Here is a 141,258-nt window from a genome sequence, read left to right on the forward strand (position 1 = left end):
TAGTAGGCAGGAGAGTGAAAAGAGAGAAGGAAACTGCGTATGGAAGTTGAACACCTCCAGCTGAAGAAGGTGAGATGTAGAGATCTCTTACCACTAGGGAACGTATCTGAGCCACATGGCACCAAAGTATGTTAGCAGCAGTGAATCCATACAGGTCTGCAGCAACCTCAATTCTTGCCTCCTCAGGAGAAAAAATTCAACTGAGGGACATAAGGCAGAGTGAGAGACCAAGGCAAGTGTTAGAGCAGGTGTGAAAGATTATTAAAAAGCTTTAGAGCAGGAATGAAAGGAAGTAAAGTATGCTAGAAAGAGGGCCAAGCAAGCAACTTAAGAGATCGAGTGCCAGGTTTGACCTTGGACTTGGGTTCTTATATATTGGCATTCTGCATGTGCAATGGCCTGCCAGCACCTGGGAGGGGCTTCATGTGCAGTGTGTATACTGGAGTTGTACGCACGCCCACTTGAAGCATTCTTCCCTTACCAGTTGAGTGTTCCTAGAAGAAGGTCATATACCAGTTAAACTCAGCCATTTTACCTCTTGATGTGCATGCTTGAGCCCACTCACCCACCTCCTGAGATCTTAGCTGGAAGCGGCTGATCACCAGCTTCAGGTGTTTCTATATATTGGGAGATGGCCTTTCCCTGGCACCATCTGTGGCCAATTATTATTTTAGAGAAACAGCGTAACCACCTGTATTCCTGGTGTGGGGTGGGGAGCCCTCTCCTGCCCTGCTCATGTCTGCCTGACTACCTACTGCAGCAAAGCTTCTAAGGAAATATATTGCAGATAAGAGAGCATGGTTTGTGCTTAACAAGCATTTAGGTAAATAAATGTGCATAAGGCATGGGGGCATAGCATGAGAAAGGGAGTGGAGGTTCACAGCACATTCTGAGATTGTATTTCGAGATGAAAGGTAACACATATGCAGTTTGTCTCAAAGTTATATCTTGAGACTGGGAGGAGGAAGAGGGAAAGGAAAAGAAGAAAAAAAGTACAAAGCACAGTTTGAGGGCCCATTCTTGGCAGTCTGGCTGTCCCCAAAGATGCTGTCGCATGATGGAAACAGATGAACCCACGAGTCCACAGCTCCAAACTCAAGCAGGCTCCAGACCCCACTTCATGCTAGGCACCAAGTACTGCAAACACAAAAAATAATGAAAACATAGTCCCTGCCCTCAATAAGCTTACAGAAATAAATAAATAAATAAATATCAGCTTATAGTCTAATGGAGGATCAAATAAATGCAACGCAGGGATACATGTCAAAATAGAAGAAGGTCTAAGGTTCAGAGGGTACCCAAGGAAAGCATAATAAAAGGCATGGAGATCACTATGGGATATTTCAGAGGCGGTATCCCTACAATTGGATAAATAGTTCCGGAGTTCAAGACTGAGTTAGCGATAAGGAGAATTATTTGGGGATTATTGGTCATAGGTAGAAGCAGCCTCATTAAGTGGAAGAGAGCTCCCAGGAGCATGAATAAAGTGAAAAGAGAAGAGAGCCAGGACTGGAACTGTGGGAGCCAGCCTCCAGATGGCCACTATGATCCCTGCCCACTGGTACTCACATGCATGTAAGCTCCTCACACCACACCAGAGTTGCCAGAGGTAATGGTCCATCACTTCCGAGGTTAGGATGTAAAAAACCAAGTGTTCTGTCTTAGGCTTGCTCGCTCTCTCTCTCTCTCTCTCTCTCTCTCTCTCTCAGCACTCTGGCTGCCATATTGGGAGCATCCCTATTGCAAACCCATGTGGCAAAGACCTGAGTCCTCCAGCCAACAGCCAGCGAGGAACTGAGACCAGTGAGGAACTAAGGCTTGTTCGCTCAATCATGTGAGTGAGCCTGGAAGCGAATCTCTCAGCCCCAATCAAGTCTTGAGACAACTGCAGCCGTGCTGACAGCATAGCCACAACCTCATGAGAGATCCTAAGCCAGAACTACCCAGCTACAGTGCTCTCAGATTCCTGACTCTCTGAAAGTGTGAGATAACACATTTTCGAGCTGCTAAGTTTTAGGATAATTTGTTACGCAGCAATAGATAACTAATATGGGAACCTTGGTGAGAGGTAACCCATTGAAGAGATAGAGCAGAAAATTCTAAACCATGAGACATTTTAAAAATAAACCAACCATAACTAAAAGAGTATTGTATTGAGACATGAATAAACACATCAAAGGAAAAGAAAGGAGGGTCCAGAAATATACCCGAGCACACTTGGGAATTTAATATATGATAAAGGTGGCATTTAAACTAGTGAGATAAAAGATACATTTATCAATAAATGACGTTGAAACAACCAGGTAGCTCTCTGGGAGAAAACAAATGAGATTAGATCTGTGCCTTTCACACACTACACCAAAATAAATGTCAGATGAATCCGATTTGAATATTTTTTAAAAACCATAAAACTGCAATAATTATTTTTCTTCCACATGAGAAAAAAACTACATAAACAAAGTCAAAAGAAAAGGATAATTTATGTAAAGTTCTAGGATAGACAAAACTCAGCTATAGTGATAGAAATCACATCAGTGATGGGATTTGGGGCACAAGGAAGTTTTCTAGGGTGATGAAAATGTTCTATATCTTGATTGGGCAGTACACTTCAATAGAGTTGATTTTTGTAAGAAAGAAAACTGAGTGCAAACACCAGTAGGTCTGACGTTTTAAAAAAGCAAAATCTCTCCATGAGAAATGAGAGCCCTGCATCCTGATCTGCCCCCAACCACTTACTTCTCCTGTGGTGACCTTCCTCAGCCTCCCCTAAGCCTAGATATTCAAGGCTGACTTCCTACAGCATGAGGGACTGTCTTCACAGAGTTGAGATCTGTACATGATACAGTATTACTTTGCTTTGGTCTCTGTACCAGATTGAAGCATTCTCCAATCTTTGTCTGTGGGAGGAGTCAGTTGACTGGTGGAGTAGTTGGTTGGTTGGCTGGTTGGTAGACTGGTTGGTTGGTTCACATATTGGAAAGATTAAAAAGCAAGAGATTTCTCTATGGCAAAATCTGGAAGAGAGAAAAGAGGTAAAAAACTGAGAAAAGAAGAAAAAACCCTAAGGAAAAATACTAAGGGTTTATACATTTGAGGAAGTATTTACTATGGTGAAATTTCAGAAGACAAAAAAATGTGGAAAAACACTTTTGGGGGAAATGGTATATGTACATCTCCCTGAGGGGAAGAAAATAAAGTGGAAAAGAAAGTTCTTGCAATAACCTTTTACCATCTCAAGGAAATCCCCCATAGTAGCCACAGCCTTTGATAGCCACTGGGTAATGTAGAAAGATAGGGGCCTTACTAGAGTCCAGAAACACAGGAAATATTACCAACCTTATGGTGGCTACAGGAGAGTTATGCAAGCGCAACTCCAAGGGCTACATTTTGTGCAAGAGTTGTATGTGTTTAAACACAAAGCCCAAGTGCCAGTTGTAACATTTTACAACTTCCCTCCAACTTAATCCTCACTCCCATTATCATAATAGCTCACTAACTTGACCAGCCACAGAGGCATTTATCAGGAGAAAAGTTGGCTTGCCTGCATGACTTTGCCCCCAGTATCCTCGTGTCAGAGCTTTCTTATCTGCCTATCAGAGCTTCCTTATCCTCTTTATCCTCCTTCCTTATTCTTCCTTATCCTCCTGTCAGAGCTTCCTTATCCTCTAGTGAGCTCTGACTGTCAAAGGTGGCATGCCATACACTTCGGTTAACATCAGTAAGTTGCCAATGGATCTGGGTTCTACTCCACATCTTGGCACTAAAGGCCACCCCCCATGCCTCCTTTATGAGGTTGCCAGACTTGCAAATCAAAATACAGGATGCCAGGTTAAATTTGAATTTCGTGTATACAACAAATAATCTTTTAGTATAAGTATGTCTCAAATATTGCATAGGACATACATACATTTAAAAAAAAAACCCTGATTTGTGTTTTATTTGCAATTCCAACTTAACTAGGTATTCTGTATTTTATCTAGCAATTATACTCCTTTGCCCTAGTAAAGATTCTCCAGAGAACAGTAACAATTAATTGATCTGAAAAAAATCTAAATTGTATAAATTTTGTACATCATCCAGAAGAAAAGTGAAGACAAAATATCCTTTATAAATAGATTTAAATGACACCAGTAATAATGAGTACATTCTCCTTGTAACCATTTAAAAAATACAGATAAAGCAAAAGTTCTCCAACAGTAAGCCACCAGATCCCTGTACTCTTCTGAAAAGGAAACACAGTTAATAGTGTGTTCTTCTAGAGCTTTTCTATGCATTTGAATATATATATATAAGTATAGAATATGTAGGCTTGTTCTGTGTGTGCGTGTGTATCATATTGTAAACACTTGCATTGTTGTACAACTTTTTGCATGGCAACATATATCTATCTCATTGCTTTGTAAAACTGCATAACATTCCACAGAAAAAATATTACCCTTGTTTAACAGTTATCAAAACATAGTTAGGGAACCCCTTGGGGAACCCTTTGTAGGGTTCCAAGAGGTCAAATTATTTTCATAATAGAAGTAGGACATTATTTGCCTTTTATACCCTCACTCTCTCACAAACGTACAGTGGAGTTTTCCAGAGGCTACTTGGCAAGTGGTAACACCACTGCTCTGACAGCTAATGAAATGTGTATGTATACATTGTTTTCCAAATTTTTCTAAAGAAGTAGATTTAGGGTATAAATATACGCTTGTTTGGAGATAACTCAGTTTCTTCTCGTGTTCTCACTGTGTTCTTCCTAGCTATCTTCAGTTATACCTGTTAGAATTGCAATACTATTGTCTACTACATTTTTATTTTAAAATTCTGAAATTTTTCTTACATCTATCTGAAAACACAAGAAGTAATACACTTTGTCTTGTTTTGTAATAACATTTTAAAATGTTTTTAAACCCTAATGAATTGTGTAATTTTAACCAAAATTGTTATTAGACCATTCCTTTACAATATATTTATTCTTATAGTAAAGGATTTATCATTGGCATAAGATGGATTGATTAGATTTGCTTTCTCAACCCCCAGGTGCACCATCCCAGTGTAAAAATACTGAAAAAAAAATGAAATTAGGTCAGGTGGAGTTGCTTATACCTGTAATCCCAGCACTTTGGGAGGCCAAGGTGGGAGGATTGCTTGAGGCCATGTGTTCAAGACCAGCCTGGGCAACACAGCAAGACCCCACCTCTATTTATTTTTTGTATCAATTTAATTTAAAAATAAAATAAATAAATAATAAATTTTTTTTAAGATGAAATCGGCATATCAGAGGGTTCTCTGACTACCTGAAGGGAGGGATATATGCCAAAGAAATTGTGAAAAACTAAATAAAAACCAAAAATATAATGAAATCTATATTTTCCTCACCTATGTGTATAGTAATAGTTCAACTTATTATGTCTTATTCAACAGAATATTTTGAAGAGTATTTTAGCAATACTATTACTAAACTTAATTGTTTACTATAAATAGTTAGTTGCAGCATCATTTTGAGACCAATCATTCAGAGTTTAGAGAAAAACGAATTAAGCATTTTAAATGTAGATATGGTGAGCTCTTTAAAATCCAAAACTTGTTAGCTTTTCAAACTGGCCGTGAAAAAACACAAAGGGTGGTAAAATTTTCAGTGCTTTTTTTAATTTCATGTTTTTTTCTAGAAGAACAGTTTTGATATTTTTTTTGATGACACAAAAGCAATGGTGGGTAAAACTGCTGGCATTTAGCACAAATCAAAGCAGTGGCACCAAACTGTCCCAGTAGTCATTCTGTTCCTTAATGCCACACACTTGCAATGAGGGGGAAAAGCTAGCTTCACTTCAGGTTATTTTCTTAAATCTTGATTCATGAGAACATGTCTTTTCAACAATCTTTGTGAAGAAATGGGGAGTATACATTAAAGGTTTCTGTTGCATACTAAAGAACAATGATATCTCAAGAAACAGTACTTGTGCAATCATGTGAGATAGCTGAACTGTCTACATCTTTTATGAAACACAATTTTTACTGGAAAGAATGACAAACTATGATTATTCAGGTCTGAGTATTTTGCAGGCACTTTCGTAGAAATGCAAAGAGACTCTCACTTCAAGAAAATTAGCTGACAATATTTGCTGCCATTGATAAAATTTGAACTTTCCAGCAAAAATTAGAATTGTAAAAAATTTGTGTAGGCCGGGCGCGGTGGCTCAAGCCTGTAATCCCAGCACTTTGGGAGGCCGAGATGGGCGGATCACAAGGTCAGGAGATCGAGACCATCCTGGCTAACATGGTGAAACCCTGTCTCTACTAAAAATACAAAAAACTAGCCGGGCGAGGTGGCGGGCGCCTGTAGTCCCAGCTACTCGGGAGGCTGAGGCAGGAGAATGGCGTAAACCCGAGAGGCAGAGCTTGCAGTGAGCTGAGATCCGGCCACTGCACTCCAGCCTGGGCGACAGAGCGAGACTCCGTCTCAAAAAAAAAAAAAAAAAAAAAAAAAAAAATGAAAACAAGGGCCGGGCGCGGTGGCTCAAGCCTGTAATCCCAGCACTTTGGGAGGCCGAGACGGGCGGATCACGAGGTCAGGAGATCAAGACCATCCTGGCTAACACGGTGAAACCCCGTCTCTACTAAAAAATACAAAAAACTAGCCGGGCGAGGTGGCGGGCGCCTGTAGTCCCAGCTACTCGGGAGGCTGAGGCAGGAGAATGGCGTGAACCCAGGAGGCGGAGCTTGCAGTGAGCCGAGATCCGGCCACTGCACTCCAGCCTGGGCGACAGAGCAAGACTCCGTCTCAAAAAAAAAAAAAAAAAAAAAAAAAAAAAAAAAATTTGTATCTGCCATCATGAACTTGACAACTGCCTGATTCTTCCAGTGAGTTGCAGTGGTTTATACCTGTGAAGCACCTAGCAGCATACCTGGAACATAGCAAGCAGTGATAGGATGGTAACTCTCTCTCTCTCTTTTTTTTTTTTTTTTTTTTTTTTTTTTTTTTCCTGAGACGGAGTTTTGCTCTGTTGCCCAGGCTGGAGTGCAGTGGCACAATCTCGGCTCACTGCGACCTCCGCTTCCCAGGTTTAAGCGATTCTCCTGTCTCAGCCTCCTGAGTAGCTGGGATTACAGGCATCTGCCACCACACCCAGCTAATTTTTTATTTTTAGTGGAGATGGGGTTTCACCATGTTGGCCAGGCTGGTCTCGAACTCCTGACCTCATGTGATCCACCCACCTCAGCCTCTCAAAGTTCTGGGATTACGGTCATGAGCCACCGTAGCTGGCCCTTTCCCTTTCCCTTTCCCATGTATTACATGCCTAGCCCCAAATACTTCTGGCCACCCCATGCCAGAGCTGGGAGAAGTCCAGGATAAGTTATTGTATTACATTAGCTGGAGACACCCACACAAAGGCTGAGATAATATAGGTATAATAAAACCTTATACATTGACATCACTGAAGGCCTACTGGATAAAAAGTCAGTGAAAGAAATCCTGGGGACTGCCACTTTTCAATGACACAATCACTCATCAAATTATTTGTATCACCTGTATGTCCGACCATGGATCTCACACCCCCGGGTGGTAAGGGATGGCCAGATGAGGCAGTCTGTTGCCCTACAAAAGATGAGAGAAGGGAATCTGGCACCATCACTCCCAAATTCCCAGGGACTCATTTTGAGGGCCTCCCATTTTAACTAAGGCTTTAACCTATTTCCCAACCTGTACCTGCCTGCCTTCCTGAACCCACATGACCTTCTCCCCTACAATGCCTTCCCACCCTTAGCCTCCCAGGTCTGAGTTGCCCACTTGGCAACCACTGGGGCAGAGCAGTAGGTTCGAGATTGTCCTAGGGGCATCCAGGACTGGCTGGGCATTCCCATGCAGAGCAGGACAAATAGCCAGGCCCCCGGACAGAGCTTCCCCCAGATCCCCATCACCCTGCCCTGAGGAAAATGACCCAGAGAGCACTCCCACACAGCCACCCACTTCCCACCATCCCCTGTCAGCAGGCAAAGAGCTCCAGGTTCTTCCTCTGGGACACTACACCTAACCAAGGGTCTATCAATTCCTATCCACCCCCAAGCCCTCACCAGGTGAGTACAGACTCCTGGAAACTAGGGGTTAATTCACGGAAAAACTGATGGTATGCCCTCCAAGGCTGCATGCCAAGGACCTTCAGGAGGATTTTCCCCCATCCCCTTCTTTCTTTTTTTTTTTTTTTTTTTTTTTTTTTTTTTTGAGACGGAGTCTTGCTCTGTAGCCCGGGCTGGAGTGCAGTGGCCGGATCTCAGCTCACTGCAAGCTCCGCCTCTCAGGTTTAAGCCATTCTCCTGCCTCAGCCTCCGGAGTAGCTGGGACTACAGGCGCCCGCCACCTCGCCCGGCTAGTTTTTTTTGTATTTTTAGTGGAGACGGGGTTTCACGGTGTTAGCCAGGATGGTCTCGATCTCCTGACCTCGTGATCCGCCCGTCTCGGCCTCCTAAAGTGCTGGGATTACAGGCTTGAGCCACCGCGCCCGGCCTCCCCTTCTTTCTTGAGGATATATTCCGTCTGTTAATCCTAGCTATTGATTCAACAAACTGTTGCCAAGTCATAAGTTATTTTTCTAGGAATTGGTAATGTGTTCATTTCACAATATAAAACACCGAACGTCCCAGGACTCTCTTCCACCCCCTGTACTCCTTCCTGCCCTCCCTCTCCCTACACTCCCTCCTGGGTTCCAGTACCAGGGGTGTTGATTGTCAGCCTCCTCATAAACCTCACACACTACACAGAAACTGACTCAAAACGGAACACAGACTTAAAGGTGAAACATAAAACTATAAAACATTCAGAAGAAAAAATGCCTGTTAGTATGGTAAATTGCATGGACTGGTTTTTGAATATTGAATGAGATTTGCATGGTTGGTCATGGTATATACTGCTTTTTAAAAATTGCTGAATTCTATTTGCTAATATTTTGTTAAGGGTTTTTGCATTTACATTTATGAGGGACATTGGACTGTAGTTTTCCTTTTTCTTCTTTTTTTGTACTATCTTCATTTGATTTTAATATCAGCATAAAACTAGCTTTATAAAACAAATTGGGAAATATTCCCTCCTCTTCCATTTCTGGAAGAGATCATGTGGAATTGGGCAGATCTCTCTAGTATATTCCAGAGGGGACAAGTCTTTCTTTCTTTCTTTGTTTAACAATGGTTAATGATTATCTTGTGGAGGTGAGTCACTTATCTAATATAAGGTTCAATTCTACCCTATTTGTTTTTGTTTGCATTTTGAGATGAGGTCTCTCTCTGTCACCCAGGCTAGAGTGCAATGGCATGATCATAGCTCAGTACAACCTCGAACTCCTGGGTTCAAGCAATTCTCCTGCCTCAGCCTCCCAAGTAGCTAGGACTATGGGCGTGCACCACCACAACTGGCTAATTTATTAAGTTTTTGTAGAGACAGGGTCTTGCTATGTTACCCAAGCTAATCTCGAATTCCTGGCCTCATGCAGTTTCCCACCTCAGTCCCTGAAGGTGCTGGGATTACAGGCATGAGCCACCACACCTGGCCTACCCTATTTGGTTTTATATATCTATGATTCTAGTATAGCTTTACCATGTGCCAGAAATTATTTTAGCCACTTTGTAAATATTAAATATTTTATTCTTCATACAACCATTTGAGATAGGTACTAGGATTGTTCTGATTTTACAGATGAGGAAACTGAGACACAGAGAGAGAAAGTAACTGGCACATGGTCACATAGCTAGCAAACACAGAGTTGAGATTTAAGCCCAGGCATCTCTTCCCTTAACCACAGTGCTCTTCTGTGTATGGGGACATTATTATTATTTTCTTTTTTTTTTTTTTTTTTTTTTTTTTTTGAGACGGAGTCTGGCTCTGTCGCCCGGGCTAGAGTGCAGTGGCCGGATCTCAGCTCACTGCAAGCTCCCCCCCCCGGGTTTACGCCATTCTCCTGCCTCAGCCTCCCGAGTAGCTGGGACTACAGGCCCCCGCCGCCTCGCCCGGCTAGTTTTTTGTATTTTTTAGTAGAGACGGGGTTTCACCGTGTTCGCCAGGATGGTCTCGATCTCCTGACCTCGTGATCCGCCCGTCTCGGCCTCCCAAAGTGCTGGGATTACAGGCTTGAGCCACCGCGCCCGGCTATTATTTTCATACTCTAGATAAGGAAACTGAAGCCCAGAGAGCTGAAGTGATTTGCCCAACGGAATGTAACCAAAGTAGAGTTCTTGATTCCCACCCACCTGTCTCTCCACATCTCCCCATCTCTGAAAGGTGTTCTAGCCAAAAATTTGAGAGTTGCCCTTGAGTTTTCTCTTCACCTTACCTTCTGCTTCTAATCCATCAGCCAATCTTGTTGATTTTGCCTCCAAAATATGCATCAAGTTCTCTGCCTCTCTCCATCTCCGCAGTGCTCTCTCATCTGACCCCTTCATTCCCCTCGTACACTCTCACAAGCTATTCTCCTTCCACCTGCAGACAGCATTAGCATTTTAAACATCAGTCTCTGCTGCTTAAAACTTTGCAATGGTTTGCCATTGTACTAAGAATCAAATCCAAATTATTTCCCGGACTCACAAAGCCCCAATGGTGTCTGGCCCCAAGCTCCTCCCAGACTATCTCCTGCACCTTCCCCTCCACTGCGTGCTCCAGCCTCCAGCCGGCCAGCTCCGGCCTGCCTTCACAGCCCCTGTATCTGCTGGCCCTTGAAAGCTCTTCCCACAAACACTTCATTGCTGCTAAATGTCAACCCTCATAGAGACATTCCCAGGTCACCTGGTACGAGACAGACCCTCAGTAGTGCTCTCTCCCACCTTTCTCTTTTATTTTCTTCATGGCATTTATCACCTGCCTAATATTTTTTGTTTGTTTGTCTGTTTGGGTTACTTCCTCACCTACTAGAATGTAAGCTGTGCAAGCTTATACTAATAACTAACACTAATGTAGTCCTTATTTTGTGCCAGGCACTGTTCCAACTACTTTATATGTGTAAACTCACTTAGTGTCCACCACTATCCTGAAAAGTTACACTCTGAACATCTCTGTGTTTCTGAGGATAAAATTGAGCAACAGAGAGGCAAGGTAACTTATCTATGGCCACACAGCTTGTAAGTCGTGAAGCTGGGATGCAAGCCCAGGCAGTCTGGCTGTGGAGTCTGTTTTTTTGTTGTTGTTGATGTTGTTGTTTTTGTTTTTGAGAAGGAGTCTCACTCCTATCACCCAGGCTGGAGTGCAGTGGCGTGGTCTTGGCTCACTGCAACCTCTGCCTGCCGGGTTCAAGCGATTCTCCTGCCTTGGCCTACTGAGTAGCTGGGATTATAGGCGTGTGCCACCATGCCCAGCTAATGTTTGTACTTTTAGTAGAGACAGGTTTTCACCATGTTGGCCAGGCTGGTCTCGAATTCCTGACCTCAGGTGATCTGCCCACCTTGGCCTCCCAAAGTGCTGGGATTACAGGCATGAGTCCCCGTGCCTGGCCGAGTCTGTACTCTTAGCCCTCATCCTTTATGGTTCCTTCATGGGAGTGGGGTGCTTATTTGTACTATTCTCCACCAAGTTTCTAGCACCTGGAATAGTGCCTGACAGAGAGGAAGCACCAATAAATATTTGTAGAATAAGCAAATGAATGTTGCATAACTGGTTTAAAGATAAAGCCTGACTTTGAACCAGATTGGTCGGGCTCCAAAACCACATTCTCCAGAGTATGGGATTGTACTATTTCAATTTTCAACTCAGAAATTCACTGAGGCTTGCTGTCTACTCTAAAGATGTCTACAGTCCTGTGGGGAAGGCATATTTAAATAACTACAAGCCAGATAGAAAAACTGTGGTGCCACAAGTAAAGGGCACACAAAGTGCCATGAGGGAGTGATAATTTTAACTAGTAGCTCAAGGAAGGATTTGAGGTGAAAGTGGCATTTGCACTGGGTTTGAAAGACTCTGGACAGGCAGAGATGAGAAGGAGCATGTAACTGAAACTACAAGTTGTCTCCTAATGTCTGTTTCCTCTTCTTCCACAGTAATCATATTCCAAAATTTTAGCTACGCAGTTGACCACTAAGAATAAAGGCTACATTTCCCAGCCTCCTTTGCAGCCAGGCATGGCTACCTGACCACATTCTGCATAAAAGGTTATAGAGAAGTCAGGGATGAAACTTCCATGAGGTGTTCTAAAGTGGAAGGAGCATGCCCATGTCCTTTGTCTCCCTCCTGCTGTCTAGAATGTGACTCTGATGACTGGAACCAAAGCAGCTATCTTTGGCCTCAGAAGGCACATGTTGAGGGTGTGGACTACAATGTTGAGGCAGTCTGATCATGAAGGCACGATATGAGGCCTGCTACAATCTTGTTTAAGCCACTGTTACAAGTGTCCTAGGTTGGGTTACCAGAGCAGATCCTGAGACAAGGCTTCATGTGCAAGTAGTTTATTAAACAGATGCTCCAAGCAGGGAGCAATGGCTCCCACCTATAATCCCAGAACTTTGGGAGACCAAGACAGGAGGAGTGTTTGAGGCCAGAAGTTTCAGACCAGCCTGAGCAACATAGTGAGACCTGTGTCTCCACAAAAAAAATTAAAAATTAGCTGGTCAAGTCACATGTGCCTGTAGTCCCAGCTACTCAGGAGGCTGAGGCAGGAAGATCCTTTGAGTGTAGAAGTTTGAGGTTACAGTGAGCTATGATTATGCCACTGCACTCCAGCCTTAGTGACAAAGTGAGACCTTATCTCAAAAATAAAAATTAAAAAAATGCTCCCAGGAGAAACCAGTAAGGGAGTGTGGAAAGTAAGACAGGGAAGGGAAGAGGACAAGCAAGGGAATGTTTCAGCAAAGCCCCAGACTTAGCCTGGTCCCAAAGGTCAGCTCTGGAGTGTAAATTACACCTCAGAGTTTGCCCAGATTTCAGACAATGGAACTAGGCTTTTATCTAGTTCAGCTAAAGGCTGCCCCTGCTTCTCTCGATGTTCAGAAGCTGTGGGAGATGATTAAACGGGTCAAAGGGCTCTGGTGCAACCTCAATGAGCCCCTTACACTCGGTTTTCTGTCACTCATAACTGAACCTAATCCTAACAAGTACCAAAAACATTTCTGGCAGAGGAGAGAGTAAAAATAAAGTGCACAGAACCTGAAGGAACAAGAGGATATATGAAAGTATTGGAAAGGAAGAGAATAGGAAAGAAAGAAATAGGAAACAAATTTGGAAAACCAAACTGTAGTCACTGGGACTTGATATGGTTTGGCTGTGTCCCCACCCAAAGCTCATCTTGAATTGTACCTCCCCACATTTCCCTTCTGCACTACCTTAGCAGAGGCTCTCCATGAGGGCCCTGCCCCTGCAGCAAACTTCTGCCTGGACATCAAGACATTTCCATACACAGCAGTGGGGGCCTGGAAATGTGGGGTTGAAGCCCCCACACAGAGTCCCCACTGGGGCACTGCCTAGTGGAGCTATGAGAAAATGACCACCATCCTCCAGATCCTAGAATGGTAGATCCACCAACAGCTTTGCACCATGCACCTGGAAAAGTCACAGACACTCAACACCAGCCCATAAAAGAAGTCGGGAGAGAGGTTGTACCTTGCAGAAGCACAGGAGTAGAATGATATGGTTTGGCTGTGTTCCCATACTGTTCTCACGGTAGTGAATAAGTCTCACAAGTTCTGATGTTTTTATAAGGGGCTTCTCCTTTCGCGTGGCTCTCTCTCTTGCCTGCCACCATGTAAGAAGTCCCTTTGCTCTTCCTTGGTCTTCTGCCATGATTGTGAGGTCTCCCCAGCCATATGGAACTGTGAGTCCATTAAACCTCTTTTTCTTTATAAATTACCTAGTCTTGGGTATGTTTTATCAGCAGCGTGAAAATGAACTAATACAGAACTATATAAAAGTTTTAAATTTCCAGCTAATGCATAGATGAAGGGAAGTCAAAAGGATTTTGAATCTGATGACTCAGAAGATTAATCTGGCAACTATGTGTGAGATGAATTGGAATGAAACTTGTGTGGGGTAATACCCATTACAAGATCATATATATAATCTAGGCAAGAGGTAATGGTGGCACAACCCCAGGTGATGGTGCTGGGAAGGGAAAGTAGAGAATAGTTGTGAAGTCTTACAGAGAAAGATCTGGTCTTTCTAAGTGCTTTGACATGAGAGAAAAGAGACAGAGGATCCAAACATGAAGCCAGGGACAATGGTGGCATTGCCAACAGAAATGGGTAACAGAGGAGAAGAAACAAGCTTGATAGAAAATATGAATTCTACCAATTGATATAGTGACTTTGAGATGAAGGGAAGCCTTCTAAATGGAGTTGTCAAGAAGGCAGTTAGAAATGCAAGACTGATAAAAGAAGTCAAGCACGGAGCCATGGATCTGTGCATTGTCTACAGAGATGTGATAGAAGCCATGGCTGTGCATAGGAGTACTAAGGGAGGGAGGGCAGAGACAGAAGAGGAAAAGGCCAGTATAAGATACTTGCAAGTTGTGCTGTTTGTCTGTTGTCTCTTGGGCCCACGCCACCCTCCTCTGTGGTGTGAGGGCCCTCAGCCAACAGCCTTTGCCAGACTCTCTCTTGCCAGCTGGCTTCCGATTCAATTCTGCTACTAAGAAGCACTGAGACGTGGCTGGAAGGACATAGGGTGAGAGAAGGGTCTTCCTCCTGTTTCCAGCTCCTGTCAACGTCTCTCCGGGAGGGCTCTAGCCTAGGGCTTGGCAAATTTTTTCTGTAAAGAGCTGGATATTAAGTAGTTTAAGCTTTGCAGGCCATATGGTCTCTGTTATAACTCCTCAACTCTGCCATTGTAAGGCAAGAGCAGCCATAAACAATATATAAATGAATAAGGATGACTGCATTGCAATAAAACTTTATTCATGGACACTGTAATTTGAGTGTTTTACAATTTTCATGTGCCATGAGATATGTCTTCTTTTTCGGTTTTATTTTCAGCCATTTTTAAGATGTGAAGAATATTCTTTTTGTTTGTTTGTTCGCTTGTTTTTTGAGATGAACTCTTGCTCTGTCACCCAGTCTGGAGTGTACTGGCGCAATCTCGTCTCACTGCAACCTCCGCCTCCCGGATTCAAGCGACTCTCCTGCCTCAGCTTCCCAAGTAGCTGGGACTACAAGTGTGCACCACCACGCCTGGCTAATTTTGTATTTTTAGTAGAAACAGGGTTTTGCCACGTTGGCCAGACTGGTCTCGAATTCCTGACCTCAGACCATCCATCTGCCTTGGCCTCCCAAAGTGCTGGGATTATAGGCGTGAACCACCGTGCCTGGCCAAAATGTGAAGAACATTCTTAGCTCATGGGCCATGGAGAAACAGGTGGCAACTGGATTTGGCCTATGGGTAATAGGTTGCCCGTGCTAGCTCCTAATTGTTCACACTCCTGGCAGCAGGTGAACTACACTTCCTGGAAATACTGGCACCCCAGAGGCTCAACCCCATCACTGTGCATTCTCATTCTGTGGTCTGAGCATGGGCCAGGCAAAGCTGAGCCTAGAGGCTCTGGTGGCACCACTTCTTCTCTTCTATCCCTCCAGCCCTGAGGAGGAACTGCTATAGTTACCATATCTGGTCACTGCAGCATCTCCATTTGCCCTTCCAACCCTCCAACACTGGAGTAGTCAATCCACATCCCTTCTGTGAGAAATGCCTTGCATGGAATTGTTTTCCTGCTTGGACTCTGACTGACACAGAAATCCTTCCATTTTAGGGATGGGAAGAAAAGGAAGCCAAAAGGGAGAAGCCAGCGACAGAAGAGGCAAATTAGGAGTGTCCCCACACTGAAGGGAAAAGAAGTTCAGGAAGAAGGGCATGGGGAGCAGCAGTTGCCGCTGCTGAGAGGTGAAGAGGATGCCTGCGAAGAGGGTGATGAGCTGAGGAACTTCCAGAAATCATCCTCAGGGGATGGCAGGGGCCTGGGAGCAAGCTGGAGGCAGACACAGCCTCCTCTTGTGAGACTATGTGAGAGGCAGGGTCTGAGGCAGTCTCTTATGATGCAGGAGAAAGGCATGGAGACGGCTCAGCCCATGTCAGGACTGTCAATCCTCCCTGTTGGCAAACACATGGAACCTGGGGGTAGCGGCCTTCCCTCCTGATAGCCCTCCCTACACTGCACTCTCCTGGCCCTGCCTCTGATTACAGAACACACCTGGGCACTGGCTGAGGGTCCCTGTTCCTGCAGATATTCTTGTGATGGCCTCTGCCCTCATGGGTAAGCAAGCACAGGTGAATTACCTCTGGCCACCTCAGCCCTTGCAAAGGGCTGACCAGAGCATGACAGCCAGGGATACCCCTCCAAGAGCTGTCTTGTGAGCACAGAGGATTGTGGGTGTTTTAAATGTCTTCATGACATTAATTAATCCAGCAAATATTTATTCACCACCTTTTGTGTGCCAGGCACTACTCTAGGTGCTATTGATACAGCAGTGAGTTTTAAAAAAAAAAAGTCTATGCCTTCAAGGATCCTACATTCTTGTGGGAAAGACAGGTAATAAACAAGTAGACATAAAAATGGCAGGTGCTGAGAAGTGCTCTGAAGAAAAATACAACAAGGTGAGGGGGACAGGGAGTGCAGGATGCGAGTGATTTTTTTCTGTTTCCCATATCAGGATGGCCTCTCTGAAGAGTTGACAAGTGAGCAGAGGCTTAAATAAGTGAAAGAGTGAAGAATGGTCCAGGCAGTGGGAAAAACCAAGCAGAAGCAGGAGGTAGGAGGGTGTTTGGCATAGTTCAAGGAACAGCAAGGAGGCTCAGTGTACCTGGAGTGAATAGGCTGAAAGAGAGGGATAGGAACTAACCCAGAGAGGGTTAGGCTTTGAGTCACAATGAGGACTCTGATGTTACTCTGAGCAGGGGGTTTGAACACAGAAGTGACACATCTGATTTTCACGTAAAAGACTGACCATGACAACTGTGGGGAGAAGAAACTGCCAGATGACCCCTCTGTTCTTAGAATTATGTTGCTCTTCTAAAAATAGAGCTAGAAAGTCAAATCCCACAAGTGTAGGTTGGTGCTCAAGTGGCTGAGTACAAGAATAATAGAAGAAAAGCTGTGAGTCGGAGTCGGCCACAACCTAAACATGAATTAGGAGTGTCATGCCACGGGGAAAATCAAAAGCCAGACAATCCTGGGATGTGTTGGTATAGCCATCGGACACGCAAAGACTGGGACACTGACTTCGTGCATGTTTGGCATAAACGGGCTTCCTGCCATGCCTTCTGTTTGCAATGTTTCCCACCTGTCCTGCAGCCCAGGGTACACAGGCCTGTCTCCCTCCACAAGCGCTTCTTCCCAGTGTTTTTCCTTCCCTTCTGTCTGTGTCTTTTGTGCTGTCATTCAGTCAGCAACCACCATGTATAAAACTTAATGAGCAGTGCCATGGGAGAGTCTCTGGTAAGTGCTTGGAGCTCAAATCCTTTGTTAATTGTATCTAGAGAGCTGTGTCTGCTATTGGCACAAATCTCTCTTTTTAGTCCCTTCAAGTTTATTCTCTAACTGTGGACTTTTCTCCACCTCTTACAATTGTACTCTTGGTGGATTTTCCTATTTATGAAGCTCTATGGAAGATATGCCCTGCCAGAGAAAAGATCTTCTCTACTGTCAAGAATCACTGGTTTCAGTTGGGTCAGGACTGACAACCTAGCTTCTGTGTATAGACAAGTGAAGACAAAAAGGGCTAGGGTTGGCAGAATTGTGCAGGGAGTCAATGTGTCATCTTTAACGCCTCTACATTCACCTCTAAGCAGGGCCCTTTTGTTCTGACAAGCTAGGGCCCTATGTGAATCAATGCAAGGCTTAAGCTTGAAGTACCTATAGCCAATCCCTGTCCCCTTTCCTGATAGGTAATGGCATCCAGAAAGAATGAAACCTTGAAGCAGGAGACATTGGGTGGCTGAGTCAGGGTGTGGGACTTGAGCCAGTTTCCACTCTGCAAAGATCAGGGAACAAGCACCCTCTCCCTCTTCCCCAGCCTGGAGATGCTAGCCATGAGAACTCAGAGGGGTCTCTGGCCTGGCACTCAACCTCCTGCTCCAGAGCCCCAGGGAGAGTATTGGGGACTGGAAGAACCAAGCCAAAGGCTCTGAGAAGCCACAGTGGCTGGGGATTGAGGTTCTGAGCCCAAAAACTTTGCCAGAGAGCCATATAGTAACTCCATAACCCCCAACTCCCTGGAGCTAGAGGAAAGGAATGAAGGGAGGCCAGGTCCAAGAACTGCTAGACCAGTCCTGGTGGTACACATCCTCAGGTACTTTCCCACATAATTATCTTAACAACCTGTGAGGTATTATCAGAGGTATTCAAAACAGAGCAACTCCATCTTGAATAGGGGCTGAGTAAAATAAGGCTGAGACCTACTGGGGTGCATTCCCAGGAGGTTAAGGCATTCTTAGTCACAGAAGGACATAGAAGTTCAGCACAAGATACAGGTCACAAAGACCTTGCTGATAAAATGGGATGCACTAAAGAAGCCAGCCAGTCCGGATGCAGTGGCTCACACCTCTAATCCCAGTACTTTGGGAGGCCAAGGCGGGTGGATCACCTGAGGTCAGGAGTTTGAGATCAGCCTGGCCAACATGGTGAAACCCCATCTCTACTAAAAATACAAAAATTAGCTGGGCATGGTGGTGCACACCTGTAATCCCAGGTACTCGGGAGGCTGAGGCAGGAGAATCGCTTGAACTCAGAAGGCAGAGGTTGCAGTGGGAAGATCGCGCCATTACACTCCAGCCTGGGTGACAAGAGTGAAACTTCGTCTCAAAAAAAAAACAGAAGCCAGCCAAAACCAACCAAAACCAAGATAGCAATGAGAGTGACCTCTGGTCATCCTCACTGCTCATACACTAATTGTAATGCATTAGCTGCTAAAAGACACCCCCACCAGCCCCATGGCAGTTACAAATGCCATGGCCATGTAGGAAGTTACCCTGTATGGTCTAAAATGGGGAGGAATCCTCAGTTTTGGGAATTCCCCACCCCTTTCCCAGAAAACTCATGAATAAATGAATAATCCACCCCTAGTTTAGCATATAATCAAGAAATAACCATAAAAATGGTCAACCAGGCCGGGCGCGGTGGCTCACGCCTGTAATCCCAGCACTTTGGGAGGCCGAGGCGGGTGGATCACGAGGTCAGGAGATCGAGACCATCCTGGCTAACACGGTGAAACCCCATCTCTACTAAAAATACAAAAAAATTAGCCGGGCGTGGTGGCAGGTGCCTGTAGTCCCAGCTACTTGGGAGGCTGAGGCGGGAGAATGGTGTGAACCCGGGAGGCAGAGTTTGCAGTGAGCCAAGATTGCACCACTGCACTCCAGCCTGGGCAACAGAGCGAGACTCCATCTCAAAAAAAAAAAAAAAAAAAAAGGGTCAACCAGCAGCCCAAGCCTAGGGAGTAGCCATTCTTTATTCCTTTGCTTTCTTAATAAACTGGTTTTTTGTTTGTTTGTTTGTTTTGTTTTGTTTTGAGACAGAGTTTCACTCTTGTCACCCAGGCTGGAGTGCAATGGCATGATCTCAGCTCAATGCAACCTCCATCCCCCCATGTTCAAGCAATTCTCCTGCCTTAGCCTCCTGAGTAGCTGGGGTTACAGGTCCACGCCACCACACCTGGCTAATTTTTTTTGTATTTTTAGTACAGACAGAGTTTCACCATGTTGATCAGGTTGGTTTTAAACTCCTGACCTTGTGATCCACCCCTCTTGGCCTCCCAAAGTGCTGGAATTACAGGCGTGAGCCACCACACCCGGCCCATGATACCCTTTTTAATGGTAAGAAAAACTGAGTTTCAGCGTGTTGCACAACTTCCCCAAAGACACACAAGCTACAACCTGGCAGGGTCCTCCTGACTCCAGAGCCTGCTCGGATGTGCTGGAAAGAGCCCCCAGGAGCCTCATGAGGGGCCCCAGTGGCCTGTGAGGAAATGGTGGATAAACTTAGACCTAACACCAAAGCTGTGTCTAGCGAGGCAACTGCGGTCTAGAGAAGATAGGTTACTGGCCTAAGAAACCACAAATTTCACATTTGCTTCCTCTCCATTGGGTACCCCAGGCCTTCTGACCTTCCCAACCTTCCCATCAGATCCCAAACCCATTTGACCTGGTATCTTTTTTATTCTTTTCTTTTAATAAAAACATGAACCTCAGGCCGGGCATGGTGGCTCAAGCCTGTAATCCCAGCACTTTGGGAGGCCGAGACGGGCGGATCACGAGGTCAGGAGATCGAGACCATCCTGGCTAACACGGTGAAACCCCATCTCTACTAAAAAATACAAAGAACTAGCCGGGCGAGGTGGTGGGCGCCTGTAGTCCCAGCTACTAGGGAGGCTGAGGCAGGAGAATGGCGTGAACCCGGGAGGCAAAGCTTGCGGTGACCCGAGATGGCGCCACTGCACTCCAGCCCGGGCAACAGAGCGAGATTCTGTCTCAAAAAAAAAAAAAAAAAACCATGAACCTCTAAATCTACTTTATGACATGGTATCTAATTAGCATAAATGCATTCCAAAAGGTGGGTGGGTCCAGCCCAGATGGGCTTCCAGAAGCCTCTTTCCTCTAACTGCTGGGGTCCTTTGGGCACCCCTCCCACCAACATCTCCCTTCCTTTCTGACCAAATTCCCCTTTCCAGAGCCTGGCTAAGGCAGGAACAATCCTCTCCTCCCAGCACAGTTCTGCAGAGCTCCTGCATCTCGTCTACCCTCTCCCTGCCAGCCTCCTCCCTGCCTACTGTGGCCATTCGGCTACAGTAGCTTGAGCTTTGAATTTCAGGACAAATCTAGAAAACCAGGGATCTAATACCTGGGCTCTGACAACCCAGTGGGGCCTGAGACAGCGCTAGCAGCCCCCAGTGTCATGTGACAGCCTGTAGCTTTTTAGTCATCACTGTCAGGCATGGCTTAGCACTGGGAATGGGTCCCTGCCCTCTAGGGCCTAAGGGTCAGGTGCTGGTAGCACAACCACAGATAAGACAATGTAAGAAACTCCTGAGATGCAGAGGAACCAAGTCCTATGGGATTCCAAAGGGGAGAGCCACGAGTTCTGCTGGGAGAGTCATCCAGAAACTGGTGAGAATGTGGTGGGAAAGAGGGGTGCTCACAGGTAAGCTCATGGAGACGAGAGCACAGAAGTGAGATTTGAACAAAGGCAAGGACCGAAGGGCCCTGGTGCATCATCAGTCAAGGCAAAAATGGTCAGAAGTCTTTCCAAAGTTGTTCAGGGTCTCCTGCAGAGGGTTTGGGGCCCATCCTACCACTGCCAACCCTTCACCATCCTTCCTGTCCACAGCCTGAGGTCACCACTGTCACTGATGTCTGAAGGCCAGAAATAGAAATGAGTCACTTGGCCTTCTAATGTGCTTTATCTAATGCTTGCTTTATTAAAGATGAAACAGTGGCCTTTTGCAGTGGGAGCCTCACTAGGCACCTGAGCTATCCATGTGGTATCGGGTCATTCTTGTTATGCCTGCATGTTCTTTCTGTTACAAAACAGGATCACACTACCTCTTCAGTTTAGCCCCAAGACTTTGCTCTGCCAGGGAAGAGGTGCCGGGATCACCACTAAATATTAGTGCAGTTAAAGTTACCCTTCTCTTCTTTTCCTGTAGCTTAGCAGCAAGGAGACACAGTAGTGGTTTAAGATGAAGGGAAGCCCACCTCCAAGAATGGGATTATGACCTTAGACATGCACCCCAGAGGAAAGAATGCCCACAGTCACTCTGAACATATTCAGAACAGCTCCTGTGCCAGCACAAGCAGAGTGCTGGTCAAGCAGGAAGAGACCTGTCAATACCAGTGAGCAGGAGGTCAGTACAAAAGAGGTCTGGTGGCCAGGCGCAGTGGTTCACGCCTATAATCCCAGCACTTTGGGAGGCCAAGGCAGGTGGATCACAAGGTCAGAAGATCAAGACCATCCTGGCTAACATGGTGAAACCCCATCTCTACTAAAAATGCAAAAAAATTAGCTGGGCATGGTGGCACATGCTTGTAGTCCCAGCTACTCGGGAGGCTGAGGTAGGAGAATGGTGTGAACCTGGGAGGCGGAGCTTGCAGTGAGCGGAGATCGTGCCACTGCACTCCAGTCTAGGCAACAGAGCGAGACTCTGTCTCAAAAACAAAACAAACAAACAAACAAAAGAGGTCTGGCTGTTAATGTCAGGGACCCACAAGCAGGATCTTCAGTCATTATGTGATCTGGAGCCTGAAGCCACAAGGTCAGACTCAATGGCACAAAAGAGCCCCAGGATCATCTCAAGACCAGCAGCCACATGGCCTTGAAGCCAAACTATCAAATTACTCCTGTAGGCTCCTTCCATCCACTGGGTAGGAGCAGGATGCCCTTCAGAATCAAGGACAGAGGAGACGGTAGAATGGGTGTCATTAGGAAGATATTCCTGACAGGGTAACAGAGTGTCTTTGTCTGTTCAGACTGCTGTAACCAAGTATCACAGATTGGGTGGCTTATAAACAACAGAAATTTGTTTCTTACAGTTCTGGAGGCTGGAAGTCCAAGATCAAGGTGCCAGCAGACTGTGTCTGGTGAGAGCACACTTCCTGGTTCACAGATGGCACCTTCTATTTACGTCCTTCCATGGTAGAAGAGGCAAGGCAGCTCTCTGGGATGACTACACTCTTATCCCTAATCACCTCCCAAACCCCACCTCCTAATACCACCAGGAGATTGGAGATGAGGTTTTAACATATGAATCTGAGGTGGAGGACACATTCAGACCATAGCACAGAGCCATATGGAAAAAGAGCTGGGAGGCTGGGGCAAGTCTTCCCAGGAGGAGAGAAAGCTACAGGTATGATTAGAGTGAAGAGAGGGAGGCTGGCTGTCTGCTTCACCCAGTTCATCTCCCACCAAGGACAGGGTTTGGGGGAATCTACATAGAAAAGTTTGTAATGAGGCAGCATGTGCAATGGTTTAAAAAACAGAGATTTTAGGGGAAAAAGGAGCATGACTCTACACTTCGCAGCTGTATGGCCAAGGGCAGTATTCCTTAAAATGTGGCCTTTGGTCCAGTAGCATCAGCCTAACCTGGGAAATTGCTGGAAAGGAAAATTCTTGATCCCCACCCCAGACTATGGAATCACACTCTGGGGGTGAGGTCCCATACACTGTTTTAACAAGCTCTGCCACTAATTTCATTGTACACTAAAGTTTGAGAACCATTGACCTAAGATACAGTTACCAACCTCTCTAACCCACAGTGTTCTCATCTGTAAAATGGGTTTACATGTAAAATGGGCTCAAATGTAAATAATGCTTACCTCAGGTTATTTTGAGAATTAAATGGATACTACAAGTGCAGAACTTAGCACAAGGCTTGGTTCACAGTAAACCTTCAGTGAATGCCAGTTATTATCACCATTATCTCCCACCTAATCTGCAAACCAAAAAGAATCCACAGCCAAATGGTGCCCTCTTCCTGAGTTATCTGGTCAGTGTCATCTGTCAAGCACCCACAGCATCGACAAAAAGACATGAGGCATATCTCCCTCCCATGTAGTGAGAGAAGGAGAGCTGAGAACTTCTGGGAGGTGCCCTGGTTCAGGCCCCCACTCCAGAGCTACCAGGTGTATGAAGCATGACCTGCCAGGTGTGACGCCTCCTTTATATCTCCCACACAAGGGAACAGGGCACATACCGGCTGCTCAGTCCTCACTGAAGAGTGAAATCAACCTCAACTTCTCCATGTTCCATGTAATGATGAGCCTTTACCACCACCTATTCCAGGGTTGTGGGAAAACTATGTAGTCAAAGAACCAATTGGAAAGGTTGATGTGCTTATGCAAAGATTTCGTTAGGGAAGTGTAAGGCTAAGGGTTAACCTCATGGTGTGAACACCCTTACATTTATACAAGGGCAAATCCTGGTCAAGGACTGCTCTAGTATAAACAGCAGGAACTGAGTTCATGGTAGCCTTGTCTAGAAGAAGGCGTCACACAAAAGCAAAGGGAGGAAAGGGGTGGGGCCTCTGTTGGCCCCATGGGGCAAAAGATGAAGCTTCTTTACCTGAAAATGGATTTCCCAGATCCTGAAATCTCCTGCATTTATTTTTGGCACACATCATTCTGAACAGTTGTTCCCATTTTTCTTCAAATATGTTGCTTTAAAAATATGTTTTTCAATTTTTCTTTTTTCATCAGAGAGAGTCAACTAGATGTTAATATATCTTTAACATCTGCTAATTTCCTGTTTAATAAGGAAGTTCTGTGCAAAGTAACAGCTCAGCTGTAAGAAGTAAAATTCCTGCTGGGCGCCATGGTTCATGCCTGTAATCCCAGCATTTTGGGAGGCCGAGGCAGGCGGATCACCTGAGGTCAGGGATTCAAGACCAGCCTGGCCAACATGGTGAAACCTCATCTCTACTAAAAAAATACAAAAATTAGCCAGGCGTGGTGACGGGTGCCTGTAATCCCAGCTACTTGGGAGGCTGAGGCAGGAGAATCGCTTGAACCGGAAGGCAGAGGTTGCAGTGAGCTGAGATTGTGCCACTGCAATCCAGCCTGGGCAACATCAAAAAAAAAAAAAAAAAAAAAAAAAAAAGACTGGGCACGGTGGATCACACCTGTAATCCCAGCACTTTGGGAGGCCAAGGCGAGCAGATCACCTGAGGTTGGCAGTTCAAGACCAGCCTGACCAACACGGAGAAACCCTATCTCTACTAAAAATACAAAAATTAGCTGGGCATGGTGGCACATGCCAGTAGTCCCAGCTACTCGGGAGGCTGAGGCAGGAGAATAGCTTGAACCCAGGAGGCGGAGGTTGTGGTGAGCCAAGATCGCGCCATTGCATTCCAGCCTGGGCAACAAGAGCAAAACTCTGCCTCAAAAAAAAAAAAAAAAAGCCAGGCATGGTGGTTCACGCCTGTAATCCCAGCACTTTGGGAGGCTGAGGTGGGCGGATCTCCTGAGGTCAGGAGTTTGAGACCAGCCTGACCAACATGGAGAAACTCCATCTCTACTAAAAATACAAAATTGGCCAGGCGTGGTAGCACATGCCTGTAATCCCAGCTACTCAGGAGGCTGAGGCAGGAGAATGGCTTGAACCTGGGAGGCAGAGGTTGCAGTAAGCAGAGATTGCACCGTTGCACTCCAGCTTGGGCAACAAGAGTGAAACTCCAGCTCAAAAAAAAAAAAAAAAAAAAGAGAGAAGTAAAATTCCACCCTGGAAAATAAGATGGTTGAACCACTGAGTTCAGAGTAAACATCAGAAACTAAGAATTCTAGTCTTCTGATTCCAAAATGGCAATAAAGAAGCAAGTTGGGCTGGGCGCACTAGCTCATGCCTGTAATCCCAGCACTTTGGGAGGCCGAGGCAGGTGGATTACCTGAGGTTGGGAGTTCGAGGCCAGCCTGGCCAACATGGTGAAACCCCGTCTTTACTAAAAATACAAAGTTAGCCAGGTGTGGTGGCATGAGCCTGTAATGCCAGCTATTTGGGAGGCTGAGGCATGAGAATTGCTTGAACCTGGGAAGAGGAGATTGCAGGGAGCCGAGATTACGCTACTGCACTCCAGCCTGGGAAATAGAGTGATAGTCTCAAAAAACAAACAAACAAACAAAGCAAGCTGGCTTCACTCCCTCTCCACAGAAAACTAGTAACCAACATACAGTACCAAGATTATCACCAGCAATATCCCAGAAGTCCAGAACTCAAATATAAAGATGAGACAGTTTCTGGGGCCACAAAAAAAGGGAAAAAGCTCCAAGCAGATGGTAAGAGAATCAGACTTCCCTATCCACAATGCCCCTGCCCCCAATCTGTCCAGCACCAAGTATATAGAAAATTTCCCCTGACTCACAGTTTCTACACTAAAATAAAATAAAATAAAATAAAAAGATTGAGGTGGACAACCAGCTTCCCCACTGTCTTGGGTTCCCCGGGCAGGAGATCTGTTCCTGCCTCAACCCAGGGGAAGCACTGGAAGTCCCTAAAGGGAGAAATATCTCAGAGACACTCTGCTCTGTACTCAGCCAAAGGAGATGTCAAACAAGAGCAGCTCTTCAGCAGCACCACACTATAGGAAGTTCATTCCACAAGTCCCTGGGCATGAACCTTGAGGCAGCCTTCCTACACTACACTACCTTTGGGACCTCTCCCATTCTTAACAGGCACACTGTTTACTAAAACTGAGGCAAACCTGGGCTTAAGGCACCATCTAGTGCCAAAAAAGAGGCAGTGACTTAGCAGGGAAAAAAGAAGTAAAAAAATCAACAGGTAAATTACAAAGAATTCCTAAGCAAACATATTGAATAAAAAACAAAACAACGAGGGATAAAAATACCTTCAAAAGGAAAAAAAAGGCAGACAGAGAAAACTGGAATAAGTAACGAATCCTTAAGTGCCAAAACATAGACATACATCCATAAGAAACAACAGCAATCTGAGACTCATGACCTCAAATGGACAAAGCAAGGAACCAGCAACTGGCCCTAATGAGACAGCAATATGTTTGAACTCTCTGGCCAAGAATTAAAAATATCAGTTTTGAAGAAACTCAGTGATCAAAAAGATAACACGAAACAACAATTCAGAACTTTTTTTCTTTTCTTCTCTAATCCATTATGACTAGTAGCAATTCAGAAATTTATCACAGAAATTTTACAAGTTTGAAGTAATAAAAATCAAATAAATCTTGAAACTGAAAAATACATTTGCTAAACTGAAAAATTCAATAGAGGCTCTCAAAAGCTGAACGAATCAAGGAGAGGAAAGAATCTGTGAGCTCGAAGACAGATTATTTGCAATTTCAGTCAGAGGATAAAAAGAAAAAAGAATGAAAAGAAACAAAGATCACATATAAGATACAGAAAATTGTCCAGGCACAGTGGCTCATGCCTTAATCCCAGCACTTTGGAAGGCCCAGGTGGGTGCATTGCTTGAGCTCAGGAGTTCAAGACCGGCCTAGGCAACATGGTGAAATCCCCATCTCTATAAAAAGAAAATTTAAAAATTAGCTGGGCATGGTGGCCTGTACTGTAGTCCCAGCTACTTGGGAGGCTGAGGTGAGAGTATCACTTGAGCCCAGGAGGTCAAGGCTGCAGTAAGCCAAGTGCCACTGCACTCCAGCCTGTGTGACAAAGTGAGACCCTGTTCCAAAAAGAAAAAACAGATACAGAAAATTACCTCAAGGTCAACCAATTCTAAAAAGTATTGGTGTTCAAGAGGGAATTGAGTAAGAACAGGGGTGGAAAGCTTATTCAAAAAAATAATGACAGAAAACTTTACAAAACTTGAGAAAGAGATAAATACTGAGGTACAAAAAAGTCAGAGAACACTAAAGAGATTCAACTCAAACAAGACTACTCCAAGGCATATAAGAATCAAACTCTGAGGCCGGGCGCAGTGGCTCAAGCCTGTAATCCCAGCACTTTGGGAGGCCAAGACGGGCGGATCACAAGGTCAGGAGATCGAGACCATCCTGGCTAACACGGTGAAACCCCGTCTCTACTAAAAAATACAAAAACTAGCTGGGCGAGATGGCGGGCGCCTGTAGTCCCAGCTACTCAGGAGGCTGAGGCAGGAGAATGGCATAAACCCGGGAGGCGGAGCTTGCAGTGAGCTGAGATCCGGCCACTGCACTCCAGCCTGGGTGACAGAGCAAGACTCCGTCTCAAAAAAAAAAAAAAAAAAAAAGAATCAAACTCTGAAAGAACAAGGACAAAGAGAGGATCCTAAAAGCAGCAAGAGAAAAGAAGTAAATAACATATAAAGGAACTCCAATCCATCTGGCAACAGACTTCCAAAACAGAAACTATACAGGCCAGAAGAGAGTGGAACAACATTTTTAAAATGCCAAAAGAAAAAAACCTCCCATCAAAGAGTACTGTATCCAGCAAAGCTATCCTTCAAATATGAAAGAGATATAGCCTTTCCCAAACAAAAAAAAGGTGAGAGAATTCACCTCTTAACTTTTTCTTCTCATTTCTTATAAGGGACCAGACCTGCCTTACAAGAAATGCTAAAGGGAGTTGTTCGTCTGAAAGAAAAAGCACTAACGTGAAAAAGATAATTTTTTTAAGGCATAAAACCCATTGAGGGCCGGGTGCAGTGGCTCAGGCCTGTAATCCCAGCACTTTGGGAGGCCAAGACGGGTGGATCACGAGGTCAGGAAATCAAGACCATCCAGGCTAACATGGTGAAACACTGTCTCTACTAAAAAATACAAAAACAAAAAAACAACAACAACAACAACAAAAAAAACTAGCCAGGCGAGGTGGCAGACGCCTGTAGTCCCAGCTACTGGGGAGACTGAGGCAGGACAATGGCATATACCCGGGAAGCAGAGCTTGCAGTGAACTGAGATCCAGCCACTGCACTGCAGCCTGGGCCACAGAGTGAGACTCCGTGTCAAAAAAAAAAAAGCCCATTGGGGAAATTAAGTACATAGACAAACCCAAAACACTAATATTATAAACGTGGTGTGCTATCCACTCATAACTCTTAATATGAAGCCTGAAAGACAAATCTATCAAAAACAATGATACCTACAGCAACCTGTTGAGACAGGCATTATAGGCCGGGCGCGGTGGCTCATGCCTGTAATCCCAGCACTGTGGGAGGCAGAGGCGGGTGGATCTCCTGAGAAAATCACTTAACCACAAAGGAAGAAAGTAAGAAAGCAAGAAAGGAAGAGAGGAGTTATAAAACAAACAGAAAGCAAGCAACAAAATGGTAGTAGTAAGTCCTCACTTAATAATAAAGCTGAATGTAAATGGACTCAATTCTCTTATTAAAAGGCACAGAGTGGCTGGATGGATAATCTTGCTTTCACAAGAAACTCACTTCACCAATAAAGCCATAGACTGAAAGTGTGGAAAAGATATTCCATGCAACTGGAAACCAAAAAAGGGCAGGAGTAGCTACAATCATATCAGATAAAAGAGACTACAAATCAAAGACTGTTTGAAAAGATAAAGAGGGTCACTATATAGTGATAAAGTGGTGAATTCAGCAAGAGAATATAACAATTATAAATATCAGGTCGAGTGCAGTAGCTCATACCTGTAATCTCAGCACTTTGGGAGGCCAAGGTGGGCAGATCACTTGAGGTCAGGAGTTTGAGACCACCCTGGCCAACATGGTGAAACCCCATCTCTACTAAAAATACAAAATTAGTTGGACGTGGTGGTGCATGCCTGTAATCCCAGCTACTCATGAGGCTGAGGCTGGAGAATTGCTTGAACCCAGGAAGCAGAGGTTGCAGTGAGCCAAGGTCATGCCATTGCACTCCAGCCTGGGCAACAAGAGTGAAACTCCGCCTCGAAAAAAAAAAAATGATAAATATCTATGCACCCACCAATGGAACTCCCCCAGGTATATAAAGCAAACATTAATAGATCTGAAGGGACAGATAGACTTCAATACAAAAATAGCAGGGGACTTCAACATCCCATTCTCAGTAAGGGACAGATCATCCAGACAGGAAATGAACAAAGAAATATCACAGTTAAACTATACACTAGATCAAATAGGCCTAACTGACATGTAAAGAACATTTTGGCCAGGTGCAGTGGCTCACACCTGTAATACCAACACTTTGGGAAGGAAGCAGGAGGTTCACTTGAGCCCAGGAGTTCAAGACTAGCATGAGCAGCATAGCAAGACCCTATCTCTACAAAACATTTTTTAAAGAACATTTTACCCAACTGCTGCAGGATACACATTCTTTTGGCCAGTACATGAAACATTCTCCAGGATAGACCATACCTTATGCCACAAAGCAAGTCTTAACAAACTCAAAAAAGTAGAAATTGTATCAAATGTCCTTTCTGACCACAATGGAATAAAACTAGAAATCAATAACAAGAGGAACCTCAGAAAATACACAATCACAAGGAAATTAAACATGCTCCTAAACAGTCAATGGTCAGTGAAGAAATTAAGAAAGACATTTAAAAATTCTTGAAACAAATGCAAATGGAAATACAACATACCAAAATCTATGGGACACAGCAAAAGCAGTGCTAAAAGGGAATTTTATTGCAAAAAACATCAAAATCCAAAAGTAGAAAGACTTGGCCAGGAATGACGATTCATCCCTGTAATCTCAGCACTTCAAGAGGCTGAGGCAGAAGGATCACTTGAGGCCAGGAGTTTGAGACCAGACTAGGCAACATAGCAAGACCACATCTCTACAAAAACTGAAAAATTAGTCGGGTGTGGTGGTGTGCACCTATAGTTCTTAGGAGGCTGAGACAGGAGGATTTCTTGAATCCAGAAATCTGAGGCTGCAGTGAGCTATGGCCATGCCACTGCACTCCAGCCTGGTTGACAGAGCAAGACCCTGTCTCAGAAAAAAAAAAAAAAAGGAGAAAGACTTCAAATAAATAACATAATGATATACAAGGAACTAGAAAAGCAGGAACAAATCAAACCCAAAACAGAATTAACATTAACATTCTGTTAATGGGTTAACATTAATTAAACCCATTAACAGAAGGAAAGAAACAACAAAGATCAGAGTGAGACGGGCACGGTGGCTCACGCCTGTAGGCTCAGCACTTTGGGAGGCCGAGGCGGGTGGATCACAAGGTCAGGAGTTCAAGACCAGCCTGGCCAATATGGTGAAACCCCGTCTCTACTAATAATACAAAAATTAGCTGGGCGTGGTGGCACATGCCTGTAGTTCCAGCTGCTCGGGAGGCTGAGGCAGAAGAATTGCTTAAACCCAGGAGGCGGAGGTTGCAGTGGGCTGAGATTATGCCACTGTACTCCAGCCTGGGTGACAGAGCAAGACTCTGTCTCGAAAAAAAAAAAAATCAGAGTGGAAATAAATGAAATTGAGACTAAAAAACAATACAGAAAATTGACGAAGTTAAAAGTTGATTTTTTGAAAAGATAAATAAAATCAACAAACCTTTAACCTTTTTCTTAGTCTACTAAGAAAAAAAGAAGTAAGACCAAACAAATAAAATCAGAAATAAAAAAGGATACATAACAACTGAGACCCTATAACTACAAAGAATCAGCCAGGTACAGTGGCTCATGCCTGTAATCCCAGTACTTTGGGAGGCCGAGGTGGGAGGATTGCTAGAGCTCAGGAGTTTGACACCAGCCTGGGCAACATGGCAAGACTCCATCACTACAAAAAATGTAAAAATTAGCCATGTGTGGTGGCATGCACCTATAGTCCCAGCTACTCAGGAGGCTCAGGCAAGAGGATGGCTTGAGTCAGGGAGGTTGAGGCTGCCGTGAGCCATAATTGCACCGCTCCACTCTAGCGTGGGCTACAGAGAGAGACCCCGTGAGCCATAATTGCACTGCTGCACTCGTGGGCTCCAGAGAGAGACCCTATCTCAAAACAAAACAACAAACAAAAGACCTCAAAGAATCATTAGAGACTATTATGAACAACTATTAATATACACCAACAAATTGACAAATCTAGAGGAAATGGATAAATTCTCGGACACATACAGTCTACCAAGATTGAACCATGAAGAAATAGAAAATATTGACAAACCAATAACAAGTTAGAGATCAAAGCCATGATAAAAAGTTTCCTGTCAAAGAAAAGTCCAAGATCCAATGGTTTCACTGCTGAATTCTACTAAATGTTTAAAGAATTATTACCAATTCTACTAAAACTTTTCAAAACAATTGACAAGGAGAGAATACTTCCAAACTCATTCTATGAGATTAGTATTACCCTGATATCAAAATCAAACAAGGACATAACAAAAAAGGAAAACTACAGGCCAATACCACTGGTGAACATAGATGCAAAAGTCCTCAATGAAATACTAGCAAACTGAATTCAACAACACATTAAAAAAATCATTTCCCATGATCAAGCAGGGTTCATCTCAAGGATACAAGGATGGCTTAACATACCCAAATTGATAAATGTGATACATCAATTAACAGAACCAAGAACAAAAACCATATGATCATTTCAGTAGTTGCTGAAAAAGTGTTCGATAAAATTCAACACCCCTTTATGATTTAAAAAAAAAAACCTTCAACAAGCCAGGCGAGATGGCTCACCCCTGTAATCCCAACACTTTGAGAGGCCCGTGGGCAGATCACTTGAGCTCACGAGTTCGAGACCAGCTTGGGCAACACGGCGAAACCCCATCTACAAAAAAATACAAAAAAATAAAGTTACCCAGGCATGGTAGTAAACACGTACCTGTAATCCCAGCTACTCAGGAGACTGAGCTGGGAGGATGACTTGAACCTGGGGGGTGGAGGTGGCAGTGAGCCCACTACACTCCAACCTGGGCAATAGAAACAGATCTTGTCTCAAAAAATAAACAAACTCAACATACTGGATGTAGACAAAACATACTTCAAAATAATGAAGATCATATATGACAAACTCACAGTTAACATCCTACTGAGTAGGGGGAAATTGAAAGCCTTTCCTCTTTTTTTTTTTTTTTTGAGACAGAGTCCCCAGGCTGGAGTGTGCAGTGGCGCAATCTCGGCTCATTGCAACCTCTGCCTCCTGGTTCAAGCAAACCTCCCACCTCAGCCTCCCAAGTAGCTAGGATTACAGGCATGCACCACCACACCTGGCTTTTTTTTTTTTTTTTTTTTAAGTAGAGACAGGGTTTCACCATGTTGGCCAGGCTGGCGTTGAACTCCTGACCTCAAGTGATCCACCTGCCTCGGCCTCCAAAGTGCTGGGATTACAGGAGTGAGCTACCGCACCCAGACTCCTCTGAGATCTGTAATAAGACAAGGATGTCCACTTTCACCACTTTTATTCAACATAACACTGGAAGTCCTGGCCAGAACAATCAGGCAAGAGAAACAATTAAAGGGCATCCAAATTTGAAAGGAAGATGTCAAATTAGCTTAGTTCACAGACAACATGATCTTAGACTTAGAAAAATCTAAAGATTCCACCAAAAAACTGTTAGAATTGACAAATTCAGTAAAGTTGCAGGATACAATTAACATTAAAAAAAAATCAGTAGCATTTATATACACCAACAGCCAACAATCTGAAGAAGAAATCCAGAAAGCAATCCCATTTACAATAGCTACAAAGAATATAAAATACCTAAGAATCGGCTGGGCGTGGTAACTCCCAGCACTTTGGGAGGCCAAGGAGGGTGGATCACGAGGTCAGGAGTTCAAGACCAGCCTGACCAACATGGTGAAACCCCATCTCTAGTAAAAATACAAAAATTAGCCAGGCGTGGTGGCACGCACCTGTAATCCCAGTTACTCAGGAGGTTGAGACAGAAGAATCTCTTGAACCTGGGAGGAGGAGGTGGCAGTGAGCCAAGATCACACCACTGCACTCCAGCCTGGGCAACAGAGTAGACTCCATCTCAAGAAAAACAAAATACCTAGGAATCAATCTAACCAAAGAAGTGAAAGATCTACACAAGCAAAACCATAAAACACTGATGAAAAGAACTGAAGAGGATGCAAAAATATGGAAAGATGTTAAAGCGAAGGGAAAAGGGACAACCCACAGAATGGGAGAAAATATTTGCAAACTATCCATCTGACAAGAGATTAATAATGAGAATACATAAGGAGCTCAAACAACTCAATAGGAAAACAAACAAACAAAACTAATAATCCAATTTAAAAATGAGCAAAAGATCTGAATAGATATTTCTCAAAAAGATAACATGCAAGTGGCCAACGGCTACATTAAAAAAAAATGATTAGCATCACTAATCACCAGAGAAATGCAAATCAAAATCACAATGAGATGTCATCTAACCCCAATTAAAATGGCTTTTACCAAAACCATAGAGAATAACAAATGCAGCCAGGCGTGATGGCTCATGCCGGTAATCCTAGCATTTGGGAGTCCTAGGCAAGTGGATCACTAGAAGGCCAGGAGTTTGAGACCAGCCATGACCAAATGACAAAACCCCGCCTCTACCAAAAATACAAAAAGTAGCTGGGCATGGTGGTGCATGTCTGTAGTCCCAGCTACTCGAGAGGCTGAGGCACAGGAATTGCTTGAACCCAGGAGGCGGAGGTTGCAGTGAGCCAAGATCATGCCACTGCACTCTGGCCTGGGTGACAGAACAAGACTTTCTCTCAACAACAACAAAAAAGAATAACAAATGCTAGTGAAGACGTAGAGAAAGGAGAATCTTTGTGCACTGTTGGTAGGAATGTAAATTTTTAGCACAGCCACTGTGGAAAACAAGATGAAGTTGCCACAAAAAACTAAAAATTTGGCCGGGCATGGTGGCTCGCGGCTGTAATCCCAGCACTTTGGGAGTCTGAGGCTGACAGATCACCTGAGGTTGGGAGTTCGAGACCAGCCTGACCAACATGGAGAAACCTTGTCTCTACTAAAAATACAAAATTAGCTGGGCGTGGTGGTGCATGCCTGTAATCCCAGCTACTCGGGAAGCTAAAGCAGGAGAATCGCTTGAATCTGGGCAGTGGAGGCTGCGGTGAGCCACGATCACACCATTGCACTCCAGCCTGGGCAACAAGAGCGAAACTCTGTCCCAAAAAAAAACAAAAACAAAAACAAAACTAAAAATTAGACTTACCATATGACCCAGCAATTTCACTACTGGGTATGTATCTAAAAGAAAAGAAATAAATAAGTTGAAAAGATATTGCACTCCCATGATTTTGCAGCACTATTCACAGTAGGCATAATACAAAATCAACCTAAGTGCCCATCAGTGAATGAATGGATAAGGAACATGTGGTATATATACACAATGGAATATTATTCAACCATGAAAAAGAATAAAATCCTCTCATTTTCAGCAACATAGATGGAACTGGAGATCATTGTGTTAAGTGAAATGAGCCAGCCACAAAAAGATAAATGTCACATGTTCTAACTTTTTTGGACCTGAGGTGGGAAATTGTTTAAAATGTTCTAACTTATATGTGGAAGCTAAAATCGTGGATCTCATGAACATAGGGAGTAGATTTGTGGTAACCAGAGGCCAGGAAGGGAGTGCGGGGATGAAGAGAAATTAATTAATGGGTACAAATATATGGTTTGATAGAAGAAATAAAACCTAGTGTTTGATAGATCAGTAGAGTGACTATAGTTTATAATAATCTATTATGTATTTCAAAAGAACTCCAAGTAGGCCAGGCACTCACGCCTGTAATCCCAGCACTTTGGGGAGCCAAGGCGGGCAGATCACCTGAGGTCAGCATTTCGAGACAAGCCTGGCCAACATGGTCTCTACTAAAACACGGCCTCAGCCTCCCAAGTAGCTGGGATTACAGGCCTGTGCCACCACACCCAGCTAATTTTCTATTTTTAGCAGAGACGGAGTTTCACCATGTTGGCCAGACTGCTCTCGAACTCCTGACCTCAGGTGATCTGCCCACCTCGGCTTTCCAAAGTGCTGGGATTACAGACATGAGCCATTGCACTTGGCCTTTTTTTTTTTTTTTTTTTTTTTTTTTTTGGAGAAAGGGTAACCTCAAACTATGGGGCTTAAGCAATCCTCCCACCTCAGCCTCCGGAGTAGCTGGGACAACTCCAGACACCACTACACCTGGCTAGTAAAAATTTTTTGTGTTTTTGTTTTTGCTTTTGTTTTTTTGAGACAACGTCTCACTAGAGTGCAATGGCACATCTCAGCTCACTGCAAGCTCTGCCTCCCAGAATCAAGCGATCCTCCCACCTCAGCCTACCAAGTAGCTGGGACCTCAGCTATGCACCACTACATCCGGCTAGTTTTGGGGGTTTTTTGTAGAGATGGGGTTTTGTCAGGTTCCCCAGGCTGGTCTCAAACACCTGGCTCAAGTGTTTTCTTAAATTTTTTGTGGAGATGGGATCTCACTATGTTGCCCAGGCTGGTCTCAAATTCCTGGCCTCGAGCAATCCTCCCACCTTCATCTCCCAAAGTGCTGTGATGACAGGAATGAGCCACTGTGCCCAGCCTTAGTTTATGTACAAATATAAATCATTACTATGAGATAAAATGAAGCACTAGTACGGAATTTAGTAATGCTCAGGTTTTTCCTGCATATCTGATGTCCTGGACAACTCTGGCCTTGACCCCCAGCCTCACCAAGCCCCCAGCTCCTCTTTTTGCTGTAGAGCAAGCCTGCATTGCTCTGAGAGTCTCATGAGTCCTAACCGCACATCCCACCCACGCTTGCACAGGAGTTAATACTTAGATCAAGTTATAGCAAAAGAAGACTTTATTTTGCTTTATTAAGACTAAAATAAGCAAAATAAGCAGTACCCCAGCAGAAAGTAACATGGCTGGTTGCTACATTTTGGACATCTTGCTCATGCCGCATGCAGGGCTCAGAGATATAGGCTCCAAGACAATTAGCTTGCGATCAGCCTTCTTCCCTCATCCTCTGCTCCCTGGACCCAGTCATTAACAGCACACAAGCATGTGCACATCAGTATGAGGCAGGGTACCTCACTGTACCTAGATCCAGTACAGACCCGATGGTTGCCCCGCAGGTTGACAGTATTGCCCACTTCCCGTTTACCAATCCATCCCGCCCCAGGGAAAATGCAGGTTCCTCTCTCAATTCCATTGGGTGAGGAGGAAGGTCCAACCCCTTAGCCTGACTCCCAAGGCCACCTGTTTCCAACAGCAAGCTTCTCTTTGCAGCCATCATAGGAAGCAAATGGGCTTAGGAGGGAGGAGGGGTACCAGAAGATGCTGGACTTTGGGGGCCATGAATCTCACAAAGCTATTGTTCTCTCCCCAGACAGGGAAAAAGGAGATGTATAACCCATTTGCCCAATTTCAGAGGGTTTACAGTTCCTAAGGCCTGTCCTTGGGTCTCTCAGTTCATGGATCTCAGGTTAAAAATCCCTGTGCCATAGTAAACCCAGTCCCACAGAGATGTGTAGAGAAACAAAGCAAAACCAAGTTATATATCCAGGGTGGTATCTGTCAAGCAGGTTCCCTTTTCAGCAAGCCAAACGTGGGAGCAGTGAGAGGCGGGGACAGTCAGACTGGGAAGGTCAGCCATGAAGAACCTTCTGGAATCATGATCTGATGAGCAGAGGGGACCTGTGCAACCAGCCAGCAGTGGCCAGACAGAGGAAATGCAGTGTCTGGCAGCTGGCCATCTTCTCCCTCTCCCACCAGCAGCATCTCTGGCCCCATCCTGACCCCTGGTGGCTGCCGGGAGATGAGGAGGAAAATCTTCTCAAGCTCCTCCCTGCTCTAAGGGCGGGTGGGGTGGGGGGAAACTCCCGGGTCCCAGCACAGATGAAAAGCTGTACCCTCCCACCTCCACCCCCACAGGCCTCAGCTGGGGTCTCCAGGAGGTGCCAGCATGTTTAGGGCACCTTCAGGAGGATTTGCTCCACTGGAGTCACCAAGATGCCTTCTTGATATAAGCCCAGCAGTCAAACAAATGTATACTGCATAAAGCACTTTTCACCCATCAAGTTGGCAAAAATGTGTGTGTGTGTGTCTGTGTATCTGTATATCTCTGTGTGTATGTGTATGTGTGTGTGTGTTACAACTAAAGATCAATGCAGATCAGGGTGCAATAAGAGCAGCACTTGCATGAACAATTGGTGAGGGTGCAAATTTGTACAACCTTTCTAGCAGAGATGCTGGTGAAATAAAGCCAAAATCTTTAAAAATGTTTCTATCCTGTGACTCAGTTATCCTATGTTAAGAATCCAGCCTCGGCCGGGCGCGGTGGCTCAAGCCTGTAATCCTAGCACTTTGGGAGGCTGAGACGGGTGGATCACGAGGTCAGGAGATCGAGACCATCCTGGCTAACACGGTGAAACCCCGTTTCTACTAAAAAATACAAAAAAATACTAGCCGGGCGAGGTGGCGGGCGCCTGTAGTCCCAACTACTCGGGAGGCTGAGGCAGGAGAATGGCGTAAACCCGGGAGGCGGAGCTTGCAGTGAGCTGAGATCCGGCCACTGCACTCCAGCCTGGGCGACAGAGCGAGACTCCGTCTCAAAAAAAAAAAAAAAGAATCTAGCCTGAAGAAATCAATAGACTGATAGAACATGATACCTGGAATGTGAAATAAAAGAGGGAGGAGAAAAGAAGATTGGCCAAGAGTGAGAATTACTGCAACTGGGTGATAGATACAAGGGGGTTCTTTATTCTGTTCCGTTTACTTTGGTATATGTTTGAAATGTTCCATGATAAAACCTTTTTTTATAAAACTTTTTAAAGAAAGTATCAGAGGCCAGGCGTGGCGGCTCATGCCTGTAATCCCAACACTTTGGGAGGTCGAGGCAGGACGATTGCTTGAGCTCAGGAGTTCAAGACCATCCTGGGCAACGTGGCAAAACCCTGTCTCTACAAAAAAAAAAAAAAAAAATTAGCCAGGCATCGTGGTGTGCACCTGTGGTCCCAGCTACTTGATCTTGGGAGGCTGAGGCTGTAGTGAAATATAATCATGCCCCTGTACTCCAGCCTGGGTGACAGAGTGAGATCCCTCAAACAAAAAAAAAAAAAAGAAAGAAAGAAAAGAAAGAAAGAAAAAGAAAGAAAAAAGAAAGAAAGAAAGAAAGAAAGAAAGAAAGAAAGAAAGAAAGAAAGAAAGAAAAAAAGCATCAGAGACACAAAGATTTGTATATGAACATGTTAATTTTTTTTCTTTTTTTTTTTAAACAGAGTTTTGCTCTCGTTGCCCAGGCTGGAGTCAATGGCGCAATCTTTGCTCACTGCAACCTCCACCTCCCAGATTCAAGTGATTCTCCTGCCTCAGCCTCCTAAGTAGCTGAGACTACAGGTATGTGCCACCACTCCCAGCTAATTTTATATTTTTTTTAGTAGAGACAGGGTTTCTCCATGCTGGTCAAGCTGGTCTTGAACTCCCGACCTCTGATGATCCACCTGCCTTGGCCTCCCAAAGTGCTGGGATTACAGGCGTGAGCCACCACGCCTGGTCACTTGTTAATTTTTAACAGAAAAAAATACAAACAGTGTAAAAGTGCTATGCTAAAATAAATAAATTATTGTGCATCCAAACATTGGAATATTATATAGCCATTTAAAAATCAAGGATGTTTTAATGACATGGAAAATGCTTACAATGTGCCTGGCTCACACCTGTAATCCCAGCACTTTGGGAGGCTGAGGTGGGCAGATCACTTGAGGTCAGGAGTTTGAGACCAGCCTGGTCAACATGGCGAAACTCCGTCTCTACTAAAAATACAAAAATTAGGCTGGGCACAGTGGTTCACACCTGTAATCCCACCACTTTTGGAGGCCGAGGCAGGTGGATCACCTGAGGTCGGGAGTCCGAGAGCAGCCTGAACAACATGGTGAAGCCCCATCTCTACTAAAAATACAAAATTAGTCAGGCTTGGTGGTGCGCACCTGTAATCGCAGCTATTCGGAAGGCTGAGACAGGAGAATCGCTTGAACCTGGGGAGGTGGAGGTTACAGTGAGCTGAGATCCCACCATTGCACTCCTGCCTGGGTGACAAGAGTGAGACTCTGTCTCAAAAAAAGAAAAAAAAAAAAAAGATTAGCCAGGCATGGCAGCGGGAGCCTGTAATCCCTCCTACTGAAGAGGCTGGGCAGGAGAATTGCTTGAACCTGGGAGGGGAAGGGTGCAGTGAGCCGAGATCACGCCACTGCACCACTCCAACCTGGGAGACAGAGTGAGATTTCATCTCAGGAAAAAAAAAAAAAAAAAAATCCTTTCAGCCCAAAATCTCCTTAGGCTGATAAGCAACTTCAGCAAAGTCTCAGGATACAAAATCAATGTGCAAAAATCACAAGCATTCCTATACACCAATAACGGACAAACAGAGAGCCAAATCATGAGTGAACTCCCATTCACAATTGCTACAAAGAGAATAAAATACCTAGGAATCCAACTTATAAGGGATGTGAAGGACCTCTTCAAGGAGAACTACAAACCACTGCTCAAGGAAATAAGAGAGGATACAAACAAATGCAAAAACATTCCATGCTCATGGATAGGAAGAATCAATATCATGAAAATGGCCATACTGCCCAAAGTAATTTATACATTCAATGCTATCCCCATCAAGCTACCATTGACTTTCTTCACAAAATTGGAAAAAACTACTTAAAACTTCACATGGAACCAAAAGAAAGCCCACATAGCCAAGACAATCCTAAGCAAAAAGAACAAAGTTGGAGGCATCACGCTACCTGACTTCAAACTATACTACAAGCCTATAGTAACCAAAACAGCATGGTACTGGTACCAAAACAGATATATAGGCCAATGGAACAGAATAGAGGCCTCAGAAACAACACACACATCTACAACCATCTGATCTTTGACAAACCTGACACAAACAAGCAATGGGGAAAAGTTTCCCTATTTAATCAATGGTGTTGGAAAAACTGGCGAGCCATATGCAGAAAACTGAAACTGGACCCCTTCTTTACACCTTACACAAACATCAGCTCAAGATGGATTAAAAACTTAAATGTAAGATCTAAAGCCATAAAAATCCTAGAAGAAAACATGGGCACTACAATTCAGGACATAGGCATGGGCAAAGACTTCATGTCTAAAACACCAAAAGCGATGGCAACAAAAGCCAAAATTGACAAATGGAATCTAATTAAAAAACTAAAGAGCTTCTGCACAGCAAAAGGAACTATCATCAGAGTGAACAGGCAACCTACAGAACAGGCAACCTACAGAACAGGCAGTCTACAAAATTTTTGCAATCTATCCATCCAACAAAGGGCTAATATCCAGAATCAACAAAGAACTTAAACAAATTTACAAGGAAAAAAACCCCATCAAAAAGTGGGAAAATTATATGTGTAGGCACTTCTCAAAAAAAGACATTTATGCAGCCAACAAACATATTTAAAAATGCTCATTATCACTGGTCATTAGAGAAATGCAAATCAAAACTACAGTGAGATACCATCTCACGCCAATTAGAAGGGCAATCATTAAAAGTCAGGAAACAAGCCGGGCGCGGTGGCTCAAGCCTGTAATCCCAGCACTTTGGGAGGCTGAGACGGGCGGATCACAAGGTCAGGAAATCGAGACCATCCTGGCTAACACGGTGAAACCCCGTCTCTACTAAAAAAATACAAAAAACTAGCCGGGCGAGGTGGCGGGCGCCTGTGGTCCCAGCTACTCCGGAGGCGGAGCTTGCAGTGAGCTGAGATCTGGCCACTGCACTCCAGCCTGGGCGACAGAGCCAGACTCAGTCTCAAAAAAAAAAAAAAAAAAAAAAGTCAGGAAACAAGCTGGGCACGGTGGCTCACGCCTGTAATCCCAGCACTTTGGGAGGCCAAGGCAGGCGGATCACAAGCTCAGGAGTTCAAGACCAGCCTGGCCAATATGGTGAAACTCCGTGTCTACTAAAAATACAAAAATTAGGCCGGGCGCGGTGGCTCAAGCCTGTAATCCCAGCACTTTGGGAGGCCGAGACGGGCGGATCACGAGGTCAGGAGATCGAGACCATCCTGGCTAACACAGTGAAACCCCGTCTCTACTAAAAAATACAAAAAAATAGCCGGGCGAGGTGGCGGGCGCCTGTAGTCCCAGCTACTCAGGAGGCTGAGGCAGGAGAATGGCGCAAACCCAGGAGGCAGAGCTTGCAGTGAGCTGAGATCCGGCCACTGCACTCCAGCCTGGGCAACAGAGCGAGACTGTGTCTCAAAAAAAAAAAAAAAAAAAAAAGTCAGGAAACAACAGCTGGGCGCGGTGGCTTACGCCTGTAATCCCAGCATTTTGGGAGGCCAAGGCAGGCTGATCATGAGGTCAGGCGATCGAGGCCATCCTAGCTAAAACAGTGAAATCCTGTCTCTACTAAAAATACAAAAAAAAATTAGTCGGGCATAGTGGCAGCTGCCTGTAGTCCCAGCTACTCGGGAGGCTGAGGCAGGAGAATGGCGTGAACCTGGGAGACGGAGCTTGCAGTGAGCCGACATCACGCCACAGCACTCCGGCCTGGGTGACAGCGAGACTCCGTCTCAAAAAGAAAAAAAAAAAAAAGAAAAAAGTCACGAAACAACAGATGCTGGAGAGGATGTGGAGAAATAGGAACGCTTTTACACTATTGGTGGGAGTGTAAATTAGTTCAAACATTGTGGAAAACAGTGTGGCCATTCCTCAAAGATCTAGAACCAGAAATACCATTTGACCCAGTCATCCTATTACTGGGTATATACCCAAAAGGTTATAAATTATTCTACTATAAAGACACATGCACACGTATGTTTATTGTGGCACTATTCACAATAGCAAAGACTTGGAACCAACCCAAATGTCCATCAATGATAGAATGGATAAAGAAAATGTGGCACATATACACCGTGGAATACTATGTAGCCATAAAAAAGATGAGTTCATGTCCTTTGCAGGGACACAGATGAAGCTGGAAACCATCATTCTCAGCAAACTATCACAAGAACAGAAAACCAAACACTGCATGTTCTCATTCATAAGTGGGAGTTGAACAAGGAGAACACATGGACACAGGGAGGGGAACATCACACACTGTGGCCTGTCGGGGGGTGGGGGTACTAGGGGAGGGATAGCATTAGGAGAAATATTTAATGTAGGTGACAGGTTGATGGGTGCAGCAAACCACCATGGCACATGTATACCTATGTAACAAACCTGCACATTCTGCACATGTATACCAGAACTTAAAGTGTAATAATAAAAAAATGCTTACAATGAAAACTAAGTGAATAAGTAGGATACAAAATTGTATATGCACCATTTAATTAATTAGGTTAAAAGTACATAGAAGACTATATAAAAATATACTAAACTGTTATACAGTGAGACTATAGGTGGTTTTAATTTTTATTCTTGATATTGTGCTGTATTTTCCTGTTCTACAATGAGCATGTTTTACTTTTATAAACAAGACCCCCAAAATTGCATTTGTTAAAGCATACTAACTTGGGAGTCTGATATATATCAAGCTCCAAGGGCTGCCATATATTAGCTGGGCAACATGAAGCAAATTAAGGAACTGCTGGGTCCCCGAGTTCTCACCTATAAAACTGGCATAATGCCAATCTAATTTTCAAGCCATTATTTACTGGGCATTTACTATGTGCTGGACACTATGCCAGGTGGTTTTCCCTCCTTTTATTTATTTATTTTATTTATTTTTATTTTTTTTTGAGACGGAGTCTCGCTCTGTCACCCAGGCTGGAGTGCAGTGGTGCGATCTCAGTTCACTGCAAGCTCCGCCTCCCGGGTTCACTGGAGTAGCTCGGACTACAGGCACTGGCTACCGCGCCCAGCTAATTTTTTGTATTTTCAGTAGAGACAGGGTTTCACTGTGGTCTCGATCTCCTGACCTCGTGATCCACCCGCCTCAGCTTCCCAAAGTGCTGGGATTACAGGCGTGAGCCACGCCGCCCGGCCTTTCCCTCCTTATATTTTTATACATATTATGCATACTTACACTTCATACATGATCATTTCGATCCTCAAAATAAGGCATGGAGTAGATTGTGATATTCCTATTTTAGAGATAAACTAACTGCAGCTCAGAAAAGTTAGGTAATATGCTCAGATTCACCCAACTAGTAGGTGGCAGATAGAGTTAGGATTCAGACATAGGTCTGACCATCTTTGGAAACCTAGCTCCAGGCCTCCAGCCTGGACCGCTCACAGGGACAGTTTTGCTGTGAGGATGGAATGAGGTCATACAGATGGCATGCCAAGCACAGTACCTGGCTCCAAGCACAGAGCCGCTCCGTCGAACGTTACTTCCCTTTTCTCTGACACCTGAATGTTGGTAAATTGTGGCAAAACAAACCAGTGCACTCTCTGGAGAAAAAAAAAAGTGCCCCTGCTCTGAAAGAGGGAGTTGTAGAGCCTGTAGGGAAAGAACAGAAAGGGGCTGGAAGGCTAACTCACTCAGGTAGACATGGGGGCTGCGCTGGGACTGTGCATCCCACATGTTCTGGGGCACTTCTGTCAGAGATTTCTTCAGGACTTTATTGGACCCTACACTTAATTTGCAGCTCAGAAGACAGTATAGCGTCCAACAAGGCATCACATTCCAACTTCCACTTACCCCTGTCACCTCTTCTCCCTAAGAAACAAGGCGTGGGTGTTCCAGGACCATACATTGGTTTTTCTTTTCTTGTTTTCCCTTTCTCTTGGAGAAAAGGGGAATTTTAGGGGTGGAGTGGGACAAGGCACTGTGTGGAGAAGGAAAGGCTGACACTGTAGGCTGAATATCTAGGGGTGAGCAACATAGCTTGGCCTGCCCCAGAACTCCCTTCTGGATTCATCTTAAATGCCTCTTTCTCTAGGGCACCAGCCTCAGGTGAATTCCATCTCTATTCCCTATTCCTACCCCACAAACTTGTGGCACTAACCACACTAGAATTTCTTGTTGGTTGTCTGTCTTCACTACTAGATAGTAAACTTCATGAGGGCAGGCCCCACAGTGTTCACCACTGTGTCTCTAGCACTTGGCTATGTGGGTGGTACTCAGTAAACTATGTAGATACTTGATAAATAGAGGAATGAGTGAATGAATAAATGAATAAACTCTCCATCAACAGTCATGCCCCAAGTGGACCCACAGCTGACCTGTTGTATGCTAAGCACTTAGAAGACGTGGTCCCTTTCCTGGAGGCTTAAAATTTACATTTCTCCAACCTCATAAATTGTGGAAAGACATGATGCAAGGGAAATCCCTATTTATTCCAAACCTCATGCTGTTTATTTTACCAAAGTACTCAAAATGGAGGCCCTGAGTCTAAGGGAGGGTCCCCAAGTTCATGGAATCCTGGCAGGAATTACCAGGCTTAAATGGTCTGAAGTCTAGTGTTCTACTCCTAGCTCTGCCAGTTCTGTTGTATGACCTCTGGTGAATGACTTCCCCTCTGGGCCTTAGTTCTCTTCTCTGTAAAATGGGGATGCAGTGGAGGAGGAGTGGTGGACCAAGCTGTGTATGAAAATAGGGGCAATTGAGTGCATTTGACTATGTACTGTTGCATGTAATTGGACACAGTATCCTCCTTCCTAAAGGCTTAGAGGCAGGGAAAGAACTAGATGCAGAGTCTAAGTAAACTAAGGGGAGAGGGAAGACAGTGTGTGCCTACTTCTGTCTGTAAATGGCAAGGTCAGGATGTGCTGGCCCTCTGGTGAGAGGACAGGACAGAGGGGTGGTGGGCTGGAGGCGGCCTTGCCACAATAAGGGACCTCCCAAACATGTCTATGTGTCTTTGCCTCAAGGTTTGCAAAAGAAAAGATTCTAAAGCCCTGGGATCTTCATGCCATCACCAAGCGTGATGCCCTCCTCCCCATTCAAAAGCAATAAACCCTCTTCCCCTTCAGAGAGACAACCCAGGGAGAAATTGGTGGTGGGGATGGAGGATGGGGAGGCCTGGAGAAGCATCGATGGGGCCCGCGTTCCTAGCAAGGTCCCATTTCAGCCTTCTTCAGAAAGTGCAAGAGCGTGAGCCTCCTGGTCCCCCTCCAGTGGTTTCTTCCGGAAGATAGTGGACTCAGTGGACACCTGCATCCATGCCCCAAAGCTTTCTGGCTTCAGTCCAAGCAGCTGGCAGGTTCATCTTTCTCCCTAGGACCCCACAAACACCACTTCCGGCCCTCCTGCCTCTATTTGGGCTCTTCCTGCCTGGATCTCTATACCCACGCCTGCCCTTCCCTCTGCAGAGCTTTCTCCCTCCCTTCACGAGCCTTATTTCTCTCTCTCCGTCTCCATATCTATTTCTTTCCCCCTTCTTCCCTCCTCCCCTGCTTCTCTCCTCCTTGTCATCCCTCCCCAGCCCCCGAATGGGTCTCCCCGCCTTCCTCCCTCTCAGGCTGCATCTCCCCCCTCCTTAGTGCTCACCCCTGCACCTCTTTCTTTGTATTCTTCTCACCCTCTCTCAGCCTCGCCAGCATCTCTCCTCCCCCGCCCGGCTTCGGCCTCCCCCTGCCTCCCCATCTTCAACTCAGTCTCCTCCCCCTCGCTCCTCTTCCCTCCCCTCCGCCTCGCCCCACTCCTAGCCCGCATGCCAGGATTTCTCTCCTCCCTGGGGGTCTCAGTGCATCTCCTTCTCCTCTCTGCCTGCCTCCTCCCTCACCGAAGGGTTAGCGGACACCCATCCTTTTCTGCTTGGGGACCCCACCACCACCCGCATCACTGCCTCTATCTCTTCTTCACCATATCCTCCTCTACCCACCCTCCTCTTTTTCTTTTCTCCCTGCCCCTTTAAATCTGCCTGGCCCAGCCTCCCCCGTGATGCTGGGATGGAGCAAACATTGATTTGTGCTGGGATGGAATCGGAATTTTGATTTATTTTTCCTCTCCCAACCATAAGAAGAAAAAAATAATAAAAACACCCCCTCTTGATAGCCCCCTCCCCCTCTGCATCCAGCTCCCAGCTCTTCTTCCCTATCTCCATCCAAGGCAGATTTTTTCCCCTACACTATTCTCATCTTCCCCCACCCCTGCCACTACCTCGCCCCCCCCACCCAGCCTGCTCCTCCAGCGGGGAGAGAGGGGACTCTCCGGACTCCCCCACCTTTCCTCTCTGGGTTGGAGCAGTCTCTCCGGAAGGGGAGGGGGCTTGGCTTGTCCGGGCGAGGTGGGAGTGGAGGTATCCTGCTATGGATGCTGTGCCGGGGAGGCAGCCTGAGCCCCAGCCCACATGGTGAGTAGCCTGCCCCCTCCCTTCTGCCTCTCTGCCCGTCCCCACCCTGGCCTTTCCCCTGCAGAGCCTCCCCTGGGCCCCATCCATTGCCCCCGAAAAACCGTCTGCCCACCTTGGTCCGATCTCCCCGCTACATATTCTACCCCCACCCCCATCCCTTTGCCAGAGACGCCGAAGAACCGGGACAGAGGGGTCCTGACAGCAGCCAGGGAAACGGGTGCCCTACGATTCTGCCCAGCCCCCTCTCAGGACCCCCAAACTGCCATCCACACTCGACACTTCGGGGTTCTAGGTTGGAGAATTGGGACTCCCGCTTGGGGTTGGGGCCCCAAGTCCTGGGAGGGGCCCGCTCCACAAAAACAGAAATGGGGGAAGCCCACATGCCCCCCAAGCTTGGGAGCTGCTGGAAAATGCTGCCGAAGGAGGGGGGTGGATTGGGGGGCGGTGCTGATGCCCCGAGCCACCGGGCCAGGGAGCGGCGGGCAAAGAGGAGGGGCCTCTCTCGCCACTTGCCCCCCTCCCTCTTTCTCCGCAGCCACTCAGGATGAGGGTCCGGCCCTGCCTGCCCTCGCTGGGGCCCCCCCGCCCGGCCCCGGTCTAACTGCCCCCGCCCCCAGACCTCGCCCGGCTCCAAGGCCCCCAGCCGGCTCTCCAGCCCCAGGATGCGCTGAGCCGCCGGGGGGCTGAGGCCGCGCCAACTACATGCATGTCCCCCGGGGGCAAGTTCGACTTTGACGACGGGGGCTGCTACGTGGGGGGCTGGGAGGCGGGGCGGGCACATGGCTACGGCGTGTGCACCGGCCCCGGCGCCCAGGGCGAGTACAGCGGCTGCTGGGCACACGGCTTCGAGTCACTGGGCGTCTTCACGGGGCCCGGTGGACACAGCTACCAGGGCCACTGGCAGCAAGGCAAGCGCGAAGGGCTGGGCGTGGAGCGCAAGAGCCGCTGGACGTACCGCGGCGAGTGGCTGGGCGGGCTGAAGGGGCGCAGCGGCGTGTGGGAAAGCGTGTCCGGCCTGCGCTACGCCGGGCTCTGGAAGGACGGTTTCCAGGACGGCTACGGCACCGAGACCTACTCCGACGGAGGTGCGGGACCCGGCCCACTAGTGTCTGTCTGCTCGTCCGCGTGCGCCTTCCCTAGCCTTGCGCCTTCGCCCTCCATTTGCGCCCCTGCGCCCATCCATCTGTCCCCCGCCCCACATCGATGTGACCTCCAGCCCCAATTTCTGCTTTCTCCCACGATGATTATGCTTTCCTTAATTGTCTGTCTCCTGCTCGCTTCTCCCTCACCCCTTCCCTGTCTGCCTGTCCTCACACCTCCCTCTCTACCTGCCTGTCCCCAACACCTCTGCTCTCTGCGTGCCACTCAGAGTCCTGTTTGCCTATCTAAACGCCCCCACCGGCCTGTCCTTCGCACGCCTGCCGGGCCCTCCCAGTTTCCCCTGTCTACCCGCACTGCCAAAATCTGCGTAGGGCTCCTGCTACCTACCCGTCTTCATTCTGCTCTTCCACACTTTCCCGCCCAGCCTGGCCTGTCCCCGGCTCCCAGTGCCCTTCCCCGACCTCCACACTAACCGCCTCCACCTCTCCCGCCTGACGCTTGGGCTTCCAGGGGGGCTTGGGACTTGGGGCGCAAGGAGCCCAGCGGCACGGCCTGACTCTTTCTCCCACCCCTCCACCGCCCGCAGGCACCTACCAGGGCCAGTGGCAGGCCGGGAAGCGCCACGGCTACGGGGTGCGCCAGAGTGTGCCCTACCATCAGGCGGCGCTGCTGCGCTCACCCCGCCGCACCTCCCTGGATTCCGGCCACAGCGACCCCCCGACGCCACCCCCACCCCTGCCCCTGCCGGGCGACGAGGGAGGCAGCCCCGCCTCGGGCTCCCGGGGCGGCTTCGTGCTGGCCGGGCCCGGGGACGCCGACGGCGCGTCCTCCCGAAAGCGCACTCCGGCGACCGGCGGATTCTTTCGTCGCTCGCTGCTGCTCAGCGGCCTCCGAGCGGGCGGACGTCGCAGCTCCCTGGGCAGCAAGCGAGGCTCCCTGCGCAGCGAGGTGAGCAGCGAGGTGGGCAGCACCGGACCGCCCGGCTCGGAGGCCAGCGGGCCCCCGGCCGCAGCACCGCCCGCCCTCATCGAGGGCTCGGCCACAGAAGTGTACGCGGGCGAGTGGCGCGCAGACCGGCGCAGCGGCTTCGGCGTGAGCCAGCGCTCCAACGGGCTGCGCTACGAGGGCGAGTGGCTGGGCAACCGGCGGCACGGCTACGGACGCACCACCCGCCCCGACGGCTCCCGCGAGGAGGGCAAGTACAAGCGCAACCGGCTGGTGCACGGAGGGCGCGTCCGCAGCCTCCTGCCTCTGGCCCTTCGGCGGGGCAAAGTTAAGGAGAAGGTGGACAGGGCTGTCGAGGGCGCCCGTCGAGCCGTGAGCGCTGCCCGTCAGCGCCAGGAGGTCGCCGCTGCCAGGTGGGCGTCCAGTTCAGAGGGCAAAGCTGGACTAAGAGGAGGGGGTGCGCTGGGGACCGGGAAGGGGGGTGTGCCTAAGGGAGGACCAAGGCCTAAGGCCTAGGGCTTGGTGGGGAATAGCAAGCCTAAGGCCAGGCAGTTGTAGCCCTGGGCATTCTCGGTGTTTATATCCGAGGCTACAGGTGGATGTGGGTGTAACTGTGGGTAGCTGGGTATTTGAGGGAGGTGGTGTAAGACTGTAAATGTGTCTCGGTGTCTTTTGTGTGGAGACGTGTCTATGGAATCCATTGTTGTGTGTGGGAGTAGCAAGGAACCTGTTTTGTGCAGGCCCAGAAATCTCTTGGAACTCAAAACATGTCCCTAGTCTTCCTCCTCTTGCAGCTGATCCAGTCTTCAGGCCTCAGGCTGGGAGCATCAGCCCTGGGTGGAAGAGGGACTGTCCCTTCCTAACCACATCCCAGCCTGACACCATTTCAGCCTTGGGCCTTTGGGAAGTCTAATTTGTACTGCTGACTTATCCATCTGAAAACATAGTCTCTCCCAGTTTTGCCCCCTCTGCCTTCTTTTACCCAACTGATAGGAGGTTTGAAGGGAAGAGGCTTCCCTGTAAATCAAACTTTTATGTAAATCAAATTACATTTCCTTGCATCAGGAACCTTGCTATCTAAAGCAGTGCTGTCTAGCAGGAATATAATATAAGCCAAATAGGTAGTTTTAAATCTCCTAGTAACCACATTAAAAAATAAAAAGAAGTCAGACATTGTGGCACACACCTGTAGACCCAGCTACTTGAGAGGCAAGAGGATCACTTGAGCCCATCAAGACCAGCCTGGGCAACATAGCAAGATCCTGTCTCTAAAAAATAAAAAACCATACAAACAAAGGAATAGAAAATAAAAAGAAGCAGGTGAGATGAATTTTAATAATATTTTTATTTAAACCAATATATCCAAATATTATCATTTCAACTGGTAACCAGTGTAAAATTATTAAGATATTTTACAAATTCTTTTTGAACTAAGTCTTTGAAATCTGCAACTCCCTGGGCAGCAAGCAAGGCTCCCTGCGCAGCGAGGTGAGCAGCAAGGTGGGCAGCATGGGACTGCCCCTTAAATTTTACACTTAAATCACATCATTTCCATTCAGACTAGACACATGTCAAATGCTTAATAGCCACAAATGGTTTGTAATTACTGAATTAGATAGCAGAGATCTGAAAGAAGGCCAGGCACGGTGGCTCACGCCTGTAATCCCAGTGCTTTGGGAGGCCAAGGCAGGTGGATCATCTGAGGTCAGGAGTTCGAGACCAGCCTGGCCAACATGGTGAAACCCTGTCTCTACTAAAAATACAAAAATTAGCTCAGTGTGGTAGCAGGTGCCTGTAATCCCAGCTACTCGGGAGGCTGAGGCAGGAGAATCACTTGAACCTGGGAGGCGGAGGTTGCAGTGAGCCGAGATCATGCCACTGCACTCCTGCCTGGGTGACAAGAGCGAAAGCCAGTCTAAAAAAAAAAAAAATCTAAAAGAAGCCAAAAATCCACTTGTAATGAGATTCATAGACCCCTTATTTATACAACTCACATATTTGAATATTCATATATTGGATTTTCTTTTAAAGGGGTGGGGGATTTCATTTAAATTTGAGACTTCTTCAGAGATCAGAGATCAGGATATGTCCAGATATGCTTAAATGAGTTTGTATAATGGGTGACACAGTGAGTGAGTGTGTGTGTATGTGTGTGTGTGAGAGAGAGAGAGAGAAAGAAAGAATATAAACATGCCAAATGCAGAGTAGACGTTTGAGTCAGAGAATGTGCATCTATAGATCTGTCTGGGAGTCTGGATGTTAGAGCCCAGGGCCTTAAGCCAGGGAAGGGGGAGGGCAGAGCACCAGGGAACATTTTAGGCTAGATAGGGTGGAGACATGTGCAGGAAAAACTGATCTCAGTAACTAGAGGATCAGGCAGTGGGAGGAGGTTGGTTGGTCTCCCCAGCAACAGGCCTGGCAATCCTGATTGGCTGCCAGCTGCCATGGAAACAGCAGAGCCTCAGCAGCAGGTGCCTCTGCCAGGTAGCCTGACCCTGGCATGAGTCTGAGGCCTGAGCACAGACTAAGTCTACTGAATAGGACTTGATCATCCATACTCTTCATATACAAAAACAGGCCTCATCAGTGCACCAGTTTCAGGCCACCAAAATAACTCAATACAACCCAAGACCATGATCCTCATGCTCATGGCTCAACAGGTGCCCTTGACAGCCCTGTCCACCTTCTCCTTGACTTTGCCCCACTGAAAGGCCAGAGGCAGAAGACTGCACATGTGCCTGCTGTGCACCCTGAGACCAGCTCAGTTTCAGGACAGGGCTAGTCATATAGAGTCAGAAAGTCTCTAAGACAGAAGAACCACGTTATCTGAGATCCCTCCCAACAGGCTCTAAAGATCTTTGACCCACCAGGTTTAAGGAGAAGGGACTAATCATAGCTCCCAAAGAACATAAATAAGAGGCTATGGACTAAGAATGTGCACAGTAGATATCACCATCCTCTTCCCCACCCCCATACCAGACTGCCTTCCTAAGCCAGAGAGAACAGGCCTGTGACCAGAGGAAGTCATGGGGTGTGATCCATTCAAGCCCACGGCAAGCTCATCTGACTGACTCTTTCTCAGCTCCTTTGTGTCCTACCCTCGGAATTACAGAACTCATTTAAGGACAAGGCATCTATGATTAACAGCAGAGGGTGAAAGGGAAGAGAAAACTGATGAAGCATCTGACATCAGAGGGAGAACTAAGAAACAACAGTGGGGAAAGACTGATCAGACTCCCAGACTGCCTGCACCTAAGGAGCAGGGAAAGTGGGAGGGGGTGTGGAAGGGAGACTAAGGGTTTAGCCAGAAGTGTAGTCACAATGGTGAGAAAGCATGCATATTAGTAGGGAGAGGGGACGGGATCATTACTGAAAGGGGAGACCCACTCTTACTCCAGTTCCAGAGCTCAGAAAAGCATGAGCGGGGGCAGTGGGGTGGTAGCAGTGACGGGGTGAAGAACAATGTGATAACAGAAGAGGCCGAAGGAACGCAAGATAGGAAATTCTCATGCTAGGAAATCTGCACTGGTAGAGATAGGATTAATAATAAGGAAAAGAGATGGTAGAAAGGGAAAGGGAGGTAGAGACTGTTAACATGAGGGAGACAGTGGCTCTGAACAAGGGAACAGGGCAGGGACAAAGCTGCTTGGAAGGGAGGATCAAAGTACAGGACCCTGCGCTGGACCCCACAGAGAGGCCTGTGACTCCAGGGGGTGAGAGGGGTTAGTAACAAGAGGAGGTGCTAACTGCAAAGAAGGTGGTAGGTATAGCTCGTAAGCACCAAGCAGGACTGCAGGGGATGTGCTAAAAGAGTGAGGTCTCAACTGTCACTGGGAGGGAGGCAGGACAGGAATGGAATGACAGAGTTCCAGGAGGTCCTGGCCCTTGCAACTGGAAGAAGTGTTACTACAGGACGTAGCAGTAGAAGGTTGTGAGAGGAGCAGGAGGGTGTGATGATGGCAAATGCAGCCCAGGTCAGGGGGAGGAAACCGAATGGGAGCTGCCCTGGCCTGCCAGGAAGGGAAGCAGCTGGCAGAGTGTGGGGAAGGGTGAAGACTCCAGAAGAGAGGAGGATATGATATAGAGGGGATGGGGCTAGGGGGCTGGAGCATCTGAGCAGGGGCTAATTTGAAGTGGGGAAAGGTCTGCTAAGTCCCTGTCTCTGGATCCAACAGGGCAGCAGACGCCCTCCTAAAGGCAGTGGCAGCCAGCAGTGTCGCTGAGAAGGCTGTGGAGGCAGCTCGAATGGCCAAACTGATAGCCCAGGACCTGCAGCCCATGCTGGAGGCCCCAGGTGAGGCATGGGAGCTGGGGGGAGGGGAGTGAGGCCCCTAGGAAGCTAGAGAGACTCAGGTGTGGGGAAACAGATGAGAAGCCCTGCAAGGGAACCGGGGATGGGAAAAAACAAGGAATGAGGGTGCAAGGAACACAGGGTGGGGGCCAGACCTGGTAGTCTGGGGAGTGGGACTTGGGAATGTATGCAATAGGTTAATGGGGGGTTTGGAGTCTGGCAGTGACAGGCTATGAGCCTGGGAATTCCAAAGTCCTGGGAAGTGCCCAGTCAGGAATAAAGCTGCAGCCACTCCAGCCCAAGGCCAGTTAGGCCCCTCTGATTCTCAGCTATCCCTACCCAGGCCGCAGACCCAGGCAGGACTCAGAAGGTTCCGACACGGAGCCCCTGGATGAGGACAGCCCTGGGGTGTATGAGAACGGACTGACTCCCTCAGAGGGATCCCCTGAACTGCCCAGCAGTCCTGCCTCCTCCCGCCAACCCTGGCGACCCCCTGCCTGCCGGAGCCCACTGCCTCCTGGAGGGGACCAGGGTCCCTTCTCCAGCCCCAAAGCTTGGCCTGAGGAGTGGGGGGGGCCAGGCGCACAGGCAGAGGAACTAGCTGGCTATGAGGCTGAGGATGAGGCTGGGATGCAAGGGCCAGGGCCCAGAGATGGTTCCCCACTCCTTGGAGGCTGCAGCGACAGTTCAGGAAGTCTTCGAGAGGAGGAGGGGGAGGATGAAGAGCCCCTGCCCCTGCTGAGGGCCCCAGCAGGCACGGAGCCTGAGCCCATCGCTATGCTGGTCCTGAGGGGCTCGTCCTCGAGGGGTCCTGATGCTGGGTGCCTGACAGAAGAACTCGGGGAGCCTGCTGCAACCGAGAGGCCTGCCCAGCCGGTGAGATCCTCTGTCCCTGCTATGTGTCCTCTTCTCCCAAAGCCTTGCCTCCCACCCTTTCCAGACCTGTCTGATCGCCAGGGGGCTTTTTATCTCCACTCGGCTTCCTCTGCCTGGCCAGTCTTGGACCACATCCCACCTCAAAAAAATAGAGGGTGCTCGAGCTGGAAGGAACCTTACAGGCCTACAAGCCTACTCACTCATTTGACAGATGGGGGAACTGAGGCCCAGAGCACTTAGAGTAACTTGCCCAGGGTTATAAACTAATAATCAATGGGAGAGCCAGAATATTTTTCCCCCGTTCTCCTTCCATATCATTTCCAGCTCTGAGTTTCCTACTCCACCCCCACCCCCACCTCCGCACTTTCTCTCTTTGGTGCCCAGAAATAAAAAAGGAAAAGATTGTTCCCTCCCTACCCTGACTCTCCCTCCCTCTCCTGGGAAGAAGTTGAAATAGGGAAGAAGGCAGAAAACCGGGAGAGGTGGAGTGTCCCTAGAACCCTCTACTCTGATTGGGCTCTAGGCCTTCTGTTTCCTAGCAACCACATCCTCACCCCTTCATCCCTCTGCGTTGCTGCAGTACTGGCTGCTGCTGCCAATGTCTGCTACTAAGGCCAGGCACCTCCTGCCTGGGACACATGATATGCTGATGGGAGGGGACTAGAGGGAGGAGGTGGAAGGGCTGTCCCTGTATTGAAGGTGCCAGAGGAAAGGTGGGGCCCTGCCTGGGAGAAGACAGGGTTTTGCAATCCAAAACAAATGTTGGCGATCCCCCTGCTCCAGGCTCTGCGGGGAGGTACCTGAGACCCTTCAGCTCTGCCACCTCAGCCAGGGCAGGAAGGTGGGCACTGTCCTTGGGGACTGAGTCTGCTTCCCCCTCTGTCTCTCTAGGGAGCTGCCAACCCCCTGGTGGTGGGAGCCGTGGCCCTCCTGGACCTCAGCCTGGCGTTCCTGTTCTCCCAGCTCCTCACCTGAGGCTACTTCCTGGCCTGGTTCTGGCTTTGGTTGCGTGCCTCTTCACCCCTTTGACCTGCCTTTTTTCTCTTCTCCTCTTCCTGGCTGTTTTTCCTATCTTTCTTTCTCTTCTTCCTTCCTTTTCTGTGCTCCTTTGTTTTTTTTCTCTCGCATTCTCTTTCCCTCTCTTCTTTCAGATTATCTCATTTCTTCTGGATCTGTCTCTGTATTCCTCACTCCCTTCCCCATTCCAACCCCTTCTTTCTCTAGATTGTTTACATATGAAGGGCTTTTCTCTCTCAGAGTTGCTGTCTTCTCTGAGACACACAAATCTAAGTCAGACCATTGCCCCACGCCCTCCCACCTTTTCTTTAGACCTCAACTTCGATGCGGGTGGGGGTTTGGTGTCCTAAGGAGACTCCTGGAAGCTGAATGGAGAGGAGGAGGAAGAAAATGAAGAAGGAGTGATTGAATGCCGGGCAAGGGACTGGCTGCGCTGCTGTGGCTCCCTAGCCTGAGGGGCCTGCTGTCCCTCTGAGGCCTAGTGAAAAAGCTGCAGGAGGTGCATCCTCCACCTCTAATCTTGGAGGCTATTAGCTCACCTCCAAGCACTGAGCTGGGTTCCTGCCCAATTCCATCCTTCCCCGAGGGAGAGAAGGGAAGTGAAAAGTAGAATAACTCCCTACCATTTCCCTCTTTTTCTCCTCATCGGCCAGCCCCTCCTCCAGCCCCCTCTGGTGGCATGCCATGCCAAGAGCAACGTGTAAAGGAACAGAGAATATCCAATGCAGTCAAGTCCACCCCGCCCAGACTTTGCCACTGCCTTCTCCCACCCTTCTGTCTCCCCCACAATAGTTTATTTGGTTGGTCTGGACTCACTTGTGGCCTTTGATTAAATTCCTAAGGGGCCTGAAGAAGACATTTCTACTGCAGAGGGTTAGAGGCACTTGAGCAAGGCCCCCACACCCCAACTCTGGGAGTTGTGGTCGGGGGAGGCACTTCTTGGGGATAGGACCAGACAAGATAACAGGAGCTCACAAGGAAGCAGAAGCTGTGACAAGTTTAGTAGTCTCAAAATGGGTTATGTCCCTTCCCCCTTCACATCAGAATCTTGTGAAATGGGAAAACAACAGAAGGAGGGGATCAAAGAAAGCTGATCTCACATGCTTCCCAGGCAGGGCAGAGGTGGGAGTCAAACCTGGGTGACAGGTGGGTGGAGAGCCCTGTTTGAGGTTGTGGCTGATCCCTCTCTGGTATTAGCTTTTCCCCTGGGAGCAGGAAGCCCTAGGAAGAGGGGACTGTAGGGTCCCCAGGGGATCTTTCCTCCCTCCCCTGCATGAGGCAGAGGCAAGCTGCCTGCCAACCCCCTCCCTCAAGGAATGGCCTTGCCCGGGAATGCCCACCACACATACCCTCTTTTTTTCTAGTCAAACTCTGTTTATTCCTTGGCTTGCCTCCCTCCTTCCTCCCCTCTCAACCTTTACTTCTGATTTCTATTTCATGGAATTTGGGATTGAAGTTAAACTACAACAGTGCCGCCAACACCAAGTCTTGCAGGAAAAAAATACAAAGAAATTTAACAAAAAAAAAATATATTAATAAAAAAGTTCAAAAAAGGGGGGGGATTGTCATCTCCTTTGGGGTGCGATGGCTTCAAATCCAAACTGAGGCTCTCCGGGTGGTGAGGATGTGCGAGGAGGCCTCTTGAAGAACTCCAGGCCTATCATGCTGTCTGTCCGCTAAAGCCTGAGGCTCGAGGTCAGAGGATCCAGGAAGGCTCTGCAGTCGGCCCAGGAGGGCGGGGTCCCGTGGTGGAGGCGGGGAGAGGGAAGGACCGCACGGATCACCAACCCCTGCTCGGCCCCGTACCAGGAAGCGCTGGGGGGCAGAGGAGCGGAGTTGAGGCAGAAGCCAGGTGAGGCTGGAGTCCTGGGGGTAGGCAGGCTGTCGCTGCCGCTGCCTGAGATGGAAATCGGGGGAGGAAGCTCGCGGAAGAAACAGCGGAGGGTCGTGGAAAGAAAGCAATGGCTAAGCTAGGGATGGGGTACCAGGTAGGGGGAGGAAATGGGAGAAATAGGTGGGGCTCCAGCGCATGCTCAATAGGAAGGGGCGCCGGTAGGGTGTCGACGCATGCGTAGTGGGCTTCTCGGGCGGTGGGGTGGTCGCGGAATTTGGAGACCTACTTCGGGAAAGGTAAAATGCGGGAGCAATTTTAGGGTACCTGTGGGACCTGGGCTCTTAGGGTCCTGACACAGGACGCGCCTGGGCCGAAAACCCAGGCACGCCCGGCCAGAGAGTGTTTCTTCACTCCCGGACTCTGCCAGTCAGAATGGTGGCGCCTTCGCTGAAGCTTCAGGACCTCATCGAAGAGATTCGCGGGGCCAAGACTCAGGCCCAGGAGCGGGAGGTGATCCAAAAGGAGTGCGCCCACATCCGGGCCTCCTTCCGCGATGGGGACCCAGTGCACAGGCACCGGCAGCTGGCCAAACTGCTCTACGTCCACATGTTGGGCTACCCCGCCCACTTTGGACAGGTACTGGCCAGGAATACCTCCCTCCTGAGCTTGATGAAGGCTAGTGGGGCAGAGTCACGGACTCTCTCACCTGTTTATGCCCTGGTTTTTAAAATTCTACAATTTCAGAGTCATCACAGGCTGCACTGCAAACCTCTTTCCCCATTGCTACCCCTACTGGTCATCAGCTGGCCTGAACCCTTCATTCTCTGGCCAGCCTCGTTTAGGGCAGGCACCTCCTCCTTTCCTCTCCCAACCTCCTCAACTCCTAGTTCCTCCTACCCACTAACGCCTGAATTTCCTAAGCTTCTCCTCTTGTTGAAGGGAGAGTGATGAGATAGGATGCCCCACAGGTTAATCTGGTTTTAAAGAGGAAGATGGAACAGGGATGTGAGTGTCTATGGTTTCACCCCTGCCTCTTCCTGGTTTGCCCCCTTGACTATAGATGGAGTGCCTGAAACTGATCGCCTCCTCCAGATTCACAGACAAGAGGGTGGGCTACCTGGGGGCCATGCTTCTATTGGATGAGAGGCACGATGCCCACCTGCTCATTACCAACAGCATCAAGAAGTGAGAGGGTTCTGGCAATCACTTGGAATCAGGGAGATGGGAGAGTAGGGACCTTGGAAATCCCAGGGGACTGCCTGTTGTGGGTACTGAAAAGGACTGATTTTCTCAGAGGTTTGACTGACCGTCCTCCCAAACCCTGCAGTGACCTGAGCCAGGGGATTCAGCCAGTACAAGGCCTGGCCTTGTGCACTTTGAGCACCATGGGCTCTGCTGAGATGTGCCGAGACCTGGCCCCAGAGGTGGAGAAACTGCTCCTGCAGCCCAGTCCCTACGTGCGCAAGAAGGTGAGATGGTGGGACTCCTGGCACTTGCTCCTGCAGATACTGCCTGCTGTGTGCCATATAGTAGTAGATGCAGGGGTCAATCCCCTCTGACCCCTGTCTGAGGCCCCGGACCTCTGCAGGCTATTCTGACTGCAGTGCACATGATCCGGAAGGTCCCTGAACTCTCCAGCGTCTTCCTCCCACCCTGTGTCCACCTGCTTCACGAGCGTCACCATGGTAAGGCTGTGGGGCTCCCCATCCTTTGCTTCAGCTCTGTGGACAGAAGAATTGAAAATCGGATGGGAACACCAGCTCATAGGAGAAGGGTAGCGCACACACACAGGCACACACGCAATAGACTCTCTTGCCCCTGGCCCCCACCATTCACTTCCCCGACCCTGACCCCAGGCATCCTGCTGGGCACCATCACGCTGATCACGGAGCTCTGCGAACGAAGCCCTGCAGCCCTCAGGCACTTCCGAAAGGTGGGCTGGTGAAGGGGCAGGCCCTGGGCCTGAAGAGAGGGTCAGTGGGGAAGGAATGGGGCTTTAGCTGGAGAGGATTAGAACAAATGCCCAAAGTTGTGCCCTCCCTCCAGGTGGTACCCCAGCTGGTACAGATCCTCCGGACTCTGGTGACAACAGGATACTCCACAGAACACAGCATATCTGGAGTCAGCGACCCCTTCCTGCAGGTGGGGTGACCTTTCACTGCTGTATGCCTGGAACAGAGAGGGCATAGCAGTAAGACCATGACCAGTGGTCTCCTCCAAGAGAACACTGGCCCTCTCAGTGTCCTGGGCAGCAGAATAGCAGGCACAGGATTGCTCAGGTCATCCCAGGACCTGTGAGGGGAGAGAGAATGCCTAAAAGTCAGGAAAATACAGTTTGGTAACAATTTTTTTTTAAGCCTGTCCTAAACTCCCCTGGCCTCAGACACCTCTGTTCCCCTCCCAGGACCAAGGGACCTGTGGAGGTGAGGAGGTGTGGGGAGGATCTAAGGAGCGAGCCAGACCCTCACAGTGCTCTCCTCCATGTTAGAGTTTTCTCCTCGGCTCCATGACTCCTTATCCTATGAACCCCTTCACCTTTCAATTTTCAACCCAACCTCAGGTCCAGATACTTCGTCTGCTTCGGATCCTGGGCCGGAACCACGAGGAGAGCAGTGAGACCATGAATGACTTGCTGGCCCAGGTCGGGGCTGGGAGGAGGGCACTGGTTAGCTGTGTTGCTTGGAGACCCCACCAGCCCTGGGTGCCCCTCACTTGACTCCTCACTGTGCAGTGGCCATATCATTGCCTCTCCGTCTCCTCTAGACAGTGAACTCCATGAAGAAGGGACACAGTCTGTCTTAGTGCTATTGCCCCAGTGCCCAGGCTGGCCCTGGCACATAGTAGAGGCTAAGGGAACTTTGTTGGATGGTTGAAGGCTGGACAGATGACATGTTAGAGTCCTTCAAGAGACCTGAGGATTACCCGGGCTTGTTGGCAGGTGCCTGTAGTCCTAGCCACTCAGGAGGCTGAGGCAGGAGGATCACCTAAGCCTGGGAGGTCAAGGCTGCAGTGAGCTGTGGGTGACAGAGTGAGACCCTGTATCAAAAGAAACGGAGACCTGAGGAGGGCCCTGAGCAGATACATCTCCTCTCTCCTCCACTCAGGTGGCCACTAACACAGACACCAGCCGAAATGCCGGGAATGCGGTCCTGTTTGAGACAGTACTCACCATCATGGATATCCGCTCTGCAGCTGGCCTACGGGTATCATCCCTTATGCCTCTCCCACTGTGGCCCCGCCCACCACCTCACCCACACAGGTCCTGCTTGCTGGTTTCTTCCTCCTAGCCCCATCGTGTTGCGCCAATGTGTTCTCACTCCTCAATGGCTGAGCAGGTTGCTTCTTTCCTGGCTGACCCCAGCTTCTGCCTCTCATAGGTTCTAGCTGTCAACATTCTTGGCCGCTTCCTACTCAACAGTGACAGGAACATTAGGTAATAGTCCCAACTGTCTACCTAGGCTGTGCCACTGATCCCCTGGCCCTCTGCCCTCCTTCCTCCAGAGCTTCCTGATCCATTTCTCTCTTACCCCTATACTCAAGACAGGATGGGGACTGGGGGCTGATGGCCATGATGTGATAGAACCTCCCCCATCCTGACCAGGTATGTAGCCCTGACATCATTGCTTCGACTGGTGCAGTCTGATCACAGTGCTGTGCAGCGGCATCGGCCCACTGTGGTGGATTGTCTACAGGAAACTGATGCCTCCCTCAGCCGGTGAGCAGTGATACAGGGGACGGGAGGGCAGGGCAGAGGTTCCCAGTGCCTTGTGGCCAAGACTCGAGCCAGCTTAGAGCAGCTGGAGTAAGAGGACTAAGGGGGACAGGTCCCTGGGGAAGCAGAGGGGCTGAGGCATGGACCAGGATAACCTGGGCTACCTGCATGGAAACCTCTTTCTCCTGCCAGGAGGGCCCTGGAACTAAGCCTGGCTCTGGTAAATAGCTCCAATGTGCGAGCCATGATGCAAGAGCTGCAGGCCTTTCTGGAGTCCTGCCCGCCTGACCTACGGGCTGACTGTGCCTCAGGCATCCTGCTAGCTGCAGAAAGGTGAGGTGCCCAGGAGTCGAAGAGGGTAGAATCTGGGCAGGGTCAGTACCAGGACTGATGAGCCATATATCCCCTAGGTTTGCTCCCACCAAACGCTGGCACATAGACACCATCCTGCATGTGCTGACCACGGTGAGGCAGGGGCCAGTCAGAGAGCTGGGCAGAAGTGGTCAAGATTCACCACACTGACTTGGCCATGCCCACACCTTCCAGGCAGGTACCCATGTGCGGGATGATGCAGTGGCCAACCTGACCCAGCTGATTGGGGGGGCCCAGGAGCTACATGCCTACTCTGTGCGCCGCCTCTACAATGCCCTGGCAGAAGACATTTCCCAGGTATCATTCCCACCTACCCAGGCCTAGGGCTGCCCAACCACTCCCTTGCCCATCCTGGGCGGCCTCCTCCTTATACTAGATTCCAATTTTTCTCTCAAGATCACAGCTACCTACATAGTGCAGAAGACATCCAAGCACAGAGCCCTGTTTTTAAGAACATCTGGGCTTTTATCCTGACTCTGGTACCTCCTGGCTATGTAACTACAGATGACTAACTTCCTTTATGCTCCACGTACCCTGACTGCCTCTTAGAGCTGCCTTGAGATTAAAGCTCTTGTGTTTATGAGGTTTTATTATTACCTTGAATGCTGAATGAATTAACAGATGCCAGGCAGTATCTACAGCCCCCTCTTCCATGTTAATTAAATAGGGTGGGCAGAAAGCATCCACACCTTCCACAAGGGAGGGACCCTCTCACATTTCCATCCTGTGTGGTTAGGCCATGTAGTTCTGATGCTTGGCCACCAGAGGGCAGTGGGAGCCAGGTAACAAACTTCCCTTTCCCCACCCCTCCAACCCCCCTCCACCATCTCTGTACTGCCTAAAGGGATATTACCATGTCTGGAAGTGGGGAGAGGACCTCAGACACTGGCCCAGCAGTGTTTCTCTCTCTCTCTCTCTCTTTTTTTTTTTTTTTAATAGAGACGGGGGTCTCGCTATGTTGCCCAGGCTGGTCTTGAACTCCTGGTCTCAAGCGATCCTCCCGCCTCAGCCTCCCAATGTGCTGGGATTACAGGCGTGAGCCACCATGCCCGGCCAGCCCAGCAGTTTCTTATTCCATGTAGCAACCACTGGTGCAGGTGGCAGCCTGGTGCATTGGGGAATATGGGGACCTCCTGCTGGAGGGGAACTGTGAGGAGATTGAGCCCCTTCAGGTGAGACCTCACTGGGGGTACACTGAGGAGGGACTCGTCAGGGGGGCAGGACTTGCACCAGGGTCACTAACTGTATCCATGTCTGAAGGTGGACGAAGAGGAAGTACTGGCATTGCTGGAAAAGGTGCTGCAGTCCCATATGTCCCTGCCAGCCACTCGAGGATATGCCCTCACAGCCCTCATGAAACTCAGCACTCGCCTCCAAGGGGACAATAAGTAAGAAGGGGTCCCAGCCCCTTGAGAGATGGCCTTTCACTGGACCCACCCATTTCTGAGTTTCTTTCCAGGCATATATACCCAGCCCGCCCTAACCCCAAGCCCTTAGGTTCTTGTTTTTGAGCCAAATCTGGGTATTTCCCTGCTCCATGGGCCTTTCCTTCCTGCCACATCCTGCAGTGGCACACTGCCATTGCCACTTACATACTACACTGGCCCAGCCGCATCCGCCAGGTGGTGTCCATCTACAGGAGCTGCTTGGACGTAGAGCTGCAACAGCGGGCTGTGGAGTATGACACACTCTTCCGGAAGTACGATCACATGAGGTGTGTCCAGCACTGTGCTGCAGCATGGGACCCAAACCCCTGCCCTCTCCCAAATGCCCTTTTGTAGGTACAAGGGCCTCATCCTCACCTGTGTTCCACATCCACGGTGAGAGCTTCCCACCCACTGTTAATTGAAGCTAAGCTGGCTTCCAACCCTCCTTGCTCATCTGAAAATCAGCAACAACATGTCATTTTAGGAAATCAGAAGGGAACTTCTGAGCCACCATGTGCCCAGGGCTCCATGTTCCTAGTCATCATCCTAGATGCCTCTTGTGAAAGGCCCAAAGACCACAGAGGCACACTTGCATTCCATCCTCTCAGGGCTGCCATCCTGGAAAAAATGCCTCTTGTGGAGCGAGATGGCCCTCAGGCTGATGAGGAAGCAAAGGAAAGCAAAGCAGCAGCCCAACTTTCAGAAGCAGCCCCAGCACCCACAGAGCCCCAGGTGAGGAGGCTGGAAACCCTGGGGTAGGAAGACAGGCTGAGCTTCATACCCAGCCCTGCCCCTTCTGTCCCTTCCGCCAGGCCTCACAGCTCCTGGATCTGCTAGATCTCCTGGATGGGGCTTCTGGGGATGCCCAGCATCCTCCCCCTCTGGACCCCTCCCCTGGAGGTGCCCTGGTATACCTGCTTGACCTTCCCTGTGCACCTCCACCCCCAGGTAAGCCTAAGCAAAAGGAAGATGTCTTAGAGAAGGTAGGTGGAAATGTGCTGCTTCTCCTAAGCCAAGGGCTGAGGCTCATGGACCCTGCTTCTTCCTGTGTGTCCCCCATCCCATCCCCATCTCAGGAGGTAAAAGGATGAAGTCAGTCATGGTCACCTGTCTTCCCTTTGTTCCAGACTTCTTTCTCTGGCCTACAGGGCCCTGCTTCCTTCCCAGCCCTTCTTATACCACTTTCCCACTACCCACTCACTGCCCCCTTCTCAGCTCCTCACACCCTCCCACCCTTGGCATTTCATGTTCTTTTTTACATGGAATGTTCTTTCCCGAGCACATCGGATGACCAGCTCATTCTCACTCCAGGCTTCAGCTAAAATGTCAGATGCCTTCCCCTACCGCTCCTATTTAAGTCAGTTCTCCCCAGTTATTCTAGAATGACTTAGTTCCTTCATAGCATCTATTATGGTCTGTAATTATCTTGCTTATTTTATTTTTATTTTTATTTTTTGAGACAGAGTCTCGCTCTGTCACCCAGGCTGGAGTGCAGTGGCGCGATCTCAGCTCACTGCAACCTCCGCCTCCCAGGTTGAAGCTATTCTTGTGTCTTAGCCTCCCAAGCAGCTGAAACTACAGGCACAACCCACCACACTCAGCTAATTTTTTGCATTTTTAGTAGAGACAGGGTTCCACCATGTTGGCCAGGCTGGTCTCAAACTCCTGACCTCAGGGATCCACCCACCTCAGCCTCCCAAAGTGCTGGGATTACAGGCATGAGCCACCATGCCCGGCCCTTTTTTATTGTTTCTCTCCCCCATTAGACAGTAAGCTCCAGCCTCATCTTCATATCTACTTTGTTACTAGCCTCTCGAGTAGTGCAGGGCCAGTAGGTGTTCACTCAATTTTTGTTGAATGAACAAACATGTTCTCTCAAACCTGCACACTGAGCTGCCTCTGTCTCCCTACTCCAGCTCCCATCCCAGATCTCAAAGTGTTTGAGCGTGAGGGAGTACAGCTGAATCTGTCTTTCATTCGACCCCCTGAAAACCCTGCTTTGCTGTTAATCACCGCCACTGCCACCAACTCCTCAGAGGGTGATGTCACCGATTTCATCTGCCAGGCTGCTGTGCCCAAGGTTTGTAAAGATCAGGGTTCAGAGGTGGCCTGGGGACTCCAGGAGAAAAGGCCACTAAGTGGAGGTGGTGGGTGGGAGACAGTGTGAGATGCGATTGAGTCATCTGGAGATCAGCACTTGGGGAGTTACAGGAAAAGGGTGTGGAGCCACTGGGTGTAGAGGAGCTGCCTGAGCCCCACCTACTGCCATACTGTGCTCTGTTAAACTCCTGTGCTCAGAGTCTCCAGCTCCAAATGCAGGCCCCCAGTGGGAACACAGTTCCAGCTCGGGGTGGCCTTCCTATCACCCAGCTCTTCAGAATCCTCAATCCTAACAAGGTGAGCTTCAGGAGTCCCCCCAAGACAAGACCCAGGGATAGGAGAAGTCATGGGTGCTAACCCTGGTCCCCGCTCTCCTATTCCTAGGCCCCTGTGCGGCTAAAGCTGCGCCTCACCTACAACCACTTTCACCAGTCAGTGCAGGAGATCTTTGAGGTGAACAACTTGCCTGTGGAATCGTGGCAGTAACTGTCTCCATCACAGCCTGAAATTCTCCTGTGTCCCAAACCCCAGCGGGCCCCAGCCGCTTGAAACCTACACCTGAGGGCTACCAGCAGGTGGCACTCTGGCTTTGCACTGCAAAAACTGGGGACCAGCCCCCTTCTCCCACAAATAAAGCCCAATAAAGCCTGAGAGGGGAGGAAAGCCATATTTGGGTATATTTGAAGTGGAAAATGTGTATGAATAACAGCAAGGGAAAAGCATTCTTACATAAGAGGTATGCATCTTCCCCTGAACCTTGAGAACCTGTCTCAACACAGGGGCGGGGATGGGGCGGCTGCTGGTTCTTTCTAACCCGCTTCAGGTCAGGGAACAAATTTGCCCCAAACTTCTACAGGCGGCACTCTACCCTCTGGGCCAGAGCTGGGCACAGTGGCAAAATCAGATTAGAATTTCTAGAGTTCTAACTGGGATTCCCAACCATTTCCTCAACTTGCTTCTATTTCCCACACCCCAAGGCAGGGAAATCCCTGCTGCCTCCCCTCATCGTCTAACTCAGCTGTAAGGCGGTTGAGGAGCTACTGGCAGAATCAATGGCATCGACCAAGGGAGGGGGGTGGCAAGGGATTTTCCTGTGCTTAACTACTGATCACGGCTAAGTGGAAATCCTATAAACACGAGCGGAAATCAATGGAGGCTGCTTAGCGGCCAGGGGAGAGGGGCGGCCCACAGATTGCATCTGACGGATGAGGGAAGAAGCAGCAGCCAGGGAGGGCTCAAGGAAGAGTAGCTTAGAGTAGGGGGAAGAAACAGGCAGAGCTAGAGAGAGAGGAGTCACTGTCAGAAGGGACGCTGAGGGGAGAGGCACAGTGGGCCAGGAGTGGACTCCATTAGACCCAGAGTTCCCTTCCCATTCTAGGAAGTGACACCCCTAGCCCAGGCAGTTATCAGGATCTTCAGTCCCCTGTGGCCTCTGCTTGGAGCTGTTCACTTCTAGCAGGCGCTGATAGTCTTGAGGCCGGAAACGCTGTAGGTACACGATCAGCTTGGCTGGTGCTGTCTCCTGTGCAGGCACACCTACAGGTAAAAGGACAACGAGGAGAGAAATGGACAGAGCCACAAGCACTTTGACTCTGCTCCCTGGCCACCTAGCCAGGACCCATGGATGTTTCCAGAGCCACACTGGGGTTCTGAATGTCATCCACCCAGCTTCTATAACACACTAGTCCACTCCTTGCCTGCTTGTGGAACTGGGACCTAAAAGAGCAACTTCAGGCAAGAGTGGGACTAGAAGCCACACTTGAGCCTCTCCTCCAGCAAGGAGAAATGGCGAAGAGGCACCCAGGCACCAAGAAGATGAAGGATACCTCAACATCAGCTCATTTCAGTTATTACCCTGTCCCACAATCAAGATTAAAGCCCATCACAGGGCACAGGGGCTGACGTCTGTAATCCCAGCACTTTGGGAGGCCGAGACGGGCAGATCACAAGGTCAGGAGATAGAGACCATCCTGGCTAATGTGATGAAACCCCGTCTCTACTAAAAATACAACAACTTAGCCGGGCGTGTTGGTGAGCACGTGTAGTCCCAGCTACTCGGGAGGCTGAGGCAGGAGAATGGCGTGAACCAGGGAGGAGGAGCTTGCAGTGAACTGAGATCGCACCACTGCACTCCAGCCTGGGGGACAGAGCTAGGCTCTGTCTCAAAGAAAAAAAAAAAAAAAGATTAAAGCCCATCTAGACCAGGCCAAAGCTCATAAGCTTAGTAATGAAGCACATGCAGAGATCTACAAATAGAAACCAAGAGCTATAGAAAGAAGAGGAGGGAAGCTATAGCCATGGGGTGGGATTCACATAGAGTTCTCACCTCTACATCGTAAGGTGAGAATGGAATTGCCTGCCGGGCGCGGTGGCTCAAGCCTGTAATCCCAGCACTTTGGGAGGCCGAGACGGGCGGATCACAAGGTCAGGAGATCGAGACCATCCTGGCTAACACGGTGAAACCCCATCTCTACTAAAAAATACAAAAACCTAGCCGGGCGAGGTGGCGGGCGCGTCTGTAGTCCCAGCTACTCGGGAGGCTGAGGCAGGAGAATGGCGTGAACCCGGGAGGCGGAGCTTGCAGTGAGCTGAGATCCGGCCACTGCACTCCAGTCTGGGCGACAAAGCGAGACTGTCTCAACAAAAAAAAAAAAAAAAAAAAAAAAAAAGGAATTGCCTATTGCTGGTGTCTGTTGTCAGTGCCTGACAGTGTGCTAGGCACGTAGCAAGGAACTCAGTGTATGTTTGCTGAGGGGGCTCAAACAGCACTGCAGGGCTGTAAGGCCCCATGGGGTGCAAAATTCCACACTAGTGTGAATGAACTGTCTACAAGGGAATTATGCTTGGGAACAAATCTACCAAATCATGCCCCACTGTCTCACATAACTATAATGTTATTGCCCTTTACGAAAAGCTGAAAGGACAAATTAAAAGGATCTAGGTAACTGTAAAACAAAAGGACAGAAGATTGGTTGGACTCTTGGTGTAGTGGGCAGTGCATCAGTCTCATGATCGGAAGATCCTGAGTCTGAGCCTGCCAGAGGGCAGCTTTTGTAAAAAGGCTTTTTACTCCTCCTTGTGGAGGAGTGGTGACTGAAGAAGAAAAAAAAAAAGATTGGGGGAAGGAAGAGTCAAAGCAGGGAACTGAGAAATGAAACTGAAGGAGATCTGGCTATAGGTATGAGAACTAAATGAGACAGGTTGGCTGGGATTAGACACATGGAAGGACTAAATCCAAATTAGCTACTGTTAAAGAGAAAATGAGATTTCACAGAACTGTAAGCAAACTTAGAAAATTGCTAAAACAATTCCCATTACAAAAATAATCCAGGCCAGGCGCAGAGGCTCACACCTGTAATCTCAGCACTTTGGAAGGCTGAGGCAGGCAAATTGCTTAAGGAGTTCCAGGCCAGCCTGGGCAATATGACAAAACCTCATCTCTATTTTAAAAAAAAATTTTTTTAATCCAGAGGCCCTCCCCCACTACATGGTCCAGTGGGTGCCTCCAAAAGAGAGAAGTGGGGAGCAGGAAAAGCACAAAAGGGCCTGTCTCTCTCACCAAGCATGCTGCTGAGCCTGTGGATCTTCTCTAGGGCAGCTGGTACTTCAGCCTCCTCATGCACCAGGGCCTCTACCTCACCCACAGCATAGCCAAAGTCGGCTGTATCCAAGTCCACCCTGAGCTGTGGCTCCTCTTCATCAGTTCCCAAGAGTACCAGTTTCCAGGCACTCCGCTTAGTCACAAAACTAGCTACTTCCTGCAGCCCCAATGGGCCCAGGACAGCAGCCACATCTCCAGCCCCCAGGCCGTCAGCCCCCAGCACCTTACAGAGCTGGGCCACAATTGTAGGTTCCGCTGTGAGTTCCTTATACTCCGTGTGGTGTCCTAAGACACCTGCTGCTCCAGGACATTTGAGCTCCCATCCACTACCCTCTCGTCGTCGCAGCCAGTGGTCAGCCTGCATAAGGCTCAGCTCAGGGGTGTCATAGTAGGTGTCTCGGAAGGTGACCCGGTGCTCCAGGGTGCCCCCCAACTCCTGCAGCCGCTCCTCTGTGCCAGGCCCTGGAAGGAACTTTCGCTCCACCTCTATCAAGCCCTGGGCCATGCTACCTGCAATTGGTTGAACAAACGTTTGCTGAGTTCCCAAGGATGCAAAGCCTCATGCTCAGCTCCTGGGGCGTCAACTCAGTACAGACCCCCTCCCTGGAAGAACTTATGAGGGGCACAGTGTGTCGCAATAGTCTCTAGGGCTACTGCCCTTTTCTCTCTACCTCGGTGACATTAAGGCCCCGTCGGTCGTATTTTAACGTTCTGACAGTGACAGGTCTCCAGTAAAATCCCTTCCACTGCTGCTGATGTCCTCAATCCAAAGAGCCCCCTAGAAAGCAGGCTGGGTAGCGGGTATCCTTTCAACGCCCCCCTCTCTACACCCTCCCACCCCAGGAGGCTAGTGGCTCACGACCCGGGATGACCTGCCCTTTCCTGCTACACTACTGGCCAGCGGAACCTCAGGTCTCACCTCAAAGCCCGAGAGTCTCCTCGCGGGACCCAGAGAAGGGGAAGGGAGCCCACGCCATACACCCGCGAGGAATGCCGGGAGCAGTTCCTGATCCCGGACCTCGTCCCGACCCTCCGCGGGCCCGGCAGGTCCCGGCACCAGCGGCCATATTAGGTCCGTTGTGGCGGTGCCGAGAGCAGGCCAGGGCTCGAGAGACACGCTATGTAATGGGAGGCCGCGACCTCCGCGGTGGCCAGGGGAGCGAGGCCGCCCCCTGGCGCTCTGCTCCTCATTGTCTGCCCCGCACGGCTCCCGGGGGTTGGTACAGGTCTCAGACCAGAGGCTGAGCCAGGCACCGTGATGCGCGGATGCATGATGGGAGATGTAGTTCCAAAGGGAGACTTTGCCCTCTCGCCCCGTCCGTCGCTATGGTGACAGGAAAGCTGCAATTGGTGCTTGCGGTACTCTGCCTAAAGCTGAACTGGGGCTACAGGGCGGCGGGGAGAGTTGAGTGCAAGGGGCTCAAGCCCCAGTCCCATCTCCAACACCCACCCGCCCCACCCCCAACGCAGGCAGATGGGCCTGGAATACAAGCCATTCACACTGTCCAGCAGATATCTGCTATAGCAGCCAGTTAAGTGCAGGCCAGTGGCAATGGTGGCGGGTGGCGGGTGGCGGGGGATTGGGGGAGGGAAGGGAGCAGGGGGCAGCGCGTAATAAAGTCCAGTTTAGCTACTCTGGAGTTTTAGAGGAGATCTAATACCTCCTGGCATGAACGTTCAGGGTAGGAGTGGGTGAGAAACTTTCTGTCAGAGAATAAAGTGATATTTGGCCAGGAACTAAAGATATGATGGAATTTCAACAGTTGGAGACCTGGATGGAGGCAGGATTAGCCTAAGCAAAGGCCCAGAAACTGGAGAGCACCTGGGTGGTATGTAAGTAGAAGACGAGCCTAGAAATGCAGTTGAAGAAAAAGCCTTGAGTGCTAGACTGAGGAGTTTGTGTCAGTTTCCAGAGGTCCCTAAGCAGTTTTTGTCAGGTGTGGAACTACTTATGTTCATTTAGAATACAGAAAGGCCGGTGCAGTTGCTCACACCTGCAATCCCAGCACTTTGGGAAGCCGAGGCCGGTGAATCACCTGAGGTAAGGACTTCGAGACCAGCCTGGCCAACATGGAGAAACCCCCGTCTCTACTAGAAATGCAAAAATGAGCCAGGCATGGTGGCGCATGCCTGTGTTCCCAGCTACTCCAGAGGCTGAGGCATGAGAATTGCTTGAACCAGGGAGGCAGAGGTTGCAGTGAGCTGAGATGGCGCCACTGCACTCCAGCCTGGGCGACAGAATGAGACTCCATCTCTCCCCCAAAAAATAAAATTCAGGAAAACATGGGGTTGACCCTTTGAATGCTTTGGGAGACAAAATATTAATAGAAATGATTCCTTCTTACTCCCTCTGAGGATTATGGTTATCTGGAGACTCTAATTATATGTCTGACCTTCCGTGTGAGGAAGCTCCCTGAGGAACTGTGGCTCTTAACTCCTGGACTCCTTCCTATGATGGGTGAGAAGTGCCATGTTCTCAACACCTGCCCTCTCCCCAGTATGTTTTTGGAAACACATGACCAGTGAGAGGTATTATAAGGAGAAGGACACTGGTTTAAAGACATGGCATTTTGGCCAAGTGCGTTGGCTCACACCTGTAATCCTACCGCTTTGGGAGGTCGAGGCAGGAGGATCACTTGAGGCCAGGAGTTTGAGACCAGCCTGGGCAACATAGCAAGACCCTGTTTCTAAAAAAAAAAAAAAAAAATTTTTTTTTTAGTTAGCTGTGTGTGGTAGCGCATGCCTGTGGTCCCAGCTGCTCAGGAGGTTGAAGCAGGGGGATAGCTTGAGCCCAGGAGGTCAAGGGCAGTGAGCTATGATCCTGCTACTGCCTGTACTCGGCAACAGAGCAAGACCCTGTGTAAAAATAAATAAACAAATGGCATCTTGAACTTGGGATAGCTTGGGTGAACCCCTGGCCCCACTCCATGTTAAGCACCATTGGTTAGGGAGGGAAGCAACCCCAGCTCCTAGGGCCTGCTTTTCATCCATCTTTTGCTTTCCAGTTTTGCTAACCTGGGATGAAGACCTAATTTTTCCTTGTGTTATAAGGTCCAATCCAGTGGGGTAAAAGCTGCAGCTTATTTGAACAGAAAGATCAGTTTCCGGAGCCAGACCTGGGGTTGACTCCCAGCTTCACTTTCTAGATGTTTGGCCATCGGCAAGCTACTCTACTTCCCTAAGCATCTGCTTTTTCTTTTTTTTTTTTTGAGACTGAGTCTCACTCTGGCATCTCAGCTCACTGCAACCTCTGCCTCCCAGGTTCAAGTGATTCTCCTGCCTCAGCCTCCTGAGTAGTTGGGACTACAGGCACATGCCACCACACCTGCCTGATTTTTGTTTTTTATTTGTTTGTTTTTGTTTTTGAGATGGAGTTTCACTCTTGTTGCCCAGGCTGGAGTGCAATGGTGTGATCTTGGTTCACCGCAACCTCTGCCTCTCGGGTTCAAGGAATTATTCTATGTCAGCCTTCCAAATAGCTGGGATTACAGGTGCATGCCACCACACCCAGATAATTTTGTATTTTTAGTAGAGACAGGGTTTATCCATGTTGGTCAGGCTGGTCTTGAACTCCTGACCTCAGGTGATCCACCCGCCTTGGCCTCCCAAAGTGCTGGGATTACAGGCGTGAGCCACCACACCCAGCCAGCCTCTGCTTTTTCGTTGAGAAAATGTGGTCTGCCCCACAGTTACCTATGAGGATTCAGTCATAAACTGTTACATAGTATAAACTCAAAATGTTCATTTCTTTCTCTTTTTTGTCATGTGAACTTCAGGGTTTTGTTGTGTTGTTTAAGAGAAGAACTATAGCAGTTAGTGTGGGCTCTGGACCCAGACCATGGAGGTTTTTGAATCCTGGTGCTGTCACTTACTTATTGGCCATTGGACCTTGGGCCTGTTAATTCACTTATTTGTGCCTTAGTTTCCTCAACTGTAAAATGGGACTATAATAGTATCTATTATATTGATACTATTGAGATTGAGAGGACTAGACAATATATGTAAAAGTGCTTGAAACTGTCCCTGTGCATTCAAGAAATCTTAGAAATTATTGTTATTAGAATACGGGAGCGGCCGGGCGAGGTGGCTCACGCCTATAATCCCAGCACTTTGGGAGGCTGAGGCTGGTGGATCACCTGAGGTCAGGAGTTCCAGACCAGCCTGGCTAAGATGGTGAAACCCCCATCTCTACTAAAAATACAAAATTAGCAGGGCATGGTGACGGGCACCTATATAATCCCAGCTACTTGGGAGGCTGAGGCAGGAGAATCACTTGAACCTGGGAGGCGAAGGTTGCAGTGAGCTGGGATCATGCCACTGCACTGCAGCCTGGGCGACAGAGTGACTCTGTCTCAAAAAACAACAACAAAAAATGGGCTGGACGCAGCGGTGGCTCACACCTGTAATCCCAGCACTTTGGGAGGCCGAGGCAGGCGGATCACAAGGTCAGGAGTTGGAGACCAGCCTGACCAACATGGTGAAACCCCGTCTCTACTAAAAATACAAAAATTAGCTGGGTGTGGTGGTGCTTGCCTGTAATCCCAGCTACTTAGGAGGCTGAGGCAGGAGAATCGCTTGAACCCAGTGGTGGAGGTTGCAGTGAGCCGAGATAACGCCACTGCACTCCAACCTGGGCGACTGAGCGAGACTCCATCTCAACAACAACAAAAAAATAAAAAATAAAAAAAAATTGCAGGAACACTTAATGAGCTGATAAACTGAAGATGAGGAGGAGGAGCCCGAACCTCCCACTACCCAGCTCAGGGGACTATGTAACCGCGTGGAGGAGGCAGAAGCTCTCAGAGACTAAAGAGTAATTGCTGCGGTAGAAAAGGTTCTAGTACCCAATAGGAGAGGGGGGGAATAATAAGGCAGGAAGAAGGGAATGAAAAAAAGGAGGCCTTGGGCGGCTCAGGGTTTGTTCTGTAGCTGATTTAAAACAAAACAACAAAACACATGTATGGTTTCTGCAGACCACAGGATGAAGAAGAGAGGAGACGGAAAAGAGTTTAAAGGGGCCTGCCCTCTTTGCAAGCACCGGCTTGAACTTGGAGCCAGAGTCGAGGAGGCGACCTGGTGGGCTGGCCGGCCTGCCCCCAGGCCCTGGGTCCCGCGAGGCGGGCGGGCGCGAACAGACTACAACTCCCGGCATGCGCCGCGGCGGGCGGGTCGCTGCACCTGCTCAGTGGGGCCGCCCCGGGCGCCTGGGTATTGATTATTCCATTGTGTGGGACGCCTCGACTCCAGCCAGTGAATGAGGCGGAGGAGTGAGGGCGAGGAGGAGGAGGAGGGCGAGGAGGAGGAGGAGGAGGAGGAGGAGGAGGGAGGAGGAGGCAGGGAGCGAGCGAGTGCCCAGGGTGAATCAATGGAAACCCCCTCACGAAGCCGGGGAAACACTTCAGCCGCAGCCAAATAGCATTGATTATTTTCCTTCACTTCCCTCACCGCCGTGAATTTATTTATTTATTTTTTCCATCTCCGTCCCCGACGCCCCGGAGCGAGCGCTGGAGGGAGGGAGGAGGAGGGGAAAAAAGAGGAATCAACACATCGGAGAAGTCCCTTCCAAGAGCCGCCCCCTCCCCTCCCCGCCTCGCGCTGCTCGGCGGCCGCGGTTCGACTCCCGTCCCTGCTTCCAGCTGAGGTGTAAGTGCATCGATTTCCGATGCTGCTGGGTTGGTTTTTTTCTCCTCTCCCTCTCTCTCTTCTTCCCTTCCTTGCTCTTTGGAAGCTCGAGACGGGAGAGGAGGCGCTCGGAGACTGCCGCTGGAGGGGACGGAGAGGGACGAGAAGGGGCTGGGGGAGGGGACAAGGACGGACAGACAGACCGAGAGCCCAGGGAGAAAGCAGACAGGGGTGTGGGAGGAAGAGGGCGTGCGCGGGGACGGGGGTAGAGAGACATGCGGGGGTGGAGGGAGAAACGGGAACGGGAAAGGCAGAGGCCCGCCGGACAGACGGAGGGTATGGAAAGCCTAGACGGACCGCGCTGAGCTGTGCAGGGAGCGGGGGTCCCGGAGGGAAGGGGAGGCCCGGTGAGTGTGAGGGCTCAGAGCTGTCAGCCTGGAGGGGCCTGGGTCTCGGCGGCCCCCCGCCGGCTGTGGGACGGGAGAACAGCGGCCGGCGGGCTGATGGATGGGCTAGCGCGCTGGGGCGTGGAGTGGGAGGGGACGTGGATACCCTCAATCTTCGTTCGTTTTTGGCTGAAGTTGGGCTTTCCATTCCTTTTTTTGAAAGGGTTGAGTAGGTGAGGGGAGGCCACATGCCCATTCAAGGTGAAGCGTGTCTGTCCTGCACGCCCATCCCACCACCCCCATCCGCTCTTGTCTGCCCCTCTGAGCAGCCCTATCATTTTCAAGCACAAGACCACGCTTCTCGCTGCGCCTGTAGCCCCGCTGATCTCTGTCCATGTGTCCCTGACTTTTGGTTTTGCCATTCATCTCGTCTCTTCCATCCCATCCATCTCTGGGTCTGTATGTCACTGCCTTCACTTGTGACCCTTCCCATCCCAGTGATCCTCTCCTTGTGTGTCTCTGTCACTATGTGTCACGCGTTGGCTGCCTGTTCTGTCGGTCTAGAACTCCATGCCCTCTCCTTCAGAGTCTGTCTGGATATCTCTGGCCTTTTCAAGCTACTTTGGAATTTGCTTATCAGTCATGATTGTGGTGGTCACAGTCAGGGCCTGGAGGAGTGGGATGATGGAGCAAATGTGTCTCCACCAAAGCCTCTAGTGCCTTCAGCATGGCCAGGACAGCCTCCTCTTCCACCTTCACCAGGGAAGCTTTGGAACTTCCTAGCATTGTTGACTGTCCCCTTTGCCATGTGCCTGTCTCCCTCATCAGAACCTCACCTTCTGGTCTCATGCGTGTCATCTGCCTTCCCAGGAGCTTCCCACCACAAAACCTCTTCCCTGCTGACTTAATTTTCCTCCCTTCCCCCACTTTATCATTGTATATTTTTTTATTTCCCCATTTTGCTTCACCTCTTTTTTCCATCTGTTTCCCACCAGCTCTCTTATGAGTTTCCACCTTTGTTCCCATAATCTGCCCTCTTCCTACCTTTTCTTCTTGATCATCCTAAGTTTCTTTTATCCCTTTTCCTCTTATCCAGCATTTTAACCCCAGCAGCAGAATGTACCAGCAAGCAAGGGGCTGGGAGAGGTGTGGGGTATGGTTTGTGAAGGCACATAAACAGGCCAAGAAATAATTTAATGGGCTTCCAGGGGCATATAACCCCTTCATCAATCAGTGCCATTATGTCAGTTAACTGTCAACTTTGATTTTGTAAGAGGACATTCCCTAGGACTCTAAGCTCCACCCTGCCTGGTTGCCCCCCATCCTTCAGTTCATTCTAAATATCAGTTGCTTTTTCTTCACTTTTTAGTTCATCTTCTTCCTAGGCCCCTGCTAGTATCATATTTAGATCCAGCACCATTTTTTTTTATGAGGCAATGTTTATTAGTGTGATAAAAGCTATCGTATGTAAGGAGCCAGATTCATTCAGCCTGAAGAACAGTAAGGGTGGATAAAGGATCTGGAGAGTTTACCTTGGTTTTTAGCCCATCATTGTTTTTCCAAACCTCAGGAGCTTGGAAAGGTAAAAGGAGCAGGTAGACATGGGCAGAAGATGGACGATTTCAGAGGTTAACAGAATTAAAGAAAGGAAGGGGTGGTCAGTGCAATAAACACACGGGGTAGAGAAATGTATGACGTGAGGGATATGCAAAGGAAGAGAGGAAAATCTATGCGGACTGGGGGGCAGGGGAGGAATGAAGAGGTGATTAATTAAGAAATTGGAAGAATGAAACAAAACGTGTTGATAGCAATACAGAAGGTAAAAGGAAGAGAAATGATAGAATATTCCTAAAGTGGAGGTCAACAGAAAAAGCACTATTAAATTAATACAATAGTAAAGAGGGGGAAGGAAGGAATTGCCAAACAAGATGAGATGGGAAAAGAGTATGGTACAAAGAAGGTAAATGGATGGCAAACGAAGGAGTGCTGAGGCAGATCAGAGCTGCACAGAGCTTGGTAGGGGAAAAGAGAGGATGAGGTATCAAAGGAAACAAATGCCTCTGGTGTGAGGAGGACACAGCGTGACTGATGCAAAGAAAGCGAGAGCACTGCGGGGGGGCAGGGGAGGTTGGAAAAAAAGCATAGCAGAAATAGCAGGAATACCATTGGGCGAAGCCTCAGAAGAGATAAATGCCCAAGAGAGGGAGAGAAAGCAGAAATATATGGGGAAGAGAGAGAACCTTACGAGCATTCATTTCATTGGCCTAATCACTCACTACCCCCACCAAAGGCCTTTGTACTTCATTCCCAAGCCAGAACACAAGCAAAGAAATGAAAAAGTAGAATTCCCATAAACTTCAGCTGAGAGGAACTTGAATCTTCCCAGCCCCTGAGAACTAAAGACCTCAAGCCTCTGATGTCATAAATTGGTATTGCCTTGGCAACCTGACACGGTTCCTCCCTCCATGATGTCAGAGGCAGCTGGTGTTACCTTGAGACCCATACAGGAATAACTTGCTGCTTTGCCAGGGTGCTGTATCACCTATGGGGCCAGGGCCTGGGTCGAATTGGTAGGATTTCTGACTCTGGTAGCTTGACCTTGTCTCCCTGGAGCTCTTCTTAGCTCAGAACAACAGTTGTCACAAATAACTCTTGTTTGTGAGTGCCTAAGGTTTACTAGAGCCTGACAGTAGCAAGAGGAAGGAACCTAAGATAGGGCATTGAGGTCGGGATGGTTGGATCAAAAGTCAGGCAGAGACAGAAGAGGAGGACTAGAAATGGTAGTTACAGAATGTGAAAGGAGAAGGGCTTTGTGAGCTGGGAGAGTTGTTGAAAGTGTAATGGCTTTGGGTTTAGGAATGGAGACTAAAGCTGGAATGCAGAGGAAGGGATCAGGGCTGTGTGAGAGTGTAAACTTATTCAGGGATTGAGAAAAGGGAAGAGTTGTGAAATGCCAGAGGGCACAGTGGAATTTGGCTGTACAGGAAGGGTAAAATGGGACAGAGTCCCCTAGTCTGAGAGACTTAGGTCTGGTGAGAGACTCAGGGTTAGTCACATGGCCATCTGAGGAGTGGCTACATCTGTCTAGTTTCCAGTTGTTTTCCAGCACCTAGCACAGTGTCTGTCACACAGAAAAGGCTTAATAAATATCTGTTGATCAAACATTGAATTAGTAGGGAGAGGCTGGGGGAAAGAGCTGCCCACCTAATTTTCACCCACTCCCCCCATCTAAGTCTACATTAACGGGCAAACTGGGAAATCAGAAACCCGAGGGAATGGCTAGAGGGTAGTTAACCAGTGACAGTGAGATCTGAGGCAGACAGGAAAGACTGGGTTAGGGTCACACTTGGAGGCAGCCAGGGGAACTCTCAGGGCTGATATGCCGAGTCTTTGTAGTGATAATTGGAGGAAAACCTGAATGAACAGTCCTAGGAGCCCAAGAGGAAGATGTAGAGGAGGGAAGAGAAAGGAGGCGGTTTCCAGAAAAGGTTGAGAGTTGTTTCCAAAGAGAGAGTTGGCAAATGTGAATTAAAAGTAGCATCCCCACCCGATTCCCAATCATGAAACTACAACTGAATTGTTCATAACCATATATATACAATGACCGCAAATAAGGAGTTCATAAATCAATACCAGACCCATTCTAAACACCTATCCCAACCCAGATAATTATTAATACAAGGAAGGCAGCACTGGCCATGTGGGCCAAAAGGCCAAAGGAGGGAGAAGTTACTGCTGCCCAGATCTTGATGCAAAGAACCCTGTGACGGATGGCCTTGATGTCTGACTCTCCATTGTTGAAAGACTCCAGAGGTATCTAGAAGAGGGGGAGGCAAGAGATGTAGAGCTCACCACAACTCTCAGAGCGAAATCTGCAGAAAGCAGAGGTCTAAATACACAGAAGCTATAGAAAACAAAGATGCACCCAACCAGGAATCACGAGGTGAAGGGCCAAAAAGCCCCTGAATGGGTTGAGAAATCTACGAAAGAAGACAGGGGAGAGAGCTGGGAGTGCTGGAGGACAGTCTGGCTATAATAAGAAAAGGCCAGGGCAGCTAGAGAAGGGGCTGGTGGGCAGGGGGCCTGAAGGAAGGACAGTGGTGGCTGTTGCACTGTCAGCCGCCGCTACGGAGTTGGGCAGCTCATATTTTGCAGCAGGCGACAGGCTGTCGACACAGCGGTCCTTTACCTCACCGTTAGAAACTCATTTCATTGATTTTTCCATCTTTCTTCTTGAGCTACTCACACTAAGCTCAGTCATCCCACCACCCACTTTCCCAGAGCCCCTTGCCTCTCTGGGGAAAGTCCCAGGGAACTGCCTGCCCATCCCTCCTCCCCAGGCTGGCAAGGCAGGGGTGAAAGATTTAGAAGTAACTTCCAGCCCCATAGGGTAATCCCATGAGCTCTCAGTGGCTTCCTCATGTAGGAACGAGTCCAGACACCAGGGCCCCCATGTGCAGTTGTTAAGGGGTGACAGGGCTGAGGTCCACCCACAGTCCTGTCACCAAGCTGTACCACTGGCATGAGGGCTGCATACACCTGGAGGAAGATATCTTTTAATAATTTCTACTGAGACAGCTCAGCACCCCTCAGCATTTTTTACCCCCAAAGTCTAATGAGAGAATAGGAGCCCTCTTTCTGTGTTTGGCAGGAACACAGGATTACATCAAAGCTAAAGTTCAGGCCTTGGAATTCCCAGCAGGGCCATCAACTGGGATGTCGCATGCACAGAGGCCTGTGCAATCAGAAAGACATGAACGTTCCAGGGTGTGCAAGACCCCTCTGCAGAGAGGTTTATGCATGGAGAGTCTGATCCTATGGAGCATGTTGATGTACAAAGTCAGTGGGGCAGAATGGGTGTGGGCAGGAATTTAACTTCATGTATGCACATTTCCCTAGTGCCTTTTTCAGTCATAGCTAACTACCCTGGACCTCTCCCTTTGGGGCTGGGCTTGGGCTAGAGGTCAAGAGTCAATTACCAGTCATTTGGCTTCTCAGTGAAGGAGGACAGAGGGTGGGCCAGAAGTGTTAGATTGTGTTTCCCCGAGGACCTGATGGGGTAAACGCCATTTCCATCCTCAGATTTTTCATTCCTTGTTTTGTGATGCCCTTTCCTTCCCTTAGTCTCAAGCGTCTGTCTTCTTTATTCATGGGCCATGGGCATGGGTCTAGATTTTTCTGCTCCTCTTTACTTGTGGGCCTCTTGCCTCCACACAGTTGTCTGCATTTCCCCCCAGCCATCTCTGTGTTCTGTATCACTGGTCTGCTTGGGCCACAGATGCCCTTCTTCTTCTCATCTCCAGCTTCTTCAGGCTAAGTGGTTTCTACAAACCTACAGATAAATCCTGCTGCTTTAAGGAAAGAAGTGTGCTTGAAATTAGGAAGAGAGAAGGCCAGGAAAGGATAGGAAAGAGGTTCAGGAAAGATTAGGCAGGGAGAAGTTGGGAGAGAGTATGACAGAGATAGGAGTCAAAGGTGAAAAACCCATGACTTGGAGATGGGAGACAGCACAGAGAGATGGCCACAATTTAAATGAGAAAGGGAGGAGTGCGGTAGGCTGTGAGGACTAAGAAATTGGAGAGAAAACAGGAAGCCTGACCCCTCCGCAGGGAAATGAAGACAGCTGAGCAGGGCGGACGAGTGGTTGTGTAAGAAGTAGGGCTGAAAAGCCAGGCCGTGGTCTCAGCCTGCATGTGTCAGTCCTGAGTTCAAGCCGTGCTGGCTTTGACCCTTATGGGAGGAACTGAAGTGGCAAATTAACGATGATAATGAAGTCACTGCTCCTTGTTTGTCTTTGCTGGTTTCCCCTTGAGATTCGTCCTTTGGCCAGACAGGGCAATGTGGGGGAGGGGAGGGACTGGAGCCGTGAAGGGCGGGGGAGAGGGAAGGAAAAGAGAATGGAGAAATGGCAATGTGGAGGACAAATCGACTAGGGGAGAAAAAAGGGGGGGGTGATGAGTGAAGAGAAGAGGAGCCCAGGAATCGAAGAGAGGAGTAGGGAAGGGAGACATGAAAAGAGAACGAAAGAGGAGAGGGGTGCAGAAAAACGGCCAGGGAAAAGAACAATGGGGGACAGGAAAGGGAAACGTGGTAGGAGGAGCAGGAAAAAAAGGTGGGAGAAGGAAAAGTGGAATGGAGAAATGGCGAGCCGGAGGGAAAGAACGTGGCCAGGACTGCAAAAGCTGCAGCTGGCAGGGCCAGTGGGCGGGGCCTCATCTCCATCTCTAATGGCTGTGAAATGAGGTTAGCTCCATTAGAGGCAGTGAGAGTGTAACGAGATCACACTCATTAGGGTTGGGCCATCCCAGTAATTACCACCACCCGAAACACGCCCGCGCCAGCCGGGCCAAGCACAGACGGGCTCACAGCAACACACTGAACAGGACACCCTGCTACTGAATGGGAAGCACAGGCCCACACACATGTACATGGAGGGCCTGGGAAAATCCAGCCAGGGAGAACAAGTACTTTCACCAACCCCAAAGAAGTACTGGGACAGGGCTACAGTCAGGTTACTAGCTGCCCCACATACAATCAAAAAACAACAAACATATACATACCCCAACACAGGAAATAAGGCATATGGATGAATACTTATCATTTCCATTTATTGATTACACCCAAAGTACCAGTCTCAATGATGATCCTCTCAATGGACGTTTAACTCCATGAGGTACTGTTCCCCATTCCCTTTTTTTTCTTTCTGTTTTTGCTTTGTTTTGTTTTGTTTGTTTTTAGACAGGGTCTCACTCTGTCATCCAGGCTGGAGTGCAGTGGTGCGATCTCAGCTCACTGCAACCTCTGCCTCCCAGGTTCAAGCGAGTAGCTGGGACTACAGGTTTGCCTCAGCCTCCTGCCTCAGCCTCCTGAGTAGCTGGGATTACAGGTGGGTGCCACCACGGCCGGCTCATTTTTTTGTATTTTTAGTAGAGACAGGGTTTTACCATGTTGGCCAGGCTGGTCTCAAACTCCTGACCTCAAGTGATCCACCCACCTCAGCCTCTCAAAGTGCTGGAATTATAGGTGTGTGCCCACCCTGCCTCATTCTCTATATGAAGAGACTGAATTGAGACTTTAAGCAATTTACCTGAGGTCATTTACATATTAAGGAACAGAACTAGAATTTGATTCCAGGTCTCTCTGACTTTAAAGGCTGTTGTTGTTTTTTTGTTTTTTGAGACAGGGTCTCCCTCTATTGGAGGGAGACTGCTTGTCTGATGAAGTTCATATGCTAATATGGATACACATGTGTAGACCTTCAACTTTAAGAGATGTTGTCACAAATGGGTACACATATCATTCAAATAACACTACCTGCCATTATCTATCCCTCCCTCCTGTTCCCACTCCCCCCTCCCACTCCTTCCCTTCCTTCACACAAGGCATGGCCAGTGCCCCTGCATGGACTGCAGTGTGAGTGACACACCCTGGAGTTACACAAAGCAGCAGTCCTGTTCTGGCCCACCTTTTTTTTTTTTTTTTTTTTTTTTTTGAGACAGAGTCTAGCTCTGCCACCCAGGCTGGAGTGCAGTGGCGCAATCTCGGCTCACTGCAACCTCCGCTTCCCAGGTTCACGCCATTCTCCTGCCTTAGCCTCCTGAGTACCTGGGATTACAGGTGCATGCCACCATGCCCGGCTAATTTTCATATTTTTAGTAGAGACGAAATTTCACCATGTTGATCAGGCTGGTCTCGAACCCCTGACCTCGTGATCCACCCACTTCAGCCTCCCAAAGTGCTGGGATTACAGGCGTGAGCCACCACACCCTGCCTGGCCCATCTTATACTAAGAAACAAACCAAATGGAAGACAGCCATCTAGCACCTTCAAGCTTAAAGAGGAACATGATAGCACATATGCTCAAGGTGACACACAGGAGTAATACAATCAGACTCAAAAGGCCTCATTCAAAATGCATACCAGCCAGAAGCTTACAAATTAACCCAAGAGCAGAGGCGCTGACGTCAGGCTACCTGAGTTCCAATCTCAACTCTACTTCTTTTTAAGCAGGAGATCTTAAAAATTACTTAACCTATATAAGTCAGTCTCCATGTTTGTAAACTAGGAATGAATAGCTGCATCTATTGCATCAGATTGTACTGGAGGATTAGGTGATGTGATACTTGCCGAGGGCCTAGCACAGTGCCTGGCCCATGGCAAACATTTAAAGATGTTAGCTATTTACTATTATTATAATTAGTTTTTGTTGTTGTAATAGTATTTAAATGCAGTCATTACATCACACAGGTTCACAGAATAAAATAACCAGAAAGACTTATGTAAATAAGACTTATGTAAATACACAGTCACTTAGAATGTTTTCCTTCCAGTCGGGGCGGTGGCTCACGCCTGTAATCCCAGGCCAAGGTGGGCAGGTCAGGTGGTCAGGAGATAGAGACCATCCTAGACAACATGGTGAAACCCTGTCCCTAGCCGGGTGCGGTGGCTCACGCCTGTAATCCCAGCACTTTGGGAGGCCAAGGTGGGCGGATCACGAGGTCAGTAGATCGAGACCATCCTGGCTGACATGGTGAAACCCCGTCTCTACTAAAAATACAAAAATTAGCTGGGCATGGCGGTGAGTGCCTGTAATCCCAGCTACTCAGGAGGCTGAGGCAGGAGAATCATCTGAATCCAGGAGGCGGAGGTTGCAGTGAGCCAAGATCGTGCCACTGCATTCCGGCTTGGGTGACAGAGCGAGACTCAGTCTCAAAAAAAAGAAACCTTGTCTTTACTAAAATACAAAAAATTAGCTGGGCGTGGTGGTACACGCCCGTAATCCCAGCTACTTGGGAGGCTGAGGCAGGGGAATTGCTTGAATCTGGGAGGCAGAGATTGCTGTGAGCCAAGATCACACCACTGCACTCCAGCCTGGTGACAGAGACACCATCTCTAAAAAAAAAAAAATGTTTTTCTTCCAAGTTCTAGGAAACCAAATTCTTCAGCGGTCCCCATGCAAGGATCAGATAGGATCCTGATTGTGAATTTAAGGGCACAACTCCCTGTCCCTTCACTACTCAGTGCTCACACAGAAGAAGGGTTCCAAGCTGGTTTGTGGTTGTCTAAGCCTGGGGTATGTAGAAGATGACAACCACGTCCAGCAGGTCTCCAGTGTACTATAAAATCACATAGATCTGTGCAGCAGAGCAGCTCCACACTGCTGTCCTAACACATCCAACACTTTCCAAGTCATCAAGGGAGATGCCTCCTCTCCTGGACACCCACCCCCACCAGTAGCAGACACTCTGCAGCACACCTCAGCAAATCCATGCAAATGTGAATGTGTGTGGTTTCAGTCTACCGCTTCCCTTCTCCTCCTGTCTGCTCCCTACCACCCACATCTTCTTCCTGAGCCTACCCTTTTCTCCTCACACCTCACCCAATTTACTCATGCCCACCTTAAGCATCTTGCAAAGTATAAGACACAGCCTCCTTGCCACCTCCTTCTCACTGGGGACAGGCCATCATCCCAATCTGGTGCCAGAGCTGGGAGGCCTGGAAAAGATTCAATATATGCAAATCAAGACCTAGCTTCGTCTTCCTCTTCACTTCCTTACCTCTCCTTCTCTCCTTCCCTTCTTCCTCCCTCCTCTTCTCTGCCTTGGCAATCTTTCTTTGCCTTCTACAACACTCCTTTTCCTGCTTGTCTTATTCCCTGCCATACTCATTCTTTCTCTCTCTCTTTTGGACAAAACTTAATTTGCACAAAGTAAGCACTCCTTAAATATCTATAGAAAGGGAGGGGTCTAGGAGAGATAGGTAGAATTAAAAGGGAAGAATCAAAGTACTGTTTTGTTTTCTTTTTAAATAGAGAAGGTAAGATTTAGAGATAGAATGATATTTTAAATGCAGGGATGACTTGGAAAGGATCTTTGGAATAAAGAAAAAAAGAAGACATGCAGGGAAAGGCCAGAATAGTTTTGATCTAGTTATTAGCTGCTTCTGTCCAAGTGTGAGCCTGGGCAAAATTTCTACTCTTTGCTCTGGAATAATGGGTATCTCTAGACCCAGCAATCAAGAGGGCTAAGTAAGAAGTGAACTCTATGGCTGAGTAGACTAGATTTAAATCCTGGCCAGGTGCAGTGGCTCATGCCTGTAATCCCAGCAGTTTGGGAGGCCGAGGCAGGCAGATCACCTGAGGTTGGGAGTTTGAGACCAGCCTGACCAACATGGAGAAACTCTGTCTCTACTAAAAATACAAAATTAGCTGGGCATGGTGGCACATACCTATAGTCTCAGCTACTTGGGAGGCTGAGGCAGGAGAATCGCTTGAACCCGGGGGGTGGAGTTTGCAGTGAGCCAAGATCGCACAATTGCACTCCAGCCTGGACAACAAGAGCGAAACTCCATCTCAAAAAAACGAACAACAGAAAAAATCCTGTCCACCTAAGATTCTGCCCTCAATTGAAAAGGGCAGAGATTAGAGGATGAGTCTTGGTCCAGAAAGGGGTGAACAGAGGCCGGGCGCAGTGGCTCACACCTGTAATACCAGCACTTTGGGAGACCAAGGCAGGTGGATCACCTGAGGTCAGGAGTTCGAGACCAGCCTGGCCAACATGGTGAAACCCCGTCTCTACTAAAATACAAAAACTAGCCGGGCCTGGTGGCGTGCACCTGTAATCCCAGCTATTTGGGAGGCAGAGGCAAGGAGAATCACTTGAATCTGGGAGGCAGAGGTTGCAGTGAGCTGAGATCACACCACTGCACTCCAGCCTGGGTGACAGAGCGAGACTCTGTCTCAAAAAAAAGAGAAAAAAGAAAAAGAAAGGGGTGAACAAAAGGAAAGCTGTTAGCCTCTGTGCAAACACCGTACTCCACTCTATGATGGGAGACAGCCAAGAGAGAAGGAAAAGAACTACCCTCATTGAACACCCAACAAATGCACTTTACACATTACCTATCTGATCTTCACAACTGAGTAAGGAAAATATCATTATTCCCATTTTCCCAGATAAGGAGACTAAGGCTCCATAAGTAACTTCTCAAAGTTGCACAGCTAGTGAGTGGTGGAGCAAGGATTGAACCTGGGTCTCTGTGCATGGATCCAAAGCCCATGTTCTTCCATTGCCCTAAAAAATAGAGCTCATCTAGTTATAGTTTATTTGCTGTTTACACCAAACAATCCCCCTTACTAGGGGTACACACATCTCATCCTTCCTGTTTCTCTTCCCCTTCTCTCCATGGTCTCCTCCTCTTGTAATCAACAGGTTGAGACAAAAAGGGGAGGAAGGCGAGGACAGTGAGTATGGAAGAATGCAATGCCTTAGGCAATAATTTGAGAGAGAGGAATTAAAAAAAAAAAAAAAAGGCCCTAAAATTGACTCTGAGTAAGGGAAAGTGGGTAGATTAAACAATTAGAAAAGTGAAAAGCAAAACTGTTAGGAAGGCCGGGCTCGGTGGCTCATGCCTGTAATCCCAGCAGTTTGGGAGGCCAACGCGGGCAGATTGTTTTAGCCCGGGAATCTAAGACCAGCCTGGGCAACATGGCGAAACCTTGTCTCCACAAAAAATACAAAAATTAGCTGGGCGTAGTGGCACATGCCTGTAGTCTCAGCTACTGGGAGGGAGGCTGAGGTGGGAGGATCACCTAAGCCCAGGAGGCAGAGTCTGCAGTGAGACAAGATGGTGACACTGCACTCCAGCCTGGGAGACCAAGCGAAATCCTGTCTCAAAAAATGAAAAACAACTGTTTGGAAGGCCCTGATGTGAATATCATTGTATGCAAACTTGATGGTGCCCTGATAGACTTCACTTCAAAAGCCTCTGCCATGGAGTTGGGTTTGGAGAAAAGGGAGGAGAGTTTTGTTTTTTGGAGGGTAGTTAGGAAGGAAAAAGCCAGTCAGGTCCCGTTAGTCCTGCCAGCTCCTTGGCGACATTCCCTCTGTAACCACTAGGGAGCAGTAGTGTTTGTTTTCCTCTCTTGGTCAGCAAGAGGTGGGAGGGGGCTGCCTTGGAGTCCTGGTCTTGCTGGAGGATGGGAGGAAGCACCCCTGGTCAGCTTTGCCTCCAGTTCTGCTGGCCAGCCTGAATCCACGACTTGGCTCCTCTTCAGTGAGGGGCAGATTCTCTCCTTTCTCAGACTTCAGTTTTTTGGTCCTTCCTTTGCCCATGCCCTTTGTCTCTTGTAATTCTCCAATCCTTAAGTCTGTTTCCCCGATTTTGCTCGGTCAGGGCCTGCCTTTTCAGCTTTCCACCTGTGTTTCTGCAACTTTACATCTGAGCCTCTTATCTCTGTCTCATCACATTTCTCTCTCAGTAGCTTTCTGGGTCCTAATGTGTATCTTCCCACCTCCCATGGAAGAATATTTGCAGCTCAGCAATTATGACTGTGTATATTTTTTTGTTTATAGGGCATTAACTCCCAAACTGAGCCTTGAAAGTAGCACTTCCAACCTTCCTTTCTCATCCTGAGAAGTAAATAGAGGCCTGGGTCTCGACGGAGGAAGAGGGCAATACCAAAAGGAAAAAATGTCTTCTATTTCCCCACACCTTTCTCTTCATCTTCACCTTCCTCCCCTCTTCAGCCTTGTGAGGAAATAGTGCATTAGGGGAGGAGGGTAGAATGAAGGGGCAGCAGGGAACTCTGGAGACTAAGGGACATTTTGGAGCTGCAAGATTCATCTCAGGGGATGACTACACCCTCAGAACTCTCCACCCTCCCATGGCTCCAGGCCTCCCTCCTCCCATCCCCCTCAGTGGCAGCAGCCTTGTAATTTAAAGCTCTCTCTGTCGCCTCTAATGTGATCCTCTCGTTTTATTGACTCTCTCTGCCGTCTGTGGCGCCCCTTCACATCAATCTCCTCTCTAATCACACCGCCGCCACTGCCTGCTCTGTCTCCCCTAACCCCTCTCCTTCACAGAGGCCCCCAGCCCTTGCCTCTACCCAGGTCTTTCCTGGACTATCCCCAACCTCCACCCTACACCAGATCCACCCTCTTCCTTCTTCCTCCTCTTGCCTCCTTCAGAGGCAGCAACATCAGGGCCTTTCAGCAGTCGCCTTGTCGCTTTACCCACACCTGAGATGTGTCCGCAGGGATAGAGGATGCCCTTAAGGAAAGCCAGGAACTAAAGGGAAGAATGGCGATGGGTCTGAGAATGAGCAAGAATCTTGGTCTTGGGGGTGGCAGGAGGGGGATGACTCTTAGGCCTGTCCATTTCTGCGCTGTCTCCAGTTCAAGGTAGAAAGGGCAAAGAAAAGGATGTAGCAATTCAAAGAGGGAAGGAAGGAAAGATGGAGGAGTAAAAATGCAATGAGGGGAAAAAAAGTGAAAAAATAATTGCTGCAGCTAAAGGTTTGTAATAAATAGTGGGTGATGGGAGAAGCTCCAAGAAGGCGGAGGGGAAGTTGGGGTTGGGGGAGGATGTACTAAGGCAGAGATATATTTGCAATTGAAATTCTTTCCTAAAGAGGAGGAGGGTTAGGTTGGGAGGTGGGGAAGACATTTGCAATTTTAAATAGCTGCCAACCTACCCTCGGCCGATCAGAGTCTCACCTACAAGCTAGCCAAAAGCTAAGCTCCTTTGGTTTCTAGCTAGGAATCAGCTATGTCTTTTTCCATTTCTAGGAAATAGATGCTTTTGAGAGAGGATCTGGGAGTTACTGCAGGATTTGGGGCTTAGGTCTGCCTAGCCCTACTCTGAGCTGTGATCGAGCATGGTGAGTCAGGAGCCAGGAAGCAGCTGGTAGGCGTAGGGAGGGTGAACTCTAGCGCTTGGGCCGGCTGGGAGAGAGCACCCATCTGTGTGCAGCTCTTGGCGGCAGGGCCCAGGACAGGGCCTCTTGCCCAGAGTCAGTTATTCCCACCAGGTGGGGTAGTGGAAGGGCGGTGTGGCCCACCTGTGGGTGGCAATGGAATAACAGACCCTCACAAACCAGCACCCTTACCTCTCTCCCCCATGATGGATTCTGTAGGAGGAATACCTTTCTCCCTCAACTTGAGGGCTTCTGCTTTCTGGTTATCTAGAAATCAGCTCCCCTCAGTCCAATTCCTTCACTTCCCTTTTGGTTCTCCAACTCCCCTGACCTCCCCATCCCTTCCACCCCTTTCCCAGGTGCTGATTTGCATTTTCATTAGCATGCTAATCCCACCCCACTCAGCGTTCCTTAATGGCTCTGACTTCACGCCTGGCTAGACCCCCAGGAGGAGGAGGGAAGCAAGAATGGGGCCTTCAGGTTGGTTGGGGCTAGACTGAGGACCTATTCCAAATCAAAAACTCTGGAGGTGAGGATTAGAGGTAGCCCAGGAAAAGAGAGGCCATGCCCCTCGCCCCTTACGCGAAGCACTCTGGCCTGAAGCACTACCAGTTTAATCACTAGAGATCTGCTAATACAAGAGCTAGAGAGGATGTAGATGAGCCAATTGGGACCTTGGGGGAAGTATAGGATGGAGAGGCATGGGAATTGGTGAGTTTGAGCGGGAGGTTCCTGATTTAGAAGGGGGGAAAAAAAAAAAGGGAGCCTTGGCGCTTCTGTCAGCTGGAGGGAGCCCAGGAATCCTCATTTCTTTTTTTTTTTTTTTTTTTTTGGTGAGATGGAGTTTCGTTCTTGTTGCCCAGGCTCAAGTACAATGGCGTGGTCCCGGCTCACCACAACCTCTGCCTCCCAGTTTCAAGCCGCTCTCCTGCCTCAGCCTCCTGAGTAGCTGGGATTACAGGCATGCGCCACCACACCCAACTTTTTTTTTGTATTTTTAGTAGAGACAGGGTTTCACCATGTTGGCCAGGCTGGTCTCCAACTCCTGACCTCAGGTGATCTGCCTGCCTCGGCCTCCCAAAGTGCTGGGATTACAGATGTGAGCCACCACGCCCAGCCTGGAATCCTCATTTCTAGTCCTTTGGAGTCTCATTTTGCCTGTATTGTGTCCAAGGGACAGTCTAGCTGGGTGGAGAAGTCTAGACCACAACTTTGGGGTTTACTCAGTGCCCCATCAGTCCATTTCTAGTTTCACCATCTTGGAGCTGTGTGATCCTCAGTAGCTCACTTAACCTCTCTGTTTCTTGGATGCCCCATCTGTAAAATAAGGTTGCTGTGAGAGTAAATGAGATGATTAATATAAAGCATTTAACAGTGCCAGGACCATGGTATAAGTACCTTCATAACTATTAGTAATATTATTACTATTACTTATTATTTGTTACCTCTTTCGGGAGGAAGAGGAGGCAACAGACTAGTTGTTATCTTTCAGCTGACCAGAGAAGCTCCCATCTGTTCCACATGCTGTGACCAGAGATGGATCTGGAAGGCATTGGAGAGAAGCACAGTGCCTGCATGCCAGGGGAAATCAATTATGCCCTATCTCTGGCAAGACTTAGGGAATTTACCTCGTCAGGGTATGGAAAATCTGAGGGTCTTTCCTAGAATTCTGCCATTCAAAAGACACTGACTGTGGCAGGCATTGTTTTCTGTGCTAAAGATAGAGCAAGAACTAAAGCCTCCATTCTGACTGCTGGATGGAGAGAAAATACACTGTAGCGGGCAGTAGTGGAAGTGGGAGGCCAGTGTGGTGTCTGTTGTGTTAGTCCAGGAAAGAGATAATAATGGCCTGCCATCTGTGCTGCCCGGATTTCAGCGGGCCCCAGGATGGTGTTAGTGAAGGAGATAAATGGAGGGACTGACATGTTTTAGAGGTTGCTGTTGAATTGGATATGTCCAGTGGGTGAGGGCAAGATAAAACTTTGGGTTTTTAGCCTAAGCAACTGGATAAATGTTGGTACCAACTTCTGAGATAGGAAAGATGGGGAGGAGCAGGTTCAGGGGATAAAGAGTTCTAGGCTGGGCGCGGTGGCTCACACCTATAATCCCAGCACTTTGAGAGGCCGAAGCAGGCGGATCACTTGAGGTCAGGAGTTAGAGACCAGCCTGACCAACATGGAGAAACCCTGTCTCTACTAAAACTACAAAATTAGTCAGGTGTGGTGGCGCATGCCTATAATCCCAGCTACTTAGGAGGCTGAGGCAGGAGAATCGCTTGAACCCAGGAGGCGGAGGTTGCGGTGAGCCGAGATCACGCCATTGCACTCCAGCCTGGGCAACAAGAACAAAACTCCATCTCAAAAAAGAAAAAAAATTTAATTAATAAAATAAAATAAATAAAATGAAGAGTTCTGATATTTGACATATTATATTTTGAAGCCTATTAGACACTAAGTGAAATTTCAGGTTAGCAAAGTGGTGTCTAAGTCTGGTGTTCAGGGAAGAGGATGGGGCAGGAGTATCCAGAGATCTAGCTGCCCAGCTGGGGTCTCTGCAGCCTCACAGCACTGCTCTCTCCTTGTCTCCCTACAGGGTACTGGTTGTCACGCTGACATGAGCCCCCAGCACTCCTCCGTCTACCATGGCCACCCTTAACTCAGCCTCTACCACTGGTACCACCCCCTCCCCTGGGCACAATGGCCCATCCCCGCCTTTGGACACCTCCTCCTCCAGCATCCCCTCTGATCCTGTCACCAAAGATCCCCCTGCTGCCCCCTCCACCTCTGAGAACATGAGGTACTCAGAGCCAGGGGGACAGCCCCTGGAGTCAGGCTGTGGCCTCGTCCCACCAAAGGAGATTGGGGAGCCCCAGGAAGGGCCTGACTGTGGTCACTTCCCACCAAATGACCCAGGGGTGGAAAAGGACAAGGAGCAGGAGGAGGAAGAAGAAGGGCTCCCTCCCATGGACCTGAGCAACCACTTATTCTTCACAGCTGGAGGTGAGGCCTACCTAGTGGCCAAGCTGTCCCTACCAGGTGACAGTGAACTCCTGTTACCAAAGGGCTTCCCCTGGGGTGAGGTGGGCATCAAGGAAGAGCCCAGTCTTCCCTTCCTTGCCTACCCACCCCCTTCACACCTCACTGCCCTTCACATCCAACATGGCTTTGACCCAATCCAAGGCTTTAGCTCTTCTGACCAAATTCTGTCCCATGATACCTCAGCACCATCTCCGGCTGCCTGTGAGGAAAGGCACGGAGCTTTCTGGAGCTATCAGCTGGCTCCAAATCCACCCGGAGATCCCAAAGATGGCCCCATGGGGAACAGCGGGGTCAACCACGTGGCAGTCTTCTGGCTCTGCCTTCTGTGCCGCCTGGGTTTCAGCAAGCCCCAGGCCTTTATGGGTCACACACAGTCTCATGGGGTGAAGTTAACCCCTGCCCAGTATCAGGGCCTGTCAGGTAGCCCAGCTGTGCTCCAGGAGGGGGATGAAGGCTGCAAGGCCCTCATAAGCTTTCTGGAACCAAAACTCCCTGCTCGCCCCTCTTCCGACATACCCCTTGACAATAGCAGCACAGTGAACATGGAGGCGAATGTGGCCCAGACGGAGGATGGCCCCCCTGAGGCAGAAGTCCAGGCCCTTGTCCTCCTGGATGAAGAAGTCATGGCCCTGAGCCCACCCTCTCCATCCACAGCCACCTGGGACCCCAGCCCAACCCAAGCCAAAGAATCGCCAGTAGCAGCAGGCGAGGCAGGGCCAGATTGGTTCCCTGAGGGGCAAGAAGAGGATGGAGGGCTCTGCCCCCCACTCAACCAAAGCTCACCCACCTCCAAGGAGGGGGGCACTCTCCCTGCCCCAGTGGGCTCCCCCGAAGACCCCAGTGACCCACCCCAGCCCTATCGCCTAGCTGATGACTACACCCCAGCCCCTGCAGCCTTCCAGGGCCTCAGCCTGTCTAGCCACATGTCCCTGCTCCACTCACGCAACTCCTGCAAGACACTCAAGTGTCCCAAGTGCAACTGGCACTACAAGTACCAGCAGACCCTGGATGTGCACATGCGAGAGAAGCACCCTGAGAGCAACAGTCACTGCAGCTACTGCAGTGCTGGGGGCGCCCACCCCCGCCTTGCTCGTGGAGAGAGCTACAACTGTGGCTACAAACCCTACCGCTGCGATGTCTGCAACTACTCTACCACCACCAAAGGCAACCTCAGCATCCATATGCAGTCTGACAAGCACCTGGCCAACCTGCAGGGCTTCCAGGCGGGCCCTGGTGGGCAGGGAAGTCCACCAGAGGCATCACTCACACCCTCCGCGGGAGACAAAGAGCCTAAGACCAAATCATCCTGGCAGTGCAAGGTGTGCAGCTACGAGACGAACATCTCCCGCAACCTGCGCATCCATATGACCTCTGAGAAGCACATGCAGAATGTCCTAATGCTGCACCAGGGGCTGCCGCTGGGCCTGCCACCTGGATTGATGGGGCCAGGCCCTCCTCCCCCACCAGGCGCTACCCCCACTACCCACCCTGAACTCTTCCAGTACTTTGGGCCCCAGGCCCTAGGGCAGCCTCAGACTCCCTTGCCTGGCCCGGGGCTGAGGCCAGACAAGCCCCTGGAAGCCCAGCTGCTTCTCAATGGTTTCCACCACCTTGGAGCACCTGCCCGCAAGTTCCCCACACCCGGTAAGCTTCTGTGCTTCTTCCCTCTTCTCTCCTCCCCAGGGCCAAACTCTACTCCTTGCTTTCTCCCAAGGACCAACTCCCAACTTAGGTAACCGTAAGTCCCTCTGAGCACTATCCTACTCATTAACCCACCTCCCCACATAGTGAACCCACCCTGCCCCATTTCTTTCTTGGGCCACTAATCTGTCTCTGTCCTCTAGCCCCTGGAAGCCTATCCCCTGACGCCCACCTGCCTCCAAGTCAGCTTCTGGGTTCCTCATCCGACAGCCTGCCCACCTCACCACCCCCAGATGATAGCCCGTCCCTGAAGGTGTTTCGCTGCCTAGTGTGCCAGGTCTTCAGCACAGACAACCTGGAGCTGCTGCTCTACCACTGCAGCATAGGCCGGAGCCTCCCGGAAGCTGAATGGAAGGAGGTGGCTGGTGACACCCACCGCTGCAAGCTTTGCTGCTATGGCACCCAGCTCAAGGCCAACTTCCAACTCCACCTCAAGACTGACAAACATGCTCAGAAGTACCAGCTGGCAGCCCACCTGCGGGAGGGGGGTGGGGCCATGGGCACCCCTTCCCCAGTGTCCCTGGGAGATGGGGCTCCTTATGGGTCTGTCTCTCCGCTGCACCTGCGCTGCAACATCTGTGACTTTGAGTCCAACAGCAAGGAGAAGATGCAGCTGCATGCCAGGGGTGCAGCCCATGAAGAAAACAGCCAAATATACAAGGTGAGGCTGGGTCAGAAAGGGCCATCAGAAGAGGAGAAGGGAATGGGGACGGAGGGAGGAGATGCAGAATAAGAAAGTGATAGGAAAACCCTGGGTGACAAATGGAGAAAAAGGAAAGTATGCACCACGTAACAAAGTATGTACCAGGGTAACAAAGTGACAGATATGGAGAAAGAGACCAAAGAAGAGCAGACTCTGACAAGTGAAACAGACTTTATTCAGCTGTTCTAGTGTTTGGCCCTGGAGGGAGGGGTGGTGTCAGCTCAGTTTGTCATGTCACCAGAGGTTCAAGAGGATGGAACCAGACTCCATTTGCATGCTGGGAGGGAGTCCAGGAATGGTAGGAGAAAGAGAAAGGGTTGGGGAGAGCAAGCAATAATAAGTAGGTGGTCATAGGAGGGAAAGGCGGGGGGGTTCAGGAGGAGGAAGTGAGGGGTGGGAAGGGGGCTGCTGCTAGTCAGTCTCCCTTAGGGGAGGCAAGAAGTCCCCTGAGGCTACGTGTGGTGCCTCACGCCTGTAGTCCTGGCACTTTGGGAGGCTGAGGCAGGAGAATCACTTGAAGTCAGGAGTTCGAGATCAGCCTGGCCAACATGGTGAACCCTCATCTCTACTAAAAATACAAAAATTAGCTGGGTGTGGTGCCCATGCCTGTAATCCCAGCTACTTGGGAGGCTGAGGCATGAGAATCACTGAACCCGGGAGGCAGAGGTTGCAGTGAGCAGAGATTGTGCCATTGCATTCCAGCCTGGGCAACAGGGCAAGACTCTCTGGGAAAAAAAAAAAAGAAAGTCCCCTGAGATCTGGCATGTCCCTTCTGGGTCTGAGCCAGGATCTTCCCATGATTCTAGTTTCTGCTGGAAATGGAGGGAGCAGAGGCAGGGGCAGAGCTGGGGCTATACCACTGCCTGTTGTGTGCGTGGGAGACACCCTCCCGCTTGGCTGTGCTGCAACACCTGCGCGCACCTGCCCACCGTGATGCCCAGGCCCAGAGGCGTCTGCAGCTGCTACAGAATGGCCCAGCTGCTGAGGAAGGACTCGCAGCTCTTCAGAGCATCCTAAGCTTCAGCCACGGGCAGCTCCGGACTCCCGGTGAGGAAGAGGGGACTGGAGAATAAGAGCTGGGCAGGGAGGGCAGCAGGATGTGGGGAGCACGGGGGCTGCGGAATTAGGGATACAAGGAAGTTTGAGAAGTGGGCCTGTGGGCCACCTATAGCAAATGGGAAGAAGCTGTGAAGGGATAAGACAGAATGAGCATGTCAGGCACCATGGAGGCTACCTTGAGTAGAAGGGCAAAGAAGGGCAGCGGCTTTGCTGGGAGGGGGTGAAGAGGAACCACCTAGTGATTCTGAGTAGTGACTACTGTCCTAGTAATGCTGAAGGGTGGCAGGCTGGAGCTGGGCAGGAAGGAGAGATAACCTGTTTTGTGCTGGGCCCGCGCATCTTGGAAGGAGATAGGAGCTGTGGGCATGATCCAAAGGCAGCAGGGATGAGAACAGGCCCCTGACAAGCTTCCCAGCCTCTTCCTGTCTCCTAGGAGGTCTTCAGCCCTAGGGCTGGGCTTAGAGTCACCCTTAGGCAGTTGAGGTTGTACCAGCAGAGGCCGGGAACAGCCATCCAGGCACCATTGATCCACAGGGTGCAGGAGAAGAGCCTGGAAGGCGCTGCCAGAGGTGGGCATGGGCATCGGGCTTTGTAGAGCCAGTGGTGGGCAAGGGCGAGGGCATGGGCAGCAGGAGCCAGGAACACGCAGCATTGACTGGTGCTAATTGAATTGCCAATATGCTGGCTGGAGTTAAGTGCCGGAGGGGCCCAGATCAATAGCTAACGATCCTGGCGCAGGGCTGAATGGAGTTAAGGAACTTTAACACTTTAATTAGGCTGCCACCGAAAATAAATTCCTACACATCTGTCAATTCTTACTTGAGTGGTAATCTCCTCTTCCAGCTAGACCTGCCACTTCCTGCTCACTGCAGCAGCTGCTTCCATTCAACTGAGGCTTCCTTCTTCAGTGCCCCTCCCACTACATTTCTGGGGCTTCCCACTTCCTGGGTCAGTTAAGACAGGGAGCTGAGTTTGATCTTGTTTCTGCTGTCTACTGCTGGACTTCTATAAAAGGATAGGAGCTGGACTCTCATAAAATGATCTCTTAGGCCCTACCAGTTCTAATACTGTAATTTTCCCTCTGTCTTCTGTGTGGATGTTTCTTGTTGGCTTCTCATACTCTCCTGCCTGCTGATTGATCCATCCATTTTCTCCTTCATTGACTGGCTGCTTGTCCTGCTTCCTCTGCCCTATGTCCTCCATTCCCTGATGCCACCCCTCTTTAAGCTGACTCTCCCCCATCCTACACAGGGAAGGCTCCTGTCACCCCCTTAGCTGAGCCACCCACCCCTGAGAAAGATGCCCAGAACAAGACAGAACAATTGGGTGAGTTGTTCTTCTGGTCTGTTTTCCCTCCCTTCCCCCCAGTACCTCCTATATTCTGAGATGCTCATGGGACCTTGCAGTAATCCAGGAGCCCAGCAATGTCTGTGCTCAAGGAGCAAAACTGATTAAAGAAAGGGCTCATCAGGGGGAAGGGAGGCTGAGCCACAAGAGGCTAGGCACTTCTGCCCTTTTTGAGAACTCAGACCTGACCATCCTACTGACCCGGAGTCAGCCCTTGCCAAGCCTCACCTATCTACTGAGTTTCCTGCCCTTTCCCTAGTGCCCAACTCCCTACCCTGGAAGCTGTCTGCTACAAATCATCTTGAGGGCTCTCAGGGTTCCTTAATCTCCTCTTCTTTCATCCTCAGCTTCAGAAGAGACAGAAAACAAGACTGGCCCTTCCAGAGACAGTGCCAACCAGACCACGGTCAGAACTGGGGTAACTGGGAAGAGCTGAAGTGGGGGCCTGGCTTTACTGAGATCTGCTCATATTCTAAGGCAGACCTAATTTTGTCATGCTTTGACTTATTTCACTCAGAATAGCACAGTTAAGAAATTCCACCCAGGTCCAGTTCCACATGTTCAGCACTTTGAGGGGCAGAGCTGGCCCAGCAGGGTCAAGCACAGAGGGAGATGATAGGAGGGAGACAGCAGGAACTTGAGGGAAAGATGAATAAAGGAATTGTGCTGAGAGTAGGAAAGAGTGGGGGTACATGCTGGAAGCAGGGGAGGAAAGCAGTAAAGAAATGAAAAGAGAAAGGCAAAAGCAAACAACCAGCTACTGCCCAGCTCTTTATCCCTCCGGAGCAGAAAGACAACAAGACACCAGTGTTCCTACCCTACAAAACGCCCTGAGCCTGGATGGAACTGTCCTGGCACCCCCTTCCTAAGGGTAGAGGCACCAACCAAATGATTCACGCTGACAGCATGTGCCACAAATCTCTAAATCCCCAGGACTCAGACCTAGGCAGCACCCAGGAATGGCAGCTCTGTGGCCTGAAAGTTGGTTCTAAGGGGATTCCCAGCCTCAGGTTTGAGATGCCATCCTGTGCCTCACAGCTCTCCAAACTGGACTGCAATATGTAACATTTATTGTTATTGCAATACGCAGTGTTACTGCATTACTGCAAGCTGAAGTAATGCCTTATGTCCTCAGCATCTTTTCTTCCTAACTCTGGCTCCCATCAACAGACCTCTTCCAGATGTCTGCTCCAGGGGCTAGGCGCATTAAGATGAGCATCCAGATCCCCTTCCTTTATGGTCATCCACTCCCTGACACACAGGCCTGTGCCACTGGTGCCAGCCTGGATGCAGGCTGGGCAGGTCTGGCAGTCAGGTGATGGTAGAGCCTCTGGCAGCCTCACCCCTCTGGAAGTGTGGCTAAGAATGTGCTGAGAGGGCCGGGCCAGAATTTTCCTGGGCCACTCGGGAAGCTGTGGTGTTTATTCACATTAGGAAAAAGAAGAAGGAAAAAGAAAGATGGAAAATAAGGTGGGAGCTGCTGAGCCTGAGGGAGGATGAGCTGGCTTCTGAGCAGACAGGTAGGGCCCCTCTTCAGGTGACAGTTCACAGAGGCAGAGTGGGCAGGGACAAGGAGCCTCTGGATCCAGAAAATGCCCAGAGGAAATGGAACCATTTCACAGAGAAGACACAGGCAGGATAGGATAGATAAGAAAACTAAACCCAAGGTGGGGGCAGTAGGTACAGAGCCATCTGTTAGCTGGAGAGTTGAGGCAGGCAGCAAAGACTGGGAAAGACACACCAAAGAAAGGCAGAGAAATCAGGATGGTGGAAGAGGGCCAAACAAAGAAGAAGTACAAGGTAGCGGCCTAAGCTAGGCCTTTGTCCCAGTCCAAGGGAAAGTGGGGAGGAGCCAGCTCTCAGGACAGTGGCTGGAGGCTGGGTCTGCTGTAATGCTTTCCTATCTGGCTAGTTCCTCTTAAATTAGGAGTGAGAGGCCAATCGTGGTGGCTCACGCCTATAATCCCAGCACTTTGGGAAGCCAAGACGAGTAGATCACCTGGGGTCAGGAGTTCAAGACCAGCCTGGCCAATGTGGCAAAACCTTGTCTCTACTAAAAAAATACAAAAATTAGCTGGGCATGGTGGCACACGCCTGTAATCCCAGCTGCTCGGGAGGCTAAGGGCAGGAGAATTGCTTGAACCTGGAAGGCGGATGTTGCAGTGAGCCGAGATCATGCCACTGCACTCTGGCCTGGGTGACAGAGCCATACTCCATCTTGGGAAAAAAAAAAAAAAAACGGAGTAGGTGCCAGTGCTGCATCCAAAGGACTATGTGATGATGGATCCTATCCTTCCCTGACACTTCCTCCACTGCCCATATGTACCCTCCAGGTATACTGCTGTCCATACTGCAGCTTCCTGAGCCCAGAGTCCAGCCAGGTGAGGGCTCATACACTCTCCCAGCACGCGGTGCAGCCCAAGTACAGATGCCCACTGTGCCAGGAACAGCTGGTGGGCCGGCCTGCCCTGCACTTCCACCTTAGCCACCTTCACAACGTGGTGCCCGAGTGCGTTGAGAAGCTGCTGCTTGTAGTGAGTACAGGCTGGGTGAGGATGGTCCAACGAGGCCTTATTATGGCTATGCAGGAGGGGAGGAAGAGGCAGGGGTATTCAGGCAAGTGCGTGTGTTGGGGGCACGGAACATTCAGGCAAGTGCATGTGTTGGCTGGCTGAGGATGGTCTGACAAGGTCTTGTTAGGGCCGTCCAGGAGGGGAGGAAGAGGCAGGAGTATTCAGGCAAGTGCATGTGTTGGTGACAAAGGTAGCATTTCATGGGTTTGAAGTTGGATTTTAGAGAGGGAGACTCAGAACTGAGCTTGTCTAGCTGCCTCTACTCAGAGATGAGAAAACTCGGCTTCTGTTTCACTTCCATTAAGTCCTGAGAAGAGTTGCTGAACAGCAGGCACCAGCCTGCCAGAACGATGATTTCCGGCTTGGGGAAAGAAGCCAGATAAGAGAGGCAGCAGCCCAGGCTCTCTCATCTGTAGCAAAAGCAGCAATTAGGTGGGAGGTTTGTCCAGACAGGAGGCTGGATCTGTGGAAAGGGATCTCGGCACAGGTACAGGTGTAGGGCAGATGGGTCAGGAGTGGCGTAGGGGCAGTGGCGGGTAGTGGTGAAGCCACTAGGCTTTTTCCCATTGCAGGCTACAACTGTAGAAATGACATTTACAACCAAAGTGCTGTCTGGACCCACATTAAGCCCTCTGGACGATGGCCAAGAACCCCCAACTCATGGGCCAGAGCCTACACCCAGCAGAGACCAGACAGCAGGTAGGGAATGGAACAGCAAACCTCCCAAGGTACCAGGAAAGGGGACTCCGTGGGCCATCTGAAGATGACTGAGGCCAAGGTCAACTGCCCTGGTATTGAGTGGGTGGGGTCTGGCTTAAACGAAGTTCCCTGCTTATTGTACCTTCTTCTCTCTCCCCTAGAAGGCCCTAATCTGACCCCAGAAGCCAGTCCAGATCCTCTTCCTGAGCCTCCCTTGGCCTCAGTTGAGGCCCCAGACAAACCCTTGGGAAGTCCTGGTCAACCCCCTTCTCCAGCCCCATCTCCAGTCTCTCAGCCTGATGCGCAAGCTGAAGACATAGCTCCTCCGCCTACCATGGCTGAGGAGGAAGAGGGGACCACTGGGGAGCTCCGCTCTGCAGAGCCATCTCCAGCTGACTCTCGCCACCCTCTGACCTATCGGAAAACCACCAACTTTGCCCTGGACAAGTTTCTGGACCCTGCCCGGCCCTATAAGTGCACTGTGTGTAAGGAGTCCTTCACCCAGAAGAATATTCTATTGGTTCATTATAATTCTGTCTCCCACCTGCATAAGATGAAGAAGGCTGCCATTGACCCCTCTGCCCCTGCCCGGGGAGAGGCTGGTGCCCCACCTACCACCACTGCTGCCACAGACAAGCCCTTTAAGTGCACAGTCTGCCGAGTCTCCTACAACCAGAGCTCCACCCTGGAGATCCATATGCGGTCAGTTCTGCATCAGACTCGCTCTCGGGGAACCAAGACTGATTCCAAGATTGAAGGGCCAGAACGCAGCCAAGAAGAGCCCAAGGAAGGCGAGACAGAGGGGGAGGTGGGCACTGAGAAGAAGGGCCCTGACCCCAGTGGCTTCATATCTGGATTGCCTTTCCTGTCCCCTCCCCCACCTCCCTTGGACCTGCATCGATTCCCAGCCCCTCTCTTCACCCCACCAGTCCTGCCCCCCTTCCCTCTGGTGCCCGAATCACTGCTTAAGCTCCAGCAGCAGCAGCTGCTCCTGCCCTTCTACCTCCATGATCTCAAGGTGGGGCCCAAGCTGACACTAGCTGGGCCTGCACCTGTGCTGTCCCTGCCAGCTGCCACCCCTCCTCCTCCACCCCCACCTCCCAAGGCTGAGCTGGCTGAGCGGGAGTGGGAGCGGCCCCCCATGGCCAAAGAGGGCAATGAGGCAGGGCCTTCCTCACCCCCCCACCCATTGCCCAACGAGGCTGCCCGCACTGCAGCCAAAGCCCTTCTAGAAAACTTTGGCTTTGAGCTGGTGATCCAGTACAATGAAGGGAAGCAAGCTGCGCCCCCTCCCCCTACCCCACCCCCACCTGAGGCCCTCGGGGGTGGGGACAAGCTGGCCTGTGGGGCCTGTGGGAAACTCTTCTCCAATATGCTTATCCTCAAGACACATGAGGAACATGTCCACCGCCGCTTTCTGCCCTTTGAAGCTCTGAGCCGTTATGCTGCTCAGTTTCGAAAGAGCTATGACAGCCTATACCCGCCCCTTGCAGAGCCCCCCAAACCTCCTGATGGGTCTCTGGATTCACCTGCTCCCCATCTGGGCCCACCCTTCCTGGTCCCAGAGCCTGAGGCAGGGGGGACCCATGCCCCTGAAGAGCGAAGTCAAGCAGGGGGACACTGGCCCATAGAGGAGGAAGAAAGCTCCAGAGGGAATCTTCCTCCCCTGGTGCCTGCCGGCCGCCGGTTCTCCAGAACCAAGTTCACAGAGTTCCAGACCCAAGCCCTGCAGTCTTTCTTTGAGACTAGTGCCTACCCCAAAGACGGAGAGGTGGAGCGACTCGCAAGTCTGTTGGGTCTCGCTAGCCGTGTGGTGGTGGTGTGGTTCCAGAATGCCCGCCAGAAAGCACGCAAAAATGCCTGTGAGGGTGGGTCCATGCCAACCGGAGGAGGCACTGGGGGAGCCTCCGGCTGCAGGCGTTGCCACGCCACTTTCTCCTGTGTTTTTGAGTTGGTGCGCCACCTCAAGAAGTGCTATGATGACCAGACCCCTGAAGAGGAGGAGGAAGAGGCAGAGAGAGGGGAAGAGGAGGAAGAGGTGGAAGAAGAAGTAGAGGAGGAACAGGGCCTTGAACCCCCTGCAGGGCCTGAGGGTCCATTACCAGAGCCTCCAGATGGGGAGGAGCTGAGCCAAGCAGAGGCAACAAAGGCAGGAGGCAAAGAGTCTGAAGAGAAGGCTACTCCATCACCTTCCCCAGCCCACACCTGTGACCAGTGTGCCATTTCTTTCTCCAGTCAGGACCTCCTGACCAGTCACCGCCGACTACATTTCCTGCCATCTCTGCAGCCCAGTGCTCCTCCCCAACTCCTAGATCTGCCCTTGCTGGTGTTTGGGGAAAGAAACCCCCTGGTGGCAGCCACCTCACCAATGCCAGGGCCACCTCTCAAACGGAAGCATGAGGACGGCAGCTTGTCCCCCACAGGCAGTGAAGCAGGGGGAGGAGGGGAGGGCGAGCCCCCCAGGGACAAGCGCCTGCGTACCACCATCTTGCCTGAGCAGCTTGAGATCCTGTACCGTTGGTACATGCAGGATTCCAACCCAACACGCAAGATGCTCGACTGCATCTCCGAGGAGGTGGGGCTCAAAAAGCGAGTGGTACAGGTCTGGTTCCAGAATACCAGGGCCCGGGAGAGGAAAGGCCAGTTTCGAAGCACCCCTGGGGGAGTGCCTAGTCCAGCAGTGAAACCGCCTGCCACAGCCACCCCTGCATCCTTGCCCAAGTTCAACCTCTTATTAGGCAAGGTAGATGATGGCACTGGAAGGGAGGCCCCAAAGAGGGAAGCACCTGCTTTTCCCTACCCCACTGCCACCCTTGCTTCTGGGCCCCTGCCTTTCCTACCACCTGGGAAAGAGGCCACCACCCCAACACCAGAGCCACCTCTACCTCTCCCACCTCCCCCTCCACCCAGTGAGGAAGAGGGCCCGGAGGAACCACCTAAAGCTTCTCCAGAGAGTGAGGCTTGCAGTCTGTCTGCAGGAGATCTGAGTGATTCATCTGCTTCCAGCCTAGCTGAACCAGAATCCCCTGGGGCTGGAGGGACCAGTGGGGGACCTGGAGGTGGGACTGGTGTTCCAGACGGAATGGGGCAGCGGCGCTACAGGACCCAGATGAGCAGCCTGCAGCTGAAGATCATGAAAGCCTGCTATGAAGCTTACCGCACCCCTACCATGCAGGAGTGTGAGGTTCTGGGAGAAGAGATTGGGCTGCCCAAGAGAGTCATCCAGGTCTGGTTCCAGAATGCTCGTGCCAAGGAAAAGAAGGCCAAACTACAGGGGGCAGCCGCTGGGAGCACTGGAGGCAGCAGTGAGGGCCCCTTAGCAGCCCAGCGCACTGACTGCCCCTATTGTGATGTCAAGTATGATTTCTATGTCTCCTGCCGAGGCCATCTCTTTTCCCGTCAGCACCTGGCCAAGCTCAAGGAGGCAGTCCGAGCCCAGCTGAAGAGTGAAAGCAAGTGCTACGACTTGGCCCCGGCACCTGAGGCTCCCCCAGCTCCCAAGGCCCCACCTGCGACCACACCTGCCTCCGTGCCCCTCGGGGCTGCCCCAACCTTGCCTCGCCTGGCCCCGGTCCTCTTGTCTGGTCCAGCTCTGGCTCAGCCCCCGCTGGGCAACTTAGCTCCTTTCAATTCAGGTGAGTAGGGAGGCTGGGAGGAGCTGGACTTCAGAGAACATCCCCCTCTAATGACATGCCCTTCCTTTTCCTTCCTGATTCTTCCCATGTCCAATCTCCTGTGGCCCTCCTTTGTGTCAGGCTCTTGGGGGAAAGAAGGGAGGGAAGGGGCATGGAAATCCGGTGCTGGGAATGGGTGTGTGTGGCTGGAGATGGCCTATGGCAGAAAGAATGATGGGACAGGAGATGGCTAATCCTTCATCCTTCCTTTCATCTTCCTAGGCCCAGCAGCCTCCTCAGGCCTCCTCAGCCTCGCCACTTCGGTCCTGCCTACCACCACAGTGGTCCAGACTGCTGGCCCAGGCCGCCCCTTACCTCAGAGACCCATGCCCGACCAAACCAACACCTCCACAGCAGGCACCACTGACCCTGTCCCGGGCCCTCCTACTGAGCCCTTGGGGGACAAGGTCTCCGGTGAGCGAAAGCCAATTGCAGCCCCCACCAGCTCCTCCAATGATGCCCTCAAGAACCTCAAAGCATTGAAGACCACTGTCCCAGCCCTGTTAGGGGGTCAGTTCCTGCCCTTTCCATTGCCCCCTGCTGGGGGAACAGCACCGCCAGCTGTCTTTGGTCCCCAGCTACAGGGGGCCTACTTCCAACAGCTCTACGGCATGAAGAAGGGGCTATTTCCCATGAACCCCGTGATACCTCAGACCCTCATTGGGCTGCTACCGAATGCCCTCCTCCAGCCGCCACCCCAGCCCCCTGAGCCCACAGTCACAGCACCTCCAAAGCCTCCTGAACTGCCCACTCCAGGGGAGGGGGAGGCTGGTGAGGCTGATGAGCTGCTGACAGGCAGCACTGGCATCTCCACCGTGGATGTAACTCATCGCTACCTTTGCCGCCAGTGCAAGATGGCATTTGACGGGGAGGCCCCAGCTACTGCCCACCAGAGATCCTTCTGCTTCTTTGGGCGGGGCTCTGGGGGCTCCATGCCACCCCCATTGCGGGTGCCCATCTGCACCTACCACTGCCTGGCATGTGAGGTGCTGCTGAGTGGGCGTGAAGCCCTGGCCTCCCACCTGCGCTCCTCGGCCCACAGGCGCAAGGCAGCCCCACCTCAAGGGGGCCCACCCATCTCCATCACCAACGCCGCCACTGCTGCCTCGGCTGCTGTGGCTTTTGCCAAAGAGGAAGCAAGATTACCTCACACGGACTCCAACCCAAAAACTACTACTACCTCTACACTTCTAGCTTTATAAACAGATAAACCAAGATGGGGAAGAGGGGAGGGCCTCAGGGTTCCCTCTTGTACCCCAAGGGGTGTTTGGTGGGAGCTCAAATCCCTCACCCCACCCCCTGGCCCTGCCCACCTCATGGGAACTATTCAGTTCCCACCCTCAGTGGGCACCACACACCCCACCTCCAGCAGAGTCCTGCCTCCTCCCAATCCCCACAGACACACACACTGATCCTCATCCTCAGCTCCTTGCAGATGTAGCCCTTGCCCATCTTCACAGACACATACACCCATCTTGGCACCCTGATTATTCATACATGTCTGCCTACCACACACAAAATATATCCTTGGTTCTATCTTCCTTTTCCTCACTGAATTCCCAGCTCCTCATCCCCATAAATGCATACACATACATGCACACACACACGTTATCCCATGATGTTCCACTGAGAAAACACCAAAAAATTTTGAAAAAGAAGATAAAAAGAAGAAAAAGAAGAAACGAAAAAGAAAGCCCAAGGCCAAGAAGGGGGAAGGAAAACAAACTTGCCACCCCCTCTTCTCCTTCCTAACCCTTTGTCTAGAGCACCATACTGCTCACAAACTCTTTCCAAATGCTCAGTTGGCTCCCAAAGTTGGAGCCTGGGATGGGCAGGGAGCCCACAAAACTCTAACCAAACTGGAGGCTGGCATGGGAGAAGTGCTTCTGGTTCACTCTCCCTACCCTCTCCCTCCTAACCCTCTTCTTGCCTGACAGGGGAGCCCCTGCGGCCTGGACTCTAGGGGATGCTGCCACCAGAAACCCCTCTGCCAATCCCTACCCGGCACCCTGGGAACTGCAGTAACTTATTCTCAAAGGCTTTAAACACAGAGATCCTCTCAGCAGCCGTGGGCCCGCCCCTTGTCCTAGCCCTGCCACATAAGGGTCCAGCCTCCAGGGACAGGCACTGCCCACCAACGGCAAATCCAAAGTTATTTAAAAAAAAAAAAAAAAAAAAACTGAAATACAACCAAAAAAACGAGAGCGAGAGACAGTGCGTGCACACGCACACAAAAGAGAGAAATGGAGACCAGAGGAATGAACTAAAGAAAAACATAAACTTGGAAAATACAGAAAAAAAAAAAGAAAACTCTCCCATCAAACAAGTGTTTTTTTCCTATTTGTGTCACTCACTACTCCCTGTCCCACCCCTACCCCCCGGTTTAAGGGTTTCTTTAAACCACCTCATCTTTGGAAGATCAAACAGCTTTAGTTCCTTGCTATGGGTCTGGTGGTCCTCGAAGGACTGAAGTCAGTGCAACCTTCCCCTGGCTAAGCCCAGTCTCAGAGGTGGGAGCTGGCAATATAGGGAGAAGAGCCTGAACTCTGGGGAGAGACATGTCCCAGTTCCCTGAATTGGGTATTTATTAGGACAGGTAATAGCCCTTCATTTCCAGCTATGAGTTAGAAAAGTCAGTGTCATCAGTGTCACCAAAAGTATCTTGGCAGTCCCAGGAAGAAAGGGGTGAGGGGGGTATTTAATTTCTGAATCTGAGATCTGCCTTTCTTTCATCTCCTACCTTTTCCTTGCATTTACTTTTTTCACAAACTCCTAATCCTACTGCCCTCCCTAGAGGCCTACCTTTGCTGGATCCCTTGTTCCCTTCCCCCCAATCTCCTTTTCTTCCCCCTTGTCCTCTGCCCTTGCTCCTGCTCCCTCCAGTCCAGCCCAGCCCAGCTCCTCCATTAAGCAGCAGCTGTTGGAAGCATTCCCAAGGGAGTCAGGATCCGTCCATGACACTCATGGGGGTCTAGAGCTGATAGGAATTGAGGGGATGGGGTGGGCAAGGAGATGACTGAAGCACAGGTCAATCTTTGATAGGGTGTTATCACCAAGGGAACCAACAGAACCTAGAAGAATGTTCCCTACCCCTAAGCAAATGGTTTCTATAGCCATCAGGTGATCATTCTGGCAATCCTAAAGCCCAGCTAGTGTGGGGTAGAGAAGTCCATGTTTTCTTTTAGCAAAGAAAAGTCTGCAAAATTCCCATGTCCTCCAGATAGTTTTTCCTACTACTCTTGTACCTAAGACCACTTCTCTTTCAAGGTGTTCTCCTTCCATCCTCTCTCCCCTTCAGACTGTTGCTTTATCATTATCCATTTCATATTCTCATACAAATTCGCCCAGCCCTGGGATTTAGGTTTTCTGCTCTATCAGTCACATCACTCTGTGAACATGTTAATACTGAAGCAGTTAATACTTACATGTGGACAGGATGGGAGGGGAGAGAAAATTCAGCTCAGTCAGTAGCCCCCACATATTCCGTGAGTCTCACTTCCTCTCCCATTTACCTCTAAAATACTCCAACTCTAACAAACTAGGGGTGGGGTGGAGTTAGTTTTGTAATTCCACCCCAATTTCTGATACCAAAAATGCCAATCACAAATCTAGGCAACAGGAGAGAAACTGGCCACCTGGGTCTTGCGCTCACTGCCACCTTTCTTTCCCTGCCTCTCTGGTACTCCTCCCTCCCTGTCCTTTTCTCTCTCCTGTTGAAATTCTGTGTATAAAACTATTTTCTTAGCAGCATGTATCTGAGGAAAGAAGATTTTCCACTTGTGCTTTCTGGGAATGTGACTTGTGTATAAAAGTTGGAAACCAAAAACAATTTAGAACAAAAACGAGAAAAAGGAAACGTTTTAAAGAAATCATCGACAAACACCTGGCATGGAATGGTTAGAGGTGTGGTGTCCTGTATCTTAAGAATTTACAGGCTGGGCGTGGTGGCTCAAGCCTGTAATCCCAGCACTTTGGGAGGCCGAGACGGGTGGATCACAACGTCAGGAGATCGAGATCATCCTGCCTAACACGGTGAAACCCCGTCTCTACTAAAAAATACAAAAAACTAGCCGGGCGAGGTGGCCGGCGCCTGTAGTCCCAGCTACTCGGGAGGCTGAGGCAGGAGAATGGCGTGAACCCAGGAGGCGGAGCTTGCAGTGAGCTGAGATCTGGCCACTGCACTCCAGCCTGGGCGACAGAGCAAGACTCCGTCTCAAAAAAAAAAAAAAAAAAAAAAGAATTTACAGCCAGGGTAGGTTGGCTTTAGTTTGAACTATGAGTGTTTTCACCAAGAGTTGATGTAACCAGAAATCCCCCGTCCTCTTGTCACGCAACATGTTCTTTTACACCCAATACCCTGGCCTGGCAATACCGTGTGCAGTCCCAACAGTACATATGAGCTGATGCTAAGTAACTGTACTTACCTGGAACCCTGGAATTTGGGGGGCAAAAGAGCAAGCCTTTTATTCCAGGCATAATAGCACCCATCTGCTTAATTCTTTGTACTTGTTTCTTAACCACTTTCAGGGCTTATAGACCAGATCACTGATTCTCCAAATCTCCACCACCGTGATCTGTCTTAAGACAGTCATTCATCCCTGGAAAGATACGTAAATCTGAAATACAGAGCTCCATGTATATAACTATACCAGTGAAACAAACACACCCTCAGAAACAGCAGCAGACCCCAGCGGAGGGGGCTGCAGAGAAACACACCAGTGCCAGCAAGGATGGGGCCCCATGGGCATATGTATAAGTACAAGGGACATACCCCAAGACCTATGACCTATACTCCCATAAGCAGAAACACCCTCCAACACATGCTAATTTTCCTCACACAAAAGTAGGTAGAAAAAACTTATAAACACAGAAAGTGAGAGGAAAAAGTAACCAGTAAGAGGAAAAGTGACCAAATGTTGAGTATTAACATATGGGGAGAGGATCTGCTAAGGAGTGTGTAACAACTCACCCGCCAAATCAACTAGCCCTGAAAATGGATGGGCACTGGGCCCATACCCAGCCGTTGCTGGCAGTCAAGAGGTGACAGGGGGATGGCAGCAGCGAGGGCACGCACATGGTTGGGGGGTCTGCTCCCCTCCTCACAGTCACAAAAAGCAAACAAAAAACCCTATGGGGAGAGGACCTTAAATTATTCTGGACATCAGGGAAGAGATATGTAGGAGGAAAATTAGGAGGAAACTTTTGGGAAAACTCATGTGATATCACCATGAAACACAGGGTAAACTTTGGTGAATGGCCAGGTATTGGGGGACCATTTCTCTCAGAAGCAACCAGTCAGAAACTTATAAGCCATGAAAGCGTCATTTCTAGAAGACTGAGTTGGGAAGAAATGCCTTTATACTGAGAAAGCTCTTGCTACAAGTCCATAGACCCAGCCTCAGGGTCTACAGGATTATAGCTCAGATAGATTATAAAAAGATCAGACGAAGGCAAATTTGAGAGAGGACATTTGCAGAAGACCTAGACCATGGCCCACCAAGTTTGGGGAAAGATAGGAAGTAATCATGAAGGCAATTCCTCTTGAGAGAAACTACACGTTATGGGAAGAACATAAAATTGCAATTGTGTGACCACCCAGTGATGCTCCTTGATATACAGGACCCAGACAGCCCTCACACAAAGCACAGACAAGGGGTAAATGTCATTATTCTCTGTCAGTAGTCTGAGTATGGTATTTCTTGCAATTCCACAGCCATGGAAAGAAGTCTGGCCAGAAGCTAATGGGGAAGCAGGTTGAGTATAGGTAGACCAGAGCAAGCTGAACCTGTCCAAGAAGAGGGGGAAAGGTGATGCAGCACCCGAGGTTGACTCATAATCCCACCCAACTACACACATATTCTTACACAAACAATGGCTAAGACATTGCAACCAGTAATCAGCAGGGGCTCAGCACTGTCCCATATCTACAAGTCCTCCCTGATACCAAACCCTGCACTAAGTCTTCTCAATTGGACATGAAGAATGACCCATGCGGTGCTCATTTCCAGATGTCTCCACCAAGTGCTCAAACAACAGCATCCTCTGCCATTTGCTGAGTATCAGCAGTAGGCTGAGTTGTACTCTGTGGATCCCTACTTCCATTACCCAGAACCCAGGCCTGCCTCCAGGACCCATCTTGTACCTAGCCACATAATCTACACAATTTTGACTTGACCACAGAGAATAATCTCTTGGCAATGTTCCTAAGCTAGTGATTCTCAATGATGAGGTTTCAGAAACCCACGGGCAGCCAGTCATCAGAATCTGGGGGGTGAAGGAAGAGTGAATTTTGAAAGTGTTCCCTAAAGGATTCTTCTGTGGTAACTACTGCCAATGAGGATCATTGTTCTAACAAGTTACATTTGCTGGATTCAACCTCACAATCTTTCCTTTTCCTCCTACTGCTCCCACTCAAAATGCATACACACACTCCACAACACACATATCCCCAAACATGTCAGCATAAAGACATGAGTAAGTTTGGGGAAGACAGATGCAAAAGGCAAGGGAAACCCTGATTGGATCAACCACCCTAAAGGTGACTGCCATCTCTCAGAACAGTGTTTCTCAATGTTTCAAGTGTCCACTTGCAACATGAGTGCTTATGTAAAGTGCATATTCCCGGACCACACCTAAGACTAACTGAATCAGAAACTCCTGAAGAGATTCTATGCCCTCTGAAGTTTGAGAACCACTGACCTAGAGAGCTTAGCACCATATCTGTGACCTGCCCCCATCTTTTCAGCACCCAGGGACCAACCCTGCTACCCTAGGAGCTACCACACCAGGGCTTATCATAACCTCAGATTTGTCGACTTCATCACTCTGACATCACCCCCACCCCCACCGCCAACATACTGGAAATTGACCATGGTCTTCTGCTTACATTGGCTGTTCTTGAACAGGAGAAAAGATATAAACATTGTCCACTCACCACTTTGGCTGAGTGTCTCCCTGCTTTCTTCTCTGCTGTGGAAAACACCTTGCTTCTTCTGAAGTGGCCATACACTTCCAGAGATGCTGAAATCAGAACTTCCCCAGCCCTGAGCAGCTCAGCCCAGCATGGACTTTACTCCTACCTCTGGGCAGGTCCTATCTCCCAGAGCCACCCAGCCTCCCTTCCACATCACCCACAGTCAAATCTTCCAGATCTGAAGATCTGCCCAGTCATTAGGAAAGCCAAAGCTACTTGAAATTCTTTCAGATTGGGGGCCCAAGGTCTAGTTATGTGAGGGCTAGTCTGTATCACCACAGTTGCTGGGGATTCTCCTCCTAGGGGCCTCCCCCTCTACCAGGGATCATTGCTGATCCCATCTCCCTTCTTGGGGTGGATTTCAAAGATATGGAAATCTATCCAACTCTAACTGGGTGCCTTGCATAGTCTTTCTGGAAGGACAAGTCCCTTTGTCTTCCTAACACCTGTCTACCTCTGTAGGCCTAGAGCACCTTTCCATCTTCCTAGGACTATTATTGAATATGGACCTTTTAACAAGGGAGAAAGAACCAGTTCATCTCAACCACAGCTCAGCAAATCACAAGGTACAAGGCAGAATGAAATATGCATAGGTACAAACGACCCCATCACCCAAGAGCAAAGTCTGAGGGTCATTCCTTCCTACTTGCCTTCCAATCTCTTCTTGTGCCATCCTGGTAACAACACAGCTGGTGTCCCTCTCTCCACCTCCTTTAGCCCTCCTAGGGTTTTATTTTTCTGTTCTTGTTGTCCAAGGATATGTATGGTCTACTGGCCTGGAGCCTTGGGTGTGTCTACAGCCTGTGCTATAGCCTGTCCCTCTGTGCTCGTTTCCTTTCGCATGGTGCTCAAACACTCAGTATGATACCATCTAAATCCCTTTCTTGGGGGCAGTAACGGTAGGAGGGAGGTGGATATCTAGTTGGGAGGAAGGCAGAGCTGAGATTGACGAGGGAGTGCTGACTCAGCCCAGTTGTTAAGGGCATCCTCTCATGCCAGTTCCCTACACAGAGCTCCACCCAATGCCTGGCACCGCTATGTGCACAGCCCCCTCTCCCTGACTGCCACCAAGTGCCATCATGAGCATGTTTGGTGGCTTTGGGTTTGCCGCAGTGCCAGGATCTGAGACACTGTTCACGTGCCAGTGCAGCACTGCCAAACGTGGCGGCATCCAGTTGGTTGGGTGCCAAGCAGTAGGACCCAGGTGGTGATGAAAGATGAAATGGGGATGAGGCGAAGGGAGGGGGAGGAGAGGAAGGTACCAAAGAGGAAAATCAGACACCTCACTTGTTCAAGTGGAGAGTCCAAATGGGATCTGCAGAAAGGTACCCTTCCCATTCTAGAGCCCAGCTCAGCAAGTCAGCCCTTCCCTCCTTCCACCCCAGCAAAAGTCGCATATACAGACCAGGCAAGGGGATTTGGCCATCTTCAGCAGGGAACTGGCTGGGGGCCAGGCAGGACTGCCAGCGCTTTCCATCCTTCTTCCTTGAGGTCTTGGCAATGGTGTGCTTCCTCCTTTGTGTCCTCATGCCACTCTCCGTCTGTTGCTCCACTCCCCATGCCTAAGAGGGAAGGGGAAGGAGGACCTGGCAGGAAAAAAGTCTGGTCTCCCAAACACCCCACCTCCCGAAATGTTTCACCTCCTTCCTTCTCACTCCTGGCACCATTGCCCTCTCAACCAGATTGGCAAGAGGCACTGTCGCCCTCCCCTGTTCCACACAATGCCAGAGCCTGTGCCAGGTGCCATGGGCAGTGCCAGTACCCACCCACCTCACATCTGGTCCCCTTGCTGTCTCCTTCAATACTCTGACAAAGAGCCAGATTGCCAGCCCCAACAAGTTCTCCCTGGGTACGGTGGCACAATCCCTCCTCCCTGGCTCGTAGACTGTTTCTTGGCACTTCCCTGGCTACTCTCTCCACCACTTTACTTTCTCAAGCTGGAAGAGCACTAATCACCTCATACTCCAACCATTTTTCAGAGCTGAGCTTCTAGAGGGACAGCAACGTCAGAAACACATTCCTGCCCCTTCTCCCTGCTTCCTGGATCCCCTAGTCTCCATTGCCCCAGTTCTGGGCACTGGCCTGACAGATGTGATGCCAACAGCTCCCATGTACAAAGCCTTCCTCCCAGAGCACAGGACTCCTGCTGCTGCGCCCTCCACTCGCCTCCTCCCATCTCCGTGGGCACAAGGGTGGCAGCTGCAATGCCAATGCCTGTAAGCAGGCAGCATGAAGCAACTCGTGCCCCCGCTTCTCCCCTCCCAGACCCCAAGCCTCTCCCCTCCTTCTTCCACTCCATCCCTCTGTCCTTCTGGTTGGACACTAGATTGGCAACCGCAATGCCAACCCCCACCCATGCCCAGGAGGCTCACATACAGCACACGCTTATGCGTACACGTACAAGTGCGCACATACACATACACACACACACGGCCCCATGAGTGCCAGGCAGCGGTGGCAGACACACAGCAATGCACAGTGACTGGTACCCGAGGAGGCAGCCAGATTCAGCACCTGATCCAGCACCCATTTGGGATTGGGTGGGTAGGCGGGCGGGCGGAGGGGTGATGGAGGCAGACGATGGCCCTAGGTTGGCAGCCGATGGAGCTGGGAGAATGGAGGGAACAGATGCTCTTTGCCCAGCCTCCCTCCCTCTCTCTCCCCGAGATCAGTGCCAAGCTGGGGGGATGGGGAGAGGGGAGGATGGGGGAAGGGTGGCATTTGGAGAGCTGGCAGGCGGAGGGAGCTGGGTCCGCCCAGGCTGGGCAGTGCCGGCACTGGCTGCCGCCTCTCCACTCTGCCATCTGTCTCGCTTCTCTCCCCACCCACTTTCCCTCTTTCTCTCTCTCTCCTTCACCCACAGCAAAACGAAAAGAGGAAAACAGGGTCCTCATTCCGCCCACCCCCAACCTCTCCCAGACCCCCCTCTTTTCCTCCCCACAACTCACCACACCATACCACCACCAAGCCATCTGTGCTCTCCTCCTGGCTCAGTCACCTTCTTTCACTCGCCTTCGCCCTCACACCAGAACGGGTGCAATTTAAAAAAAATATATATATATTCATATATACATATATACATACATGCATATATGCATATACACACACACACACACACACATATATATATTTTAGAGCAACTTAAAATAAAAACTCTTTTCTTTGGGAATGTCCTATCCTTCTGAGTCTGGGTCCTCGGTACCAATATTTATGGCAGGCAGAGGGAGGGGACCCCGTCCTCAGCTGGTGCCCATGAATCCCATGCCAGGGAGGAGGGGTGGCTGGGGTGGGGTGGGGGTGGGGTGAGGTGGGTATCGGGAGAGCTCTCTTCTCTCTGCGCCTGTGGTTGTTTCTTTTTTTTCTCTTCTTCTACTTCCGGAGCAGATTCAAATAGATCTAGAGCCTTCCCCACCCCCAGCCCCACAGCCCCAGTTCCCAGGGCCCCTGTGCCCTTCCCTGCTTGCTTTTGATTCCTCGATCACCCTTTCCTTTTTGTGTGTGTGTGTGTGTATACATGTGCGTGCGCGCAAGTGTGTTTGCATCCATGGCGGTGGGCACTGTGCCAGCCACCGCACAGCCATCTGCGATGCCTTCTGCAGCCTCTGCCATTTCTCCCTGTCACCTCCAGCTCCCAACCCCCTGCACCCCAGCTCCCCAGCCCCCAATCATTAATTAGCTACTGAATTAATTAAATCGTGGATGCTAATTAACATTCCTACAGGGCAGGCTGCCAGGCTGGGGGTGCAGAGGGGATGTGAAGAGAAGTAGAGATTGGGATGGGGGAGGAGGAAGGAGAGCCAGTCTTCTTAGAAGAACAGTGGAGAGGGAAAGAGAACCCAAAAGAAGGATGAAGGAGGAAGAGAGTTGAGTGGTGATGGACAGGTTGGGGCAGGGGGAGGAAGAGAATAAGCATGGAAAATAAGGTGTAAAACTGAGATCCAAGTGAGCGCCACTGAACCTTCTTACCCAAATTAAGACTTAGCCAGTTCCTTGTCTTCAAGTTCATTTCCCCACCCCAGCCTAGAAGTATATTCCTCAGGCAGCTGACTCCAACAGTTGCTTCTCCTATAGAAAACCAACTCCAAACCAGGGAGTCAACAGCTACTATTTGTCAATCCAGCCACACTGACCCTCAGACCAGGTCACCAAGGGAACGTTCTGGGCTCAGAGGCGCCCCTGTTGACTTGCCCTTGTCTACCTCTCTGTCAAGGGGAAGGGGTATTCTAGGAACATCTGCTGCAGGGAGACATGGGAGATCAATATAGGGAAATGTGAGGGTATCAATTCAATGGGAATTATTAACAGCAAAGAATCGCTGGCACTGCCCATAAGACTGCCTTAAGAAGACCACGACATAACACTGCCTGCCTTTGGAGTTCCAGAGTAGGAAAAGTGTGTAGTCTTACCCAACTCAAAAGTCAGGAATTTAGGAATAAGTGAGTAAGGGCTATCTAACTTTGAGTTGTTATTTTTTTAAAAAGAGACAGATGCCAGTATAGTGAAACTTCTTCCTGGGTGTGCTCTGTGCAACATTGATCTGATGAAATGCTCCTCAAGAAAAAAACGACCCCCCAATCAAATTAGTTTGAGAAATACTGCATATTCCCTCTTTTAAGAGATTCACAACGTATGCTGGTATGTTAAAGGCTCTGAGAAGTTGGTTAAAAAACCCAAATGGTTGACCATATTTAATCCACTAATTCTCAAACTTACTTGGCCATATTTAAGTTTTATTTTTATTTATTTATTTATTTATTTATTTATTTATTTATTTATTTTGAGATAGGCTCTTGCTCTGTCACTCAGGCTGGAGTGCAGTGGCATGATCACAGCTCACTGCAGCCTCCAACTCTTGGGCTCAAGCAATCTGCCCACCTCAGCCCCCCAAGTAGCTGAGACTACAGTTATGTACCACCATGTCCAGCTAACTTTTAATTTTAAATTTTAAATTTTATTCCCACAGAAGCAGTGTTCTGCTCTGGGGAAAGCCCTATCAAGTAACTAGGGCTGGTTCTGACCTGGAAGCTGGCAGATGGATAAGCCAGCCCCACCCAGGTCAGCAAGATCCTAACAGTCCATGAACAAAGGGACAGCAGTGAGGCCGTCTTTCTAATGTAGGAGTAACACAGGAAAGTACCAAACCAGGTCATGGGGTGCGGAAATCATATCACAGACCTATACCCTTTGCCTTCACTCCATCTTTGGAACCCTGCAGCATCTACCTTCTCCTGGAAAGTCTATTTTGTATCCCTGTAGGGGCACGGGGTGGGAGAAGGAGTTTGTGTTTTTCAAAATCTCCCCTAAGTGTTCCTGATATCTTGGATTCAGAACTTCAGTGCTAAGCCATCTCTGCTCTCTCTTCTAAAACATCCTTCATTATAGACCACTGGTATCAACCCAAAGCTTCTATTCCCATTACCTCCTCAATCCCATTCTGGTCCAGAAACTACAAATGTCTCCTGGGACATCTCCTGCTGCATCCCTAGCAACCTTTCCTTTTCTTGTCCTCACTTAGGCATCTGGAGTCCCTGAGGTCACTTAACCTCTCTATCAGAGTCCTCAAGAGAGGATAGGCTGTCTGAAACCTGCAGGGACACATGACTCACCTTAATTTTAAATTTTATTCCCACAGAAGCAGGTTCCACTTTGGGGAAAGCTTGTCAAGTGACCAGGGGTGGTTCTCTAGCTCCTTGAGCTTCAGAACATCTACCCTCATGATGACTGGCCTCCCCCTGCCATAATGAGCCCACCTTCCCTTGCATGGCCCTTTGTGGAGCTGAAGAACAATGGTAATATGTGGAGACCAACTCATTTTAATAAGAATATTATCTTTTTTTTCCACTTTCTGGGTCCTATTGTTGGTCCCATCCTACTTCATACCCACACTCCCAGTGTACAACCCCCCAACAACTTAACATGAGTGATGACTCTTCACAAGAAAACTCACCATACCATTTCAAATACAGAACAGCTTTAAAATACAATTTTGATTTGCCAAAGAGATCTACATTCATATTTCTAGGTGATAAGGTCCCTCCAAACTCTGAAAGTCTATGAATGTGCCATCTGACCCCATCTCCTCCTTCCCTCTCTAAAGCCTCCTGTAGAAGTCCCAGGCTCCTGACAGCCCTATGGCACAGGGCTGACAGAGCCATTTTAGAGTGTGACTCACTGTCCCACCTGCTGACTACTCCTCTAGCTGAGGAACCATAGGATAAAGGGGGACAAAGTGAAGTCACTCACCTAACCAGAGTATAGAGGCAAAACCTCAATGTTCTCAGAGGACACATTTTTTTAAAAGAAAGCGTTTCAGGGCTGCTTTTATCATTGGGTGACATCTTTGCTAAATTATCCTCTCAGTGGTCAGTGAGAGAGGCCAATATTCAGTATGCCAGGGTTGTAGACCATCCTGGTTCACTTTCCCTTCTAGAGCCTGTTTTATCTCTCCAACACCCAGATACTGAGCGGTTGTCAGTAGCACAGGCACTCCAGAGCTGCAATATAAATGATGATTATTATATTATTAAATAACATTGCCAAGCCTGGCTGGCTCCCTAAACAGTGGTGGTAGAGGTGAGCTACAAAATTCAGTATTGATAAACTGTATATTGTCTTCTGGAACCATCATTCTGCCTGAGAGCCACTCTCCAAGTCTCCTACCATTAGCAGCAAAGAAGCGGGAGAGACTACTTAGTGGTGGCCCTTGGGGGATGGGGAGGCTATGCAGGGGAGAAAAACAGAAGGCCAGGAAACCTTGAGGAAGATGAAAAGTCCTCAGCATCCACCACTTCCACATACCCCCTGCAACCCGAACCAGCTTACTCCAACCTTTCAACCTAGATATGCTCCGCACCAAGGGCCGCTGCACTAGCTGTCCTCTGTACCTGGTGTGCATGTCCGTGGATAACCGGGTGGCAAGCTCCCTGTCCTCCACCTGCTCTTTGCTCACTGAGGCCTAACCTGACAACTCTATTTTTTTTTTTTTTTTTTTTTTTTTTTTGAGATGGAGTTTCACTCTTATTGCCCAGGCTGGAATGCAATGGCATGATCTCAGCTCACCATAACCTCCGCCTCCCTGGTTCAAGCAATTCTTCTGCCTCAGCGTCCCAAGCAGCTGGGATTACAGGCATGAGCCACCATGCCTGGCTAGTTTTGTATTTTTAGTAGAGACGGGGTTTCTCCATGTTGTTCAGGCTGGTCTCGAACTCCCGACCTCAGGTGATCCACCCGCCTTGGCCTCCCAAAGTGCTGGAATTACAGGCATGAGCCACCGCGCCCTGCCCTATTTAATACTGTAGCTTATCTCCAACCTAACCCCTTTACCCTCCTCTATGTTTCCTTTTTCCATTGCATTTATTACCTTCTAACACACTATATAATTTAGCTATTATGTTTATTGTTTATTTCTATTTCTCACCTCTGGCATATAAGCTCCACAAGGGTAGGGATCTTTGCTTTATTCACTGATATATCCCAAGCACCAATAATAGTGTCTGATATAAAGGAGGTGCTCAATAAATATTTGCTGAATGAACAAAGCTAAGTATAGAATGGTATATGTTTTGGCATATGTTTTGGATGATTAATTCCATCATCAAGGCTGAGCACAGGGAGAAATGGGTCATTTCAGTGTTCTCTAACTACTGGCAAGATGGCTGGTAAACACTCTACATCCTCCTCTGTCTCTATCACAGCCTCAAGAGCATGCCAATCAGGAGAACCTGGATGTTTCAGTGGGATGTTTTCTGGAACTCCAAGCACCTTCCCAACTTGCACTCAATGGGGTTGCTTAGTCCTCCTCCAGACTTCAGTCCCCTATTCCCAAACTAAATACAAACTTCTAGAGCCATGGTCTCCAACTTGAGTAAGTATAAGAATAACTTGATAAGCTTGCTGACAATGCTTATTCCCAGACCACGTTTCAGACTCTGATTCACTAGGGCAGAGGAAGGACCCAGAAATATGCATTCTAATAACCCTCCCCACCCACAAGGCATTTGTAGTAACAAGTATTGTTTGGGAATAGGGAAGAGTGGGTCACTCAGATATAATATAGCTAGGTCAGATCCCAAGACTAGCGGTTGAAAAGGAGCCCTGGCTCCCCTCTGCCTCTACTAGGTTAAGGTCATGTCACCTGGAGATCTCCAAAGGCCAACTGTATTTCCTTCAACAATAACAATAACAAACAATGTTTACTCAGTACTTCCCTTATATCGGGTGCTATATTAACTCATCTAATACAGCTCTGTGAATAGGGTCTATTATTACACCTATTAACTGAGGCAAGGAGAGGTTAACTAGTGAGAGGAACAGCTGAGATTCTAACCAGGCAGACTGGGCTCCAGAGCCCACTCTTTAAAAAAAAAAATTACTTATTTATTTAATTAACAAATAAAAATTGTATATATTTATTGTGTATAACATGATGTTTTAAAATATGTATACACTGTGGAATGGCTCAGTTGAGCTAATTAATATGTGCGTTACTTCACATACTTAACATTTTTTGTGGTGAGAACATTATACCTCTTTTTTGAGATGGAGTCTTGCTCTGTTGCCCAGGCTGGAGTGCAATGGCACCATCTCAGCTCACTGCAACCTCCGCCTCCCAGGTTCCAGCGATTCTCCTGCCTCAGCCTCCAAGTAGCTGGGATTACAGGTGCACACCACCACACTTGGCTAATTTTTTTGTATTTTTAGTAGAGACGGGGTTTCATCATGTTGGCCAGGCTGGTCTTGAACTCTTACATGAGGTAATCTACCTGCCTCAGCCTTCCAAAATGCTGGGATTACAGGTGTGAGCCACCGCACCCGGCCTTGATTTTCAATACAATACATCGTTATTAACTATAGTCATCATTTTGTACAACAGATCTCTTGAACTTATTCCAAAAACTAAATTATTGATTTTATCCCTAAACCTACTCCCTTCACAGTCTTTCTTAAGTAAATGCAGAGCACACTCTTTTAACTACATTGCAAACTCACTGATTCTGGGCCTATAGATAGCCAGTTAGTTGCTCCAAGTGACAGATCCAATACTAGGTCTAAGTCTCCTAAATTCCAGGACAGTGCTGGGATGTCAGTCTCCCACCATAGAATTAACAGCAGAAATGAATTTTATAAAGTCAGTGGCATCTACATATCCTCTCAGGGAAATTTTAAGCTCTCTAGGTAAGCTGGTTCCCTAGTATCCTATTCTAGAAGCTCTGAACCTAGAATACTTCTAGTCCATGCGATCTCACATTTATATATTTCACTATCATTCAGCATAAAACTAATGAGTACCTACTTAATGCCAGGAACTGTGCTAGGCCCACAAAAGAGTAATGGTGAGCACAAGAAACTACAAGTAGATTACTGCTGTACAGCAAAAAGTATAAGGCAAAGGGCCAGACAGTGTGGCTCATGCCTATTAATCTCAGCACTTTAGGAGACCAAGGCGGGAGGACTGCTTGAGGCCATGAGTTTAAGACCAGCCTGCACAACATAGTAAGACCCTGTCTTTACAAAATAAAAAATAAGCCAGGCGTGGTGACATACACCTGTAGTCCTGGCTACTTAGGAGCCTGAGGCAGGATTGCTTGGGCCCAGGATTTCTGAGGCCACAGTGAGCTATGATTGCACTACTGCACTCCTGCCTGAGGAACAGAGTGAGATAATGTCTCTTAAAAAAAAAAAAAAAAAAAAAAGTACAAGGCAAAGATGTGCAGAAGACAGGTCAGAAAGGGTTTTCTGTGTATGCTACATTTAGAAATTTAAATGTTATTCTGAAGGCTATTAAGAGCAATTGAAGGATTTTAAGCAGGGGAGTAATGGTAAGATTTTTTTTTTTTTTTTTTTTTTTTTTGAGACGGAGTCTTGCTCTGTCACCCTAGGCTGGAGTGCAGTGGTGCAATCTCAGCTCACTGAAACTTCTGCCTCCCAGGTTCAAGCAATTCTCCTGCCTCAGCCTCTCGAGTAGCTGGGACTACAGGTGCACACCATCATGCCCAGCTAATTTTTGTATTTTTTAGTAGAGACAGGGTTTCACCATATTGGTCAGGCTGGTCTTGAACTCCTGACCTTAAGTGATCCACCTGCCTCAGCCTCCCAAAGTGCTGGGATTACAGTAATGGTAAGGTTTATTCTTCAGATAGATTACTTTGGTGGCTAATTGAAGAACAGATTTGAATAGGAATAATACCAGAGGCAGGGGTAAGAGGAGGTTGTCGCTGGTTCAGGTTAGATGTAATTAGAAACTAAACAAAAACATGGGTAATAGGTAATAGAAAGTAATATCAGCTTTCCTTAACTGATGGTATATAGGGACAAGTGGAGGAAAAAATCCAGAGTGATGCTCAGACTATGTGCTTAGGTGATCAGGAAGATACTGGAACCACCAACTGGAAAGTGACTAAAAGAAGTAGATGCTGGGAGCTAAGCTATGATGACACAAAGCCATAACAATGATACAACAGACTTTGGGGACATGGGGGAAAGGGTGGGAGGGGTGTGAGGGATAAAAGATTACACACACAATGGGTACAGTCTACACTGCTCAGGGGATGGGTGCACCAAAATCTCAGAAATCACCACTAAAGAACTTATTCATGTAACCAAATACCTGTTGCCCAAAAACCTATTGAAATTAAAAAACTATATTTTTTAATCAAAAATTTCTGCTCTGCCAAAAAAAAAAAAGTGTGTGTGTTTGTGTACACATACACAAACACACGTATATATATCAAGAGAATGAGAACACAAGGAACAGACTGGGAGAGAATATTTGCAAACGACACATCTAATAAGTATTTTCCAAAACATACAAAGAACACATAAAACTCAATGATAAGAAAACAAACAACCCAATTTAAAAATAGGCCAAAGATATGAACAGATATCTTACCAAATAAGATACACAGATGGCAGGCTGGGCACGGTGGCTCATGTCTGTAATCCCAGCACTTTGGGAGGCCGAGTGGGTCACCTGAGGTCAAGAGTTCAAGACCAATGTGGTGAAACCCTGTCTCTATTAAAAATACAAAAAATTAGCCAGGCGTGGTGGCAGGCACCTGTAATCCCAGCTACTCAGGAGGCCACGGCAGGAGAATCGCTTGAACCTGGGAGGCGGAGGTTGCAGTGAGCCGAGATTGTGCCATTGCACTCCAGCCCAGGCAACAAGAGCGAAACTCCATCTAAAAAAAAAAAAAAAAGATACACAGATGGCAAGTAAGTATATAAAAAAAATGATGTTCAACATATATGTCATTAGAGAATTGGAAATAAAAATAACAATGAGATACTAGTAGATATCCTTAGAATGGCTAAGAACAAAACACAGTATCAACTGCTGTTGAGTATGCAGAGTAACAGGAACACTCATTCAATGCTGATGGGAATGAAAAGTGATACACCCACTTTGGAAGCCAGTTCAGCGGTTTCTTAAAAAAATGAACATACTTTTTTTTTTTTTTTTTTTTTTTTTTGACATGGAATCTTGCTCTGGTGCCCAGGCTGGAGTGCAGTGGTGCCATCTTGGCTCACTGCAACCTGTCTCCCGGGTTCAAGCAATTCTTCTGCCTCAGCCTCCCGAGTAGCTGGGAACTCGGGACTACAGGCACCTGCCACCACGCCAAGCCAATTTTTTGTATTTTTCATAGAGACAGGGTTTCACTGTGTTAGCCAGGATGGTCTCGAACTCCTTAACTCGTGATCCACCCATCTTGGTTTCCCAAAGTGCTGAGATTACAGGCGTGAGCCACCATGCCTGACCGAACATACTTTTACCATACAATTCAGCAACTGTGCTCCTTGATATTTACCCAAAAAAGTTAAAAACTTATAAGCACACAAAAAACTGAAAATGGATATTTATAGAAGATTTATTCACAATTGCCAAAACTTGGAAGCAACCAAGATATACTTCAGTAAGTGACTAAACAAACTCTGGTACATGGAATAGTATTTAGTGCTAAAAATAAATGGAGGTATCAAGCCATAAAAAGACATGGAGACAACTTAAATGCATATCATTAAGTGAAAAATGTCATTCTGAAAAGGCTACACATACGGTATGATTCCAACCAAATGACATTCTGGAAAAGGCAGAATTATGGAGATAGTAAAAGATCAGTGGTTGCTAGGGGTCAGTGGGATGGGAGGGATGAAGAGACAGAGTACAGAGGACTTTTAGGTCAGTGAAACTATTCTGTATGATACTATAATGGTGAATACATGTCAGTATACATTTGACAAAATTCATAGACTGTACAACACGAAGAGCAAATCCTACTGTAAACTACGGACTTAAGGTGATGATGGGTTAATATAGGTTTGTCAGTTGTAACAAATGTACCACTGTGAGACTGGGCATGGTGGCTCACACCTGTAATCCCAGCACTTTAGGAGGCTAAGATGGGAGGATTTTTTAAGCTCAGGAGTTCAAGACCAGCCTGGGCAATCTAGTGAGACCCCATCTCTAAAAAAACAAAAAACAAAAAACAAAACAAAACAAACCCAAAAAACAACAACAACAAAACTCCCAAATGTACCACTGAGGTGGGGGGATGTTGATAATGGGGGAGGTTGTACATGTGTGGACACGGGTTACAAGGGACATGGGAACTCTGTAATTTTCAGTCAACTTTTCTGTGAACCAAAAATTTCTCTAAAAAAATAAAGTTTATTTAAGAAAAAAAAAAGAAGTAAACGTGGTGGAGAAATGATGTAGTGGCTTTAGAAATGTTAAGCTAAGGTCGGGCACGATGGCTCACACCTGTAATCCCAACACTTTGGGAGGCCGAGGTTAGAGGATTGCTTGAGGGCAGGAGTTCGAGGCTAGAGAGGGCAACACAGTGAGACGCTGTCTCTACAAAAAATTTAAAAAGAAAGAAAGAAAAAGAGCCAGAGCAATCAGACAGGAGAAAGGAATAAAGGGCATCCAAATCGGTAAAGAGGAAGTCAAACTGTCACTGTTCACTGATGATATGATTGTATACCTAGAAAACCCTAAAGACTCATCCAAAAAGCTCCTAGATCTGATAAATGAATTCAGTAAAGTTTCAGGATACAAAATCAATGTACACAAATTAGTAGTACTGCTATACACCAAGAGCAACCAAGCTAAGAATCAAATCAAGAACTCAGCCCCTTTTACAATAGCTGCAAAAAATAAAATACTTAGGAATATACCTAATCAAAGAGGTGAAAGACCTCTCCAAGGAAAACTACAAAATGCTGCTAAAAGAAATCATAGGTGACACAAACAAGTGGAAACACATCCCATGCTCATGGATGAGTAGAATCAATATTGTGAAAATGACCGTACTGCCAAAAGCAATCTAAAAATTCAATGCAATTCCCATCAAAATACCATCATCAGCCAGGCACAGTGGCTCACACCTGTAATCCCAGCACTTCAGGAGGCCAAAGTGGACGGATCACCTAATGCCAGGAGCTCTAGGTCAGCCTGGCCAATATGGTGAAACCCAATCTCTACTAAAAAGAAAATACAAAAATTAGCCGGGTATGGTGGCACATGCCTGTAATCCCAGCTACTGGAGAGGCTGAGGCATGAGAATTGCTTGAGCCTGGGAGGCAGAGGCTGCAGTGAGCTAAGATCAAGCTATTGCACTCTAGCCTGGGCCACAGAGTGAAACTCTGTCTCAAAAAGAAAAAAACAAAAAAGGCCGGGCACAGTGTCTCACACCTGTAATCCCAACACTTCGGGAGGCCAAGGCAGGCAGATCACCTGAGGCCAGGAGTTCAAGACCAGCCTGACCAACATGGTGAAACCCTGTCTCTACTAAAAATACAAAATTAGCCAGGCATGGTGGCGGGCGCCTGTAGTCCCAGCTACTCAGGAGGCTCAGGCAGGAGAATTACTTGAACCCAGGAAGTGGAGGTTGCAGTGAGCTGAGATTGCGCCATTGCACTCCAGCCTGGGTGACAGAGCAAGACTCAGTCTCAAAAAAAAAAAAAAAAAAAAAAAAAAAAAAAAAATATATATATATATATAAAAGAAAGAAAGAAAAACAAAAAAAACAAAATACCATAATCATTCTTCATAAAACTAGAAAAGACAATCCTAAAACTCATATGGAACCAAAAAAAAGCCTCTATAGCCAAAGCAAGACTAAGCAAAAAGAACAAATCTGGAGGCATCGCATTCCCGACTTCAAACTGTACAAGGCTATAGTAACCAAAACAACATGGTACTGGTACAAAAAGTAGGCACATAGCCCAATGGAACATAATAGAGAACCCAGAAATAAAGTCAAATACTTACAGCCAACTATCTTCCACAAAGCAAACAAAAACATAAAGTGGGGAAAAGACACCCTTTTCAACAAATGGTGCGGGGATACTTGGCAAGGTACATGTAGAAGAATGAAACCGGATCCTCACCTTTCACCTTTACAAAATTCAACTCAAGATGGATCAAAGACCTAAATCTAAGCCCTAAAACCATACAAATGTTAGAAGATAACATCAGAAACACTTCCAGACATTGGCTTAGGCAAAGAGTTCATGATCAAGAACCCAAAAGCAAATGCAACAAAAACAAAGATAAATAGATGGGACTTAATTAAAAAGGTTCTGCACAGCAAAAGAAATAATCAGCAGAGTAAACAGACAACCCACAGAGTGGGAGAAAATTTTTGCAAACTATGCATCGACAAAGAACTAATATCCAGAATCTACAAGGAACTCAAACAAATCAACAAGAAAAAAACAAATAATCCCACTAAAAAGTGGGCTAAGGACATGAATAGATAATTCCCAAAAGAAAATATACAAATTACCAAACATATGAAAAAATGCTCAACATCACTAATTATCAGGGAAATGCAAATCAAAACCACAATGCAATACCACCTTATTCCTGCAACAATGGCCATAATTTAAAAAATCAAAATATAATAGATGTTGGCGTGGATGCAGTAAAAAGGAAACACTTTTACACTGCTGATGGGAATGTGAACTAGTACAACCACTATGGGAAACAGTGTGGAGATTCCTTAAAGAATTAAAAGTAGATCTACCATTTGATCCAGCAATCCCACTATTGGGTATCTACCCAAAGGAAAATAAGTAATTATATGAAAAAGACACTTGCACATGCGTGTTTATAGCAGCACAATTTGCAATTGCAAAAATACAGAACCAGCCCAAATGCCCATCAATCAATCAATGAGTGGACAAAGAAAATGTGGTGTATATATACCATGGAATACTACTCAGCCATAAAAAGGAACCAAATAATGGCATTTGCAGCAACCTGGATGGAGTTGGAGACCATTATTCTAAGTGAAGTAACTCAGGAATGGAAAACTAAACATCGTATATTCTCACTTGTAAGTGGGAGCTAAACTATAAGGAATCAAAGATATAAGAATGATACAATGGGGCCCGGGCGTGGTGGCTCACGCCTGTAATCCCAGCACTTTGGGAGGCCGAGGCTGGCGGATCACAAGGTCAGGAGATCGAGACCATGGTGAAACCCTGTCCCTACTAAAAATTAGAAAAAATTAGCCGGGTGCAGTGGCGGGCGCCTGTAGTCCCAGCTACTCAGGAGGCTGAGGCAGGAGAATGGCATGAACCTGGGAGGCGGAGCTTGCAGTGAGCCGAGATTGCGCCACTGCACTCCAGCTTGGGCGACAGAGCAAGACTCCGTCTCAAAAAAAAAAAAAAAAAAGAATGATACAATGGCCCTTGGGGACTTGAGGGGAAGGGTTGCGGGGTGTGAGTGATAAAAGACTACACACTGGTTGCAGTGTACACTGCTCAGTGATGGGTGCACCAAAATCATAGAAATCACCACTAAAGAACTTAATCATGTAACCAAATACCACCTATTCCCCAAAAACTACAGAAATACAAAAAAAAAAATTATTAAACTAAAGTTTGTTTAGATCATCCAGGTGAAAGTACCCATCAAATAATGAATACAGGAGTTAAAAGCTGAAGATAGAGACTTAGGAATTACCAGGAAATTGATGTAGTTGAAACTACGGGAGTGAATGGCATGACTCAGTGAGAAAATGCTGTGTGAGGAGCAGAGAGGAGGACAGACTCTTAAGATGTCTAAGGGGTGAGAGAAGGCTCTGAAGCCAAAGAGACCAAGAAGGAAAAGGGAGATACAAAGACCAATGGGAGTGTATATCACAGAAACAAAGGCAGAAGAGTTTCAAGAAGAAAAGTTCAACAGGTCAAATGGTGAGGTCCACCGGGTTTGGGCAAAGCCAAAGATCTTGTGGCCATGCTAATCTGTCCCATTCAGGCTACTGCCATGGGACACTGCTTAGGACTGTTTTGTTTAATTATTCCCATTTTAATGCCACTGAATAAGAAAAACTATTTATTTATTTATTTATTTATTTATTTATTTAATTTTTTTGAGACGGAGTCTTGCTCTGTCGCGCAGGCTGGGGTGTAGTGGCAGGATCTCTGCTCACTGCAAGCTCCGCCTCCCGGGTTCATGCCATTCTCCTGCCTCAGCCTTCCGAGTAGCTGGGACTACAGGCACCCACCACCATGCCCAGCTAATTTTTTGTATTTTTAGTAGAAATGGGGTTTCACCATGTTAGCCAGGATGGTCTTGATCTCCTGACCTTGTGATCCACCCGCCTCGGCCTCCCAGAGTGCTGGAATTGCAGGCGTGAGCCACGGCGCCCGGCCAAGAAAAACTATTTATATTCTCATGCTGAAGCTTAGCAAAGAAGCATGCCAGGACAGCAACAGCAGTACTCCAAGGGGGCAGCTAGGCAGCATCCTGAGGACCAAGATCCACATCTGAGAAAGGAGCTCATATAATAAATCTGGAACCCTGGAAAATTTTTTCACTATCTAAGGAAAAATCCCCAAAGCCTCAGTTTCCTCATCTGTAAGATGGTTGTAAAATGCCCCAGTGATTGTAAAGATTAAATAAGCTCGTTTTCCTAAGGAAAACCCCTTATCCTGTGGTTGGCATTTAGGAGTCACCCAATAAATGCTAACACATATTCATTTCCTTCTTTCCTTTATAAGTCTTAAAAACTTTTACTTATTTTCATTTTTATTTTTGTTTTTTTTGAGACAGAGTCTTGCTCTGTCGCCCAGGCTGGAGTGCAGTGATGCAATCTCAGCTCACTGCAACCTCCGCCTCCCAGGTTCACGCCATTCTCTCCTGCCTCAGCCTCCCGAGTAGCTGGGACTACAGGCACGCACCACCATGCCTGGCTAATTTTTGTATTTTTAGTAGAGAAAGGGTTTCACTATGTTGGCCAGGCTGGTCTTGAACTCCTATCCTCAGGAGATCCACCCACCTAGGCCTCCCAAACTGTTGGAGATTACAGGCGTGAGCCACCGCACCTGGCCTAGTGTTAAAAACTTTAAACCTGGCTGGGCATGGTGGCTCACGCCTGTAATCCCAGCACTTTGGGAGGCTGAGGCAGGTGGATCACCTGAGGTCGGGAGTTCGAGACCAGCTTGACCAACATGGAGAAGCCCCATCTCTACTAAAAATACAAAATTAGCCAGGCGTGGTGGCACATGCCTGTAATCCCAGCTACTAGGGAGGGTGAGGCGGAAAATCGCTTGCACCTGGTTGGGGTGAGCCGAGATCACGCCATTGCACTCCAGCCTGGGTAACAAGAGCGAAACTCTGCTTCAACAAAAAAAAAAAAAAAAAAAAAATTTGAAACCTAAGATCTCATGTGATCAAACTACAGAGATCGCAACTGAGGAAGAAACAGTGAAACCCAACTTCAGAGAAGTTAAGTGCCTTACCAAAGGCCACACAGAAAATTAGCTGCAGAGCCAAGATTAGAATGCAGAGCTAAGTCTTTTGTTTGTTTGTGGTTGTTTTGAGACAGGGTCTCACTCTGTCACCCAGGCTGGTGTGCAGTGGCACAGTCATGGCTTACTGTAGCCTCGACCTCCCAGGCTCCGGGGATCCTCCCACCTCAGCTTCCTGAGTAGCTAGGACTATAGGCATATGCTACCACACCCAGCTAATTTTTGTATTTTTTTTAGAGACAGGGTTTTGCTATGTTGCCAGGCTGGTCTCAAACTCCTCTGCTCAGGCAATCCACCCACCTCAGCCTCCCAAAGTGCTGGGATTACAGGTTTGAGTTACTGCACCCAGGCCGGAGCTGCTAAGTCTTAGTCCAGGGTTTTGTCATCTATAACACATAAATGTCCCAAATCTTTTTGTAAGTAAAGCCTTTTTCGCTAATCATTAAATTTTGCATAAATCTGAGTTTTTTTGTTTTTTTTTTTTTGAGATGGAGTCTCACTCTGTTGCCCAGGCTGGAGTGCAGTGGTACGATCTGAGCTCACCGCAACCTCCATCTCCTGGGTTCAAGCCATTCTCCTTCCTCAGCCTCCTCAGTAGCTGGGACTACAGGTGTGCGCCACAATGCCTGGCTAATTTTTTGTATTTTTAGTAGAGACAGGGTTTCACTATGTTGGCTAGACTGATCTCGAACTCCTGACCTCAAGTGATCTGCCTGCCTTGGCCTCCCAAAGTGCTGGGATTACAGGCGTGAGCCACCATAAATCTGAATTTTTAATATAGTAACCTCATTAGTAACTGGACCAATCTACAGGGAATTCACTCTAGGGAACCTGAGCCCTCTGAACCCTCTTGGCCTTCCCCAACAGAACAGTGCCTATGATCAAGCTCAGGAACAAAGGAACACAAGAGTCCTATTTCCCAGATTTCTTCTTCCGAATATTATTTACTACCAGTTTTATCCTTGACCTAGAAGCTGAACCCAGCTAAACAGACTACCAAGATCCTTCCACTTGGCAGGATCCCTTTTTAGCCAGAAGGCAAGACCCGAGATGTATAATGTCCAAGGCTCACTCCAGCCATGGCATTCCTCTGCTCTTGAAATGCCAGCAGAAATTGTACCATAAGGCAATGTTCAGTAGATAAGCCATCTCTAAGTATATGTAGTATGTTAGATGGTGAAAATGCCACAAAGAAAAATCAAGCAGGGAAGGGGGCCAGGGGTTTGTATAGAGGGAGAGATAGGGCCATTTTAAATAGAGTGGTGATAGAGAAGGGGACATTTGAGTAAAGATCATTCTCTGAAACAAAGACAAGATCAGCTTAAAACATAACCTTTGTAAGTCTCAGTTACTTCATCTGTAAGGCAGGGATACTTCAGGACCTACCTGAACACAGGAGACTTAATGCCTCCGAGGAAGGTGTTTTTGTGGGTAAGAGCACATTCTACTTTAAGCTTTGCTTTGGAAATTTCCTGTTCTATGTATCAACGCAGAGTGGATATTACTGTCCCTTTAAAGATGAGGCAACTGAAAGGCTGACTCTCTCAAACTTACCCTGTTGTTAAGTAGCAGAGGTGAGAGTAGAACCCAGGTCTTCTGACTCATAATCCAGGGCACTTTTCTCTATAACACATGGCCTGGACTGAAGCTATAGGCAGCTCACATCTCATAAGGTGACAAGGGTTTCCCAATGACATGTATCAGACTAATGATAGCATTCTGCATTTACTTCAATATCTCCCTCCAAGGATCTTAAAGCACTTTATATAAAGAGCTAAGGGAGTTTTATTTTGTCAATTTTACCAAGGTCCTCAGAAATGGCTAACTTTTCACTGTCAAATCTTAGTCAATCAACTAGTATTTATCAAGGGATTTGCTAAGTATCTAGCTTCAAGTAAGGAGCTGTAGAGTACCTACTTTTTAAGAAAAGAGAGAGATGTAATTATGAGTATCCCAATTCCTGCTATTAAGTTGTTTTAATAGTTACTGAATCACTTAATTCTTCCTCCTTTTAAATCCCTTTAAGCTTTGCCTTGAAACTTCATCATGGGCTCTTGGGATCAGGAAGGAAGTTTTATGTGTCCAATTTTTATACCCTCTTTGCACATGGGAGGTACTCAATTAACTTACAGATTATGATCCAGCTCTAGGTAAGAGAACTGGGACTTGAACCTAGGTCTTATTATTCCCAGTTAGGGTTCTTGCCACTTTACCACACCAGACTGCATGTGAAGAGTATCCCTAAACCCAGGTGTGACCCATGATGCTATCAAGGTTTCTGCTCCAATAAACTCTCCTCAAAAGAGGGGAATGCCTCTACCATCATACCAGGTTTGCATACGACCCTGAGTCTGCAGACAGCTAAAGTACAGCCCCAGCCCCAACACCACAGTCCTGGACCAAGGCTCTCAAATCTCTCTGCCATGTCTTATGGACCCACTCCATTGATCTTACATAGTACTTTGACAGTCCACTCCAGAGCATACCCTATATTGTAATGACCATTCAAACGTGCCCAACTCTCTTCCAAATTATGAATCCCTCTGTGAGAGGGCTCTTGTCTTAGCCTGGCACCTAGCACAGTGCCTAATACAAAAAGCAGCACTCAGAAAGAGTTATGGTGTGCCTAGCAAATGCTGCCTGTTGCAGATATCAGACTGCCCAAATTACCTATGCCTAGAGTCATTTCCTTAGAATCCTCTGTAGACATGTGCTACCCTTACCTAAGTTAAGGCATGACGTCACCTGGGAAGGATACCATGAGCAATCAAACTCATTAGCAGCACTTAGCTAACATCACTATTCAGTGTCTCCCAACAGAAAATAAGGCCCTTTGGGAATGGATGTAGGAAAAGATAATATAGGGCAAGAAAAGCAGGTAATGGTCCAGAGCTAGAGGTACCACAGTGAAGACAGCAGCCATGGTCGTTAGCATAGGACACAACAGTCCCGTGAAGTTAGCTCTAAAAGGAGAGTGGGTAAGTGTTGCCAACTTAATCCATCCAGGACAATCTCTGTACAGAATTTAGCAATATGGGAGCCAATGATTCCCAAAGACACTTGCATACTTTTGCTGAGGCAAGATTCTCAGTCTTGGACCTTCCAGTTTCACATCCTCCTCCCTTCTTCTCTCTGCAAAATGCAGAAAAAAATATCCCAAAGGCCAACCAGCTATTTTCCTCTCTCAGCAGCTCCTGGTTAGGAGGAAACAAGAGTTGACCAATAAGATACCAGTGCAAATCAGCCTCATCCATTTGGAAGTCCCAGCCAACCAGAGCCTGTGAGCACAGTAGGAAAAAAGGGGGAGGGGAGTGGAGGAGCTCAAAGTACATTCCTCACTGCTTAATGCCAGAGATGGATCCAAGATGACTAGTTTGCTGCCAGCAAGGCCTTCTGATAAGCCAGTCAATTAAATCTCCCCAACTGAGCATTTCTTCCTATCTTGTACCTCTGTGGGGTTCCCATCCCAATTATCTCCCTATACACAAAGAAAGACAAAGAAGGAAGAGGGTGCGCACAAGTTGTGGGGTGAGGGCGGTGGCAGCAGCATGTTTTTGCTTTTTTTCTTTTTAAACTAAAGAATAAATGAAAGAAGCCTGTATTGTAGTATGGTAGAAAGGAAACTGGACGAAAAGTCAAGATATCTAGATTCTGGGCCTGCCTCTGCTACTCACAAGGTCTGTGACCTCAAGCTGGCTACTTCACTTCTCTAAACCAGTTTCCTCATCCAAATGAAGGTGCTGGCCTATATGATAACCACATGAGTACCTTCTACATACTACGCACTTTGGGAAATGCTTTATACTTATTTCTATTTTTCATAAAAATCCTATGAAGTGGTCAGGCGCAGTACCTCACACCTGTAATCCCAGCACTTTGGGAGGCCAAGGCAGGCAGATCACCTGAGGTCAGGTGTTCAAGACCAGTCTGGCCACCACAGTGAAACCCTGTCTTGACTAAAAGTACGAAAATTAGCTGGGCATGGTGGTGTGTACCTGTAATCCCAGCTACTCGGGGGACTAAGACAGGAGAATCGCTTGAACTAGGGAGGCAGAGGTTGCAGTGAGCCAAGATTGTGCCGTTGCACTCCAGCCTGGGTGACAGAGTGAGACTCCATCTTAAAAAAACAAACAAAACAATCCTATGAAGTAGTTATTATCTTTATTTTGCAAATGAAGAAACTGCAGCTCAGAGAGGGGAGGCGACTTGCCAAAAGCTATGCAGCTAGGATGTGGTTGAGTTTCAAGGTCAGTTTTTTCAGATTCCAAACCCCATTAAGCCATATGCCACTGTAAATGACCTCCAAATTCCCTCTCAGCTCTAATGCTCTGGAGTTTCTTAAATGATCTCTCAATGTCAGTTTTTCTTCATTGATCTGTTCATAGCATCAAGATCTAGAAGCTAAATAGCCCAACTTGAACTTTTTATGGCCACAGTGGCAAACATTCCCAATTATTCAAGGATCCTAGATCCCTGGGGCTGGAAGAGGCCTCTTACTCCTCCCTCCACACATTTACTCCTCCATTACTCACACAGGAGGAAAATCAAAAAAGGCCTTCAAGAATAGAAGCCTTCCTGAATGCATCTATCCCTTTTATTTTTTCTGTAATAACTACTAAGGCAACTGAAGTTATTAAAGTAGCAAACAATATTCATTACTTCTTATTTATTTTTAGTTTATTGTTTATTTGTTCCTGTGTGTAATTCAAAAGTCAGTAGGGCTTGAAGGTGACTGTACCCCTTTTCATTAGGGCAGGCCCATTTTCACTGTGCATGAGCCAATGCTGCCCTATAATCAAGAGGCCTCCTGCTGAACTGATGCGCACACACAAGCACTCTGATCCCACCCTTTAGTGGCTTCTGTTCAAAGGCAGCCTGACGCACACATTCTAAACAGATCACAAATAGGGCAAAAGAATATTTAGCAAACAAATAAAGTGTTAAAACAGAAAATAAGCAATGTGTTAAAGTGTGATATAATTCCTCACCCCCACCCCCACCGGGGCTGACAGGTAGTTAAGAGAAATCATTCTGACTCTAAGCAGAGTTATACCTAAACCACAGGCATAATAGTGACTAAAAAAAAGGAAATGCAGACAGGCACAAGGATGTTCAAAAAAGACATAAAATGTAGACACTTGACTCAAAAAGAAAAAAAAAGACTATGTATCTCCGAGAACAGGTGCAGACAGAGGTCAGAAATAATAGGGGGAAAGTTACCCTAGAGTTTAATCAAAAGAGATCTGTCAATATTTGGCTTTTTCTGCAAGAGACCATCCAGTAGAAGCAATTAACATAAAGCAAATTCAGGTGAGGAGCTACCGTTTTTCCCATGCTAGCAAGGTAAATGGTACTCTCATAGACTTGCACTAGCAGTGTATGAGAGTACCATTTCCCTTGCTAGCACGGTTTAGCGTTTTTGGAGGGCAACTTCCATCTCCATTAACATTTAAAACTTCTCTCCAGCAATTCTAATTCTATGAATTTATGACAAAATAATTCAACATTCTTTCTAATAGTACTGCTTATAATAATTCCCACCATTAGGGAAACAGTTACATGAACTAGAGACATTCGTTCCCTAGAATAACATTACTTTTTTTTTTTTTTTTGAGACAGAATTTCGTTCTTGTTGCCCAGGCTGGAGTGCAATGGTGAAATCTCGGCTCACCGCAACCTCCGCCTCCTAGGTTCAAGCAATTCTCCTGCCTCAGCCTCCCGAGTAGCTAGGATTACAGGCATACGCCACCATGCCCGACTAATTTTGTATTTTTAGTAGAGACAGGGTTTCTCCATGTTGGTCAAGCTGGTCTCGAACTTCTGACCTCAGGTGATCTGTCCGCCTCAGCCTCCCAAAGTGCTGGAATTACAGGCGTGAGCCACCTCACCCAGCCAACATTGTATCTTTAGGCAGAAATATTTTCAAGGTGTATTATTAAGAGTAAAAAAGCAAGTATGGTATAACCCTCTGTACAGTGTGCTCCTAGTTATCTAAAAATAAAATAACAACTTCAAAACACTCACAAAACCATGTAATACTCTTCTACATAAATAAACGCACAGAAGGGAATCCAGAAAGATACACATTAATTTGATAACAGTGGTTACAAGAATTTGGGGGTAAGGATGAAAGGGGTATTCTCTTATCTATATTATTAATCTCACGGTTGGCGGCAGGGAATGAGGGAGGATGAACATTAGCCTACAGTAAGAGGCATGAGTTCAGATCTTCACTCTGCCACTTACTAGTCCCACAATTACTGGCAAGCTGCTTAATCTCCCCAAAGCCTTTAGAATTACCTAGCTGGCTCATGGGGTGCTATGAGGTTTAAGTGAGAATGTATACAGCACTTTCCACAGAGATCACCACAAATAAGCACTCAACAGATGGTAGCCATTATTTGTATTATTATTAATAATAAATTCAGTGTAAAAAACTGGATCCCTGAGATCATTTCAAAGAGAATCTTTATGACACTTGATTATGACTTATTTATAATAATCATCACTCTTTTTAAAATTATGAACTCTATGAGTTTCAGTCATTAAATTTTAGAGCTGGAAAGGATCCTATAAGTTCATCTAACCTAGTGGTTCCCAAATTTGGCTACACAGTAGAATTAGCTAGAAAGCCGGGCGCGGTGGCTCAAAATCCCAGCACTTTGGGAGGCTGAGACGGGCGGATCACAAGGTCAGGATCGAGACCATCCTGGCTAACACGTGAAACCCCGTCTCTACTAAAAAATACAAAAAACTTAGCGAGGTGGCTGTGGTCCCAGCTACTCTGGAGGCTGAGGCAGGAAATGGCGTAAACCCGGGAGGCGGAAGTGAGCTGAGATCCGGCCACTGCACTCCAGCCTGGGCGACAGAGCCAGACTCAGTTCACCAAAAAAAAAAAAAAAAAAAAAAAAAAAAAAAAAAAAAAAAAAGAATTAGCTAGAAAACTTTGGGAGTGGGGGGATATTCCAATGCTTCATTTCAGACTGAATTAGAACTTCTGGGAGGTAGAATCAAAATAATCTCTCTTTTTTTGCACAGATATTCAATATCTTCACATGTACTCATACATGCATAGAACACCTTTATGGAGGGGAAACAAGGGGCAAAAGTGGAAAATTTCATTGCATTCCCTTTCATAGTGTTTAAATTTTTTACCTATTCAAAAAATAAGTCCTTAAAAATTTTAAATAATAATAAGCTTTCCCAGGTGAATCTAACACAATCTATAGACTAAAATGAGGGTCTTTATGCTTTGTGCCAGAAATTCCTCTTCAGAAAACTACAGAGACTTATGTATAAAGATGTCAATGTCATCATAAAAGGAAGAAAACCTAACTAAACAACAAAAACCTGGAAACATTCTAAATGTCTAACAAATAAGAAATGGTTTTACAAATTTTGGTATATCCACGATAGACTATTACATGTTCATTAAGCATGTTTTTGTTTTTGTTTTGAGACAGGATCTTGCTCTATAGCCCAGGCTGGAGTGCAGTGGTGCAATCACGGCTCACTGCAGCCTTGACCTCCTGGGCTTAAGCAATCCTCCCACCTCAGCCTCCCAAGTACCTGGGACTAGAGGCACAAGCCACCATGCCTGACTAATTTTTCTTTTTTTTTTTTTTTTTTTTTTTTTATAGAAATGGGGTCTCCTTATGTTGCCAGGCTGGTATTGAACTCCTGGGCTCAAGCAATCCTCTTGCCTCAGCCTCCCAAAGTGCTGGGATTACAGGTGTGAGCCACCGTGCTAACCTAAGTATGTTTTTAATATGATTTTAAAATAGTATAGGAAAAGATGACACAATGTTAAGGGAACAAAACAATATAAATGTAAACAATATAAATGTATATAAATTGCCTAATCATAATTTTGGAGTAGGAAGATGGGGGGAAATGTCTACAAAAAAGTGAAAGGAAATATAGTACATACAAACACAGGCCTGTGCCCTTTTCTCTTCACTCCCCACTGCCTCTCTTCAGGCCTGCCCCTATTTAGGAACTGCCCCTAGGCCCTAGGCAGTTCCTAAATTAGCCACCCAGGCTGGCTTCAACTCCCATTTAGGAACCTAAGCAATTGATCCTATTCAGTTACCTATCAGGTTCATCACATAATTGTATCTTACTCACCCTCATACTTTTTGCAACTTTTAAAAAATAAGAGCTCCCTTCAGAGGACAAATACTTGCCACAACTAGGAATGTCACAGACTCTAAAGCAATGATTCCACCTTAATAAATGGTGATATATTAATCAACAAATTTACGGAACGGCGGCTAACATGTAAGACTTTAGGCTAGTGCTATTTGGACCTCACTCTGAAGCCCTGTTTCTTCCATCAAAAAGGCCCCCATCTCTGGGGACAGATAAAACACATATATGTAAGAATGAATATGTAACAATATATAAAAAAGAAGCACAGGCAACAAGTGCTACAGGAATTCATATTTATATGTTCCTATGTATATGCAGAATGAGTTACTGCACTTTGTTGAGTTTTTTAAGGCAGGGTCTCACTCTGTCACCCAGGCTGGAGTGCAGTGGCAAGAACCACAGCTCACTGCAGCCTCAAACCTCCTGAGCTCAAGCGATCCTCTAACCTCAGCCTCACAAGTAGCTAAAATCACTGGTGCATGCCACCATACCTAATTTTTAAAAAATTTTTTAGAGATAGGGTCTCCCTATGTTGCCCAGGCTGGTCTCAAACTCCTAAGCTCAATCTGTCCTCACACCCCAGCCTCCCAAAAGTGTTGAAATTACAGGTGTGAGCCACCATGCCCGGCCAAGTTACCACACTTCACTGTGTACATCCTTTCCCCACCCCACTAAACTGGAATCTATAAACCCCTCAGATATAGTAGTTCTACCTCATTCCTTATTTTTGTATCTAACCCTAATGCTTAATGTGTCTGACAGAGATAGTAGGTGCTTAATATGCAAACATTTTTGAATGAATTGATTATTATAGCAGGAATAATGGTGGTGGGCAATGCCATCTAATTAAATGAATGGTGGTGTGAGGGATATAAGACAGTACTTGCCCCTGATGCATTTCAGACTGAAAAACGTTCGGTTAAGGGCCATCAGAAGGATCTGCTAACCTGTTGGATACCTTCCAGACATCATTTCTTGGTGGGGGAGCAGGGGACACAAGGGAGAGTTTAGATCTGTACTAAGCATAGTTTTCTTTACCTTTCAGAGGAAAAAAGCAATGACAAACAAGCTTTCCCTACTTTTTTTCAGGCTAGGCTACATCTCACAGTGGAGTCCTCTGTGCCGGCCATAACCTTGTCAATCCATACCCTCCCATCCCCCCTTCTTCTGGCCTCATACAGAACTCGTCATTCTCCTGTCTGTCAACCCCTCAGCCAAGAAGAGAATTCATGCTAGCCATCAGACAGCCATCTGAAGTCCTAGCTAGGAATCAGTGACCTAAACCTCCCAGGGAAGCAACAACCTAATTTAAAGAGAGGGTTCATCCCTAAAAAGTTGATAGGACCATAGAGAGCAAGGTCAAAGTTCACCCTGGATGCAATGAGAAAAGAGAACTGAGGATGAATCCTGAATTTTCCCATCCTGGATTTTCTTGGGTCTCGAGGATACAGTACACACTACAGGATTAGTATTTATCTAGAAAAAAATCTTCAAAATACATCCCCTCCCCTGGCTTTGGGCAAACTTTAACCATTCTGAGCAGAAAATAATTTACCTTCTAGAGTTCCTTTAGTAAAGTGTCCCATGGCCTTGAAATAAGGAAGTTCTCCTCCATTTCTAACCTAAAGTATTCCTGTTAAAATTGAAATTTATTTCTTTAGAAGACATTCAAGGCAGCAAATTAGCATCCTGTGTAATTATTTCTCAGGTTATTCATGCATGCTAACGCTTGAGACTCACGGCTCTACTTCCTAACCTTTAGAGGCTTCAAGTTTCATTTCACCAGTGCTAATAATTCTACTTTTTTCTTTTTCATAGGTTCCATGATTTCCCTTCTCCATCTCTTTATACCTATCTCAGTTTCTTTCCACTCTTAAGATTGTTCTTTCCACCTCAACCTTTATTCCTCTTCCCCCTACCTTCCCATCCCTAAATCTCCTATCTTAAATGGACAAAGCCTTGTTTTACCACCCCACATTTTTCTGACCTGGCATTCTTCCCTGTAGAAATGTTAATTAGCATGTAGGATTTAATTAATTCAGCACCTAATTAAAAATGAGAGAGGAAGAGAGGGAGAGGAGGAGGGCGGGACAGACAGCGCCCGCTTCAGTGCAGAAGGCACCGCAGATGGTTCTGGGTTGGCTGGCATCATGCCACCGCCCTCCAAGCCCCCCCTGCCCCCGCCCCCCGCCAACAGCATGCACAGCGAGGGGGGAGGGACAAAAGTGAGGGGCATAGGCTGGCAGAGTCTGTAGACAGGCTCATTCAGTCCTGCCGCTGCTTTGTGCTGGGGAGAAACAGAAAGAGAAAACAAGAGAAAGGGAGGGAGAGACATGGACATACCCACACTCAGGAGCCAAAGAATGGGGCATCTGAACCGAATAATTCCTCTCCTCTTCAACACTGGAAGAAGCCGAGAGAGCTTGTTCATTCCAAGAGTCAGCATCTTGGGGTTCCCTGGCTCTTAAGAATCACTGAGGACAAGATGGGAAAACATAGGACTGATCTTCTGGAGAAAAAGGATAGCTTACTTTGGCAACCAGGGACCTACTCTGCTGCCATTCTTCCCACAGCATGCTGTTTGCTCAGCAGGAGCAAGCAATGAGGAAGATAGCTATTCAAAATGAAAGATGGGGGGAGTGGGCACGGATGGGCAACAGGGAGCAAATTAACAAGAAGGAGATTTAAAGGAAGGGTATCCATGAAAGAAAGGGAGAAGTGTGGAAAGCAAAGAAGAAATAAATGATGGAGGAGAAGGAAGAGGAGGAAGTTAGGGGCACAGCGATGCTTTGTTTGCCAAGATGGATAAAGAGGGATGGAATGTCTATGCAGAGGACTCCACATACTGATCCCACATAGCCTAGGCCAGGCAGAGGGCAATGGCAGCACTGCAGGCAAAATGCAGGAGCAGATCTTTCTGAGGGGCAATCAAGCTGCTGGAGACAGGGAACCCATCCCACAGGATCTTCCTAAAAACTGGATATTTCTACCAAACCAGGAATTTATCAAAAGCAATGGAGAAAATCTTCCAAATGAACAGAGGAGGAGGCTAGAATGACAGGAAACTGCAAAATCCGATTCCAGGAGCTCCAGCAGGGAGATGGGTGAGGAATGGGATTTGAAGCAGTACCTAGTGGCTCTCTAGGAGTGTCCCCTGATACTCTCAGGGGAAATGTATCCAGTAGGGGATTGATGTGAGGATACGAGGGCTGAGAAAGAGAGAAAAGATTTAGTTTCAGAAAGCACCCCTTTGGTGGGAGGCACCTAGGAAGCTTTGTGGCTTGAAGCCTCAGGGGGACTACCTAAGGAGGGTAAGAAGGAAGTCTGCCATCAGTGACAGATTACATAAGACGTGACTGAAGGAAACTAAGAAGGAGGGTGTGAAGCCAGATGAAGGTTTTCTGGTGTTAACTGCCACAGAGCTGAATGCAGTACAGAGAAGGGTCATTGTAACTAAGAGACAAGGTTTTCCTGGCTAGGAATTCTGATTTGATCTCTTTACCACCTAGGGCTTCCTGTAAGAGTCAGCAGTGAGTAAATCAAAATTGGGAGAGAGGAAGTAGAAACTCAGGGGCTTTCTGTTCTCCAGAGCCCACCCGTGGGGCTAAACCCAAGGCTGGGAAATGAAACAAAGCAGTTGTCAGGGTAAGGTACCATAGGCTCAGTCAAAGTGGCACATACAAATGCTTTCTAAGCCTATTTTCTATTCTAAGCTTTAACTAATGATAAAAATTATAAGGAAATGTATTAATATAGCCACAATGGTAGTTTTACACTAGAAAGAAATGCTGTAAGATTTAGAGTTATCAGCACTAGTGGAAGGGGGTAGTCTATAGAGCCTTTTGTTATTTAAGTGATCCTGGGACTGAAGAGCTTGCTGCAAATGATCAGCACAGAGAGAATGGAGCATCCAGAGTTCCAGCATCCACCACCATGTGCCACCCAGCCCCAAGGTATTTAGCAGAAGGAGTATGCTAGCCAGCAGTAAGGTCAAATTAAATCTGGAATGGGAATTTATTCCCTGCCTTGGTATTCTGGAGGCCCCTGTAGTAGGCTAGCCTGTGTAAGGCCTGCGGAAATGCTAATCCCATCCCAGTGAGCTAGATTCCTCAACCAGCCAGCCAAGCCCACATACCCTGACTATCTTGCTGCTGATGCTGTCTCAGCATCAGGCCAACCAAGGCCAGCTTTTGACACAAAACCTGGCCACATTGCTGCCTCCAAGGCTGCCAGTGGCTCTGGGGATGAATTGGGGACATTGGTTCCTAAGGGGTAGTAAAGGGAATGTCAGACCTGGATGTCAGAGAAAACAGATTCTAATACCAGTTCTGCTAATGATTTATTTGAATAGTCTTAGATAAATCATTTCCCCCTATAGGGCCTGTAAGCAAAAGAAAACAAAAATCAAACAATTTTAGCTACAGCAATGTAAGTACCTAGAAAAAAAAATAGTTAAAACTCAATTTACTGCTCTCCCAAAAGATGCTAAAGCAGAAAAGTCTCTACCATCCACTTCAACAAATATTTATTGGGCCTCGCTTTTTAAAAGAGGGACCTAAACAGAGATCACTGTCTATATTACATGAAACCATGATCCCAACTACAGTCCCCTGAATAGAGCAAAAAAGATCTCTAAGAAAGGAAACAGGAAAATCTGCCGAGGAAATGAAGAGGCCACTGGCCTCTACCTCCACCAACACATGTATGCACCTTAGGAAGGCAGGAGAGGCAGGCAAGAAGACAGGGCTCCACAGGTACTTCCAAGGCTCAGACAGTAAGGCGAGGGATTGGTGTTCTAGTCCCTGCTTTTCACTTGGCTCTGGCAAACTCTGCCTCTCCCCATAGTCCAGGATTCAGTCTTGACCCACACATGCTGAGGAAATGGAAGCCAGCCATTCTAGGACTGCCACTTAAGCTAAGGAAGATCTCCTCCCACCAGGGAATCAAGGAAAGAGGTCCATATTCTGGCCTATTCCTAGGATATACAGAAGTCAGACTCAGCACTACCATCCAGGGAATAACTAGGATGCTATTAATTCATAAAGAATAATCCAATAAGAGAAAAATTAGCCATCCTAGAAATTGGATAACTTTACAATAAAAAACACTGCTGAATTAGGTGGTTGTGGGGTACTGGTCTCACAATGAAAGGTCTCCAAAATAAAGTTAAGAAGTGAGATGATGCCTGAGCTGACATAACAGTCTAAGGAGTGTGGGTGTATTCTGGAAAGGCTAAACAATACAGGGCACTGTGGGCTGAATGGGGCAACCATGTAAATTCAGCTGTGATAAAGGAATGACACGAAATGACAAAAAGAGGAAGCAGACTACAAGAGTGTGCCAAGGTCCTGCAGCCAGAATTGTGTTCAGCAGTGACCAGAGAGCCAGGATGCCCATCACATAAGTGTCACAGGTCCTGGCAAGAACCTTCTAAGGACACAAAAGATCAGTAATAGGACATCTCCTCCAGTCTTCAAAACATAGGATAACGAAAGTAGAAGTATCCTTAGCAATCTAATCCAAAAGTTTCTGGATGAAGCCACTATTATCTGAATTATTGCTATTCCCTAGCTCCCATTTTCCCAGCATATAGAACCCAAATCTGTAGATTCAGATAACACAGGATCGATCCCTTGCCAAGTGAACTCTCATTATCCAAATCCAGGAACTGAATAGATGCAGACAGCAAAGGATATTTTCTCTCTCCTATCATGTTTCCCCTACAAAGCCTCGTCATTCTCCCCACCTACTCTTCAGTACTGACCCCTCGGTTCTCCTCACCCTGTTCTCTTCTAAGCCACTCTCATCTACAGCCCTCTTTCATTGGGAGAGTCATGTGTAAGATGTCAAGGATAGAACAGATAATGAAAAAGAAAGGGAGTAAGGAAGAGTGTAGATTTCAGATAAGGAAGTGAGATGGAGATCCTGCAGAAAGACAGAGAGAAAGAGATAGAAAAAGAAAGGAGTAAGGAAGAGTATAGATTTCAGATAGGGAAGTGAGATGGAGATCCTGCAGACAGACAGAGAGAAAGAGAGAGACAGAAAGCAAGAGAGCTGGAGCTGGGGGAGGGGAAGAAGATGGCACTGCGGAAAAAAAGAGCACCAC

General features: G+C 48.2%; 4 protein-coding genes and 1 long non-coding RNA gene across 30 annotated transcripts; 3 read left to right on the plus strand and 2 right to left on the minus strand.

The window, feature by feature from the left end:
- Nucleotides 1–2,138: 2,138 nt before the first annotated feature.
- On the minus strand, nt 2,139–45,761 carry LOC126958252 (uncharacterized). Its single transcript, XR_007727155.1, has 3 exons — nt 45,693–45,761; nt 31,974–32,064; nt 2,139–3,014 (listed from the first exon to the last, which is right to left on the minus strand). It is a non-coding gene; the product is annotated as an uncharacterized LOC126958252 (long non-coding RNA).
- On the plus strand, nt 45,405–54,966 carry JPH4 (junctophilin 4). 2 transcript variants are annotated; one of them, XM_050796432.1, is made up of 7 exons: nt 45,405–46,497; nt 46,664–46,789; nt 47,033–47,582; nt 48,185–48,956; nt 52,719–52,837; nt 53,178–53,710; nt 54,602–54,966. In XM_050796432.1, the coding sequence occupies exons 3-7, from the start codon at nt 47,204–47,206 to the stop codon at nt 54,683–54,685; spliced, it is 1,887 nt and encodes a 628-aa protein (XP_050652389.1). In that variant the 5' UTR covers nt 45,405–46,497; nt 46,664–46,789; nt 47,033–47,203; the 3' UTR covers nt 54,686–54,966. The 2 variants fall into 2 exon arrangements, with proteins under 2 accessions (XP_050652389.1, XP_050652390.1); XM_050796433.1 differs by lacking the exon at nt 46,664–46,789.
- A 1,279-nt stretch (nt 54,967–56,245) lies between these two features.
- AP1G2 (adaptor related protein complex 1 subunit gamma 2) lies at nt 56,246–64,839 on the plus strand. 16 transcript variants are annotated; one of them, XM_050796420.1, is made up of 22 exons: nt 56,246–56,857; nt 56,989–57,197; nt 57,622–57,746; nt 57,889–58,030; nt 58,150–58,246; nt 58,418–58,494; nt 58,608–58,703; nt 59,122–59,226; nt 59,666–59,764; nt 59,939–59,994; nt 60,163–60,276; nt 60,466–60,606; nt 60,684–60,738; nt 60,820–60,942; nt 61,728–61,817; nt 61,906–62,033; nt 62,255–62,359; nt 62,681–62,804; nt 62,885–63,020; nt 63,989–64,152; nt 64,371–64,469; nt 64,557–64,839. In XM_050796420.1, the coding sequence occupies exons 2-22, from the start codon at nt 56,994–56,996 to the stop codon at nt 64,656–64,658; spliced, it is 2,382 nt and encodes a 793-aa protein (XP_050652377.1). In that variant the 5' UTR covers nt 56,246–56,857; nt 56,989–56,993; the 3' UTR covers nt 64,659–64,839. The 16 variants fall into 16 exon arrangements, 15 of the variants coding, with proteins under 15 accessions (XP_050652377.1, XP_050652383.1, XP_050652379.1 ...); XM_050796426.1 differs by having other exon boundaries at nt 59,122–59,202; XM_050796422.1 differs by having other exon boundaries at nt 56,246–56,579.
- Nucleotides 64,829–112,290, minus strand: THTPA (thiamine triphosphatase). Of its 6 annotated transcripts, none has more exons than XM_050796460.1 (5): nt 112,190–112,290; nt 111,731–111,848; nt 110,647–110,803; nt 67,732–68,283; nt 64,829–65,708 (listed from the first exon to the last, which is right to left on the minus strand). In XM_050796460.1, the coding sequence occupies exons 3-5, from the start codon at nt 110,768–110,770 to the stop codon at nt 65,563–65,565; spliced, it is 822 nt and encodes a 273-aa protein (XP_050652417.1). In that variant the 5' UTR covers nt 110,771–110,803; nt 111,731–111,848; nt 112,190–112,290; the 3' UTR covers nt 64,829–65,562. The 6 variants fall into 6 exon arrangements, with proteins under 6 accessions (XP_050652417.1, XP_050652415.1, XP_050652418.1 ...); XM_050796458.1 differs by having other exon boundaries at nt 110,647–110,827; XM_050796461.1 differs by lacking the exon at nt 111,731–111,848 and having other exon boundaries at nt 110,647–110,827; nt 112,190–112,287.
- ZFHX2 (zinc finger homeobox 2) lies at nt 69,104–104,591 on the plus strand. Of its 5 annotated transcripts, XM_050796397.1 has the most exons (12): nt 69,104–69,304; nt 69,737–69,814; nt 72,747–73,416; nt 90,067–92,156; nt 92,357–92,874; nt 93,723–93,963; nt 95,227–95,301; nt 95,670–95,728; nt 97,656–97,856; nt 98,468–98,594; nt 98,756–102,229; nt 102,491–104,591. In XM_050796397.1, the coding sequence occupies exons 4-12, from the start codon at nt 90,116–90,118 to the stop codon at nt 103,468–103,470; spliced, it is 7,716 nt and encodes a 2,571-aa protein (XP_050652354.1). In that variant the 5' UTR covers nt 69,104–69,304; nt 69,737–69,814; nt 72,747–73,416; nt 90,067–90,115; the 3' UTR covers nt 103,471–104,591. The 5 variants fall into 5 exon arrangements, with proteins under 5 accessions (XP_050652354.1, XP_050652355.1, XP_050652356.1 ...); XM_050796398.1 differs by lacking the exon at nt 69,737–69,814; XM_050796399.1 differs by lacking the exons at nt 69,104–69,304; nt 69,737–69,814 and having other exon boundaries at nt 72,226–73,416.
- Nucleotides 112,291–141,258: the final 28,968 nt, after the last annotated feature.

Source organism: Macaca thibetana, chromosome 7 (genome assembly GCF_024542745.1).
Source record: "Macaca thibetana thibetana isolate TM-01 chromosome 7, ASM2454274v1, whole genome shotgun sequence".
Classification (NCBI taxonomy): domain Eukaryota; kingdom Metazoa; phylum Chordata; class Mammalia; order Primates; family Cercopithecidae; genus Macaca; species Macaca thibetana.

Coding starts and splice junctions, on each gene's coding strand:
- JPH4 (XM_050796432.1), top strand. CDS start 47,204: ATGTCCCCCGGGGGCAAGTTCGACTTTGACGACGGGGGCTGCTACGTG. Junction 48,957..52,718: donor CAGGAGGTCGCCGCTGCCAG/GTGGGCGTCCAG, acceptor TGGATCCAACAG/GGCAGCAGACGCCCTCCTAA. Junction 53,711..54,601: donor CCGAGAGGCCTGCCCAGCCG/GTGAGATCCTCT, acceptor CTGTCTCTCTAG/GGAGCTGCCAACCCCCTGGT.
- AP1G2 (XM_050796413.1), top strand. CDS start 56,994: ATGGTGGCGCCTTCGCTGAAGCTTCAGGACCTCATCGAAGAGATTCGC. Junction 61,818..61,905: donor AGGAGATTGAGCCCCTTCAG/GTGAGACCTCAC, acceptor CCATGTCTGAAG/GTGGACGAAGAGGAAGTACT. Junction 62,360..62,680: donor CGGAAGTACGATCACATGAG/GTGTGTCCAGCA, acceptor CCATCCTCTCAG/GGCTGCCATCCTGGAAAAAA.
- ZFHX2 (XM_050796397.1), top strand. CDS start 90,116: ATGGCCACCCTTAACTCAGCCTCTACCACTGGTACCACCCCCTCCCCT. Junction 95,729..97,655: donor ACAGTGCCAACCAGACCACG/GTCAGAACTGGG, acceptor TGTACCCTCCAG/GTATACTGCTGTCCATACTG. Junction 102,230..102,490: donor CTTAGCTCCTTTCAATTCAG/GTGAGTAGGGAG, acceptor TCATCTTCCTAG/GCCCAGCAGCCTCCTCAGGC.
- THTPA (XM_050796460.1), bottom strand. CDS start 110,770: ATGAGGACACAAAGGAGGAAGCACACCATTGCCAAGACCTCAAGGAAG. Junction 68,284..110,646: donor TGGCCAAATCCCCTTGCCTG/GTCTGTATATGC, acceptor AACCAATTGCAG/GTAGCATGGCCCAGGGCTTG. Junction 65,709..67,731: donor CAGGCTCAGCAGCATGCTTG/GTGAGAGAGACA, acceptor TTTTACCTGTAG/GTGTGCCTGCACAGGAGACA.